The 144,179-nt window shown below is 41.6% G+C and overlaps 1 protein-coding gene and 1 long non-coding RNA gene across 6 annotated transcripts in view; both read left to right on the plus strand.

The window, feature by feature from the left end:
* nrip1b (nuclear receptor interacting protein 1b) overlaps positions 1-14,743 on the plus strand; it is a 47,251-nt gene extending 32,508 nt beyond the window's left edge. Inside the window, exon 2 of the mRNA XM_042498976.1 lies at positions 8,483-14,743. Coding sequence (XP_042354910.1) covers positions 8,926-12,552 — 3,627 coding nt within the window. The 5' untranslated portion in view covers positions 8,483-8,925 and the 3' untranslated portion in view covers positions 12,553-14,743. The remainder of the gene's footprint in view (positions 1-8,482) is intronic.
* Positions 14,744-49,288: 34,545 nt separating this feature from the next.
* On the plus strand, positions 49,289-102,774 carry LOC121952755. 5 transcript variants are annotated; one of them, XR_006106462.1, is made up of 7 exons: positions 49,289-49,691; positions 86,741-86,835; positions 87,988-88,049; positions 99,906-99,982; positions 101,308-101,344; positions 101,453-101,535; positions 102,124-102,774. It is a non-coding gene; the product is annotated as an uncharacterized LOC121952755 (long non-coding RNA). The 5 variants fall into 5 exon arrangements; XR_006106458.1 differs by lacking the exon at positions 86,741-86,835; XR_006106461.1 differs by lacking the exon at positions 86,741-86,835 and having other exon boundaries at positions 102,631-102,774.
* The last annotated feature ends 41,405 nt before the right edge of the window (positions 102,775-144,179 follow it).

Genomic DNA, 144,179 nt, shown 5'->3' on the forward strand with positions numbered 1-144,179 from the left:
GAAGCTTACACTTGGGTCTTCTCCAGCTTGTGTATCAACAGGGATCAAGGTGCCACTCGGTCATTTGGGTTGGCAGGACGGCAAGCATATTGTGGCTTGTTTTGTCAGTGTTATCGAAAATCCTTGCTTTGCGGGGAAGTAGAGTCAGCAGCATTACTCATTTTGTTTTCAAACACTGTTACTCTTAATAAGGCTAATCTGCCAAGAGTTAGTTATTAATTGTCAGTGTGCTTTATTTGTTTTGATGTCTGGTCCCCCATCAGTGGGTTGCTATATGACAAACTTGTATTTTACAGGGAGTTCGGATTAGGGCTGGGCGATATGGCCCAAAAATAAAATGTCTGATTTTTTTCACACCAAACCTGATTCAAGTCGTTTTCTTCCCCCTTAAAACAAACTACAAACGACAAAGAAATTACACAAAACTTGTTTTGAGTAATTTCTTTGTCGTTTGTAGTTTGTTTTTCCCTTTGTTAATAAAGTAAACTGAATTTCCCTTGTGTGGTTAAAGTCTAAGTTGTAAACTCATCTTTAAAAGTGCACTATGTAGATTTAGGGGAGTGGGAGTTGTTTATATTTGCACTGAAGGCTGCAGTAATTTCACAAAACACATTTACATGAATTTATTTACATCATATTTTTAGCGATATGCAGCGCAACTGCATCAGTAACAGCTTTGCAGCGGGTGGCTTTCCTGTCATGCGGGACACAACGGGAAAATGATTTCACTAATGTCAGCTGCTTTTCACCGGCTGTTTGTGGGCTGGTGCGGTCTCGTGCATCTTGGAGTGAGACACATTTCTCCTACTCGATTGCATGGCTCTGTTTCACATGTTGAAATAAATCGGTCGTGCTGCTGCCTTTAGTAACAACAGCCTTCAAACAAACTTTGCAGCGGACCGTGGTTTGTTCCAGATCCAACGCAGCAAAACAGAAACCAGTTCCAAGAGATTGATAAGACTGTGCCTTTTTTGAGAACATACTCTTCATTGTCATTACTGCTTTGTATCATGTTGTTGTGTGTGTATGTCTGGCAGGGAAGTGCAGGGGGAGGGTGCAGCCCACTGTGAATACGGAAGCCCAAAGGGAGTCCAAGGAGGAAAAAATCTAGATTTGCATTTTAAAAAATTGTCTTAAACCACAAATTCGAATTAATAGATAAAATCAATTTATTGTCCAGCCCTGCTTTGGATGCTAATATAGATTGTATGAGTGTCAGGAATTTTTGGAGTAAAGCTGTGTGTGTGGCTTGCAGCGGCAGTTGCTCTGTGAGCACTAGGCTGGGCACGGAGGCACGGAGGCCAGGTGTAAGACTAATCTTATTGAAGTCTCCTGTTGAATGGCGTGTAGTCAGCTCTGCCCTGCCAACTGGACTGGTGCTTGGAAAAAGGTTACACCAAATTGTTTTGTTCTTTATAGAATTAAATGTATGTAATTAACTAAAAAGATTATTTTAACTGCTTAACTTTAAAAATGAACACAAAGAGTTTTTTGGGTAATACTGATGGAATGTCCCATTGTACCCTGTAATATCATTTCCAGCCTCATGAGTCAGAGCAAGCATTAGGATGATTTAAAAAATAGAAAGTGGGTCAATGGGAGCGTTATGAAAGGCAGAATGATAGCAGGGATATGTCCTTTTTCTGTCACTTAGAGCTCTGTCACACACCACATAACTCCAAAACATCCCAAATTACTCACAGTTAAAAGAAAAAAAGCAGTGCTCTTTTAACCCATTAAGGGCAGACATCTTGCTGACTCACAGCAATAGCCATCTTAGGGCTGATGCCAAGGATATTATGGAAATGATTCATTAAGGGCCAAGCTTTTTTAGCTGGTTTTATCCAGCTTTCAGGGCAGCCTGACAGTGGGACATTTGATCTCAATTGCAAAGTGGCCCATTTCCCCCAGACATCACCACTGCAGTCTGTTTCAAGGGCCCAGCTCTGCCTGTTGGCATGCTGGCTATGGGGCAATCATCTGTTCCTATTTCTAGCCCCAGTGTTTACAAATGGAAAATGTGTGTTGTTGTTTCGGGAGGGAAATGAACGACATTTTGGACAGAAAGATGTATGCAGAAGATTACCTCGGAGCCCAATAGAGGTATAGATTGAGGGGGCAGCCATGGCTCATCAAGGAAGTGTGTGTGGGGGGGGGGCACTAATTCTCAGCCTCTCAGGAAATTACCCTTGGGTTGGTCTTCCAAATGGCACACAAATATTTACTATGGACACAAACATTTTGTACGCACGGGCCTGGGCATCGAAGTTAAGGGGAAAACGTGTCTTTGATACAGTGATATTATCATTGCACTGGCTGCTTTGGTTGGGTCCTGCGCCAGTCAGCTGGACTCTGAACTGCTTAGATGACTCATCAGTGTGCATGAATTCCTCTACTCTCACTCTCTCCGTGCAGGGCTCTCTCTCTCTCTCTCTCTCTCTCTCTCTCTCTCTCAACCCCTAGAACTCTTTGTACTGATGAGGACAGATGAAGTTAAAATCCTCCCCCACTCTCCTCATCCAAGGCCAGATGCGGGCCAAGATCTTTACACTCTGAACCCATTTTGTCCGAGTCTGAAATGTTAGCATTCAGTCACCTCACACTGTTCCTCACATTCAGATTATCTGAGTAGGATGATTTTTTCCCAATGCATTGCCTGTGCTACTAACACAACAGGTCTGACTTTTCAGCATTCATGTATCAGATTTCCTTTCTGTCGGGGTCATCCATAGCTTTTTGTATGTGCACATGGAGGCATGTGTGCTATGCATGACTTGTTTGGTCAGTGCATGCTTAGAAGTGGGTCAGAGTGCCCTAGTTCTCATTGTGTGGGCGTGCGTCTGTGTATTGCATTTCATTGTTATTTTGTCCTGACTGACTTATCTGCAGAAACATTTTCTTGCTCTAGCTCTCCTGTTGTTTGGGAGCTTGTTATTCTCTTGTTTACTTCTCTCAAGGTGAACAAGAGCTTTTAATTTAACTTTCCTTTGGTGCTCTTGATCACTTGTGGAAGGCTTGGAACAACTGTATTTGGTCAGGTAGCTTATGTTTTGTCTTATTTAATCATGTCAGGCTATATTGAATTTGCAAATAGCGGTCACGCCGCATGTGTAAGTGAGCTACCCTGTTGAGTATGTGCAGCAGAGCTGGGCTGCAGATTACATGATATAATAGTGTTTAGGCATCGTCTCCCCTTTTAAATTCCTTTAACCTTGACTCCCCTTAAATGCAGAGAGAACACATCTGCCAGGCTGGTGTCAGACATTAGTAATACACACTGCTTGGACAGCATTGTCACTTTTTATTAACGCCCAGAGCTTTGCATGGACACCAGCTGTTGCATCAAGTGGAAAAGCCTTGGCAGAATGAATGACCTTGACTTTAACTACCGCTCCTTTGGCTCTTCCCCTTTTTAATTCTTTTGTTTGGTCTCATACATTTTAAATGGCTTAAATGGATTACCATTCCAGACATTGAAGGTCATTCAGGAAGTCACTTTTTTAAGACTAAAAGTAGGGACAATACATCCATTATATCGATGCATCAATTTATATTCCTGCGATCATACTACATCAATAGGTAAAAGGCAAGTTGTCCTTATATTGTGACTTGTATCGATCTAAAAATCATTTTTAAGGCATAAATCAATTGTATCAAGTCTAAGAATTTTTGCCTTGTATTTAGCTTGCAAATGTTGATATGTCAGTGCCTGTGTTTCACTTTCGTTTTACAATTAAATTGTGTGCAAATTGTAAAATGTATTTAGGAGCACTTGTGTGACTCATGCAAATCACTGCAGGTTTGCCAAGGTGTGCCTGTTCCAACCAAAGAGGCAGCTGGCACACCCAAAAATCTGATGAAGAATGAATGGGTTTTTAGATATAGCCTTACTAAAATGTTTCGTTTTGAACTTAGCGCATAGCCTCATTTCCCTTCCGTCTGTGGATTGTTATAGTTGGGTTAAAAATGAGTTGAGCGCAAAACTTGTGTTTACTGCAACACAAAGCAGACAGGGTGTCTATCTCCTTGGCGATGTTTCAGTATGGACAGTGTGCATGTCCTGCACACGCAAACTACCTTATCAGCGCAGCAATAATATAATGCACAGCAAAAATGAAATGCATCCCCATTATGCAGTTTAGGGGGAGCAAAGTTTTACCACCCCAATTTTTAATTTTTAACATCATCGCATCATCGCAATCAGGTGATCATATGTAAGCATCCAAAATAATTTTACTAATTTCAGCAACTGACAAAACAAGTGTTACTAATAAAAAAAAAAAATAAATCCACACATTTTGGGAGCAGTGTTTGCTTACACAGCCGATTGAGTTTTTTTCATTGCGCCCCTAAAGTTCTTTACGCACTACAAAAATTTTTTAACTTTGGAACACGTGCTCCTTGGGAAAAAAAAAAAGTCAGTGTCATGCCTTGTATGTGAATGTATTTTTCGCACTTATAATGGTAAACGTTACTCCAGGTCGTTCATTCATTCTCTGACATTCTGGGCATGCATAGAGCTTCAGCACTCAGCAGCGTTGCTTCAGATATTGGTGAATCATGGCAGGGAAGCACCAGGTCAACAGAGAGCGAGAGATTTCTAGTCCGTGTTTTCGGTCCAAGGTTTGGACACATTTTGTAAAAACAGTTGATGAAACGCTTGCTGTAGGCAAAATACGCAGATGCGACATCAAATACAATTGAACTTTATCATTTAATTGTTGTGGGGCAGGTGTGGCTCTGAAGTAGAGCGGGTCGTCCTCTAATCGGAAGGTCAGCAGTTCAGTCCCCAAACATGTCTCAGTATCCTTGGGCAAGATACTGAATCTTGAATTGCTCCAGATGCCATGTCATCAGAATGTTGAGTGCGTGTGAATGATTACTGAGTAGCAGTTGGCACCTTGTATGGTAGCTTTGGCCACCAGTATGTGACTGTGTTTGAATGGGTGAATGTGACAATGTAGTGTGAAAGCACTTTGAGTGGTCTAGCGCTTCTATAGCACTTTTCTAGTCTATAAGACTAGAAAAGCACTATACAAGTGCAGTCCATTTGCCATTTAAATTATTGTTTTGATTTATTGCAAAAAAAACTGCTGAATCCTGACCTCTGTTAGGAAGTATTCAAGTATATATTTCACACGCATTGAACAGAGGCCTTGCACTGAATGTTTGTGTGTCATTCAGTGTATCACACTTTTCCAGTGTTTAACCTCCACTACTACTGCATAGAAATAGGTATTTTCTTTTCCTCTGATTTTGGCAACAAAAGTTACTATATCAGTTTCTAGTCATTGAATCATATCATGTCACATCACTCTAAATGAGCCTGTATCGTTCTTGTATCATGTTGCCAACCATGTATTGTAACACGCAATCATATAGTTGCTAAAACATATCATTACATCCCTTATGAAAAGGCTGTATTACCAGCAAACGTGTTGATGCCTATGTGTCAGTGGGTGGTGGGGTGGGTGTAATCTGGAGGTCAGTGGAGGGATGAAGGTCACATATTGGGATCTAATCCATGACATCTGCGTCAGCACATTTTTATGTCTGCCGTCTTGTAATTCTGTGTAACTTAGGTGGTGGTTGAGAGTACAGTGACCTTTCCTGTTCCTAGTGTCCTTTAAGTACAAAAGGAGTGAAACATAGAGGGAATCGCCAGTCAGGGGATGTTGAAGCTTTCACCCTTCCCCATCCCTCCTTCTCACATGTACATGGCCGACTGTACGGCTAAACGTCACTTTAGAATGGCGCCTGCGCTGTCATTGGCTGACATTGTCAAGGATAATGGATAATCACCACAGAAACTGTAGAGCAGCTCATTGGTGCTGTGGTGTCCCATGGTGGGGAGGTGGGTGGAGGTCAGGCTTTTTGGGTGCCACCACCAATGAGATGACATGTTAACAGATGTGTAAGGTCATTTTCAATGTATACACCAGGGGAGATAATGTAATAGTAAAGCACACATCAGACATTCTGAGAGAGGAAAGGAGAGGGGTTGCATGCTGTAGGGGCTCCAAACAGAGGATAGCTCTCCCTATATTAAGGTCATTTATTTGTTAACAGAGCTCTGTCACTGAGGAGAATATCTTTTTTTCTTGCCCTTGCTGTAGCAGAGCTTTTTTACACTGAATCTGTCATTACTTGTCTCTCAAGAGTCTGAAGGTCCCCACTTTGTTTAAAGAGTTATACTTTATGTGAAATAGTGAATGCATTAGCTCTGTTGTATATAAACTAATATGATGCCATGTCATAGTGTCCCTGTGCTGCCTTGTCTGCTCTGCATTGAAGTTTCTTTGGGCAAAAACATAAACAAGGTCAACTGTAATTCCAAAGGTTCACTGCCAGCAGCATAGAGATTAACAAAATTCCCCCTGTTGAAACCATGTCAGTGTTTCTTTCCCATTTAGATTTTTTTCTCTCACTAACTGGAGGGCGGCATTGATTACTTTGCTAAGCCATGTTGAAGGTAAACTGTGAACATGTTTACAGTGCTTATCAAACTTGGTTTTAAAGGGTATTCTGTTATAATTGTGCTAAACTCACTGGTGGGAAAATAGCCCTAATCCTGAGCATCTAAGATTAGCATGACAGTAGACGTCAGATGGCCCAGTATGATCAGGTTGGCTTTTGTTGTTGTCAGATATAGGTCATCAGCTTAAAAATGGCCTTGAACTGTAATTGACGCTGATGAGCCGATCTTATTTTAATTATTCTGTTCTATACAACGCTGTACTGTCTTGAAATTGCCAAACTGATTGTTTTCCTACTGATACTCAGATTTAATTGAGATCATAGCACATTTTCAAGGTTCATTTTCAAGGCCCTCATGGCAACTTGTGGATTTCAGCCTGATTAGAACCCTGGGGGGTATACTACGAAGTGAGAGAAGTACCTTAGTGAGGTCTGTTGAGTCGAAAGCCAGGGTTTCCTGTACTACAAAAGTGGCTCTCTTTTTTCCTGGCTAGATCACTATGGTAACTCATATGGCTCCCGACCAGGTTATGTTCTGAGTGTAAGCTTGAAATCAGCTGAAAAGCATCTTTCACAGCTCCTCTGAGAAGCGTCACTCTATAAGCACTGTCAGCATATGAGCCGAAAACGTTATAAATACATTTGATACAACTTGTTGAGCCATAATGTTACATAAATGCCTCCCAACAAAGTCGCGCATTTACAGTATAGGTTTTTTTGTTTGCTTTGTTTCAGGTTTTGTTTTGTGGGGGGTTTTTTTTGGACCTTGCTACTGCTCTCTGTGAAGTATTTAGGCTGGTGGTCATGTGGGTTGCCATGGCCTTTCGTCATAATCAAGGGCTGCTGTCGTGTTGTGTGACCTGCTATGTTGGTCCACTCAGCGGACACCAAAGGTGAGGACCGCATCAGGAAAGGACACGGACAGCAGCTGAGGCGAGGTGGAAACTCTGTATTAATTAACCTTTATGGGATGTGGCCAGGACTGTCAGAGGTGTCCTGTATCCACGGAAACCACGCTGACAGGGTTCAGAGCAGAGGTCTCCCAGGGCAGCACCACTGACACTGTCATGGCAACTGGCACAATGCTCACCCCAGTGTCACTGACTCTGCTCTTCTGACAGTGGTGTGGTGTGACAGGTGCACCTGATCCTTAAGCCACCCCCACCCCTCAATACACACACATACACACTTGACAGTCGAGTACAGCTTGTCTGTGATTGTCCCCTGCCTTTGTACTGTACCCGTAAACACGAGTCACATCACATCAAGGCAGTTCATGTTTTGCTCTGGTCTTCTGATATAAAAACAATTGTGGCTCAAAAGAGCTAAGATTTCTGAAAGATTCACAGCTGGCCAGGTGCTAATACACATAATGCAGTGGTGACAGTCCATAGCCATCCGACCAGTTTATGCTTAATCCATGCAAGAGTATGCATGTACATGTATGTATAGCTTCATGCACATATTCATGCTTGAGTCTAGGTGTGAATGCTTAAATACTTACTGTTGTGCTTGTGGGTGGGTGGATCCTGCTTTGTGTAGACTGAGGGTTGCATCATGTGAAATGCTGCTCAAGTGCATAAGGAGCAGGAGGTGGTAGGGGGGATAATCCACTGAAATGACAAGCTGCATAAGAAATTATTCACAGCTCTCATAAGGCCCTTCACTTTTGAAAGACATCTCTGTTAGGGGCTTACAGCTCAAGACCTGAATGTTTTCAAGGTAGTGGGCTTGAATTTTCAATTTGGATCCAATCAGGCCTAATCTACATTTGCCGTTAGGTGGCTGGGAGGGGAGAGTGCAGAGAGGAGAAGGAGCTGTGTGCAGTCAATCTGAAATGTTGCTAAGTAACAGAGATGGCAGACAAGGTGGTAAAGTGCTCTGCAAATCCCTGTTTTTCACACTTTTTTCTTTTTTCTCCTCTTTTTCTCCACCCAACCACCTCTCTCTCCCTCTCTTCCTCCCTTTCTCCCTCCCTCTTTTTTACTCTCATTCACTCCTATAGGTCCCCCATATGAGATCTGCAAAGCTGAAAGGCGCCATTGAAAGAACCACAGCAAGGCCTCAGGATAGACATCCCAAACATCCACAGCCACGGAATGTGTCAACATCTTTGTGGTGAAATCCTGCTGACTCCTTTCCTGCCTCTCATATAAGCCTGGAGCTGGGCCTTCTGGGGTCCTCAAGTGTTTAAAGGCATACAACAATGTCTGGGAAGCCCACCTGCCCCAGACTGCCTCCAATTATGGTTTCTGTTTCACCACAGTGCTGACTGTGCCCACGACAGACAGGGATCACATCTGGCCAGTGCATCCTTCAGCCCCCTGCAGACTCACTCTGTGCAATTGCCTGCTCTCTTTTTGGTTTTTAGGAAGTACATGCCACTGTCAACCAGATGACCTAGTGGACATTTGTGCTGAACCATACGAGGGGATCTTAGTATTGAACATGACTCATGGGGAGGAGCCTGGCCCTGAGACACACAAGGATTCAGCTGTTCTAACTTATCTGGAAGGTTTACTGATGCATCCAGTAGTGGCCGGGCCTGGGGCCACGGCAAGCGGGAGGTCTGAGGCTGCCCGCGACAACCAGGAGCAAGGTGACAAGGTGGGTGGGCCTTTCCAACTGCCCAACCATGGTCCCACAGCTCCAAAGGCCGGAACCAACGGGCCCACATTAGGTTCTACGCAGCACCTGAAGAAGGCTCGCCTACTGCGCTCTGAAGCCTGGAATGATCCAGGGAATCAGCGGATGAGTTCACCCCCAATGGAGCTGAATGGCCAAGGGGGAGGCATGCAAAATGGAGCACTAGAGGGATCACCTCATGCTGGGGAGAGCACCCTCTTGGCTTCCCTGCTTCAGTCATTCAGCTCACGGCTTCAGAGTGTGGCAATGTCTCAGCACTCTAATAAACCCTCCAGTGAGTGTTCTTCTCCCTCCAAAGCACCACCTGCAGACAAAGAGTCACTTCCTGTGTATGGGACAGCCTCAAGTCGCCTTAAGGGCCTAATGAGGAAAAGCAAACTTCAAAATCACACCAACACACCTTACAGTCGCCGGGGACATAGTCAAGACAGACCCCAAGAATCACCTCGGTCAGCACACAGTGCCACGCCTCCCTCTGCTCCTGCAACTGCTGAATCTGTGTCCTGTGCAGAGCGTCTGAAGGCAGTGGCCAACATGGTGAAAATCCGTTCTAGTCCAGCACCTTCACCCAAGCCCAGTGTGGCCTGCAGTCAACTGGCCCTGCTGCTGTCCAGTGAAGCCCATCTCCAGCAGTACTCCAGAGAGCATGCACTCAAAGCTCAGCTGTCAGGACGATCTGCCAGCGAGAGACTGGCTGCCATGGCAAACCAGCAGCATGGCCAGGACAAAAGGCCACCTAGTGTGGGAGGGACTCTGCCAGGAGCCCCAGACACACTAAGCTCCTTAACAACTCAAAATGGAATGACAACAACAACCACAATGACAACAGCACTCCCTCGAACGGCCCTGTCTAGTCCACAGAGCCCCTCTTTGCTGCGTGGCCACAGCCAAAGCTCCCCACTCACTCCCCCACATGCTCCGAACCCCATTCACAGCCACCAACCTAGGGAGAAGCGAGGCTTTGACTCTCGGCCAACCCGTCCCCCTCAGACATGCAGCAGCTTGCTGCTGCTGCTACTCAACAACCAGAAGCAGCTGACCAAGAATGGGCACCTGGAGGACAGCTGTGGCATTCTGCCGCCAAGTGGCTCCTCTTCAGTCACATCGGACAGCGAGTGCTCCATCCAGGAGAGGAGCCTGACCAAGGACAGCAGTGATGCAGAGAGTTCCTACTCAAGTTGCTCTCCCATTGACCTCTCCATGAGAAGCCGGGCAAGCACACAAGACACAGGGCCCAAAACTACCACCACCTCTTCCTCCTTCTCCTCTTCTGCCTCTACCCTCTCTTCTTCCACCACAGTGTTTTCCTCCACCCCAGTTGCATTTTCTCCTCAAATTTCAACTCAACCTTCCACCACAACCTTTTCACCATCCTCTACTGTTGTGTCCTCTGTTTCCACTGCTATTTCTACAACTTCTTCGTCTTCCGTCTCTACCTCCTCCTTGGACAAATTAACTGAATCATTAATAAACAAGTGGAAGCCAGAGCCATCAGGATCAAAGGTGTGCAAGAACAAGGAGCCTGAAATGAGCCCAGACCTAAAATTACACTCTAAGGTCACACTTATGCAGCTTCTCCTTGAGCGCAGAAATAATGAGATTGTCAATAAAAGTGTAGGTAACCAGGATTTGCCACTTGATATAACTATGGCCACCATGTCTCGAGACCAACCAAAGGGACTCGCGCCATGGGAGGAGTCCAGGACAAAGAGCCCAATAGATAGACCTGTAGCCCCAGCCCAGCCCCTCTATTCACATAGCCATGACCCTAGTGGCGCACTATCCCCATACTCCTACCCCTCCCCACACGTCCAGTCCAGCCCATTGGATTTGTGTAAGTCTAAAGCCTTCCCTGCTGAGAAGGCTTCAGAGCCTGCCTTCAGTGCCAGTAAATTGTTGCAAAATCTGGCTCAGTGTGGCACAGTTTCATCCTCCCCACCCATCCCCTCAAGCAAAGGGCTGGGTCAGGAGCTTGATACCAGCAGGCCCATTGCCCTATTGGAAAGGCTCAATGCTCCAATCCAAAGGACCACCACCACTCCACTCTCCAATGGCCCTTCTGGCAGTGGCACACCTTTCAGTCAGAAGGAAGCTTCTCCCTCTTCATCACAGATTGAGAATCTTCTTGAGAGGCGCACTGTGCTTCAGCTCCTTCTAGGAACAGGCTCTGCGACTGTCACAGTCAGCTGCAAAGATAGGCCCAGTGGCAGTGGCAGGAGGAGTATAGAGGTTGCAGGGGGGTGCTATGAGAAGAGCCCCACTGCCTCCATCATCTGTGACAGCTCCAATGGGACACCTTTGGATGTTAAGGTCAAAACTGAGCTCATGGAGGAGGTAGGACCGTCCGTGGCCATGCCTGAGGACTCAAGTGGCAGAAAGAGACGGAGTAGCTATGAGAAGAACACCCCCCTCTCAGATTCGCAGCAGGACGTAAAAACAGAGCCTGGGCCTGCAGAGGTCATAGCAAAATATGGCCTCCTCAGCCAGCTGCTTAAACAACAGACTGCTACCTACTATACCAGTTCTGCTACACAGGCGGAGTCACAGCCCAGACAGGTTAAAGAGGAACAGAGGGAGTATCCAAGCCCGAGTCCCAAGAAGAGACGACTCTGCTGTGATGGGACTGATGGGGTGAATAACACCAGCTCTCCAAGAGCAGTGGAGAGTGGTGACATGGACATTTTCGCATCTTCAGCTGTTCAGGAAGAGCCTGACAAACAGATGAGTGTAAAGGTAGAGGAGGCCCCACCAAAGAGCCCACCAAGTGAAACCCTCACCAGAGAGAGTCGGGGATTTAATGTGCTCAAACAACTGCTGCTCTCAGACAACTGCCTGAAGGAGCTGTCCCAACAGCCCCGGGGAACGCCCAGTCCCTCTGTCCTTCAGACCAATGGCAAGGCCAATGGCAGCATTCTCAGTCAACCTGCCCATAATCACAACTTCCTCCACTTGCCTGGTTGGCATCCCCATGGTTCCCTCAACTCAGGGCTTCCGAGTAATCTCAGACCACAGCCTACCCCTCCTGCTTGTGACAACCCTATCCGCACCCCCTGGAGCCGCCACCCAGCTCCATGGCCAGTTACTCAAAAACGGGAACCCCCTACTCTGGTCAAACAGGAGCCCGAGAGCCCTGTAAGATGGAGTAGTCAGGAAAATGAGGAGGAGGAGGGTTGTGACTCAAATCTGGACTCTCCACGGCTCTCGCGCTCCAACCCCATCTTGTATTACATGTTGCAGAAGGGCAGCATTCAGCTGAGAAAGGAAGTAAGGGATCAGGCAGAGGGAACCCAGTCTGTGGTCAGAGTTAAAGAAGAGCCAGTCAGTGACATGCATGCTTATGAACACAGTTTGAGCTCCATCCCGCAGTCCCCAACCCACAGTGACAAGCACAGCCATGAGAGCCAGAGGCTGAGCCAATCATATGAGTAGAAGTTGTATCAACTAAAAAAAAACAAAAAATGCAAAGCAGGACTGAATCCATATTTTTTCCCTTTTTTAATGACTTGCCAAATTGGTTTGATGGGACAAATAACAAAGAAATGTTTTTTTTTGTTTTGGTTGTTTGTGAAATGGAGCCAGTTCAAATTCAAATGCATACTTCCTGCATACTCTCAATTTTAAATAGTGAGTTCATAGAATGGTACGGATCAGGTCTATCTTAGCAAAATGTCGAATTGACTCAACCAAAACTACTTATCTTGTCACAAATATAACCTTTCCCATGAGTGATTATCATTCACTACATGTTTTATTTTGTCAATAATGAAGTCTGTAACAGTTTGGTGTTGTTTTACATATATTATTTGTATCTGAATTGTACCAGTATCACTATTCCATGTTCCCTTTGTTTCCTGCCATAAAACATTTAGAAAGAACCTTTCAGGCAACATTCATTATTGATGACTCCAAAAATGTTAGCGCTCAGTTCAGTGGACATTTATTTATTTTCTCCATCAGAACATTTTCAGATAGACAGTCCCATCAATTTTAGATAAGATTCCAAATAAAGTCATTCTAGAGCGGACACAGCAGTCTATTACAACAATGTACATGATAAATTCATCCAGAAGAGGACCCTGAAAAATACATTCACACTTCAATAGGTTCAGTGAGGATCTTACCATGATGAATGCTTTGTCTTGCTTTTCCTCAAGATTCGCAGTGTGGTATAATTAAGAATTGAGAAAGAATATATCATTGAAGGTTTGAATAGTCACAGTTCATTTAATAATTATTTTATTTGAATTGAACTTTTAAGGGCAATATTCGACAGTGCAAATTCATGGTGGTGTGTTTGCAGATTGTGCAGTTTTGAGCAGATGGGTCAACAGAGCATGTGTGGTGCTTACAGTTGAGTAACTTTGTGTAAAAAGGTTTCTAGAGCAACAGTTAAAAGGCTGTAGTGTCTGAGAAACTTATCTTACCATCCTGGGTAAACTCACACCTCTTTTCTTCATATACACAAACACTTCAAGTGTGAAGCACATGCCTTTTTCTTTTCATTTCATATAAAGGACCACCTAGAGTTTGCACTATCAAAGCTGAGTCCTCGGTTACCTTTTCAGAATAATTGAATGGCATGTATTAAAAAAAAGTCAGTGTTGTTATCTGTTGAGAATTTGACAGTTTGTGATTTTTTAAAAATCATTTCTTAACTGTTGTGGCTTATGGACAGCTTTCATTCATGTTTGTGGCAGTCTCTTAACTCATAAAATGTCAAAAGAATTGCATGATAATTAAGAGAAGACCACAGGTACATTTTTGTTTTCAGAGCAGCTGGATAAGTGTAACTGCCCCCCAATAATCACCAAGACATTTTGGTGTCTTGAGGGATAACTGGTATCTAGCTCTTTATTTTGATTGTACCGTATTCTTTTCAGTTAATGTCACACACTGCTTTATCCATTTAGTCTTGTGATCTTTTTAATACATTTACCTATGAAATATGTCTCTTGGGTTATTAATACATTTTCACAATGGTTAAATATATTTGTGTAAATAGTACTTTCAGTATGAAAGATAACTATTTTGTAATGTTTAAGAAAATATATTACCCTAGTTTTTAATGCCCCGATATGTAAATATGAATATATGCTTAAAAGTGTACATACAAAGGCAGAGGATGCTATGCCCATCTTTTTTTGGTTGGTTTGTTCTTTGCATGTGTCTCTGTGTGGTAAATGATAATCTATCCTGCGCTGTGTTGTGTAATAATGTCTGATTCTCCTCACTGCTGCCTGTTGCATGCAGACGCATGGGAACTACCTGTGTATCCCTACTGGTGATGGGGGAAAATGTCAAGTCTTAAAATAGGTCTTTTTTTTATCACAGAGAGATTTAGAATATGAACAGTCCCTAAATAACCACAGACTGTTGAGCAAGTTGATTAAAATGTGTGAAAAATAAACGTGCATTAATTGTTTTTGTGATTTTCTTTTCTGTTACTGTTTAACAAAGCTCTGTGAAAGAGCTGGGGGCTATAGTGGGGGATTGACGTACAATCATAGATCTGAATTGTGCATCTGAGAAATACATTTGTAGCAGCAAAGATTAAAAAAAAAGATGGTTCATTTTTTCATGTGAAGACCTGAAACATTATTTCATTTTTTTATGTTTTCATTTTTTGGTGTTCATTTGCACTGATATCTCAAGAATAAAGTACTAAAATGCATGACCTCGTATGAATGTCTTCCTCTTATTCTAGTTTGCAGTTCAGAAAGGTTTAATTCATGTGAGTGGTCACTTTTCCAGAACATATCCACGTAAAGTAAAGCAGCCCCTAGGAACATTTTGGCACCATACATCCAATTATCTGGGTTGCTTCACAATAAGGGATATTATTATTTAAAAATGACATCAAAGCCAGACACCACTTTGTGTAATCAATGACTCTGGTCTGTTAAAGCAGAGTTAAAGGATGTCCTGTATTTGCCCTAAAACTTCTGCCTCTGAGTTGGCTGCCATTCCCTGCAGTGCTAAGACTTAACAAAAGAAGGAAAGACACTGAAAGGAGAGAGGACACACGGAGGTCAGCAGATGTACACTGGATGCCCAAGGATTTGCTGTGCAAAATTTAACGTGAATCTTTTAATTCCAACACAAAATAGATCTCATTGTTCAGTCAATACAAAACCATAATTCTTGTGTTCAGTCTTGAAAGTTGTCCATTTTGTAATGATTGTCTTGACTTGACAAAGATAGCCTGTAGCGTGAGAGCTCTTAAAGGTGAAGATGAGTTCAAGTTAAACTTCCCTCACTGGGTTTGAATATGAAGTCCAGTGGGTGAACAGACGGCTTTTTGTCTGCAGTGCACTTTTAAAATTGCAGAGCAGTTCCTCAGCCCTGACTTCCCTTTTATTTAATGCTCCCCATGACTGAGTGCACTCTTTAAACTCCTGGTAACCTTTCCCCTCCGTGAACTTCTTCATATCAAGGCTAGACCGCCAGTAGCCACTTGATTTCCTCTGATTGCTGAAGCAGTGGCAAGCATGCAGAAGGGAGTCACAAGTTTAAGCTGAGGTCAAGGTGTAAAACTTGACAATCGGCTGTTTGTCTGTGGCTTCTCTCTTTGATTTCCTGACCTCAGCACGAGGCCAAAAGGATGTGAGCACTGTACACCAGGCCACCAATGACTCAACCAGAGGCCAAGGACTCAGAAGTCTCATGACAGGCATTTCATAGCTATGAAGCCTCCAAAAACTATTTCCTGGTCTTACAGACATTCATTCTCTGAAAAACAACTTAATCGCGGCACTTAATGTGCTCCATCAAGAGCCTATCTACATGGGAACAGATTAACTGTTTCAAACACCACTACTCTGGAGTGGTAACAAGAAACTGTCTTGTTAGAGTGCTTTGTTTGTTCACATGGAGGCCATACAGAGTAAACACTTCTCACTAGTCATGGTGATTGGTGTGATCAATATCCTCACAGATGTTCAGTCACCCTCTCCTCATGCAAGTGTTTGAACTCTGAGCACATGGTGTGACCTCATGTTATGTAAATATATATAGTATATTAAAAAAATGCTAAAATACCAGACTTTCTTCCTGAAAGATATGTGTAAAAAGTAACGCTGCTGCAGTGCAAACAGAGCAGCATCACAAGTCACACAACAATAAAAGGTTCAAGCAAACACCTGGAGAAACTCCTGCTCAGAGAAAGGAGGTCAAATTGTTTTGTTTTTTTTCCATTTTTATACATGTTCCCACAGTCAGGCTTTTGCTCTGAAGATGTACCTCTTTGTAAAGTCTATTCCTTAACCCCTGAGGACACAACCTTTTTCCCCTCCCCACCCCCCGCCCAGTGCCCTGACCTGGCTCATCTGGTTTCCCGGGACAGGATCAACTGTTGGCTTGCAGCTGTGGCACCCCCCTCCTTCCTGTCCACATATACACACAAAGACCATACCCATACATAGTTTTTAATAGTAGTTCAGATCAATGAATGCTGTTTTGTCCATCTTCCCCACTGGTGGCCAAGTAAACAGACTATATAATATTTATGATGACGAGTGAGTGTCCCTGTGGTCCACACACAGTGCAGCCTGTCTCCTTTTCACCAGGGATCTTTGCTGACACTGGCAGAATATGGATGATATTTACCATGTCAGAGCACAAGGGTAAATGTTTTACAGACTTGCTAGGGGTCACTAGCCATGTCGATGTCTTCTGCCTAGACACATCTCCTGACAAGTGGAGGCATTCTTTCCTCATATTTTTTCAAGTCAGCCCAATATCACAACCTCAGTTCTGTCAATACACATAAGCAAAAACTCCAAAAAAACAGGGTAAAAAAAAAAGGACACTTAAGTTCTTGCTCATCCAACAAATCTCTTCTGTGCTACTTGATGTTTTCACTCTGACAATAACTCATTTAGACCCAGAGAGCAATGTTCATTTCACCAAATTCTAACTCTCAAAAATCTCCTCTGCAGGAAATGTATTTACCACTAATTTCCTGTATGTTTCATCACAAATGATGACACTGCGGTTGATCTACAGGGTCATGAACTTTCAGAGTAAACATTTCTCAAAATCCCCAGTAGAATGAGAAAGGGCAGTTCAGTGTCAAATGGTCTGGCTAAGACCATTTTAGGATGTCAACTTTGTGCTGTGGGGGCTAAGGTCCATTTAGAACCAAGCATGCCAAATTTAACTCCTTTGAGATTCTGCTCTTATGTTCCACTCAGTTTGAAGTCATACAGAAAAAAAAAACAAAGCTTTATCTGGCATTCACAAGGGATTAATCTATATCTTAAAGCCAGTGTTAAGAGCACTCAACACATTTAAGCAATTACATTGGACGACATGAGAAGGACATAGAAATATGTTTTATAAGCCTACAGTTTGTAATGCTAAGAAGCAGTATGGAAGCTACAAATCCTTATTACAGTTGTTGCCATGTAACTGTTGGCATTGCTCATATCTCTTTTTTTGCCCGAGGTTCATGCTAGCTGTGTGGCTCTAAGGATGACTTTGGTCTAGACTGAAATATATTGACAACTGTTGGCTGGATTGCCATGGCATTTAATGAGGACGATATTGCTCCCTTCAGAATGCATTGTGGTATGGTGATCCTCCTCATCTGACAACTATAGGTGAAATTGTCAAATATTCCTCTTCTTTGGTTTATAGCCCAATAGGTTACCTGTGCCTGTCATGACATATCAGCTGATATGTCATGTGTTCAGTGCTAATTAGCAACTGTTAGCATGCTAACATGCTAAAATAAAATGGTAAACATGCTGAACATCTGTATGTTAGCTTTGTTATAATGTAAGCATGTTGCCAATGCTTTTAGCATCTAGCCCACAGCAGCTTCACAGAGCCATTAGCATGGTTAGAGACTCTTAGCTTCTAAAAACAGGATTTCTGTGTATTTTATTCTTGAAATTACTTTTTGTGTGATTTTTAAATTAGTTCAAGGGATGCAGGATCTATTGCCTTTAACAATTTATCTCAACACAGATGACGACGTGAGAAGCATGATACAAAATACAAGAGATAATAAGGTATCATCCACGTGTTATCACTGCTATTTCCCTTTCTCTTCAGCACTGTGGTATTTAACGTAAATTCATATTCTGCTCTGGGGCATTAATTATGAAATGTAGCCTCCTGTTGTTACTGAAGCACATGAAGGCTCAGAGGTGTCAGGTTTCAGGAACAAGTTAAACAGTTAGTGGCCTACTTTATGTAAAATGCTGCTTCCAGGGCTTTCCACCCTGACCACAATACAGTGAATGCCTATTGTGGTCATGTTTAAAGATATTGAACACTGTACAAAATATTGACAATCAGCAGCTTCACCACAAACAGTCTGTATCAGACTTCTGCTTCGACATTATTGGTGGACCCTGCTGCTGAGGAACTGTGAAAACCTTACATTTGTAAATAGTTTGTAAGGCAGGGGATTTCTTAACCTGTTTCTTCAGTAATGTCCACTTTAGTTTGGTGTGACAAGGCCAACACTACTACACAGGGGTAGAAATGTATGGGAAAAATGCACATGTAAAGACAGTGAGTAGCAGATTGACTCGATATGGAAAACTGATACATATTGTTTAAATTAGGCACTGAACTGAAGGATTGGTATTGGGCCTGATCAACATTTCCTTTTTTTTTATTGATCAGGATCAGTCATTCAAACATGTGCCCTGACTAATAGTTTGTTTATGTCCACATTACACAGACGTGGTTTATGCAGAGCACGATTTGCAGCAGATATTCAGGTTTTATTGTAATGCTGCAACTCCAATAAGTAGAAACTGTTTTTGTTGTTTTTTCATGTTCAGATGAAGCTGCTTCACCACTAAAAGTGGAACTAAAATTTCTGTTGTTCACTTTTGGTGAACTATTTTACTATTACGCTGTAATAAGCTGAACTGTGAGCGATTCTTATTTGTTGTGACAGGAAATATTTAAGTTCAGCTATAACACGACTTTGATTATGTCATTAATTCATAGTGCTCTGTACAATGCTGCACATGGATTTGAGAGCAATTTCTCATTTTGTTGAAAAAACATTGATTGCTGCATTAAGTGGAATTGTGATAAGAGCTATATAAAAATATTTTTAGTTTAGGAACAAAAAGTAGGAATTGTGTAGATGCAGACAGTTGTTCCTGTATTGAATTGCAGAGCTATTAAACTGTCAGTATAAATACTGGATTGATATTAATAACTTTAAAGTACTTGAAGTGTGCTCTGTGCAGGTATATACAACAAATGGATAGGGACTCTGTACTGGCAGAAACTCAATATCAAATAACTCAAATAGGGATCAGGGGGAAAAAGACTTGATGGAGACGTTGCTACTTTAAAATGCATTTATTTTCTAAAGACATCTCAGGCTGTTGATAATCCGTTTTGAAAATGGATTGTTTTCAGAATTGTACGTCTACACTTAAAAGAACAGGAACATCAGAAAAATCCTGTCAGGACGTGCTACATCCAGCCACACAGGGTTCAGCTACTTCATTCTTAACACTGTCATCAATTTAATACTCATATTGCCCTCAGAGGAAAAACAACAGCGAAGGAAAAGGGAGCAATCAGTGTTGTATTATTGCTAGCATGACTGCTTCCAATGAAAACCACTGATATGTGTTTACTGATTATTATCCTTCCTATGCTGTGATGCCTCTCAGGTATGTTGTGCTCATATTTTCTCTATCACATATTAACATCTATGTTAGACGTCCATGTCTATGTTTGATAGTAAATATGAGGATTAGCTGAACTCTGTATTTCCCTGGGCCGCAAAAGACACTGAGGCTCAACTTGCTTATACTAAGAGGTGGTCCCATGCAGTCGTCTGAAGAAAAACATGTTTTCAGGTGACATAACTATTTTTGTGGTTTCATGCATTATGACGGATTAATATCCTGTTGGGAAAGGTCAGCAGTTTAACTAATAACCACTGGGGTCTGCTCTGAGAAAGTGGCTGAATTTGAGTAATACATAGGCAACTTCTAAAGATGTGATGCTTATAATCCACGTGTACATACTTAATGTTTTCATTTTCTGTATATAAACTAACCTTGTATTTGAGCATATGACATCAGAATTTTGTAAATGGATAATCATTTTTTAGATTTACTAATTAAGCAGTTGCCCTTTAGTGTAAGGTAATGAGTTTTAGCAGTGCTTGGAGAAACTGCCTGCTTCAAGAAGAGCTCCTAACAATTATATCAAATTCATAGTGACTGTGCCAACTCATTTGGACGTTAAGCCATTATGTGACAGACTACATTCATAAAAATGATCACAACTCAATTTTTATAGTGACTAGCACAATGGTCTACTTAAAAGCCAGTGAATGATAATGGATAATGCTTTGTCAGCTGGATTGAGAGACATGTAATTGCTGCAAACCCTGTAGTTATTTATTTATTTTTTAAAGGCTTTAGTCACAATAACTCTTCATCAATAACTATCCATCTGCAGCCTTGGAGTCTGGCCTGTCTCTCAAAACCCAGAGTAAAACACAGATGGTGAGTAGAAACCAGACAAGTGCACAAACAAACTCAAGAGGGCAGCACAAAGGAGATGACCATGGATACATTTCATGTCTTTGTTTGCAAAACACTGTTACAATATAAAGTGTAGACAAAGAGTCTGTGTGAAGCCAATTCAGCCTGCTCAATTAGGAAAGAGTCCTAATATAGTGACAGACCAGGTTCCATGGTTAGTCACATGCAAAAAAAAAAAAGAGAATTCTCTGCCTCTCAAAACATTTTCATCTGTTCAATTTCTGTAGCTACTAATTCTTACTCAGGATTCAGGAAATCAAACAGCAAATATCAGCTAAAACTCATGTATCTAATTAAATTGTTAATGCAAGACAGAAATCCCTGCTCCCATGATAAAGCTGTCTTGGGGCACTATACAGCCACTGAAGATACATTTGAAATTGACCATTACATTTGAATCACAATATAAAGTATGTGCCTTTAACAGGTCCGTCAAGTTCCAAGGGGTCCCCCTTGAAACTTGTAGGGCCTGTATGTTAAGAAATGATCAGCTGCATCTATACAACAGGATACAGTCTGGTTATCGTCCATCTTGGTTATCATTTTAAACAAGTAATGTCATCTTACCCCTCATTGCATGAAATGTAATGTGAAATGAGCAAAAGAGTACTTTTGTAACAAATGAAGTTTGTTTTGTGATTTTTATTATCACTGATTGCCTACATTTACATGGGAGTACAATTATGATTTACTCTGCATTTGTAGTGGATCAGTGAATGAGACAGAAAGCAGGAGGATTTGAAATGTCCTGGTGTGAGTGGAGCTATTATCATACAGCCCTCAGGCTCGCTTTCAGAATCCATTTTGATCTTCAGCAAACAACTGTGAGCTCTTTATGTCAGCTTGTCAGCCAAGGATCTATTCAGACTGTAGCAGCTACTGTTTGACTTTGCCAATTGATTCATCAACTTATTTTCTGATTAGTTTCCTGACAGCCTCCCAGATCCTCTGACTGATAGCTCCACTTCCTGCCTTTGAGGTCAAACTGTGTGATGTGTCTGCTCAAACAAGAGAGTTGTTGTAAAAGGTGTTCTGTGTGCTTACGTTAACCTTCACATTCTCTTTTGGCTGGTCAACATTTCAGCATACTGCTCATACAAGTATAAAATGATGAAAGTCTGGTGCTGACAACTTGAAATTAGTTAGATGACTTTTTATAATGCTTCTTAGTTTTCCAAGTGGGATCATTTTCATTAATCATTTCATTTTAGACATATCTGCTGCTTTTGTGGAGGTCTATTTTGCAAGTTAGTGCTCTGAAAGAGGATGTTGCCATCTGCTGGAAAAAGGCTGAACGACAGTGCAACACAGAGCAGTTGAAGTTTGCACAAAATAAAACAAATCTATTGATACATGTTTTTTTATATATAATAAAATGGCACTCATGATTGTCATAACCATTCTGCTTGTATAGAAATAGCAAAATAAACCTTCATGAAATCTTCCTTCATAACATCTGTTGCTGTTGCTAAATTCTTCCTCCAATAACACCACAAAGTTCTGACTGCTGCCATTAATATTTAAATGTACTACTTAGATGACACAGTTCATGTTAACAAAGCATGCTGACTGCTTCAGTCATAACTATTACAAATATGCTCTTCCTGAACATCTAAAGGATGACCCAGTTCTGTGTGAGAGGACTGTTCTCTTCCATCTTGCACTGAATTAATAACAGCTGACACATTTGAAGGCCAGGTGTTTGGATGTAGGTGTAATTCTATCTGTCGGAACAATTAGGCCAGAAATTAAACAACTGAATAAACTCCCTTTCCCAACAAATGACAAGCCTGAGTTGTTTAAGTATTAAACCAAATATTACATTTGCACTGTGTACAGAACAGCCACGCCAAGTGATGATTCTGGGGTGCACACTGTAAAGCTGTCCCAAAATGGACACACCTGGAATTAGGTATATTTGGTTTGGTCAGTAGATTTCAAAGCAGTTTGCATTTCAACTAAAGATTATCAAAACCACATCATATTCAATGTGGGCCACAGTTTCATGACACTGAGACCTTTAAATAGGCCCAGAGCACATGGTGGCTTGTGTTAAATTTGAGAATTAAATTTACATTGAATTATCTTTGAAACACTTTTCATCGTTTTCACCACATTCAGTGGTGGCAGAAGGCAGTACCAACCGCTGTGTGTAAATGCTCAACTACAAGTATGAAAGTATTAGAAATAGTTCTGCATTTAAATTATCAGCTGAAAATAAATACTCATTATGTATTATAATGTGTGTTTCAATATTTCCAGTTATGTAAACAGCATTTCAATGATCGCTCATCAAGGTGTTGATTTGAAATATTCTTTATGATGACCATATTGTGTTTCTTTCTCACAATGAGTTTGTTTTTTTTTGTTGTTGTTTTATCTGCCAGTGTTGTTTGATTATTTCAACCTGTTTTTGTTTGTTTTGTTTTGTTTTGTTTTGTTTTGTTTTGTTTTGTTTTGTTTTGTTTTGTTTTTTAAAATAGACACAGTTCAAGAACCTTTTAGAAATAAGAGTGAGAATTTTGCAAGAAGACAGAATAAGGGATGCCGCCTTAATCTGGGAAATTCATAAAACTAGTTTATTTTTTATTTAAAATAGACTTATTATTATTTTACAACAGTGGAATATTTATCGTTTTGTGATAAAATACTTTTAAGAGTCATTAACAGACACACATTACAATTCTTGCAGTGTTGAAATGACTGATGATGACCCTGATGAAGGCCACAAGCCGAAATGCGTCGGTCCAATAAAATTTTCTTCAAACTAAAAGTGTTGCTGGAGCTCTTTGACCTCTTCAAGACATTCTTCATTCTACATGCACCTTGGAAGTTGGTGAAGTTGTGCCAGAAACCTCCACTGTGCTTCTAAAGTGTTTCAATTACAGATAATTTATCAACAATAGAAACTCAAAAGTACAACCTTTCCCTCTGACATGAAGTGAAGTAGGAGTATAACATAGCATTAAGTACTTGAGTAAATGGTCTGAGTTACTTACCACTACTGTCTAACAAAAATGATCATCAGGGACTGCATACTGGGTCTGTATTTCCATACTGAATCAAATGTATTTAAATGGTAAAGCGATGACATGACAGTGGTGTGGAGAAAGTTTGTACTGTTGTTATAGCACCTCCTGGAGGCCAAATGACAGTTATTGGCTTCAAAGAGCAGGAGGTCATAGCTGAGCATGCCATTACAGTGGGGCTGTACAGTATAGCCTCTAACTGGCTCAGGAAAAACTATGACAAACAACACTAAATAAAAGATAATGGCAACAGAGCCAATAAACATTTTCTGAGGTCAGTGACCAAGCACTCAGCTGTTTCACAGGTGAATATGAAGACATCAAAACCCATATTGCTTAAACTGACACCTATTCATGACAGAGCTTTTGTCCTCTTTTCTCTACCTGCTGCTGTCATGTGACTTACAAATAATGACTAAAAATATTTGGAATTGAATGGAGCACTGACATAGTCTCGGTATCACCTGACAGTGAAGAACATGTCTTGTATTAAATTAAATCATTCTATATTAGTGGCTGGGCCTTTGGCCATGAGGCTTGGTTGGGCTCAGCCCAAAGGAATGACATGCTGCTACCACTCTGTGGGCCCACCACCTGCAGGATTGGAAATCAGGGTCGGCTGCTTTATGTGCTAGGCAGCAGCAGGCCAGCTGACAGCTTTGCTGGGGCCCAGGATGAGATATCTTAGATGGGTCCCCCCACCCCCACGCCCAGACCTCTCCTATTCCTCTCCTCTCCTCTTCATCTCCTGTTCCTCTCCTCTCCTGTTCCTGTGAACTCCAAATGCCATGCGCCGAACTTTCCCTGTGGCAAAATCGTCTATGATGTCTTTAAAGTCGTTTCTTTTTCTCTACTTCACAGAAGAAGAGCAAGCATGGTATGCAAAATAAGGCCTTTTTTAAGATGCTATATATTCTCCAGTCCCTATCGATTTTTCCCATCCATTGTAGGATGTGGAAAATATCAAATAATTTGGGAATTCTCTGCCCTCTGCATCTGCTGGCTATTCCTGTCACTTTATTTGACCAAAATGCAGGATCGCTGAAATCAAGTGTCTGATCAGTCTCTGATCCAGTCTGCTCAGACCCTCCGACGGAGCAGCGGGCCCCTCCTGCATCACTGTGACACTCACTGTCTCTCTCTGTCATCTCTCTCACTGGCAGCCTGACTCTGTCCCTCGGCTGTGGGACAGCGAGCACCTCACGCATCGCTCTTACTGTTACTTAACTGCAGCTGGAGCTCTCTCCTCTCTGTCTCATCTTCTCAGTCTCTCTCAAACTCAACTGTTTCTACCAAAGATAACGTCTTGTATCAGGCTTTTCTACAAGCTAATGGACGATAACATTGGAGTCTGTCTGGTCTCTGACCGCTGTTTGTGCTTATGCAACAAACAGCAGTTCAGAGTACCCAGCCTTCTTGGAGTCTCTCAGCGGTGTCCTGAAAAGGGGGCCAACTGGGGACTTCAACGCTCAATAATGGGCAATAATAGAGTGACCTGGCATAATTGGGAGGAACGGCCTGCCCGATCTGTACCCGTGTGGTGTTTTGTTATTGGACTTCTGTGCTAGTCATGGACTGTCCATAACAAACACCATGTTCGAGCGTGGGGATGTTCATAATTGTACTTGGTACCAGAGCTCCCTCGGCCAAAGATCGTTGATCGACTTTGTGGTCATATTATCTGATCTGCAGCCGTATGTCTTCGACACTCGGGTGAAGAGAGGAGCAGATCACCACCTGGTGGTGAGTTGGATCAGGTGGCGGGGGAGACTGAAGGACAGACCCGGTAAACCCAATCGTGTAGTGAGGGTGAACTGGGAACATCTGGCGGAGGCCCCTGTCCACCAGGTCTTCAACTCACTCCTCCGAAAGAACTTTTCGTGCATCAGGGAGAGGTTGGGGACATGGAATCCAAGTGGTCCTTGTTCAAAACCTCCATTGTGGAGGCGGCTGCTAGAAGCTGTAGTCAGAAGGTCATCAGTGCCTGTCGTGGCGGCCAAAGGAGGCTGTCAGGCTGATGAAGGAGGCATCTCTGGCATTATTTTCCCAAGGGGTCTCCTGAGGCAGCAGACAGTTACCAGTTGGCCAGAAGCGCTGCAGCTGAGGTGATTGCCAAAGCTAAAACTCGGGTTTGGGAGGAGTTTGGGGAGGCTATGGAGGAGGACTTTTGGTCGGCCTCAAGGAAGTTCTAGCAAACCGTGAGACGTCTCCGGAAGGGAAAGCAGGGCAGCAGTCAAAAAGCTTCTTGACAGCAAGGCGCCAGAGGTGTGGATGAGGTTTGCCCTAAGATGCTAAAGGCTCTGGACATTGTTGGGCTGTCTTGGCTTACACGCCTTTTCAGTGTCACGTGAAGGTCGGGTACAATGACTGTCAGGAGGAACAATGCAGATTCCATCCTGATTGTGGAACAACGGATCAGCTATTTACCTTGCGAGGCTGCTGGAGGAGGCATGGGTGTTTGCCTATCCGGTCTACATGTGTTTTGTGGATTTGGAGACAGCTTATGACTTTGTCCCTCAGGGAGTCTTGTGGCGGGTACTGCAGGAGTACGGGGCACCAGGGTCACTGCTGCGTGTCATCCAGTCCCTGTATAACCAAAGTAAGAGCTGAGTCTGCATACTCGGTGTGAAGTCAAACACATTCCCAGTGGGTGTTGGCCTGTCTCTGATCCTGTTCGTGATTTTCATGGACAGGATCTCAAGGCACACCCAGGAGGAGGAAGGGGTCTGGTTTGGCGACCTCAGAATTGCATCTCTGCTTTTGCAGGTAATGTGGTTCTGTTGACTTCATCACACCGTGACCTTCAGCATGCACTGGGGCAGTTTGCAGCCGAGGAGCTCGGACATCCGGGAAGAGCTTTGAGTAGAGCCGCTGCTGCTTTGCGTCGAAAGGGGCCAATTGAGGTGCTTCAGGCATCTGATTAGGATGCCTCCTGGGCGCATCCCGTTGAAAGTATTCCACATCCTACTGGTAGGAGGCCCCGGGGCAGATCTAGAGGTATTACATATCTCATCTGGCCTGGAAACGCCTTGGGACCCCCTAGGACGAGCTGGAAAGCGTTGCTGGGGAGAGGGACATCTGGAATGTTCTGCTCCACCTGTTTCCCCTGTGACCTGGCCGCAGATAAGCGGAAGAAAATGGATGGATGGATGCGTGGATGGATTCTACAGATCATGAGTAAAAAATGACAAAAAAATCAGTTGCAGATAATTCTTAATTCTAGCTACACACCTAATTACTGGTATACATTTTAAAGTTAAATGTTGAGTTATTGAGTTCAGATGCATCTCATACAAGCAGACAATGTGAGTAAGCCTATTTGTTTTCATTCTTTATATAATATATGTCTTTGTAATTGTATTGGATGGTTGTTTGTTATGTGGATGCAAGGATACTCATCATTCTATCCCTCACTAAACTAGACCATTGACAGGAATTTGACTGAATCTAATAAGACTAGTGAAGAAAGTGTGATGAAGTTTGTGCCTTAGAGATAGGGTGAGGTTGGGCCAGACCAAGCCTTTTTGCAGGATAGGGATATGAAAAACCAAGCACATAAGAATTTGCATAAACATTGGGTTGGATACGTGTTTCATTCACATTTTAACTCCAAGTTGTGTGGAACTGCTATTGTCATTTTAAAAATAATTCTTTTACTCCAACAGATATAATCTCAGACCAAAATGGTAGATATTAAATAGTAACTGGGGAAATATAAATATAATACTCCAGTAATGCTTGCAAACATCTATGCCCCCAACTATGATGATGAGAAGTTTATGGGTTCAGTGCGAGCCTCCTTGCCCAATTTTCTCTCTCACAAGGATCCAGTAATAAATTGATCATCAAACAAACACCATTCTATGTCCAAATCAGCCAAACTCATCCAGATTTAAGTACAGCTAAGATATTAGACATTTGGAGATACATACACCCAAGTCAACGAAAATATAGTTTTTTTCTCTCAGCCACACAATTCCTTCTCCAGAATTGATATTTTTTTCATAGACTCTAAACTGGTCATAGCAGTAAAATACATTGATAATGAGGCCATTGTTTTATCTGACCATGTCCCACTAAATCTGCAACTACATATCCCCAATAGACATTCATCCAGAACTGGCGAATGGATCATGGTTTACTAGCTGATGAAAAACATATAGAACTCATAAAATCCCAATTAGCTTTTATATGCAAACTAATGAAACTCCAGATGTTTCAAAAATGTTAATTATGGGAAGCATTAAAGGCTTATATTCAGGGACAAATTATCACCCACTGTGGACAATTGACTAGAAAACAAAAGGAGAAAAAACAAAAACTAACTGAACAAATCGCAGACTTAGATCACTAATGTGCAGAATCTCTTCCTGAATCCTGCATTACTTGCCAGAAGGATATTGATACAAACTGATCTAAGGTTCCAGGGTACAGGAGGAGAGGACTACGAACATGCTGACTTTATTGTACTTAGCAATTTTTCAGAATCTCTCAGTAGAATTATATTTAAGTAGCAACAAGAAAACACATTTAGGGACTTATTGTAATCATCAGGGAAAAAGGAGAAATACTGTAAATTTTTCCCATGCTTTTTGCTGTGAGTAAGCCTGTAGCAGGCTTTTATTATTATTATTATTATTATTATTATTACTTTATTATTATTATTATTATTATTATTTCTCTCAAATGAATTGCCTTTTGAGGGCTTTAACCTATTCAAGAAGTCATGAAACTTTGCAGACTTACCAGGTCTGGTGAAAAATCTGATATTTTAATGGTCTCGTGCGTGGGTGGGAGGAAATGTATCATTTGCGCCCCCTACTCATTTTCAACAAAGCAGCCTCCTCAGCATGTTTTACCTAAAGCTGTGAAACTTTGGAGGCTTGTGCAACACCCCAGTACCTCCAAAAAATCTCCATAAAAATCTTCTCAGAAGGCCTGGGACATCAAAAGTTTTTGTCACATCATGTGGTTGTTACTGGGCCAATCATTTCCATGTCTCACCATTCACCAGGAAGTAGTTTATCACTCTGATGGACATGGTCCAATCTTCACCAAACTTCACATGGAAGATGGCTGTCTTGCTCTGAACACATCTACATGACAACCATTACCATTACTTGTAGTGCCCCCTACTGGCAACATAAAATGTCATGGAAATTACATGCTTTCTTCTTTGATGGAATGCACCTACGGATTGTATACGATTGACATTAAATCTGGTGACAAAACCTTTAAGACCTTAATGATGCCTCCCTCTGAAGTATAGGTTTTCCATGAATGCTCTTGCCATGGAGACCCAGTGGTGGCCGCTAAAAGGAAGTTGTTGTAACTTCACTTTACATGGACCAACTGGCCCCAGATTTCACAGTTGTGGTCAGGCTGCAGCTCCTTAACACATCAGCATGTCCTTTAATATGGTACTCACTGAGCCACCTACTGTCAACAGGAAGGACGCCTCGTACCACAACTGTCCTTTGAGTTTCATGAAGTTTACATGTTTTGTTCGACAAATGATGTAGACCAAGATGCCACAGATTTTGTGTCCAAAGGAAGTAATTCACCATGTGAAATATCTCCCTAAAGGGTCCAAAGTCTCTATATACTTTTTCCAAGTTTCACTGAAATGGATGATTGCATGACTCAGAGTCCCTACAGTAGCCTTGACTTGAGTGGGGGTGTGAGGGCCCGTTCGTCGTGGCTTGCACCTTTAATAATTATTATTTTTCTCTTCCAAGAATCACATTTTTGCAGGTCTGAACATGCTCAAAAACTCATGAAAGTTGGTATGCTCGTCCGGCCTCGCAAAAACTTGTATTTTTGTGGTTTCCCAAATGGGTGTGGCAAAATGGCTCCACAGTGCCCCCTAATGTGTTGCCCCATTGGCTGGTTTCATCTACAAATATGAAAGTCGACACACATCATGCCCAGATGCACAAAACAACCTCTTGGACCCACCCCACAAACCCAACAGGAAGTCAGCCATTTTGAATTTTGTGCTGGTTTTTGGCCATTTCGGGCTCCTACTTTTGCTATTGTGTTCTACAGGATTCATCCAATTGACTTTAGAATTGGTGTGTCCATTCTCAACCCCTTGGTGATGAAAAGTTATCACAGGTCTGCACAAAACTTTTCTGGTTTTACCATTATGTGGCGTACAATTTTGATGTCTTGCTGTAGAACAGGAAATTGTTATAACTTTTGTGTACATTGTCTGATCTGCCTGAAACTTCAAAGGTTTGATTAGGGCCCCGAACACATCTGTATAACAATATTCACTAGTCATGATAGCATCACCTAGTGGCCACAGGAAATAACTTTTTTAAATACTTTTATCAACTTGGTCTACACAATTAATGGGATCCAGTCGAAATTTTGTCTGTATGATCTTAAGACCTTCCCAACTAAAAGTTATCAATGGTTCGTGCAAAACTTTTAAGGTTATCCCGTTATCTGGCATACAATTTTTATGTTTCACAAGAAAACTGGACATTGTTGTAACTTTGGTGTACATTGTCCGATCTGCCTGAAACCTCAGGTTTTATTAGGGTACCATGGTGATTTACATGATATTTACATGGTTTGGTCAACAAATGATGTACACAAAGATGACGTGGAATTTGACTCTCCTCTACTGCCACCTAGTAGCTGCTGGAAGTACTACACAATGTGAAGTAGCTCACTCCAGGGTCCAAACTCTTCATCACTGCTTGCAGCTTTAATACTGAGTTTGAATTCGCCCAAATTTACTTAAACATATATTTTTTTTTGTGGGGGGGGGGTCATGCCTTTTATTGGTAAGACAGACTAAGCATGAGAAGGGAAGAGAGAGGGGACGACATGCAGCAAGGGGCCAGAACTGAACCCATGGCCATTGCGGCAAGGACAAAGCCTCTGTACATGACATGAGGCGCCTGCTCTATCCATTGAGCCATCAGGTATCCCACCCAAATTGACTTAAAATAGAAGTTATCATGGTGATTGACTTAGATGGGTTTTTCAAAATAAATAAATCATTTGCGCACAGTGAGACAATATGCTTCTCATCTCCTCGTAAGGAGACTGCAAGAGGTTCGATTGCTATTGCAAAAAGCTGCGAAGAAAGCGGATAGCCCTGTCTAGTTGATTGCATTAAACTGAAATAGTCAGAAAGAACTAAGCTCATTTTTCTGTACTGAAGCCACTGGAGAAGCGTAAAAGCTTGATCCATGAAATTAATTTGGAGCCTATATTTTATTGTGGGAATTTGATTTACACATACATATATATAATATCAGATAATCTAGCAAATGTTATAAATCATTTGTCTATTTTTAATAAATCCCGTCTGATCCTCATAAATTATTGTTGGGAGTACGTTCTCTTCTCCAGTGGTCATTATTTTAGCTAAAATTTTAGTGTCCACATTCAAAAGACTCACTGGTCTGTATGATGAGAGGTTGGTCTTTCCCTTTTTTGATGTAGCAGAAAAACTGATGCCTGGTAGAATGTTGTTGTAAGAAGGCCCCTTTCAGATGATTAATTGAAAACCTGTATAAGCAGAGAGGCAATTTCTGTAGTAAACATTCTATAAAACTCAGGTGTGTACCCGTCAGGACCAGGTGCTTCTGAACTCTGTAAGCTGTGTATTGCTAAAGTAACCTCCTCCAGTGTAATAGGTTCTTCTGACAAGTTTTTGTCGTCCTGATAATGGGAGGTATCTTCAGATTATCAAAAAAATCCCATAAAAGCTTGTCAGCCTCTGTCGATTCTGATGTATAGTTTAATATAAAATTGTTTGAATACCTGATTAATTTCTAAATGATCTTTTGTTGTACATCCAGAGCCTGTGAGAATGTAATTGTTTCTGATTTGGTGAGAAGATTAGGAAGATGAAGCCATTGTTTTTTAACATAACAGTATGTACTTCAATGTTGCGTATTGTATAAAAACTCGTCCACTGTTCTGCAAGGCTCTGTCACAATGTCCTTGAGTGTTTAGAGTAGTTTAACAATGAAGTAAGAGAGCACTTTGACTCTCTCTCTCTCTCTCTCTCTCGCTGTCTCTCTCTCTTTCTGTGTGTGTGTGAGTGTGAGTCAAACAATGGGTAAACAATGGAGTAAGAGCTCTATCTAGTGGACAGCTATAGAAGACAGCTATTTCTAAAAACCCCCAGTATCATTTCCTGCATTATATGGTGTGTGAACAGAGTTTTCCTCTCAGCGCATTTGGGAAAAATATGAGCTGAGGCTGATTTGCTCCATTTTTTTCTGTGAAAGGCTTGTATCAAGTGATTACGGGTGTATTGAAAAATCAGTCGGGCTCTAGAAGAAATTGCAAAAATTTGTCAAAAAATATAAATAAAATTAAAATTGGTGGACTTTCTGTTGTGTTTAGGTCATGGCTCCAAGAGGCTTTTTTGTAAGTCTTGGTCTTGTACTCATATTTCCCAAGTTTCATTGCTCTAGATTTAATGGTCTGCGGGGGCTGCTTCGTTGAAATTTTTGTAGGGGGCACTGGAGAGCCATTTTGGTACATCAGTTCAAAAAAATCATATCAGATATCACATTTTAGGATTTCTGATGGATCTAAAAAAATACAAAAACAACAAAAATGGACTCATTTTCCATCATCACCAACATCTTAATGATTTTTTGACACAATTTTGAGATCAATCAATTCAACCTGGTAGGAGCTGGACCTCTTAGTGTAAAACTTTGTCTTTCCTGTATCAATAGGTGATGCTCTCAGTATGGATGAAAATTCTCATATAGATGTGTTCAGGGCGGGACTCTTATCAAGCATCTGAAGTTTGGGGCATTTTGGATCATGTACAATAGTTTTAAAAACTACTTCCTATTTGGTGGCAAAACATGTAACTTTTTGGCCCCATAACTTCCACACTGTTACACAAAAACGAAAACTGGTTGCAAACTAGGGTCGCCCACATCTGAAGGATGGATTTCCAAATTTTGAAGTCAATCCGTTGAAATCTGTAGGACTGTTGTTTGAAATTCCATCACCATGAAATCGCAAAAAATGACATTTCAATTAAAAATGGCTGACTTCCTGTTGGGTTTAGAGTATGGCTCCAAGAGGCTTTTTTGTCCATTGTGACATGTTTTATGTACCTCTAAATTTTCATCTCCCTACATGAAATGGTTTGCAGGGCTGGTATTTAGGGGGCACTACTGAGCTCATTTTTTGACACCTATACACGACACCTATAAAATACAAAAATTTCCCATAAGTCCCCATAAGCACGCCAAGTTTCATGAGTTTTCAAGTATGACAAAGCCCTCAAAAAAGCGATTCATTAGGTAGAAGAAAAACAATAAGAATAAAAAGCGGAGCAATTACAATAGGATCCTCGCACCCTTGGTGCTCGAGCCCTAATAATAATCCTTACAATTACAATAGGGTTCTCACACCCTCACTGCTCGGGCCTTAATAATCCTTTAGAATACAATAGGGTCCTTGCACCCTTCGGTGCTCGGGCCCTAATAATCCTTTGGATTACAATATGGTCCTCGCACCCTCAGTGCTTGGGCCCTAACAATAATAATAATCCTTACAATTACAATAGGGTCCTCGCACCATTTGGTGCTTGGGCCCTAATAATAAACGGAGCGATTACAATAGGGTCCTCGCACCCTTGGTGCTCGGGCCCTAATAAACGAAGCAATTACAATGGGGTCCTCGCACCGTTCAGTGCTTGGGCCCTAATAAAAAGCGTAGCAATTACAATAGGGTCCTCGCACCCTTGGTGCTCGGGCCCTAATAAATGGACCAATTCCAATAGGGTCCTCACACCATTCCGTGCTCGGGCCCTAATGATAATAATACCTACAGTTCCAATAGGATCCTCGCACCCTTCGTTGCTCGGGCCCTGATAATCCTTTCAATTAATATAGGGTCCTCACACCATTCGGTGCTCAGGCCCTAATAATAATAATAATCCTTACAATTACAATAGGGTCCTCGGGCCCTAAAAACGGACCAATTACAATAGGTTCCTCGCACCATTCGGTGCTCAGGCCCAAAAAAAGCGGTGCAATTACAATAGGGTCCTCGCACCCTTGGTGCTTGGGCCCTAATAAACGAAGCAATTACAATAAGGTCCTTGCACCGTTCGGTGCTCGGGCCCTAATAAACGGAGCAATTACAATAGGGTCCTCGCACCCTTGGTGCTCGGGCCCTAATAATAATAATCCTTTGGATTACAATAGGGTCCTCGCACCCTTCATTGCTCGGGCCCTAATAATAAACAGACCAATTACAATAGGGTCCTTGCACTGTTTGGTGCTCGGGCCCTAATAATAATAACAATAATAATAATAATAATAATAATAATATAATAATAATAATAATAATAATAATAATAATAATAATAATAATAAATGGACCAATTCCAATAGGGTCCCCGCACCATTCGGTGCTTGGGCCCTAACAAAAAGCAGAGCAATTACAATAGGGTCCTCGCACCCTTGGTGTTGGGCCCTAATAATAATAAACAAACTAATTACAATAGGGTCCTTGCACCGTTCGGTGCTTGGGCCCTAAAAATAATAATAATTAACAAACCAATTACAATAGGGTCCTCGCACCGTTTGGTACTTGGGCCCTAATAATGATAATAATAAACGGACCAATTACAATAGGGTCCTTGCACCGTTAGGTGCTCAGGCCCAAATTAAAGCTGCAAGCAGCAATGAACAGGCCCTCGCATACCCACGCAAGTCCAGGCTACAGGCGGGATTCTGAGTGACGCAATTATCCATTTCAGTGAAAGTTGGAAAAAGTACGCAGAGAGTTTGGACCCTTGAGTGAATTATTCCACATGATGAATTACTTTCTTTGGACACATAAAATCTATGTCATCCTGGTCTACATCATTTATAGACCAAACCATGTAAACTTCATGTCAATGTAAGGATAATTGAGTGAGAAGCCATACTTCCTGTTGGAAATAGGTGGCACAGTGAGCATCATAGTTCAATGACATGTTGAGGGCTGGGCTGCAGCCTGATCACAACTGTGAATTTGGGGCCAATCAATCATTGCAAAGTGAAGTTACAACAAGTTCTGCTTTGGCGGCAACCACTGGGTCTCCATGGTGTTCATGGGAAAATTACTTTAGAGGGAGGCATCATTAAGGTCTTAAAGGTTTTGTCACCAGATTTGAAGTCAATTGGATAAAATCTGTAGGAGCAGTCCATCAAAGAAGAAAGCATGTAATTTCCATGACATTTTATGTTGCCAGTAGGGGGCGCTATAAGTGATGGTAACGGTTGTCATGTAGATGTGTTCAGGGCAAGACTGTCATCAAACATGTGAAGTTTGGTGCGGATTGGACCATGTCATGTCCATAAACTACTTCCTGGTTAATGGCGAGACATGGAAATGTTTCGCCCAGTAATGGCCACACGGTGTGACGAAAACTCACAAATGTACTAACTTTTGATGTTCCACACCTTCTAAGAGGATATTTAAAATTTGAAGTCAATTGGATGAAATCTGTATTAGAAGTCAAAAAAATTGCAACCCCTGAAAATGGCCAAAAATATGCCAAAATTGCACATTCAATTCAAAATGGCTGACTTCCTTTTGCGTTTAGGGTATGGGTCCAAGAGGCTTTTTTTTAGGTGTTGGGCTGTTACACATGCCTTTTGTAGCTCTAGGTGAAATGCACCACAGGGGCTGCTTTGTTGAAATCTGTAGGGGGCTACAGAGCCATTTTGGCACGTCTTTAAAAGGCTTATATCAGGTGATAATATAGGCATATTGAAAAATCAGTCGGGCTCTGTCAGAAATTGCACAATATTTGCCCAAAAACTTAAATAAAATTAAAATTGGTGGACTTCCTGGTAGGTTTAGGGCATGGCTCCATGAAGCCTTTTGGTAGGTCTTGAGCTTTTACAAATGTTTCCCAAGTTTCATAGCTCTAGGTTAAACATCAAAGCTAAAAAAAAAGTATATCAAATATCACATTTTAGGACTCGATGTATATGCCACGTTTCGTGAGCTCTTACGCATCGTAAGCCCCTCAAACACAACTTCCTGTCTAATGGCGAAGAACGGCAACAGTGTTAGATGAAATAAAAAACTGGTCGCAATATAACATCACCAACTTTAGGAAATACTGGTGTCCGGATGTGAATTTGATCAGATGATATATGTAGGACTAGTTCGTTTTGAAACAGAGGCTAAAATTACAAAAAATATGAAAATGGCGGACTTTCTGTTAGGTTTAGGGCATGGCTTTAAGAGGCTTTTTTTGTAGATTTTGGTCTGATACACATTTCCCAAGTTTCGTAGCTCTAAGTTAAATGATCCGTGGGGCTGCTTTGTTTAAATTCGCTAGGGGGTGCTACAAAGCCATTTTGGCACATAAATGCAAAAAAAATTATCAGATATAACAATTTAAGACTTTTGATGTCTGTGTCCGATTTGGTGAGTTTCTGTGCATGCCTTGCCCCTCAAAAAGTGCTTCCTATTTTATGGCAAATAGTGCGTGCCTATGGCAGCAGCGTTTGATGAAAACTCAGTTTTTTTTATGTGTATCATGAAAGTCTTTGCAATATTTATAAGTGAATATGAGGTTGCTGGGGTTAAGCTGCTCTTGGGGAAACATCAAAGTGTAAGAAAAATAACTTCCTGTTACCACTATGTCCTTGCACCATTCGGTGCTCGGGCCTTAATAATTCCTTCAGTTTCAAGGGAGTCCTTGCACCGCTCAGTGCTCGGGCCCTAATAATAATTCCTTCAGTTTCAGGAGGGTCCTCGCACCATTCGGTGTTCGGGCCTGATAATTCCTTACATTCCAAGTGGGTCCTTGCACCGTTTGGTGCTCGGGCCTTAAATATAAAAAAAAAAAGGTATATCTACTGTGCGCTAGTGAACAACAACACAACTCATCAGAAAATGTTTGTTAAAAACACACTGGCAGAAAAAAAACAATCTTACCTCATATACCAAGTTTGTTTTAACCTCATTCCTTTTCAACTTAAGCAGTTTACTTACATTTTTCACTTCTGTTCTGTTGTATGCTAATCTGAGTGGCCACTCAAGTTTCAAAAGGTTTAAATATTTTCTGTAATTTCATGGATGTAATATGAAAGCAGCACAAGATTGGTGATGTTGCTCCGGGTTTCAAAGTGTATCAACTATTTTTATTTATTATTTCATACTGACAGAATTGAAAAAAAGAGCTGACGGTTTTCCCTCACATGCTCACCAAAAACAGTTTGACCTTCCTCACACTTGAACTGATCTGAGGAACATTTCTCTGGTGTTATTTAACCCTTTGAAACCTGGATTTGCATCACTTTTCTTGTGCTGCATTCGGACGCCTTTCTTGAGTAAAGTCAAAGTGATCTACTGAAGGCTTCCACGCCACCAATTTAACATGCTGAATCAGCCAAAAAAAAAGCCAACCAGGGTGGATGAGGGTCAGTGGTGTGGGGAACACTGTGGCAATGAGGGCCTCGGGCTTGTCAGGCCCAACATGAGTCGATGGCAAACCGCTGACTTGGTGTCTCAAAACCTTAACACTTCAGTTCACATCAGTTATGTATATAATTTGTGACTGATCATACTAGAAAATATCTTGGGCGGTTCAGACAGATTGGATAAAAATTCACAAAGTCATCAAGTAAATATCTTGCAGAAAAAATGCGCCCTCCCCCCTCTGTCCCTCCCCCCTCCCAGCGCACTTCTTCGAGTGGCAGTTGTGCTACTCTAAGTTTGCAGTTTGCAGGTGGTGAATGATTGATGAACAAAATATTTTCAGCATCCCATGAATTGTTTGTGTGACATTACATCCACTCCTGATGCTACTAAATATAACATCACATTTGTTTTTCACTCTGCAGAAGCACCTCTTCTTCAGAACAGAAGGGTTTTTTCACATTTATCCACTCACATGCACATTCATACACTGGTGGCTGAGGCTACGGCACGTGTTGCCACCTGCTACTCAATTTTTAGATTTTTTTTGCTGTGGTTTTTTTTCAATCACACACACTTTTACACAATGGAACAGCCATCAGGAGCCAGGGATCAAACTGCCAACATTTTGATTAAAGGATGACCCACTCCACCTCTAAACCACCTGTTTAACAAACTTTATTGGATAATCTTTAATACAAGAAGCGAGAGCTAGAAAGACAAGACGTGACACCGGTCATGTTATGATGGGGAGAGGTTGATCTTGTAATCCATCTTACCCATCTTTTAGGGTTAATAAGCATTTTATTTTTCCTTGTGTATCTCAGATGCTGCTAAATGATCCAATTTCCACAGTAACTGCTTTCATGTTGAAATCCCTGTATTCCAGTGTGTTGTTTCAGCTTGCTGTATCCCCCTCTCACTGCTTTTCTTTGTTTTTAATACCTCCCATGTCAAGTGAGTCCACGATAATGCTGAATTGTTTCTGGAAAAGTGAGACACCACTCTTTATCAGAATTACAGCTTAATGTTACATAGCTCCCTCACACACACACACACACACACACATACACAAAAAAAAACCAAAACATGGTTCTGATTATAAGAATAAACATAAAATAAAAGTAGTGAAATCATTCTATTCCATTCTTTGACATCATATGATGTCATTCTCATTATCGCCATGTGTATTTATATATTTTGTCCATACTATTGGTTTTTGCTGTCCAGAGGCTGTTTTTACTGTCCCCTGTCTACCGTTTGCCTGATTCCAGGTGAGCGCAGCACAGTAGTTGTCAGTACAAAATGTGCCATTATTAGCAGCCGTCAGGGGGCGCGTTCCCCAAGTTTGTTTGGGAGGGCCCAGCCATTTTCCTGGTTTTCCTCTCCTGATGGTGCAGCTCTGCATACCGTGTCCTGTGTCCTGTCAGAGCCTACTGTAGGGGGTTTTGGGGTCATGCAGATGGATGGGTTTGTGTAGACAGGTTAGAGTCTTCAGAAAAAGGCAAGTTCTTCCTGCCTTTCTGCAATTAAAAAAAAATCTGCCCTCATTTCTCCTGGAAATAAATATAATTTTATGTTAAAGCTCGACAAGGTAAGATAAAAATTTAAATTTAAATTTAAATTAAATTTAAACTCTTCCCAGACATAAACACATCCAATCACGTTCATGGGACTGAAGATGTTCTGCGTGTGTTTTCTTTGAAACAGATGTAAAAAATGCATAATAAGGAGTGCATACACTTATCTGACTTCCACTGACCAATAACTGAGTAGCTATGTCTGTTTACTTCCTGTGGAGGGCAGCAGTGGCCTTGAGATGCAGCCGCATTGTATGTAGTGTTAAAAGAAGAACAAGAAGGATGACAAAAACCAACTACTGCTGCATTTAAATAATCGGTCAGCATGCTGATGTGTTGTTTCAGTTGTCTAAATAACTGACGTGAACTTGGTGAAATCTACTCTCAGAGGGCTGAGGGAGCGAGTAAACAATGATTGTAATGATTGGTAGTGGTAGTAATTAGTAAACCTCCAGTGACATGCTTTTCAGATTCAGTTTTTCCAATATGCCTTTTAGGTCTGTCTAGGTAGGCTTACATTCTTAAAGATTGTAGTTGGTTTCTTAAGAAAATTTCATTGATAGCCTGATATTTTTTTGAAAATATTATTTATNACCAACTTCTGCCGCTTTTAAATAATGGGTCAGCATGCTGATGTGTTGTTTCAGTTGTCTAAATAACTGACGTGAACTTGGTGAAATCTACTCTCAGAGGGCTGAGGGAGCGAGTAAACAATGATTGTAATGATTGGTACTGGAGGTTATTAGTAAACCTCCAGTGACATGCTTTTCAGATTCAGTTTTTCCAATATGCCTTTTAGGTCTGTCTAGGTAGGCTTACATTCTTAAAGATTGTAGTTGGTTTCTTAAGAAAATTTCATTGATAGCCTGATATTTTTTTGAAAATATTATTATATATATATATATATATATGTATATATATATATACTTACATGCTAGTACTGTACTAGTGCTATTGTATGATTTCTGTATTCCAAACATTATCCATAAATGCATGGAAAAATTATTGTCTTGCAAGATATGATAAACCTGTAAAACTATAGTTTTGATAATCATGATACAGATCTCAAACAGAAATGTTTAAATCAGAAGCAGATGTTATTACCAAGAGCCTGCTGGTGTTCTGCAATTATCTGCTAGATCCAGTAAAGATAATAATAAATATTATAGTGATGAAGTCAGGGAGAGTACCGGCCTGTTGGGTCAGCAGGAACAGTCCAGCAGAATAAACCAAGTTTGTGTTGGTGTTTCTTTGTTTCTTAATTTTGACTTGTCTGTTCAGTGTTTGATTGCCCCCAGACCCTTGGAGGGAGCTGGCCCATTGTGGACTTGATCCCCAAAAAGGGAATGGCAGTCATTTGACATATGATATAATTAATATATAATAGGTGGGAATATGATGACCAACCTTCCTTTCTCAAGCTGCCTGTTCCAATGAAATCCATCAGAACTTCCCAATGAGTTCCATCTGCCAGGGAACAGAAGCTGCACCACTCTGACAGTTTCTGTGTGCCTTGATATTATTAGAGTAGTGGAAGGGTAAATCAAAGGGGATTAATCATGAAATAGCTAAAAAAAAATAAATAAAGTAAAATAAAATAAAATAGAAAAGGAAAAAATATAGGAAAAATTGTGAAGGAGAAGAAAACAAAGGGATTGATAGACACTAGTTGATGGACTGACAGTGGGTTGTTAGTGTTGGGGAGGTTGTGGATGTATGTTTGCGAGTGTTTAATATTAGTATCAATAATAATAACAACACTATCCATGATGATAGTGATACGATATCCATGATATCCATGATACTGTTAATATTATCAGTTATTATAAGAAATGAAAAAAAATGGAATTAAAAAAAAAAAAACTTAAGGTGATATGATATAGATCTAAGAAATATAGGGAATTAAACAATATACAGAGACAGAACAGGGACATAATTTGCCTATGCTTGTGTATGTGAATGCATGTGTGTGTATTTGTATGTATGTAAGCATATACTTATATGCATTAATGCATATATGTATGTATGTGTGTATGCGTGCATGTGACTTAGAGTGTACATATGTATTGAGAGAAACAAAACACAAATGAGATAAAAATTAAAAGCAAAAAAAAAAAAAACGTGATTGTGATGATAATAACAGTGGCAACAACAATGCAGTATAAAAGATTATTAAAAATCATTTCTGAGGGGCAACACTGAGTGGGGCTAATGCTCTATTATGAGAGGGAAAGGAAGTATATAAATGTAACAATGACGGTAACAACAATGATGAATAATAATAATTACTAATAAAAAATAACATTTTTTTCATCATCATCATCAAAAAAATTAAAATCATCAATAATAACAATAATAATAATAATAGTAATAATCACCACTGTAATTGATATTATAATGAAAACAATGGATTTGTCATATCATGTGGAACAGAAATGCAAGACACGGCAAGGTGACAGCAACTCCAAAGATCACTGAAACATCACACAAATAAATCAAGGATCCAACAAAGACAGAAGTGAAAACCAGGATTTAAATACAAGCTAGACTTACGAGGGGATGACATGCAGGTGGAGAAAAAGGGCAGGGAAGCTCAGGTGAGGGGAATAAGGTCATGAGTCAGGCAGGGAACTGATTGGCAGGGAAAACTAAGAAGCAGGGAAGGAATAACTAGGCTAATACAGGATAGGTGTGTAGCTGGCTAGGGGGAAAAAAATCAGGAGCAGGGACCTAGTATCACATATTACACAAACAGTACCCCATTTCCCCCACATAATATACACATTCCTTAAAACAGTGCAAATATAACAGGGATGAATGTTTTCAACTTTACAATTAGGGGCACAAAGAGCAGTAATAAGTGGTTAATTACACGTGGTTAATTACATGACACATACTGATGCTTATTCAGCATCAGTATGTGTCAATGAAGTGTTACTTGGGGGATGAATGTTTTAAACTTTCCAAAAAGGGTCACAAGGACCATTAATAGATGGTTGATTATAGTTAAGTGATGCTTATTCAGCATCAGTATTTGTTTATGAGCCATCAGTGCAATCTACATTGCTGTTTATCTTGGCACTGCTATTATTATATATTTGCTCTGTTTTGCTATTAGGAATTATGTGGGTGGGAATGGGGTACTGTTTTTATGATATTTGTGCTGAATGTGTGTTGCACATGTCTTGTTAATTTTTTTTTTTACATGCACTGCTCAGTAGTAGTAGTCAAAATGTCATTCTATCATTTTCAATGACAATTTAAAGCTTTCTATTCTGCTCTACTCTATGAAGTGTTACTTAAGCAATGAATGTTGCCAACTTTATAATAAGGGTCACAAGCAGCATCAATAAATGGTTAATTATAGTTAAGTGATGCTTATCAGCATCAGTATGTGTTACTTAATGGATGAGCGTTTAATGTTATTATTATTATTGCTGTTGATATACTATTAAATAACGTATGAAATAGGCCTAATTGACATGACACAGTCATGATTATTACTTTACACATTAGTTAATTTTATTAATGGCTAGGTAATGGTTATTTCTCCATTATTTGATACCATGATAAAAATGTCCTTATTATTGTTAATGTCAATAAACTATTGACTACTGTATGAAATAACACATTAAATAACATGAATACCACTAGTTAAAGATTACTTGACACATCAGTCAACTATTAGTTAATGGTTATTACTACATCATTTAATGATTATTAATGTGTCCTTGTTATGGTGGTTACTTTTAATAAACTGTTGGGTAATGCATACCATAATTTAAATGAATGCCATTAGGTGTTCATTTTAAGTCATTACTTGACACATCCGTTAACTGTCAGTTAATGGTTACTACACTGACTAATACTAATTTTCATCCACTCTCAACCACAAAACATGTGTCAGAGATGGTCACTGAAGAGCTGTGGTACTACATGGCAACAACTTTAGATACCTTTTCATGAGTGGAGCTAACCCCCCTAAGGATGCACAGATGAATCACCTCAAGAGATAAGTGTACCAAGGAAACACTGTTGGGAAAAAACACTTGAGGTGGCACCAAATATGTAATCTCCAACAGACCGAGGTCAGATGGACCTGGGCAATGAAGACCATTGTAGTAAACTCTTCCACAGGTAAGCCAGCACATCCTTGAACTCTAAAGCTACGGCTGCAAGAAATGATGCCAGCTACATTGCAAAAGTAAAAGAAAAAAGATGCTTCCATAAAATGCCGTTCTGTGTCAGTGTGGAGGAGTCTGTAAAGGAGAGACTGAAGAATGGGTTCTACTACAACAACAAAATAACTAAAATAAAGGTTTTTGAAGTAAATTTTTGTGTTTGACACATTTTTGTTCGTAAAGTCATATTAAATTTTGTTCTTCATGCTCTGTCCACACTGGACACAGAGGCACTATGTAGTGCAGTGAATTTCTGCCCCCTTTCAGCACTCATGTTAACCAATTTTACTGTTCACACACTACATGCCACAGCCCCCAGGTCCATGGTTGGCTAGCAATCTGCAGCGAAAGTCTATGTGTCTGGTCTATTTTTTCCATGACCCGTGAGTGAATCTGGCAAAAAAAAAAAAAAAGACAACCAAACAAACAAACAAAAAAAAACACTGATAATCTATTATGACCAACAAATAGGATATATCAAATGTAACATAAATGATCTGATCATGATGAATGGAACTGAGAAGAATAACAAGCACACGCACATGCACACAATCACACACACACTCACACACACACCATAGACTGTATATAAAGATGGATAATGCATCCCCACTTATCGGCTTCAGCGAAGCTAAAGTAACAATCAGAAAGATACATACACTGTTACGAGTGGATTAGTCTTGTGGTAATTAGTTGCTTGAAATAAGGTGAATACTCAGCTACAACTTAATATCTAAAATCTCATTCTTTTCAGTAATCAAAATATGCAACATGATTTTAGATTCACAAAAGAGAGTAAAACTTGTTCCTTAAATCACCTTATAATGAATGAATCAAATTAAATTGCGCCTGCTGACAGGCGGAGACAACAGGCAACATTAGTGGACACTTCAAACAAACATTCATACAATTACTCAGCCCAATAACTCCTGAACCCAAAGTCCCCAAAGTTCCCAAAACAGTCACTTGAATGAGTCCAATTCTCTTACTGTGCCACGAGTAAGCAAAAGACAGAAAAGGAGGCATCAATTAAAAAAAAAAAATCCTCTTGGTGAGGCAGGTCAGTGCATGATGAGATGTCACTGTTCAGAAATAATGGCGCCACGCCGTCTTATCACATATCCTATTGAAAGCACAGGTCGTGGTGCAAAGTGATCCACAATTGCTTCTAAAGAATAATCCACAATTTGCCAGTTTGCCACTGAAAGTCTTTGACAAAAAAAAAGAAAAAAAGAAGCAATCTGGAGCTCCTATTGCCAACCTCCCAAACGCAGACTGCTGACACAGACTCCTCACACAGACACCTCACACTCTTCCATATCAATTCCCCTTCAGGTGAGTATAAATAATCAAATAAACATAATATGAATAAACAGAAATACTTTACAACATGACATAAAATCTATGTCCAACTGTGCCCTGTTAAATAAATAGACAACTAAATAGTCTGAGGTAGGTAATAGCAAAACAAGAAAAAAACTAAACACTTCTCTATCAAATAGGATTTCATGTCTACTGCATTCACAGTATCTACCTTAGTTATCAGTTAACTGCCAGACACCATAATTTATAGGACCTTACCTTTTTTCTACCTTGACACTCCCTGACCATCGGGATGCAAACCAGATCCCCAACTGCAAAGTGTACATCCCTGAAGATGAACTGGCTGCAGGAGCCTTGTGTATGAGACGCTTCAGAGGACTCTTTCGGTTGCTGCACTCATTGTCTTCCAAATTTTATTTACACGCTCAATCAGATTGGTCTGTGGATGGTATGTGGTTGTGAGCTTTTGGGTCACGCCCCATGTGTCACACAGATTGGCCATTAGTTGGATAGTGAACAGTCAGACACCAGGTAGGTGGGGACTCCCCAGCATGTGAAGATTTAATTTTTTTTTGTGGGAGGGGGGGGATTGCTGAACAGGGCATCTGGGAACGTCAAGGCATCCTTTCTTATACTGGACCCAGAAGGTAAAACCCTGCAGCCTTAGAAATCATCTAGTAAATTGGGATGATGTCTTATCAAAGGTTTTCCCCTTCCAGGTAATACCTCTGCTTTTACACAGCCCACATGACAGCCAAACATTCCTTTTCTGAAGTAGGATACCTTAGTGCAACACTGTGGAGAGCAATGGGTCTTTCTTCACTATCAATGATCTGTACTTAGAGAGCCCTCAAACCCACATTGCTACAGTCATAGTCACAATTCACCTGAAAGCCAAGGTGTGACCTTGGCTAGGCCAACACTGGTGGTGCCTGTGACAAATCCATAAGCTGTTCAAAAGTGGTTTGGCATTGCCCTGACCAGTCCCATTGCACCCCTTTCCTCTTGAGGTTATTGAGTGGACCCACAATGTCTGCCAGCCTGGGGACAAAATTGTGGTACCAGCCCACCACCCCCAGGAATCTCTGGAGAATTTTCAGATCTGTTGAGCTGGGGAGGTGCGATGGCCCTGACTTTTTCTGGATCCACTTCCATTCCTTTACCAGAGACCAAGTGACAGAGGAGGGTAAGTTGTGTTTGTAAAAGATGGGATTTTTTGACATTGTAGGTTAGATGGGCAAATCCTGAAGAAGACCATGATGTCGTCGATGTAGACAAAACATATTTTGCCCATATAATTCCACCAAAACATGTTCTATCAGCCGCTGGAAGGTGGTGCCAGCATTCTGCAAGCCAAACAGTATGACCTTGAATTGAAATAGACTCAAATGGGTGGTCATTGCAGTTTTTTGTTTACTTTTCTCATCCATAGCCACCTGCCAGTAACCACTTTTGAGATCCAGGGAGCTGAAGAACTGGGTTCCCTGCATGGACTCACGGATTTCATGCACCAGTGGCATGGGATATGTGTCATGGTGTTTCTTCGCATTGACACCCCAATAATCCAGGCCAGAAGTCTTGTCTTTTGTTGGAACCACTTGGGATGCCCATGCAGACAGATGGCTCAATGCTGCCATCCCTGAGCATTTCCTTTAGTTCTTCCTCAATGACTGCTTGTTTTTGCGGCAAAACTCTGTATGCTCTCCTCCGCACTGGCAGCTCATTGTATGTTTTATTATTATTTTTGTATGTTTTATTATTATTATTTTTGTATGTTTTATTATTATTATTTTTGTATGTTTATAAAACATTATTTTTGTATGTTTTATTATTATTTATTTCAGTGGCACCGGTGGACTCTGTCCTGACTGAGGGCTGCTTTTGCTGCAATGGCCTGACAACCTCAGGCTGAACTTCCAGGAGTGGGGTTGAGGACTGCTTGTTGTTGAGGTCTTCAGGGTGGCTGTGGCTCAGAGGTAGAGCGGGTCATCCTTCTAATCGGAAGATCAGCAATTCGATCCCCAGCTCCTCCAGGCAACATGTGGATGTATCCTTGGACAAGATACTGAGCCCCAAATTACTCCCAATGCTGCATCATCGGAGTGTGCGTGCATGTGAATGGTTACTGAGTAGCAGGTGGCACCATGTATGGTAGCCTTGGCCACCAGTGTGTGAATGTGTGTGTGAATGGGTAAATGTGACATGAAGTGTGAAAGCACTTTGAGTGGTCAAAAGACTAGAAAAGCCCTATAGAAGTGCAGTCAATTTACCATTTACCATCACTGCCATGTAAAAGTGCACGGCATCCTGGAAGGACAGAAAAGCAGCCACAGTGAGCCCCCCCCTGACCATGCTTGTTTTTTGTGTTCGACTTTAGGTGGTGCAGTCTATATGGCTGGTCTGTTGTACACAACTCCAATAATCTTTGGAATTACTCCAGTTCTTTTCAGTGAGAGACCCCACTTCGACCACTTAGTCAACAGTGAACACAATTCCATGCAAGCCACTAGCATATCTTAGATTACATGCATTTAGGATTTACCTCACAATCTCTTCTTCTTTCATGTCTGGTCCAAAATCCCCCAGGCATTGTGTGGGTGCTTGGATATTTGACCAGAGCTGCTCCTCTTCCTCTGACTGACAGGCTGTGGACAGCAATACCTCCAGAAAAGCCTCCTTAAACATTGACAGTTGGATATCTTGTTTCGGGCAGCTAAGCACCCGCTGCCGGCCGGCCCTTTTGGAACAGCATTGAGTGTACCTAAGAGCTCAGTGTCACTCAACGGTCTGAGGATGAGAAAGTTCTCGCACTGCTCAATGAAATCATTGACATCTGTGGAACTCCTTGACTCACCAAACTGGGGAAACTCTTAATCTTAAACAACTTTTAATGGCTGGCTTGGCTGTGGCTGCCTGCAAAGTTCAGATTGTGGCATCACCGTCAGATGTGTAATGACTGGAAGGTTCTGCAGGAATGGAGAAACTAGGGGACCTCAAACAGGTCTGATTTGTGCTTTGGACCTATTTTTATTTGTCTCCCCACTGTTCATCCCTCCACTGCAGACACTCTGGTCAAAGACCTGCAGCCTTGCATGGATATACTCTTAGGCGTTTTCTTTGCATATTTTCTAAAGCCTCCAATCTCAATTGTAACTCCTGTATCTGTTCCGTCAATGTGCCTACCACATCATTTTGATCATCACCCGACATTTGTTTGTCCTCCTCCTGTAGTTCTAGATACATGGATTCCAGCAGCCTGGTTATCTCCCTAACGCCTCTTTTGTCATGTCTGGTGGTGACATGATAGTGGGGGCCAGAGTCAGGGATGGGGTTTGAGGCCAACTCCACAAGAGGGAGTGGACTTTCTTCATGTTCGTCGATGCCCACGGCTGACCCCTGCTGGCTACTATTGGACATGATTTTTAGGAGAAGGTTTTATGGGTAGGGCAATGTGTTATGTGTATATGCGCTAGCAGCCTATGCCTAGTACCAGGCTACCGCTACGTACACTCACGCTTCACAATGACTATAGAAAAACAAAAAGAAATCACAAGATATACTTTAGCAAGCTACAATAAAATTGAAAAAAAAAACAGCAAAATAACAGGCTGTATTTAAATACCCTCCCTGACCAATAAAAAATAAGAATAAATAAGACACAACAAATGTGTTGATGCCACCACTGCAGCTGCAAACTCATTTCTAAATGAGCCCAAAATATCTCCTACAGCTTGGACCCTGGCTTAAACCACAGACAATTAATAATCAATCCTGTTCCCCACTTGTAACAATTGAAAAAAAACCACTGAAGATAAAAAGATACATACGCTACAAAACAGTTTACGGCTGATTAGTCTTGCGGTAATTGATTTAAATAAAGTGAATACTGAGCTATATCTTCAAATCTAAACAGAAAATCCCACTCTTTTAAACATCAAAATATGCAACATGATTTTAGATAAGGCAGGATGATGTCTTGGGACAGTTAAAGGTCCAGGCCAAAGCATTGTGGTCAGTGATTATATCAAAGGTTTCCCCTTCCAGGTAATGCCGCTACTTATATATATACGTATATATATACAGTATATATATGCACTACTATACTATACCGCTACTATATAAAAGAATGTGTATGTAATTTGAAGAATAGGTTTTTACATGCAGAGCGGACCACAATACTGGGCCCTGACAGGCAGATAGGACCATCTTTTCTGATTCAAATGACGCAGATGTGCCTGATTGAATGGATTCAAAAACTTGTTTCAGCAGAGCGTCCAAACAAAACCAAGACCCGTTGTGTCATAGTTTTTGGCCACTGATTTGAAATCTGTCAGTATGTCTGAACTGCTAACAGGCTCATTAAGTTATTATTTTTACACAGCAGCTTACAAGCAGTGTTTGAATTTGTCTTCAGCTCTTCTTTCTGTGCATTGATTTCAATGCAATCACAAGTATTTTTGCTGTGTAGTAAATTTGCAGAGAATGACAGCTTTTTAAAATTCCTGTTATGGAGTGAAGGCAGCAATTGTGTGTACGTAACACCAACACCAATCAGTGTTGAGACTGATTATGAGAGTGGTGTAAATGTCCCACAGTATTTTCATTGTCAAGTGGCTGTCTGGGTACGGTTATGTGATCTCCTGAGGCAAAGCTGGCCTCAAGAATTAAGTATACACAGACACAGCTGAAATTCCCCGCCCCTCACTCACATGCACACACACACGCACACATACACACACACACACATACACTGCGTCTGACCCGGGGGTCAAGGTGCAGTGACTCTGAGGGTTGTCTAACTGGGCCTCTTGAAACTCTTTCCTTGCATTCCAGCGCCCGGAGGAGGGGGTCATTGAAGCCAGGCACATTTCCAGAGAGGGAGACAGAGAGAAACAGTGATAGAGAGAGGGAGGAGAGAGACTGTGTGTGCGTGCGTGTGTGCGTGCGTGTGTGTGTGTGTGTGTGTAGGGGGGCAGAAAGAAGCTGGAAGGTATTATGCACTATTTCCTGTATTATGCCGCTTGTTCCCTCCCACTTCTACGACACAGTAAGGGAAAAGCTGAAAACTTGAACCTGCTATTCTCCAGCTGCCTCGGCCCTCTAGCTCCCTTGTTTTCTTTCCCTGCTGTTCCCTCTCCCCGTAGCTCTTCCTTTTTCTCTAGGCTGTTTGTAAAAGGATCACTTTGTTTCCGTTGCCTTTTTCCGCGGTGCTGCAGACACACATGGAGGAGAGAATTGGATTTGAGGAGATAGTGACGGGGACGCACAGCTGCAACAATCCCCTCCATCTCCACTCTCAGACTAATGCCCCCCCCCCCACGCACACACCCCTCTTCCCGTGTGTTTGACTCTTCCTCCGTCGCACACTCTGTGCTTTCGCCTCTCTGAGGGGTGGGGGTGCCATGTGGGAGCTCAGAAAAATGGAAGTGGATCAGAGATAGACAAGAAAGGAATTTGTCATTCTTGGGCTCTGATGTCACGATCTATCTGGTAAGTACCTCTCTTTCTTTCTCTTAAAATTAATATAGATCTTAATTCTCTCTGTGTTTGAGCACTTAGTGCTTTTGATTCCATGTTGGTTACCTTTTTTACCTTTTATTGTTTTATTGTTCAGCTTTTTAGCATCAAAATTTAGAACAATCTTCCACTTCCCTTCAATGTGTTGATGAGTTCATTTTTCATTGTTACATGAGATTCATCAGCTCTGGTGATAAGAGGGGCTTAGAGCATTTGAATTTGTACCAAGTTTTGCGGGTCAAGGTAGAGTGAGAAGGGAGGTGGAGTGGAGGCTGACTGGGGGAAGGGAATTTGAAGGGGTCGAAGGGAATGGCACTTGGCTCTGAACACTTTTACAGTATGACGTTGTCACTGCGGAACATGTGCCTGCCTCAAAACCTGGAAAGTACTGCATGTTTGAGCTGGCTCATAGGAGCTTTGTTGTCGAGGCCTTGAACTTAGCTAATGAAATTGCTCAATTGCTCAGTGGTTTCATGTTTTTGTGAACCTGGAATTTTTAAGTCTGGATTGAATGCAGTTTTGAGACATTAAGTACTGAAGTTTTTACACACCCTTTTAATGTCACAGTATATATATAAATTTTTTTTACAGAAGTTACAGCATATCAGCATTAAATGACATTCAAAGATGAAAAATGCATTGCTTACTAACCCACATTGCAGATTTCATCAGCACAGGATACATTGCTTCATGAATCCAGGTTTTGTGGATAGCATAGTTAAAAGCTTGCTTGTTGCAGGCTATAAGCAGTTGGTGCATCTCTGTAGAAACTGCATGGTGGATGATGCTGGCAGTGCAAACTAATGAATTACTGCCGGGTAACTAAATGACTCCATTATTTCATAAATGAGAGAGATCCCTCTTGACCACTGGACCTGACATTTGGTTCTAGTTGAATATTTATGGTAGATTGTACAGTAATGATACATTATTGCAAGTACCATTTCCAATAAATCTTATCATTTAACAAATAATATAGCATTACCTGTAATGTTTTTGACTAGGTTGCACACACAGAACATGAGACAGAACTGGTTAACAACCGACCATGCTGATTTCCCAACAAGCTTGTCCTTTGCTGAGTATAACAATATGCTATAACATTAAAAATAATTTTCTACAATTCCAATACACTGCAAATTTGGACAGTCAATTCTATTCTTAAGCCGCTTTCTCCTGTGCAAAAATGCCCCCCACCCACACATGCCAACATATGGCTTTTGTATGTAATGGAAAAGGTTGCAATCAGCATTCCCACCTGGGTCAAATATCTCTGCAGTAGTCACAGGTTTTAATCGGCTCCAGCTCTAATCAGCAGTTAAACAGCTCAAACATCATTTCAAATTAGTCTGCACCGAGTTTGAAACACAGAAGTAACCATCGGAACATTTATACTAACCTCTTGCTGCTTTCTAATGTTTACTAACTTGCTTTCTGGCCTGTCTGTGACATCGAATGTGACATGCAAGTAAAGAAAAAACAAAGGCATGCTCATCTGCTGCAGAGCTGTGTATACAGCTCTGGTCTACTGGCAATTGGAAAAGAGTCTATCTAGTCACCTATTTTTAGGGTTGGTATCATATATGTGCATCCTTTAGGAACTCAAGTATGTGAGTCTGTTGACTGCTGAGTTGAGAAAGTGAGTGGGTGAACTTTCGCAGCTATTGAACTTGAGAGCTGTTGTTGATGTGTATCACCTTGATGGTTCATTGGCAGTTGGAAGTTTTGACCTCACTCTCCTGTCTCTTTAAGGGACTCACAACTGGACTCTGTTTGGCTCATTCTGTGCCTCCCTTGCCCCCTCTGTTCTTTAGTAACATGGGAAAGTGTCTTGAACGGCATTACTGGACTAATTTTTCCTGTGAATGGTGGCATTAAAAGCAAAACTTACAGAGTTTAGCTGTGTCTGTATGAATTTTTGTTAGCCTGCTCTTTGCTCAGCATAATGTCTTTTTAACTACAAAAACAATGCTTTTCTTGATCACTCCTTTATAAATACACACAAAGTGTGCCTGCTGCAGAATCTAGTTCTCTATTTTGGGCATGTGGGTCACAATCTAATGAAGCAGCACCTACGCACCTTTTTAATGAGGACTTGTAAAATTACATTCGAAAAGTTTTAGTGTTGGTTGACTGCTGAGTTCAACCTCAGCCATATATCATGACAAAATAAAGAAGCATATAGGCCTATTTCTCGGCACTGGGAAATAGAGGATGTATTTGTTCATCAAAAGCTTTTTAGAGTTTCAGATATTTTCTCTGTATGTTGTGTAGTAGGTAATTGTGTCAATTTTTAGTACCAGAATGTATTGTTGTGTAAATTGTTTAATGTTTCAATGTAATATTCATCTACTGCATTACATAAATCATAACATGCAATTTTTACGCAAGGAGCTCATTCAGTTTTTTATCAGATTTAATAAAAACAAACACATTTTAGGTGAGGTAAAAGAGTACAGAAAAGGAGTACAGTGTTTTGTGGGTCACCATGAAGTCAGGTGGTACAATACATGCCATCCTCTTTCTCTCCAAGAAGCTTTGATTCTTCAATTCTAAGAGGTATTTCACGTTGTATAAATAAAGCTCAGGTCATGCATTTTTATATTTGATGTTAGTCATTTGTTGTCCTATATGCCAGATGGCGAAATGTCGCAAAGATAACCTGGCTGACCTTCATAGCCAATTTTAGGTTCTCACTTGTTCCTCTTCTGGTTATAAATTAGCCCAGTTGCTGTTTGCAAGCAGTGAAAGGAAAAGCTTACTTAGTAGCAGTGATTAATTAGTTGTTAGCCTCCTGCTGCCTTGTGAATGACAGAGGTGCCATGAAAAGAGAGACTCTGAAAATAGGCAGGATCCGACTTCTTCTGGAAATAGGAGGTGGTTTTCTTTTCTGCCCCAACCAGAAGAAACATTGTATGATTTACCTTTTAGTATTCCTTCCAAGGAAATTTTTTGTCATGGAGAGAGCATACTAATAGTACCAATCCCTACTCCGCATGAGCTGTTTGATAGCTACCAGCCATAAAAATCTGAGAAGACCTACAGGGCAATAAAACATAGGAATGTTTAAGTAAAATGAGCACAATCTTTGTTAACTGCAGTGCTACTTGCAGTTGCAAATACATTTGCTGTTGCCCCAAAGAGCACATTTCATTTTGTCATGGCACCAAGTAGGAACTATATAGGCGAAACTAGTGTGTTTCATAAACAGACAGTATCAAGCTATTGAATGGTTACCTAGCACCAGATTTTTCCTGCAAGGTAACAGACATGGCCACAGCAAAAAAAACATAAAGTCGACAGTGAGTGCTGCCTATTTTCAGGAGCGTTGGAAAATTGAATACTTTTTCACTTTAAGATGCATCATTATGTCATTTGTGTGTGTGTGTTTGTGTGTGTGTGTGCAAGGTACATGGTAGATTTACTGTCATTTTTCTTTAACATGGTTTAAGAAGAAATTAAATTGAAGTTGATCCTAAATCCTACTACATCTTTTTTGTGTCGAAGGAGGAGTTGAGGAGTCCTACCAGCCTGGGGAAAGAATCTGTTTCTTAGTCTGGTGGTTGAGCAGCTGATTCTTCTGTATCTTTTTCTAAGTTCCCGTAGGAAGTAAAGCCTTTTCTGTGCAATTTTAACCTGGGTAGTGATGATTTGATGACCAAGGTAGGTTCTCAGTGATAGTAATTCCAAGGAACCTGCTCACCTGCTCCACCTCTGCTCTAGTGATGTAGACAGGGGTGTGTTTCCTTCTTTCTAAAATCAACAATCAGCTCCTTGGTTTTGCTGACATTGAGCTGCAGGTTGTTCTCTGTGCACCACACTGCAAGATGTTGATTTCCTTCCGGTATGAACTCTCATCGCTGTTTGTTATACGGCCGATAATGGTTGTGTCGTTCGCATACTTCACAATAGAGTTCTCCTGGGAGTGCAGTCACGGATGTACAGTGTGAACAAGAGGGGACTGAGTACACAACCCTTGGGGGCTCTGGTGTTGAGCACTAATGTAGAGGAGGTGTGACTGCCAATTTGAACGCTCTGGGGTCTGTATGTGAGGAAGTCCAGTATCCAGTTGCAGAGTATTGTACTGACCCCAGAATGTTAAGTTTTCCAATCAGCTTCATGGGAGAGACTGTGTTGAATGTTGAGCTGAAGTCAACAAACAGCATCCTGATGTAGCTGTTCTTATTCTCCAGGTGAGTGAAGAGCAGTAGATATGGCACCCTCTGTTGATCTGTTGGTTCTGAAAGCATACTGGTGAGGGTCCAGGCTGGCAGGGATGTTGTCTTTGATGTGCTGGAGAACCAGTTTCTCAAAGCATTTTATTACATTGACAAGCTTTTAGGTAAGAATTTAGGTAAGATGATTTGAGGTCTGTTTGATTAAAATCACCAGCTACTATGATGATTCCATCTGGCTGCTTGGTGATGCTGCTGCTGGCAGTATCATACAATTCCTGCAGTGCTGTTTTTTAATTTGCATCTGGGGGAATGTATACAGCAACAATAAAAACACTTGTGAATTCCCTGGGCAGATAATCAGGATGACATCTTAGTACCAAAAACTCAACATCTGGTGAGCACAGTTCATCTACCTTAACTGCTTTTGAGCACCAAGCATCATTTATATAAACACAAAGACCTCCTCCTCTCCTCTTACCGGAGTCTTACAACCTGTCTGCTCTGAAGTCCGCCCATCCAGTGCAACAGCTTGATCCGGGATGTTAAGGATCAAGGATCACTTTTGCTTTCGGTTTTCCCCTCTGGTCTGACTGGCAGCTCAGCATATGTGTAGATCCTCTTGTGGTCTACTGCATTCAGTCCAAGACCCACACAACTTTTCCTGATGTTGATGAGTGCCTCTCTATCGTAGGAAAGTCGTGCTTGGAGGGGCTTTAGAGTTGAAAAAAAGTAGCAAATATTTGAGGAGCTACTGGCTGCTGCATCTGCATGTGCTGCCATCGTCATGTGTGTGGGTGTGTGTGACACCCCTGACCTTGGCAAACACAAGTTACGCTCTTGAGTGTGGACAAAGGGATATGCCACTAGTTGAGTTTTGTTGACTGTAGGCACACAGAGAGTGATTGTGAATCCATCCAGTACCAGGAAGGAATATGATGAGTAGTTATGAAAAACTGGTCAACCAAGGCAACTGATTAAACCTAAAAAGTTATAACCCTGGAGTCCAGGAGAACAGGCGCTTGGCTGATTATATGTCCTAGTGCCCTTGTCGCTTTTCAGTGCTTGGGCAGGTCTGACTGGCACAATCAATACTTCCTTAGAGACCTCCTCAGGTGGTTAATGAAGCTCCTGAATAAACTTAAGTATTCCAAACCAGATTATTGTATGGATGATCTGGTCTATTGTACTGAAGCAGGAGGTCCAGCCAGAATTTGGATGGCAAAGGAGATGTGTTATAATTTGATGTGCCTTTACAGGCTAGGTTTATTCTGCTCAAAGCTTGACTCATCTTCTGTGGTTGAGATTATTCACAGAGATGTCAGGAAACCATTCATCTTCTCCAGTCAGTTAAGTGTCTGAGCTGTCTTGTTTGGATTGCTTTTTTTCCAAAAGCTAGGGAAGAAATGGTAAGTTTGAAACTGGTTCTGCTCACCTTATGCCCAGTCAAAACTCTTTGCTCTTCTAGCATGTACCAAACTCTGGGATGTGGTACCACTTAAGTTTTGTGTGCTATGCTGGTAAGAAACTTGTTTGGGTGTTTTCCATTGTCTTGTCAACATTTTTATAAGCTTCTGTTGTCAAGACTCTACAGCAGTGCTCACAGCACAACTATGGAAGCCTCTTTGTATACTGAGCAGATTCTCAGTGGATCTAACGAACATACAGCCTCTGAGTACATCACTACCAGGTTGACACATTTAATGTAACACCACCATAGAGATGCTGCAATTTGAATTTATATGTCAAATGACATTCTAAAGATGCTGAAGTAGCGTAGTTAGAAGTAAAATCAAGATGGATCTGAAACTTGCAAATAGAATGACAGAAGAACATATATTTCCATTCAAAACAGTGTAGCTGGATGGTCAGAACAGCAGCCACTTTCAGATGTATAGTTGCCATTGCAACTGTTGTTGCAGACTATCTTCGATATAAACTTCCATACAACCAAATCGACTTGCAGAAAGTTGCAAAGTCACTCCGGTGAGTATTTGTAGTAAAGACTAAAAGTGCTTTCAGGCCTACCCTGTTTGGTTTGATTAAAACAAACTCAGGTTAGGTGTGTGCTTTGTATGTCTCGTTTGGGCTGGTGTGAATGCTGTCATATCGCCTGAAAAGGTGGGTCTCAGCCTGCTCCCAAACACACTCTGGTGTGGTTTGTGAAAGAAAATGAACCAACAACGGAAATACATGATAGCTGATATGTGATATTATGATGATTTCAACAGCTAAACCAATAACAAAACCACCTATTGATCGCAAATCTGTCTGGGGTGTCATAATTGATTCTGATAAAGGCCAGCTACGGGCAGGCAAAGCAGCGCAGCAGGGCAGATGCCCTTTTATTGTTACTTAGTAGTAGTAGTAGTATTAATAGTTGTTACTAGTTATTAATAGAGTCAGATGCCTCTGCCTTGTGAAGTTTTTCAAAGTTTAAGCCTATTGAAACATACCTGCATTCAACAAGGAGGACAATACAACTCGTTTTCATCCCAACTTGTCAAATGGTGCCACTCTGTCAGTGACCTTCCGCATCTACTTATGACATTTTTATCCTTCATTGACAGCTATTTACTCTCCTGGATGCCCTTACGGTGATGCCAACAAATGCACATGGTGCGATGAAACAGCATGGTCTTTATATTTACACAAGCAAAAGAGGCACATGATAAGATGAAGAAAATAAACACACACATCCACAGAGAGGCTAACTCCGGACTCCCACACAAAAGTCAGACCCATCCACCTCCCTGTTCGCCCGCCTTCTTATGAGGGCACACAGGGTTTCATGTGCACTTCACCTGTTCCGTCCATCCATGTTCTCAAGTAATGCCGCCTGTATGCGTGGCATGTGGACATGTCCAGTGCCATCCAGACTTCTGCCAGCGTATGATAATAACACCACAGGTTCTGTCTGAGCGTGTTGTCAGCTCACGCCACCCAGCCGTGTTTGGGTTGGATGCGAAAGGTGGCTTTGGCATCACACTAGTCCACCGAAAGCGCTATATGATGACTTTGGAGTGAGACGGGCTGCACAGGGACATCTAACTGATCTGTCATCGGTATCACTGTAGAACTTACTCAGAAGCCGTCATATAATGACCTCATGAAGGACCTGGCAGTAGGTTATGCAGATGTGTTCCTCTGTAGAGCTCCCTGCTACTAGAATTGCCTGTCCTTCTGTCATGAAACTGATATGTAGAGTTTATAAAATTTTGTGTTTTTTTCTTTTATAATGTGTGAGCATAACAAAGAAGCAATTAAGACAGTGCAGTCACATTCACCTAGATAACTTTTGATCGATTTGCAGTCTAATAGTAGCTTCCTGATAGTGCTTGTAGTGTATTATGCTCCGTTTCTTAAGGTTCTTATTTCGGTTAGGCAAGGAGGCCTTGAGGTCAAAGGTCTAGGGATGGTTAGGCCTGGAAGCCAAGTGTGCAGAATACTGGCACCAGGCTAAAAGTAACATGGAATGAGGCTCCTTTCATAAAAGGACATATTTGTGGGGTCTTGTGATTGATCACAGCTGGTGAGAAGTTGCTTTACTGACAAATGTATTGATGCCTGTACCTATATAAGAGACTTGCATGAGCTGTAAGAGAGAGAGATTCGCATTGGTCCTGAATCCTCTCCCAGGCAGACCATGGTGCCTGGTGGATGCTGAACTTTGTTGTAATAAATTGATTATTATGCAACCAAGTCAGTGTCCGCGGAGGTTTCTTCATCTTCCACACATCATTGCTACTTAAGAAACAACTACATGCTACATTTAGTTTTATCATTTCTCTATGGGCTCTTTGCAACACCAAAGATAATAAATATAAATACTCTATAAGCATTCAAGTGCTGCCAGTCAGCTGAATTTGATTTCCTCACACTGATTGGCAAATGTTCAAAGATGCTGCCACTGAAGATAACAACAGCAATCTTGAAGGATATGCATCTTCTGTGACATCACATATCAGCAAATGTGTTGATGACGTGGTGATCACAGAGATGGTGAGATCATTCCCCAGCCAGAAAGCCTTGATGAATGGGTAGGTGAAGACTCTTCTCAGAGCAAAAAAACTGCCTTTCAGTCAGGGGACAAGGAGGCATGCATCATCGCCAGAGCATGACTGAGAGCATGCATCAAGGAGACAAAGAGGAGACACCAGCAGAGACTGGAGAGAGACCTCAACAGCAAAAGCACTAAAGATATGTGGCAGGCAATTCAAAATGTCACAGGCTACAGAAGCAGGAGCGCCCTCATCATATGTGAGGCCAGGCTACCGGACGAGCTGAACACATTTTACGCTCGCTGAGACCTCCTCTGCTGAGTCCTCCTCCGCTGAATCCTTAACTCAGCTGTGAAGTCTACTCCACCTCCAGAGGACCGGCCACTCTCAGTGACCACAGCAGGCGTGAGGAAACTCCTGCAAGGCCACAGGCTCAGACAACATACCAGTACTGGTACTAAAAACTTGCTGATCAGCTTGTTAATGTTATAACTGACATTTTTAACAAGGGACTGTTCCCCCCTGCCACAAGACAGCCATCATCATTCCTGTACCCAAAAGGTCTGCTGTGTCTAGTCTTAATGACTATCGCCCTGTGGCTCTTACCCTCATCCTGATGAAGTGCTTTGAGAATTTGGTTCTCCAGCACATCAAAGACAACATCCCTGCCAGCCTGGACCCTCACCAGTATGCTTTCAGAACCAACAGATCCACAGAGGATGCCATATCTACTGCTCTTCACTCAGCTTTTACTCACCTGGAGAATGAGATCAGCTACATCAGGATGCTGTTTGTTGACTTCAGCTCAGCATTCAACACAATCTCTCCCATGAAGCTGATTGGAATACTTAACACTCTGGGCTTTAATACAACACTCTGCAACTGGATACTGGACTTCCTTACATGATGACCCCAGAGAGTTTGAACTGGTAGTCACTCCTCTACATTAGTGCTCAACAACAGAGCCCCCCAGGGCTGTGTGCTCTGATCGTGGTGATATCTGTGCTGGCGCTGTGACCCTGCCTTTGGTTTTGCTCATGCTGTGGCTGCACTGATACTGTATCCCCCACTCGCCCTGATCGTGGTCTTGGTCCTGGTTGCGCCAATGTCGTGATCATGCCTTTGGACACCTCCCTATCAATATATGTATGACACTCTTATCAACACCTACAATATCATCATAGAGTGCATTTGATAATTTAACACCTATTGTTATTGTAATATGATAGACAGATTACAGATCAGCTTCTTTCCCCAGGCTATGAGACCCCTCAACTCCTCCCTTAACGCCAAAAGATATAGCAGGATTTAGGATCAGCTAAAATTTAATTTCTTCTTAAACTATGTTTAAGAAAAATGACAATTAAGTTACATTGTACCTTGTACCTTCACCTACATCAGCAGGTGACAAGCAAGGTATGGGAGCTTGGCTCAGGTCTTGAGGAGTTGTAGCATTTATTCACTGACAAACAGCCTAAACTTTTTACACATTGCACTGCTACTTAACATCATATGCTGTTTATCCATGCAATGCCGATTTGCATTTCCTTTTTTTTTTTTCAAAGATATTTTTTGGCCGTTTTTTGAGTGTACGTGTGAAAGGGGGAGAGAGAGGGAACAACATGCAGCAAGGGGCCAAGGCCGGAGTCTAACCCCCATCCCAGCCTCTGCACATGGGGTGCCCGCTCTATCCATTGAGCCACCGACGTCCCTCCATTGTCAGTTTTGATGCAACATTCCATGCCACGCCACACCACGCCCAAGATGGACCTTCTCCAGAGTAGGTCCAAAAACTCAAACGCCTGCCCTCAAGGAGGTAGCAGTGATGTCTCTTGGACCACAGCTAACCCTCGAAGGCCCCCTTCTCTTTAAAACGTGTGTGACTCCACTCACTTATGTCTGCAGGAGAGCACAGATGTTTTTAAAGTGTCTGTGGTTTCAGCTCTCAATACTTTTACTTCTTACTGATTCTCTGTAGCTTGGAGTTTAGTTTCTCTCCTGCCTCATGCGTGTATGCTTTATTTTACTGTTTCATGTTCATATTAAAACGTTTTAAGGGTGTGTCCAGTGGCTCACCTGATAGAGCGAGTGCCCCATGTACCAAAGACGGTGTCCTTGCTGCTGTGGTTGTGGGTTAGATTCCACCCTTGGCCCTTTGCTGCATGTCATTCCCTCTCTCTCCCCCTTTCACACAATCTGTCCTATCAAATAAAGAAACAATTCCCATAAAAAAATATTAAATATAAAAGAAGTCTTTTAAGTTGCAGCCATTAAAATCAACATTTCCTTATTTTGCAACTTCACAATAAAAGTGTTTACATAACAAAATAATGGTGGACTTTTGTTGCGAAGAGTCTTTAGGAAATTACATATGTTTATCACAGAATTAGCTGCAATATGTTACTGGCCTATTCAGGGAGAAGAGTAAAGGCAGAAACAGCTTCAGTGAGGTAAAGAGCTGCAGACAACAGGCTCCTATTGCACCTCTGCAAACAGCTCACCTCCAACAGGTCAGCTTATTTTACCTGCCTGCTGTGTGACTGTGAAACATGAAGACATAAAAAAATACTATAAACAAAAACAAAGGGGGACTTTACGCCTGTTGCTTTTACACATTATCACGAAAGACCTCATCAGTTAAAAACACACCTTCAAGAAGCTAGCCATGTTGTAAAGGAAATGCAAATCTCTGCAGTGCTTCCCTGGCCAGGCCAGTCTCGGACCGGGTAATGCCAAACCAGGCCACTGATGGAACACCCATAATACTCTTAGCGCCGCTTGCTGCTGCCTCACTATTACTGGCACACACACATACAGACGCACACACACGCTTACTCGCTCCATCTTTCTTGCTCTTGCTCATGCTTGCTCACTGTCTCACTAATCCAATAATGTGCCACCGAAATTAGGCACTGAAATCTGTGTTATGATTTTGTCTGCCATTTATTGATCTTATGAGAACCATGCTATGCTGGCACCGGGTTTTGGTACCCAACCCTAGTTGTAACTATAATAACTAAAAAAACTATTTAATGTCCACTAACACGGTTCAGCCTGATCTAATCAGCGTTAACTGTAGCCAGGCTTGGAAAAGCTTCAACTCAGGGCATGCATGAAGTACATTAGCAGTCCCAAACAGTTGATTTCCTAAAAGAGGATATGATGTCACAAAAGGAAGGGAATAAGGAGAGCTTTGTTCTTCTCAGTGGCACTGTAGAGGCAGAGTGGAGGTTTCTGGCACAATTTCACCAACTTCCAAGGTGCATGGAGAATGAAGAGAGTCTTAGAGCGATCAAAGAGACACATTACCAACATCATTTAAATAGGCAGTCTGCCTATGTTTGTTTGTAATGTGTCTCTTGATGACCCTGATGAAGGCCACAAGCCGAAACACACTGGTCAAATAAAGTTGTTCCTCAAGCTACAAGTTTTGCTGGAGCACTTTGACCTCTTCTTCTCAGTGGCAGAAAAAAAAAACTGCTGATAGAGCTCGGTAAAGAATATAAATTGGTATATACTTAACAGAGCGTGTGTGATGGTCTGAGAAAAAACTGTCAGACTAAATGCACAAGTTATATAAGCCTACTTATTTTCTATTTGTATTTGATGCTAAATGAATGGTCAGAGAGGTTACAGTAATACTGTGGTTTTATCAGCAGGATCGGATTTGTTTAAAATTGTGTAGGCTTACTGAGGAGAACTGACATGCAAGAGGAGGTGAGATGCAAGAGGAGGTGAGAATAGAAGGGTTTTTCACTGACAAGATTGATACCATCCATATTAAAGAGCTACAAAAAAAAGCTAATACAGCACTGAGCCACCTCTGCCAACTCACTGATGGTGTAAACTATAAACTAACACAAAGATGACATTAACCAGTATAAACCAGCATGTTCTGAACAGACATGATTGAAAAAAAACAACTTTTGGTAACACTTTCTATGACGCCCATGTCTATAATGCATTATAACACATTATGAACACACTTATAATGCATTACAATGCCTCTATAGAGCTGTATAATCATAGTTATAAACACTCATGGTTATTTGTAATGCTTCATAAAAATAATCCTAACTCATTATGATGCCAAATGCCAAAATGTCTATAATGAATTATGAACACACTTAATGTGTCCGAAAAATTCAAGCTGTTATTCTGAAAACTCTTTCCAACGTGAGATGATGCAGGGTTTCTGGGTGATGACTTTGACTCCAGCTCACAACTCTTAATCCGGCAGTAAGGCAGCTATATGGGATTTTTTTGTTTTTTTTTTTTGCTTTAGAGTTTTACCGTTGTGACACAACCATAAACCACTGTTTTGTTCCTGTACTTAACTGCTTACTTGACATTACCACCACTCTGTCTTTTCATTCATTCTGCTGCTCGCTCGCCCCGTCTCTCTCTATCTCCCTTGTTGAGCTGGGGAGAAGTTTTGCCTCTGAATCAAATTTTAATAATACAGAAGACAATCGTCCTTCTTCATGCTCATATCTGTATTATTATCTCCACATTGAGACAATAAGCATTATTTCGAATGTTCATCATCACAAAGTTCATTCTGTATGTTAATCCCTGTTTAAAACAATAAATTTGACAGCATATAATTTACTGTTCTTGCACTGACTATCTTATTCTATGTCAATTTACTTGAGGCAAACAAAGACTACTTATAGTGACTTATAACTACATGCACACTATAACACATTATAGGTATGTTAATAATTCATTACAGACAATGGAATCATAATGAGTTACTTAAGCAATATCACACGAGAGGGAGTGATGTTGTGCTCCTATGTCATCACGGCTGTGATTCGGTCGTAGATAATCACAGCCGTGATGATGTACAGCACAACACACGACCTCGAGTGTGATATTGCTTTTATACAACAGTTCTACAAGCGTCTTTCATTTGTTAATATTAACAAGTGACAACAAATTGTTCATTTAATGATTTTTTTGGCTCCGCCGACACAAACAGTTCCGCAGCCGCTGGACGCGACAGCTGTTGCCTAGCAACACATACACATTTTCCTGCACGCTGCTTGCCAATCTGTGTTAGCTCTGTCTCCATTTTATGCACAGACCAGCCGCTTAGTATCATGAACATTTATCTCTGTGTTTTCAGTGAAATCAGAGTGTGTTAACAGACACTTTGGCAGAGTGTGTGATTCAGATGAGTTAGTTTGATCAGACAATTCGTCACTCCAGTGTGTGTCCACTCACTGCCGTGATCTCCATCACCTTGTATCAAACAGCGTATGTGTGTGTGTCGGTGTCGCTCAGGCTGTGGTTAGTATCAGACGAGTGTGTCCCTGTCTCATTGCATATCCTTATAATATCTATAACAGCTGGTTTACTCCCAGTGAACAAAGTTTACAAAAACCCGTCCGTCATAGCTGCCCTCCTCCTCGGTTTACCTCATAACTTTTAGTAACTCTAATGCATGTCCAGTCAGCTCAAACCACACTTCAAAATTCCCGTCCTTTACTCGACCCCAACTCCTCTTTTCTCTCTTCTTCTCTCCTCCCTCAACCTGACCAACTGACAGCTAGGTGAACAACGCTCACTAGCTGTTTGAACCTATGTCTTCACCATACTATAAACATACCCCACTTTTAAAACATATCCCACTTTCACTCTTACACTATGGCTGTGAAGCGGAGTGATACATGCAGAGTTAAGACTGTTAAGTTAACAGTCCCTGGGGCACCCAATAGCTCAGTTGATAGGGTGGGTATGCCATGGACAGAGGCTGTGTTGGCCCTTTGCTGCATGTCGTCCCCTCTCTTTCCTCCTTTCGCACTAACTGTGTTCTATCCATTAAAAGCCCAAAAAATATCTTTAAGAAAAATAAATTAAAAGTCCCATTGATGTTGTACAGCACTCATGGCATCATGACATCATTGGTTATTAGCATTACTTTCTTGGATTAATAGTATCAAGGACAGCTGGATCCAACAGCATTCAGAATATACCTACAGTCCAGTTTGTGCCATATCTTTGGCTACCTATTTGCTTAAATCTGTTGATAAAATATGATTAAGTAAAATAAAACAACATGTTGGTGTCTGAAATTAAAGTGATATAAAAATATATAGCAACGACATTTAAGTTGCAGCTTACATGCACAAGGACGCATTCACACAAACACATACACAACATAGAATTCCAGCACAGATAGCTCCCAATGGGTTGCTTATAAAGGGGGTGATGTCATGTCTGTGGTGGAGATTGTGTCCATTTACCAGTGATCCATTTCTTGTCCAGCTGTCCTTGCTGAAACAAAGCAGAGATAAAGAAAGTAAGGACAAGAGTAAGGCAAACAGAAGGAATGTGGATGAAAGGATATATACTTTTTACCCCTCTCCCCACCTATCTTCAGACAACTTTACAGAGCTCAGGGGAACACTGGGAAATAACTTCCATACATTTAGTATTTCCTCTATGAGAGCAGTCCGGTGTGGTTCGGTCCTGTCAAAGCTGTGCTGTGAGGAGTGGTGGACATGCTGGATAATGTGGAAACAAAGGGCTAAGGGCTAAGGCAAACATTAGGAGTGAGACAAAGGACACTCCACTTAGGTCTCTTCCCATTGTCTATGAAAGTTATTTTAACTAAGGGACTTTTTAAACCCATCAGCAAATTAGGGGCTGTGCCTAGCTGCTGTGTGTGATGGGTCATGATCAAAGCCTGGAGAGTGTGTGTTTCCAGGGGACAGCTGTAAAGCATAGGACAGCAGTCACAACACGACACATGGGGCTGGGTTAGCACTGAGCGTGCGATCATGACCATGTTTTGATTGTCACAGCCGCTGTATTTACTCATGGGAAGCAGAGGATAAGTTCTTTTTCGTCTTCACTAAAAACACCATGAGCACCATATGTCACAGGTCAGCAGAGGGTTTCCACACCATATGCATTCACTACTGTTTAAATTAGTCAAAATAAAATGATGCTAACTCTCTATTCAGAATTTTGATTCATGTTTAGTGTAAGAGGAAAAATGACTTAAGTGATAAATCCCTAATCAAAATAGTTGCTTAAGGATTTTCTGTCAATCAACTAATGCATTAATAGACCACTCATTTCAGCTCTACTAACCACTTTACTGCCTTAGATGCAGGTCTGCTATTGTTCTGTTTTATTAGCTGAACAGCCTGTCAGGTTGTGCTCTAATTTATTACTTGAAAACAAGGCATTAATTACATGGTAATTACAAGCTCTTAAAGCTACTGCTTTACTTTTGTTTATATGCCTCAAGGAAACAATTTAACCAGAACAATTAAACTTTTTGTATCGAATTAAGAAAAATTACTTTAGAAACAAGAAAAGAGAGCAGCGACCAGAAAGTAAATGAAGACAAACATAACTTTATTTTATAAATCTTCACAATGGCTGAGGTGAATGTCTATGTATTCACATTTGGTTGTCCAACAATGTCCTTTTTTGTATGAAACCCTGTGCGTGTTGGTGTGACTGAAGGGCCATTATGGGACAGGCTTTTAAGGGAGATCTGGGAAGTGGAAACCTAATACTGCCTGACTGCTGCTCTTATGCACATGAACCCCACAGCTGCTGGAGAGAGAGAGAGGAATGAGAGAGAGAAAAGAGAGGAAGAAGGGAGGAGTGTGTGGTGCACTCAGTAATTAGTTGTCTGGTTTTGTATTGACCAGTCTGGTGCTTAGGCCTTGGGGACTGTTAAATTTGCTATTGAAACTGAAAGGATTATGCACCCAAAAGAAATTAAATGGGAGCAACGAATAGATCCCGAGCCAAATGGTGGACGAATGCTTTTTTTCTTCTTCTTGTTCCTTCTTCTTCACCGGCCCTCACGCTTCGTCATTAAGACAAGGTGGTATTTTGCCTGTCAGAATCTGATGTTTATCATATTGTGAGGGAAACTGAAAAATACGCTTTAGTGTCATGACTGTTTTATGCTGTGATAATGACCCCTCATTTTTTGACTCAAAAAAAACCCAAAAAAAACCAAAACAATGCACTTGTTTCTCTTTGCCAAGTATAAGATGCAGTTATTGTTGGGAATTGATGTGTCTTGGCTGAACCACCCAGAGGGCAGCTAGATCCGTGTCTCTGTTCACTCCTGCTTAGGTTGGTTCTGCTTATAACAATGGGCACTGTCTGGAAGGAACATCCTCCAAATGCCTGCAGAAAAACTGTAGCCGATTCTTTTTACATCCACATCCAGTATGGTGAAAGTGTTATCTCCTTCTTTTATGAATTTGGTGTGTTTTGGGGAGGATGGAGGGGCAGTTAGAAATGTGCTTCGGGCCATGCTGTCACACGTTCCCTTCGGAATTACTTTCAGTATCTGTTCAGCAGGAAGTTTTAAAAAAAAAAAGTAAAATGGTGGAATTAAGATGACACTTTTCTTCCGTAAACAGACAAAGCATTTTTTGCTTTTATTCACACTCACACACCAATGACAGCAGAGCTATCAAGAGCAACTTGAGGTTCAGTGTCACTTGGAAAAGGAAGATGTGCACCCTGTGATTAATAGTCAACCGGCACTGAATTCCTCGCTCAGTAAGTTAACGTTAGCCTCCATCTGCATCGAGCATTTGAACCGGCTGAACCTCGAGTGCATCTAGTGGATGATAGAGGGGTGATGTCATGTTCTCTCTCACTGTTTGTGTAGCTGGCAGAGGCCGGCGTTCTGCTGGAGAGGGTCGCGCACTATGACTCGGTCGAGACCAGAACAGCCCAGTAGGACATTGTCCAAAAACTAGGATAAAATCAAATCACCCTGTTTGTCCCTGTTGCCAAAAAAAATCAACTTATTTTTTTGTGAGTTTCATTTTTTTTCTGATTCTGTTTTTAAGGAAGATTTGAACTCTTGCACCAACATTCCATGTTTTTAATCTGTTTCAGTCTCTTGTTACTTTTTGATCTGGATGGGAGTGAGTGCTCTTTGTAGATAAGAGATATGTGTGTAATCTACAAAGAGTGCTTACTGTAAATACAATCTGGTTGAGATCCCTTTTTTGTGATTATCACAACATGTGTACAGGAGGGCCTGTACACAGGTGGCTGTACGGTGTCCATATTAGGACATCCACATGTGTCAGGGTTCAGAGTCAGACCTTAGATGAAAAGACATCAGGTCTCAGAAAAAATACCATCAGGTCTCAGAGAAAACAATGTCAGACTTCAGAAAAAAAAGTTGTCAGACCAAACGGCCTCAAAAAAAAAAGGACTCCCGGGAATAACTGACTGCGGACCGTAAATACGTCATCCAGATGCGACTTGTTGCAGGCGCTGAGTACATGGAAGAAACCTAGCATGAGTTTTATTTATTATATGTTCTTTTGAACGCTACGTTTCTTAACATTAATTATTACAGGAAATGTCCAGTTACATGTAAGTGCTGCCTTATAGCGCTAACAGCATGGATTTTGTGAAAAGCATGGTTTTTGAGAAAAATTAGATCAGTTGAGATTGCCAAAAAATATACACCTCAAAAATTACAACTCTAGCTCAAATTCTAAAGGCTACAGCAAAAGTACACGTAAACGTTTAAATGTATGTGAAGTGTAATGGTGTAGCAAATTACATAGGACTGTCGAATAACAAAATGTCAATAGTGAGACTGGTAACATCAGTACAAGTGACCTATCATGAGCTAAGCGATTAGTGCTTAGCGTTACCATGTTAAAATACTTACCGTTTTCGAGGTCTTTTTTTAGATCCTCGTATTACTGGACTCTGGACATATTTCTGGACATTTCCTGTAATAATTAACGTTAAGAAACGTAGCGTTACGAAAGAACATATCTCAACTGTGGCTGATATAAGACAAAAGAAAGAGAATGAATAAAACTTACACTCGGTTTCTTCCATGTACTCGGCGCCTGCATCAGTACTGTTGAAGTTGCATCTGGGTGACGTATTTACTGTCTCCAGTCAGTTATTTCTGGGAGTCTGTTTTTTTCTGATGACTTTTTGTCTGAGGCTGTTTTGTCAAACGACTTTTTTTCCTGAGGCCGTTTGGTCTGACGACTTTTTTCTGAGGCCGTTTTGTCTGATGTCTTTTTTTCTGAGGCTGTTTTGTCTGACGACTTTTTCTCCGAGGCCATTTTGTCTGACAACTTTTTTTTTGACAACTTTTTGTCTGAGGACTTTTTTTCTGAGGCTGTTTGTCTGATGACTTTTTTTTTTCTGAAGTCTGACAGTGTTTTCTCTGAGACCTGATGGCGGTTTTCCTGAGTCCTGATGCCTCTTCATCTAAGGTCTGACTCTGAACCCTGACACCTGAGGATGTCCTAATATGGACACCGAATTGGCTGGCACTGGGCTGATGGTAACCAGACCGAATTGATGTCTGCATGTCGAAATGAATCATTAGTGTAATCTAACAGAAAGCAAAAATCTATCTTTAAAACTACATTAGGGTCACCCAAATATCACAAAACATACAATAGATAATACTACAACATAACAGCAGAGTCAAACTTAGTGAAACTCCACAGGCTATGTACAGTGTTAATTTAACATATATCACTTGTTTCTTACAAGGGGTGATTGTGGGATTGGGGGGTGGGAATCCATGCTGTCTGACTGGCTCTTTATAAATATGAAAAATGATCAAACTCATGAGACCCCAGTAGTTGTGAAATGGAGTGCAGAGTCAGGGAAAAGAAAATAATGAAGGAAAGCTAGAGTGAGAGTCATTCCCCTGCCAGGGACATTCACCAAATGAATTTAATTTTGTGCACTTATTTGCACATGGGATGGTTACAATTAAATGAGTATTTTTTGTATTGAGCTGTATGCCATAAGAATGGCCTGGAACACATTTGTCTTATAACTATTTTATCAACATTGCTGACCAGTGCATTATGATTGCATTCACACACAATACAAAAAAATCTACATGTTGTCTGAAAAGTTCCAGTTTGAGCCCAGTTATTGCCTGTAAGCCTGAAAAAACAAACAAACAAAAAACATCAACATGAAGGAAATTGTTAAATGTTTTTAATGAGGATTGCTGTGGCTTAGAGATAGAGCAGGTCAACAATTTGATCCCTGGCTCCTCAAGGGATTGACATAGACTGTCAAAGTATCCTTGGGCACGATTCTGAACCTCAAATTGTGTGTGAGTGCGTATGAATGGTTACTGAGTAGCAGGTGGCACCTTGTGTGTGTGAATGTGACATGTAGTCTGAAAGCACTTTGAGTGGTCAAAAAGACTAGAAAACCACTATACAAGTACAGTCCATTTACCATAAAAAGTAGAAGGTCCTTTCCTTAAATAAATGGATGAAATATGTATACAGCCAGTTAATTATATTCTCATTTTACCTAAACCTACCTGCCCACCTAAACCAGATATGTATCGTTTTTATTTATTGCTGTCACAATAATCAATCACCAGACCAAATGGATTTGATAATCAGAATGCAAAGAAACAACAACAGAAATACAAAATTATTAGATTAAATGAAAATTGATCTATGAAACATCTATTCATTAATTATCTTACATGGGTTAAACAACCATGTTTCTTCACATGTGCATGTTTTCCTCTGGACTCTGGACTTTGTGAAAGCTTTAAAAGGTAGCAATATATTATCTATGACTCAGCACATCTCTAACATCTCTAACTATGACCAAAGTACAAAAAACCCAAAAGTCTCTATTGCTTTTTTTATTTCAGGTGTCAGCGCAATAAAAATTATCATACCTTTAAAGATGTTTTGATGTCTGAGGACGCTGTTGAGGACATTGTGTGAGGACACTGTGGTGGTCAGAAGGCAGGCTTTGGGGTCCTCGGGCTCATCTGTAGTTATACACCTCACTGACTGAGCATTTTCCCTATCTAGGGTTCTGTGTCTTCCCTCCCCTCATCCCTTCTGTAATTGATGGCCTCATCGCGGCGGGTTTAAGCCCAGCTTTAAGCAGCTAGACAAGACCCGGGCTATCTCCGGCCAACAATGGGAGCGTGTGACATTGCCTGTGCGTCTGTCTGAAGCACGTGAAAGCAGGTGATGGCATAGTGTTGGGGCCTGCTAGGCAGCAGAGAGGATACGGGACATCCATGGTATGCAGATCTCTGCTAATTGCTCATTTTGATGCTCGTGTCTTTTTCACTCCACTGCTGTTACTCCAACATCATGTATATGTGTATCACATTCATTGCTGTTTCTTGAGGTTGCTGTTTGTGTTTCAAGACAAACCCTTTGTCCTAGCAAAAGTCTGTAAGCGATGGCTGGGATGAAGTCTGCATACACTGCTTGTGTGTATATGTGTGTGCTTCTCCATTCATGATAAAACATTTCTAAATATGTTCCTCCATTTGTGTTTTGAGTTTTAAACTGCTAGGCTGATTGCAGTGTTGACCTTGGTGGGGTGTAAATGTGTGTGGAGAGGAGGTATATATATATATATATATATATATAAAGCGAGAGAGAGAGAGAGAGAGAGTCCAACTTATATATTTATTAAATATTCTATGTAAATGTGCTTTTTACCAACATTTCTGGGGGCTTTTTTGCCACGGGGGAAGATGTAGAGCCGTCCCTGCAAATGTGTGTTTTCTCACCCTGCAGAGGCTTTTTGAAACAAGGATTGTGCTGTTTATATTCTACATTCATATGGAGATGAGGGGCAGAGGAGGGACAGAATCTCACATCAACTTGATCTAGTCATGAATAGCTGCCAGTGTTGGGATTGACCCAGAGCTGGCTTAAAGGCACGGCCCAGCCTCTGTCCTGAGACCACAGAGCAGAGAGCCCAGTGCATTTACACACATGTGTGTGTTTGTGCTCACATAAATATGCTCACACTAAAGATGGAAAAAGCAGATGCTCATGATTGCACTCACACAATTAGATACATTTAAGCACTCGGGAATGCTGAGAACAACCTTATTTTCTGTCACTTTCTGACAGAAAGTGACAGGGAGATGTCGATGTTGCAAGACTCTTTTTCTCTCTCACTCTCAGATCTTGTCTTTATTTTATCAACCCTCACTTCTCTCTTTTGCCCACCCAAAGCAGCTCTATACACACATGATGGTACTCCTTTAGTATGTTTGACTGGTGGTTTTAATTAATGCTTTTGTTTGTTTTTAAATGAGTTTTATTGTTAAACTGTCCAGATGCAATATAAGGAGGCACCTTACATTTAAAGAGCCAAGAATGGTACATTTGTATTTTTATTACATTTTTTCATTACATTGAACAATTCAATTGGACAATTATCTGTTTGTCTACATTTGGGATAATGTCAAAAAAGTTTTCTATTTTTTATGTAAAAAGCTGCGATTAAAAAAATAGAAGTTTAATAAAAAATCTTTGTTATTTTGTGGTTTTGTGTTAGTAGATACATACTGTATATTATAATTGTGTGAGGGAATGCAAGATGATTTGCTTTACCATGCTGTCTGTGAATTAATATTGTGTTTCTGGAGTGCCGTTTCTAATAAATTTTGAGTGTGCTTCCTTCTTGAGCGTCGCTGATACAATGGGCCTCCCAGGCCGGATGGCTGCGGCTAGATCGAGCAGCAGGGCTCCATCAAACAAGATTTGTCGCGGTGGATATTCTAGTTTTGTCCTTTAGGATAAGAGCCCACCACCCAGATTCAACGTTAGTCTGAGATACTTTATCTTTGATACAAACAGACAGTGACCTAACATGGGCCTTAAGTATTTTAAATTAACATAGAAAAAAAATAGCCTTTTGTTGTTTCCAAGCTTTTTAAAATGATCTCGGCAATTTGGGCTATTTCATAGATCGAACCATTTTTAAAATTCATAATAGAAATATTGTGAAATAAATAAAAATTGCAGAATTGCTTTTCTTAAAAAAAATAATTAAATATCAAACTGCTGCTTAAAAATGAGAGCATATTTCAAGAAAGTAGATTTTTGTTGATTTTACAAATAATACAAAAAACTAGATTTTCACTCTGTTTTTTTTTGACACAGTTGCCTGCTTTAGGTATTATTTTAATATCATTTGAGAGTTTTTCTGGTTGCTGTTATGTTGAGTGGGAGCAAAATTTCTGACGAGCTGAAACATGGTATGTCTTCCCTCAACTTCCAGGCATAAGTGTCGTAAAAAGAGCAGTGCATTGCAGGTGGGCCTCAGCACGAGCGTATACTGTTTTGTCTCTCCATTAGCACCCATTCAAAAGACAATGAGTTGGAGAAGCAGACGATGGGCTTGTTAACACACATGCATTAGCAGATCAGTGTGTGTCTTTGTGAGGGAGGGGACACTCCTCTAATGTTATGATGTGAGTCTTTCACAGACAATACACTCCACTTCAAATACACAAGTGTCCGACCACTGAATGGCGAGGATTTGTTGCTCTCTACCTAATTAAACAGTGCTTTGAGTTGTGGTTTTGGTGAGAGGGCTTTGTTCCAATTCACCTTTTGAAGCTCCTTCAAAAGCTTAGTGTTTGACTCGGCTGACAGTGATGGTGCACGGATACAGGAGCTGTCTCTCTGCATGGTGATCACAGCTCTTCACACTGTGATCTACAGGGGACTTTCCAAAATGTGTTGGACTTTCCAAAATGTTGTGTGTGATCATAGTGATCATAATTGAAATGGGAGGATTTTTAACATAGAAGCCAAATGCACTCAAACAGTGTTAGGAAGACGATGCAGTGAAGATGTTTGGGATGTGCTTAGCATCATGGATTATGAGCAGGATGCACTGCAGGGGGTGAGGAGAACATTAAGAGACTGTCTGGGTTTTGTGTAGCAACCGATTGGCTTGACCTGAGCGATGGAGACACATGCCGTTTTGGCCTCAAGAAGGGACAACAGATCATGAATAATTTTAGTTCATCTCAGATCTTTCTTTGTGTGTGTTTAACACTGATCCGATGCTGTTTGGATTGACTTTTGCCTTTTATAAAAATAAGAATTCAGCCTGCCATCTTATCTAGAGCTTCCTCTTTGACCACAGCCACATAAAAGCTGTTAAGATTTTGCCATGTCCTCACACATTCTGTTATGTTGTTTTTTTAAATTCTTTATTTAAAGACATGCTGTCTGCCAGGAATTTCATGCCTTTGAACTGGTGTAGTGTGTCACCCTGACAACCCTAACAGAATTTCATTAGTTTGGACATCAGCTTTGTTTTTGTGTCTCACAATGGTCTAAATGCTGTTTCACAGACTTTGAACATTTTTCAAACCCTGGATTAAGAAATAATGAGGACTGCATATATTGTACATGTACATATATTCATATATATTTATATACATGAGGAATTTTGAATATCATGTGTAACTAAAGGGATTTTTTATATTCTTATTAAAATTTAATCAATAATAGAATAGTAGTAATCAACATTGTCTGTTTGTTAGATTGCTGCCCAATCTGCATCCAGGAAACTGAGAGTGGATCAGTTCAGAGACAAAAAGAAAGCAATGCAAAAATCACAGAGTGGGAGCTGAAACTTGTAGTCCTTGCAAATGCTGCCATGCATTTGGTTGACTCCGCTGCCTTGTAATGATGGGTGTGTGCTGCTGACACGGGGTTGTGCCTTTGCGGCAGCAGGAGGAATGGAGTTGCATGGCATTTGGCTGCTGCTGTTTCCAGGAAAGATGGCATTGATGATGGCTGCTGTTTTGCTTGCATGTCCCAGGAAATATTTTCTAAAACTCTTGTTCTGGTGTGTGTTTGTGTGCGTGTGTGTGCGTGGCATAGACAATTTAGATGTAGATATTCTTACAGTCATTCACTTCCAACCTAAATGCAACTGTTACAAGTCTGAACAATACTAGATCTGTGAGTGTCAGTTCCGGAGCCCCTCCGGAATAATCTGAGATGATTTTTATATTTTTTTAATGATTATCTTTCCTGTATTCATATGGCCACATTGTATTGTCGGACAAGTTAAAAAATTAACCACAATGTGGAAATGGCAGTGGCTTAAAAAATAATTGAAATATGCTTATTGTGCCCTATAGTATTTTATTTCAAATGAAGACCACCACTTTATAATGGTATTTTTAATATTGTATATCTAAAACAGTAAAACATGGCCTTCTGCTGGTACATAATATGAGACAGGAAGGTCTGTCCCTGTCGCTGTGATTTATGTTGGTTCAGTCGAGACATCTCCTCACCCTCCACCCCCCATCTCCACCATTGTTCGTGCTCAAATCAGCCAGCTTCATTTTCAACATGGTGCTTCTACTGTGAGTCTATCACAGCTTTCTCTTTGTCTTCACCAAAAGGAGGAATAATGTTTTGCAGTATTTTGGGGTATCTTTTCTTGTATTTTACATAGATTTTGCTCCATCTCCAGTTTTAAGTTTTTCCCCTTTTAACTACAAGAGATTGCAAAGAATAATAAAATGAAATAATCACTTAACACACACACACACACACACACACACACACACACATATGCATACTCTATTATTATTATTATCTTAAGATTTGTCTGAATTATTTATGACTGTGAAGATGATTTTAATTACATTATAATCTCAGTAAATGTTGATCACATGAAAGTCAAAGTAATTAAATGCTAATGTTAAATTTTTTTTGCTGCTTTTTTGACAATGCTTTTCCTTATGTTTAATAACATCGTTTATTTTCACATCAAGCCACATTTGGTTGAACCTGTAGCAGACCGTTTGTACTGTTTGTATTTGGCTTGTGGTGGTAGCAATATTTTGGGAGACAGGCCTGGTCCACACTGTGGGAGCAGCCTCGATTGTTGTGTGAACACAATGCCTTTGCTTTCTTACTTCACTGGTTCCTTTGCTTTCCTTCCTCTGCCTTTGAATTTGCTCATTTTCTGCCCCGTTTTGTTCCCCGTCTGCCCCCTTCCATTGGCCCCTGCATAGCAACTTGTCACATGGAGCATGGAAGAAATAACGGTTCCTCTCTCCAGGCTTTGCTGTTATTTCTCTTTATTTACAATTTCTTTCACCTCGTGTGCTGTTTTGTTTTTTAAGTCTCATTATGCATCTAAATACAGTTGAAATATATTTCATCCCTACAATGTACTGGATCTCTGTAAGATATTCTTTTAAAATATTACAAATATTTTATCATTATTTGTTGTCATGAGTAAGTGTTTGCAAATTATATTTCCTATTTATGTTACAAAATTGACTGTGTAAGAAAAGTCATGAAAAGAAACCAGTTTAAGAGGAAGTGAAGGTCATAGAATTTTAAAAAGTTGTGTAATAGACGTAAATGGACTTTTGCTTTATGGTCACCTTCTTCAGGGCCTCGGCCCTGACTGAGCAATATTGATATGTTGATACTGATCACCTCACCTTTTACTAAAGCTGTCATTAAAGCTCTCGCTTGCGTTCTCTCTTTATCACTTGACAAATTAATGTATGCTCATCCATACATTTTTTACTGCAAGAGTCCAAACAGACACACACTTTAATGTTTTAGAAATGGATATCATTGTACTAGACCTAAAATAATGATTATATTTAAGTGATGGTGGTTGATGCCAGGAATTGAAAAAGTGTATTTTGAATACTATTATAATTCTGCTTATTTCCATGTGATATTGTCTACTTTAAAAATAATTGGTTGGGTCAGATAATGCAATATGTATGCATTAATCCTTATTCTCTCTCTTTGATGAAAATGATAAAATATTGCTAAGAAGTTATTGTTAGAATTCAAGCTTATGTTTAAAGTTTTTTATCTATTTTAGATATTCAATACTAAGGTTTCCCAATTTATTTTAATGTGAAGCAAATGCAAGAAATGGAATGTATAGCTTTACTCCTCTGATTGTGCCCTCCTTGATTTCAGTAGAAGAAAAGAAGAAGTGTATTTCTTTGCACACATGTAGACGTTTATTTAACAAATAAATACCTTTTCTAAAATATACAGTGAAAATCATATTCATCAGAATATTTTTAGAATGGTAAAATCCACCACACCTCTTTTCTGCATCAATCACTTCTCAAAATCTCATGAAACTTCAAAATTGAACTTAGCAGAAATTATTAAGGGAGAAAATATGTTAGAAATAAAAAGGACATTCTTACAATAAGTGAGAAAAGAAATACAGCTCTGGGCCCACAACACAGACCTGAGAAGACAGAGGGAAAAATGCTTGCTAAGCTATCCGTTTCACATACGCAGGGACAGAAGGTTCGATATTCATTCGATCGATGAATGAAAAGGCACAATGGCAAAATCAGACGGGCTCCTTTTCAAATCCACGTCTCCAATGTCCCCCCCACCACCCCTCCACAGTCTGCAGTCGCTGGGCGGCTGGTGTGGCAGGCACAGAGAGAAAGAGAGCGAGAGGAGAGCAGGGGTTACATCAAGGCTGCTCCTTGGACCGTGCAAACAAGTCTAGACCAGTGACCTGTTCAATGGCTCCTTTTGAGGAGTGGGGCAAGTTCGGTCATAGCGAGGAGAAAGGCAGGCACAGCCTCTTTTCACTGCCGAAGCAGCTCACAGCCTGCGATCGACAGGAGGTAAGGAGGGCCGGGAGGGCAGGCATCTGCTTCCATGGTTACGGGCTGGGTATGGGGACTCTACTATTGAGGAAGCTCCGTTCTCATGCTCCCACAGAGGCAATGTCACGCATTTTAAAAATGCGTCAGGCTGGGGCGAAGACCATATCCACCAGCGGTATAGTCGCTCTTTGAGAGGGGAAATAAAATGATAGCATGTCAGTTTTAGGAGAGAAAAAGGAGTAGGGGGATGCATCTCATGATTGTGGCAAATTCTAATTTAAAGTAAGATTTTCACGAGCTTCACTGATGTTGTGAAATTTGCTGGATCTAATTTTTGAGGTGCTTTTGTAGTGAAATTGTATTTTCTCTGTGAAAGTCAGTGGCACAGATGATTTATCTTCGAAGGGAGCAAAGGTCAAGGTTTATGTGGTGAACTCCTTTGTTGAAATGCAGAGATCATCTTAATGAGGATTTTATACAAGCAGCAATTTTCCTGTTTTAAGCACAAAAACAGGAAGGAGAGAAATTAAGTAATGTGTTTTTACTTTTTCACTGGAATTCCTTCTTTATTGTCATTTATATTTGTGGTAGAAATGTCAGTATTTATCAGCATTTAAAGGCCATTTTAATAGATCAGTTGAAGCAAACTGTGCATAATTGTTACAATAACAGAGCCTGTGTATGAGGGCTTTGAATTGCAAATCTGTCAAATATGAGGAGTCACATCTGTCTGTTTGTTTGTTGATTTGTTTGTGTTTGGGCACAAGCTGTGTGTGTGTGTGTGTGTGTGTGTGTGTGAATTGGTGTGTGCATTGAGTTGAATGGATGCTTTGGACTTTCTTCACGAAGGAGGGGTGTGTTGGAACGTTGAATCTAGTTGTGCAGCTGACGCTTTACCCTCTAACACACTCCAAACAGAACGGACAGATGGCCGGCCCTCAGGAAGGGCTCGGGGCGTTGGATTTGCTCTCAGACCGTGGGAAAGTCTTTGGCTGACTTCACCTGCTCGGGGAGCTGATGGGACTGGATTAAACAGCAATGAGAGACGAGAGAAAGGAAAACTAACAAGGACAACGATGCACAAGGCTTTGTGCAAGTGCGAGCATTTTCTCATATCTTGTTAAAGAGAGAAAATGGGGGAAACAGAGATTTACAGTTTGAATTTACATTTATTTTGAAAGAACAGAAAACATGGCTTTTTAAAAGAAACGTCTTTTTTGTGTGATAGGGTGGATGGGTTCATTCATTTTTTTTGTATCTTAGTAATCCTAATTGGAAACAGCTGACCCTCAGTTTGTTGGGACATTAGACATGATGTTTGACCGTCTCTCTCTCTCTGGTTTTGATTATCTCTATCTCAGAGAGACGACCATGTGCATGCTTTGATTTATTGTTATTAAAAAAAATGGGACTGTTTGTCAAGCTCTGTCTGATGCATGCATACTTCAAATTCTTACTCCAGAAACCACAGGCCTTGCATTTAATGGAACATTAATTATCAGTTTTCAGTTTGAATGTGCAATAAAATGAGATGAATTGCCTGCACAGAAATATTGTGTTTTGCTCGTTTCATTTAGTGTGTGGATGTCAGAAATTATAGAGAAGCAACTTAAAGGTGTGTTGACAAATGTGAATGTTCTTTTTCAGTCCTACAAAATAATTATCAAAACATCACTTTTGTATTTGGGATAGTGATCAGTGTGGCATGCAGTCCCACCTCTGTGATCTGAGTGTAGATGAAACACCATCTCTTACACTCTTGATATATCCTTTCATATTCTGCTTGGATTAGACATGATTTTTAAAGGCTTGTTACTGTAACTCATCTTTAAAATTCAGAGGATGGTGTGTGTGTATGTGTTCTGTGTGTGTGTGTGTGTGTGTGTGTGTGTGTGTGTGTGTGTGTGTGTGTTGACAATGTTATGCAGATGCAACAATTTTCACTTCCTCCATGATCTGTTACACATTTAAAAAAAAAATGTAAGTCCTTTATATTGCTCCTTCAGATTAAGCCCCTGTACTGACTCTGTGAAAAATACAGAAAATACATTTGTCAAGCGTTTGTTGTGCACTGGCAAATAATTGCATAGTTGTCACGTTTATGACACCAACCCAGGTGTCTCCAAATGTTGATGCTTTTCTGCTACTTTGAGTACCATGCTCTCAATGAAATACTTTATTGCAGTTTGGCTGCAAAAAAAGCATTATCAAGTAGATTACACAAGAGTTCAATCTGGGTAAGAGTCAAGTGCTCTCCATCTGAGAAGGGTGTGCATGTGTTGTTGGATTGAGGAGGCTGTGGAGAACTAATCAAATGTAGCTGTGTGCAGAGCGGTATAGTCAATGTTTGACAAGAAATGTGAACTTGACTCTGTGATCCTTAAGAGACCCTTCAGGACTTTGACATGGAGCAGTTTAGTTTTGGGTTTATTGTGGTAAATTAATTCAGATTTAATCGAAGCTGCCTCTTTTCTGGGAATGATTTGTACCATAGGGATTAGGTTATACAGTTAAAAATTTCACCAAATTCCCTACCAGAGCACTGATGATGGGACAATGTCTGTTTTTCTTTTTCCTCTTATCTCTAAAGGTGTTCACCTTATCTTTGACTCAAAGAGATGTTAGGCTCCAGCTTTTTCTCCCTCTAGTTCTGTGCATGTGAGCTCATCTCAGGTACTCGCAAACATCTCAATGCAAAACACAGAAAAGAAAGATTTTTGTACATCGCAGAGCTGCATAACACTGATGAGGATGAAGTCAGTTTGTGTCAGTGGATGAACACTAATTGGGTTACAAAAGCTCATTCCCCACTCGCTTATACACTGTGTATAAATACACACTGAAAGACGTTTTGTGCTCTGGCCTCACTGACCTGTTCACATCACGGTTTATTTTTATAGCAGTAATTTGCCATTGGCACGATGGTTTGGTTTCAGAGGCCTACATCATTAATCACAGAGGGCATTACTGCAGTGTGATTACACTGTCTCTAAGTGTATTGGTGACATTACCCGCTTGTGCACTCTTTATCTCTGTCCATAACGCAAATACACACACAGCCAGCTACAAAGTATTCTCAACACACAGCACAGGAGAGAGCAGAAGTGCCTGCTCTGCCTAGCATTGTGGAAATGCTGCAAACCCATGTCTTGAGTAATAAGGGGCGTAATATTCTCACATAAAATACAAATGGAAATATCCACCGTATGATGCCGTTAGCAGGAAATTAAGGAATATTAAGAGCTGACAATAATTGAAACCATGACAAGCCAGGAAACAAATGTGTGTTTGTGTGTGTGTGTGTGTGTGTGTGTGTGTGTGTGTGTGTGTGTGTTTGTGTGTGAGTGTGTGTGGTGGTGGGGGATTGCTGTGTAACCTCTTTAAGATCATTACCACACACAAAATGGCCCCCTGGGGTGTGTGACACATTTCTGAATGTGCTCTTCCATGGGATTTAACGGGTTAACAGCAGACAAAGGGAGCTGGGACCATGTAGCCCAGCAGGGGAGACCCCGGTGGAAACACCAGGCTTCCTTATAATCCCTGCTCAGTCCCATCCCATTGGATCTGTCTGCAATCGTGGTTGACTGGCATGTGCTCTGTAATGGACTCCATGGCTTTGGGGTGAGAGGAGCCACATGTTTTCAACTGGAGCACACCTCTCTCTCTCTCTCTCTCTCTCTCTCTCTCTCTCTCACACACACACACACACACACACACTCACATACACAACACAGTGAAGGCAGCAACTGTGTACACGTAACACCAACACTAATCAGTATTAACACTGATTGTGACAGTGGTGTAAATGTCCCACAGTATTTTCACGGTCAAGTGTCTGGGTATGTGATCTCCTGAGGCAAAGCTGGCCTCAAAGATTTAAGTAATACACAGACACTATAACTGAAATTCCCAGCCCCTCGCTCAAACACACACAGACACACACACACACACACACACACACACACACACACACACATACACACACACACAGGCTCTATGAGGATATTTCATTTATTTAGTCCAAGCTGACTGGGGACATGATCATTAAAATCATCAAAATATTTCGATAATATTTTTAAGAAGGCTTGCTTTGCACTGACGTTGGAAGGCTTATTAACAAATCTCATTCTTCAACATGTTTTTGCAAATCAAGCATTAATCAAAACTTAAGTGATGTTTCGAAATAACCAGATAAAACCACACAGTTCCAGCATTTGTCAAAACCTACCTGTGGTTGTAGGTTTCTTCATTAATATCAAAGTTTATGAATGTAAAAGGGCTTTAAACAATTTAGGGCAGTATGTAGACAGTTCAAATTCACAGAAGGTAATTACAAATGTGTAGCTGAAGAAATGCCTGAATAATTGTAATGTTAAATCATTGAAAAATGACTCTGGCCTGTCAAATGAATTGATGGTAATGTTTCATGAGGGAAAATTATAGAGTTTGAAAATGTTTGATTCCACAAAAATTTCAGTGTTGAAATTATTCAGTTAACCTTAGTGAAATCTACATGGTGCACTGTGGATGTCGTAAGAATTCAGAGCATTTTTCCAGACCCACTCAGACGGTGCTTAGCCAGTCATTTACAAGCAAATGTTGGTTTTAGTTGGTAGGCAGTGCTGATTCACCTGCAAGTCACAATAAGAGCCGTGGACTGTGAGCGAACAGCATCTGAGCTCAAATAACCATTTAAAAATCAGCGAATATGATTTCATCTCTTGCTTATGAATTTTAGCTTCTTGACTGGTACCTCCAAATTGTGTCTGATTGTTTTGCAAAAGCCTAATTAAACTCTTGAATCGGCAATCATTTTCCCATAGCCCGATGCTAATTCACCTAATTTCCAGTGTTCTTCCTCCCATTGTCAGGTGATTGCTTTGATAATGAGAGGTTGTGCAGAGGGATTATCTTTGTGAAAGCATTTGGTAAAGACACGCAGAGAAAAGGTATCATTATGATAACTGCCTTCTCTGCCCTCTAAATGACAAGTCATCTCAATATAGACATATATGGTCCACTCCTCTGGAGATAGTCTGCGTACAGTACTTTATGCTATGAAATGTTCTGAGTTTCTTTGAAATACACCCGTTGCAAAGATCTTATTGCAGAAAGAATTGGAAAATATTACTAATATGGAGAATAACAGAAAACAGGGTGAATGTGTAGTGATTACTCCAATAACCTTTAGAGATTTACCAGATTAAAATGGAAGACTGTGTAAGGCAGTTTCAACAATAACTGAGTGCACCTTTTAATAATAGAGACAGATATTATAAATCATATTTTTGATGGCATAACTATTTGTGTCTCCTTCTGTGTTTTTATAAACACAACTGTGTTTGTAAGCCCCTTGAGTTTTAACTCATCTGCTTTTTATCCTCTTCAATGTTATGTGGATCTAAAATGAACTAATAGAAGTAAAACACTGTGCTGTTTCAGCCTCGAAATTAATGTTGTTTGGCTTTTTTTCAGTCAGGCTTATGTCAAGAGCATTTGTTATTTATCGCCACAAACATGAATAACAGCAAATCCAAACCATCTACCTACCTGCTCACATGTGCATGTCATGATCATGGAAGCTGTTGTGACAACTTAAATTATAATTTATAGTTATTTTGGTGTTAGGAACATGGAAAATTCTAATATTATTGCACCTTAAAACAACAGTTACTTACTTCTAAAAACCTAACGAAGTAGGCGGTTCCCCAAGAGACAGTTTTGGCATCTGCATTTTTCAAACTGATGTGATATCTTTTACACTCAATTATAAAAATACTGCACATAAACAACAGATCACACAAACACATCTCGAATGCTGACTGATATTCATCACTGGTTCCAGTAATGTCTCTAGTTCCTACACATTCTTATGCAGCAACTGTGTACTTTTTGATTAAATTTGATTTGGTAATTGTAACCTTATCTCTCTTGTATGCTAATTCCATCCATCATCACGTAAATTTCAGACTAAGCCTTTTGTTTCTCTGTTGTTTTTTCCATATTGCCTGAGCAGCCTAATAGGAGACAAAGGTGCCACACAGTCCACCATTTGAATTGTTGTTTGAATTCATTTGAAAATGCTCAGGTCAATGAAGATGCATTCCTCTGGCTGTGTGTAATGTCATATTCATTGATCTGTAGAGTTCACTCTTTGCTCTCATGTGCAGGATACATGTATGTTTCTGACTGTGTGGAATTCATTAGGTATTGATCCCTTTTAGCAACACAGTCTGATAGCTGTCTTGTCAGGAATCAAGCTAACAATTCAGTGCCATTCAGCAACAGATTTCCCTTTTACTTTGTGACTGTTATGCATCAACATTTGTTACCCCACCAAAGGTCTATATTTCTATTGCCGAGTTTCTTTAAATGATGATGCAACTTTTTTGTATATTTGCCATAAAAATCAGCCTTTGTGCTCAGTGATAGACAATGATGCAATTTTCCTGCAGTTTTTGTGTTATTGGACTTTCTTACTTCGGAGTTTGCATGAGGTTTGGTTGTCTCTGTACAACCTCTTCCTTTCTCTTCTGCTTTCATTGTCTGATTCTGGCTCTCCATCCACCCCTCCCTGTGTGCTGATTGGCTGCCAGTTAGTCAGCTGTAGCCAATAAGCCCTGGTGGAAATCTCAGTGTTTAGTCTGGTGCTAGGCAGCAAGATCAACAGACAGGTGGGTCGGACAAAGTCATCGCTGCGGTTGGCTGCACGGCAAAGCTCTGCTAGCTTTTAAAGCAACATTACACTCTAGGTTACCGGTCACAAAACATTATTTCTGTCATCCTCAACAGTTTAGTCAATATTTGTGAGAATGTCTGCAGCTGTCTCTTCTCTGATTTAGGAAAATGCTCACTGAAAAAACCTTAATTAAACCTTAATTTGCTTTCATGACTGGATTATTCTGTTTTGCCTAGGACAATTAAGGCAAAACGAACCATAAGGTTGTATAATGAGATGCTGCTTGCTGTGCATGACATGTAGATTTCCAAAATTTATGTGAATGGTACAACAATGTATCTCATGCAACCTCTTCTTTTGGGAATTCTGTATGCTCATGGCTGAACACTGAGGAAGAAAGGCCAAACCATAATACTCTTTACAGATGAAACAGCCTCAGCTCTGTCTCTATTATTATTAGTTATAATCTACTGTGTAGTTTTTCTCCAATACACAAAACAGTTATCCAAATTAATATTTACAAAATGACAAATTTCTGCTGGGGTCTACCTTTGTTATTCTGTCCTTGGCAAGTCATGTCACACACTGTAATGCTTTGAAATGGCTGGGTGGGTATGGCTCTTATCATACCCAGCTGTATAAACTTCTGTCTGGATTAACCTGTTGACTGTTTTTTTTATGTCATGGCATGAAGCAACATTGAATTAATGGAGATAATAACTTTGAGCCAAAAATGTCACCCTGGCTGCTGTTGAAAAGTAAAATAAAAAAAATCCTTTCCTAATCAATTTTCCATAACCTCAATAGAAAACATTTTCAGGTGAAGAAAATATGTGATGGGGAATTCATAATGATGTATTATTATTAATATTCTTTTTATTATTATTATTAATATACTATTAATAATAATAAAAACTACAACAACAATAATAAATATCATAACTTGCTCCATGTATTCTTACCTTATTGTTCAGGTATAAGGTACAAGGTACAAGGAAGATATACAGTATAAGTCATTTTTAAAACTACATTTAAAAGATGAAATTAAAATTTGTAATGTTACCAGTCAGTATGCTTTCTATTGCTCCTCTGTAGAAGTTAACCAGAGTCTTGCTCTGGAATTTAGCCTTCCTAGGTTTCCATAGGAAATAGAGCTTTTTCTGTGCTTTTTTGATCTGGGTCGTGATGTGTGATGAACAAGATAGATTCTCAGTGATAGTAATTCCAAGGAACTTATAACTGTTCACCAGCTCCACTGATGTAGACAGGGGTGTGTGTCTTTGCCTCCTTCTTTCTAAAATCAACAATTAGCTCCTTGGTTTTATTGATGTTGAGCGGTAGGTTGTTCTCTGTGCACCACTCTGCAAGATTGTTGATTTCCTCCTGGTATGTTGTTTATAATACGGCTAATGATGGTGTCGTCCGCATACTTCACAACAGAGTTCTCCCGATGTCTGGGAGTGCAGTCATGGGTGTACAGTGTGAACAGGAGGGGACTGAGCACACAGTCCTGGGGGGCTCTGGTGTTGTGCATTAATGAAAAGGAGGTGTGACTGCCAATCTGAACTCTCTGGGGTCTGCATGTGAGGAAGTCCAATATAACGATAATATAATTGCAGAGTGTTGTAAGAATTACCCAGAGTGTTAAGTTTTCCGATCAGCTTCATGGGTTAGAATGCTGTGCTGAAGTCAACAAACAGCATCGTGATGTAGCTGTGATGTATTCACCAGGTGGGTGAAAACTGTGTGAAAGGCAGTAGATATGGCATCATCTGTGGATCTGTTGGTTCTGAAAGCACACTCGTGAGATTCCAGGATGGAAGGGAGGTTGTCTTTGATGTGCTGGAGAACCAGTTTCTTTAAGCACTTCATCAGGATGGGTGTAAGAACCACAGGGTGATAGTCATTAGGATTAGACACAGCATACTTTTTAGGTACAGGAACGATGATGGCTGTCTTCAGGCAGGAGGGAAGAGCATCTGGAATCTTCACAGTAGCTGCTGATTCTAATCAACTCAAATTTCGTTTTTTAAACTTTGTTTAAAAAATGACCAATAAATCTACCTTACCTTACCTTACCTTATCTTGTGAAAGTAAGATGTTAAAAATGTCAGTTATAACATCAGCTAGCTGATCAGCACATGTACACAGCTAGGAATATTACCTAGACCAGCAGCCTTATTTAAATTCATGCTCAGCAGGAATTTTTTTGCATCTGCTGTGGTGACTGAGAGTTGCCAGTCCTCTGGAGGTGGATTAGACTTCACAGCTAGGTCTTTATTGAGGAGATCAAAACGAGCATAAAATGTGTTCAGCTCATCCGGCAGCATGGCCTCACACATGATGGGGAAACCCCTGCTTGTGTTGAATCATCTGCCGCATATCTTTTGTGCTGTTGCTGTTGAAGTCTCTCTCCAGTCTCTGCTGATGTCTCGACTTTGCCTCCTTGATGCCAGCTCTCAGTCGTGGTCTGGCGTCCTTGTCAACTGACTGAAAGGCGGTTTTGGCTTTGAAAAGACCCCACACCTCTCCATTCATCCAGGCCTTCTAGCTGGGGAATGATATTACTTACTACTATGTCATCAACATATTTGCTGATATATAATGTCACTGAAGATGCATATTCTCCAAGGTTGGTGTTGTTATCTTGAGTGGCAACATCAACTGAATTTAACCAATCTGCCTGTGTTAAAGCAACGTATGTCTCAGCTTTGGTGGTGTTTTTATTTATGAGGACATAAAACATGTTTCCCTAAGATTTGTTGATTTATTCTAGCAGTGTTTTATGTTATGTTATATATGTTGATGCCATGATATATTCACAGGTAAACTTTTGAAGCCCACTTCAGACTTATGTGATTTTTTTGTATGTTTTTTTCACATTTTTTCTGTTCACATCTAATGGGTTGTTGTGTCCACTTGTGTCTGATTTTTACACCCCTGTCTGGTGTACAATGGTATATGCCATCCCCAAGGAGAGTCCCATACTGAGCTGAACTTTGACCCTGGCCTCTCCTGCCTCTCAGGATATGAAATACCACTCTCTGTGGGAGAATGTTGGGAACTGCTTTAGATAGGTCTCTTTAGGCTGGAGCAGATAAGCTCAGAGGGCTGCATGACCACTTGTTTGTGAGATCTACGATTCTATTTTAATTGTGAAATTGTAATGAAAATTGCTTTATTTCAAAACCATTCAGACTGCCAGTATATACATATGGTATTTGTTGTGAAGTGGCATTTAGAGCAGTAGCTAGACAATCTTATCTTACTTTATTGATGTCTATGCTCACTATAAAACACTAAACAACTATAGCTGTTGAGATATACACAAAGACCATCACTCTATGTAGGATGTACTGACTTGCGGTCTATTTTCCTACATATGGGCAATGTGTGGTGTTTTCAGAACGTCTCAGCCATCGGGGCTTGCTGTGCATTCAGCAGTTGTAATTTGGTTATATGAGATGCTTGATGTATGTTAATGCTGTCATCATATCATCATTATGTCATTCAATTTGTGTATGGTTCATTCTTTGGTTATTCTGTTTCAAAACCGAATAAAAAAAACCCAAATAAACAGCTTAGTTATATTGATTTTCTGTTTTAAAAACAAAACTGAAATACAGAAAAACAAACAAATTGGGATCTTCTGTTTTGTTTTCAACTTTAAATCCATAATGGAAAACAATAAATTGGATTGTTTCATCTACGGTTTTTTCTCTGTACAGGTGCGCCTGTTGAGATCTGTTCCCCCCAAGCCCCGCCCCCATCCAAATGCTAAGCAAAGCATGCATTCACTGAAAGGTCGTCCCCAAGATGTTGGGTCAGTGTATAATCTGTTCATTCAATTATTCAATTCCATCTGGAAAACTAAAAAAAAAAAAAGGGTGAGAATTTAATTTATTTGTTTTTCTGTTTAAACTACATATTGGAAAAAGACGTTTGTTTTCTCATGGTCTGCCTGAAAGGAAAAAGAAAATAAACGTGGAAACGAAAACAAAATAAGTCAAATTTACGTCATGACTGGTCCACCAGGCTTGTAACTTTTACGCACATTATGGAGCAGAAAGTGAAACAGTATCCATGTTAATGAAAGCAGCACATATCTAAAAAAAGTGAAGAGAGGCAGCGTACCTTGTGCATCGCTTTAAAAGGATAGTTCAGTGGTTTTCAAACAACCAGCACACCCATAGAGTTAACTCTGGTGGGGACTAAACAAACTCTTCCAAATTCAAACTCCTCCACTCCTTCACCTCAAGGTCCCAGTTCTGAATCTGTATTGTCAGTAAGCTCAAGTTCAAAGTGTCTCTCACTTTTATCATCATCCTTTTCATTGCAAAAAATCCCAAAAATGCTTGTACTGCTGGCTGATTAGTTCTTACACCCAGGTAAAAAGTGTGGATAGAGAAAATAAAGATAATGGTCAGACAGGATAGTAGAAATCTGGGGAAGTGGCATTTTCGCTCCCTTTTCACACTCTTTGTCGCACTGCGGCTATAGGAATATTCTGTTGGTTGTGGCTCTCTGGCACTGGCACAGTTAATGGTAGCTGAGTGTGGCATGCTTGATTACACTGGCATCCCTCTCAGGCTCTGCTCTCTGCTCTCTGCAGGCCTGACTAAATCGAGCTAACCTCTCACCACAGCTCCATTGCTGCTGGTCAGGAAGAGGGACTGCTATGGCAATTCTGAGGGGTAGTTTGGGAAAGCAGAGAAGTTATGATAGTTATTATTATGAAATTAATTCTATATGTGGGAACTGCTGAAGCATGTGATGTTCCAAAACCGACTCAGCAACTTAAGATTGATTTGTGTTTAAATGTTTTTTTTCCTCCATGTGACTCTGATGTTGCCAGAACAGTCACTGGCATGTTTTGTAACATTGGTTTATTATGTAGTTTGTTCATAAGCACTGCAACTGTGCAGCCATCACATGCTGTGGTTTATAGTAACCACTTTCTCTTTCCTGTTTTTAGAGAGGTGAACTAAAAATTGACCCCAGCAGCAAAAGCCCCTGAGCAAGATGCTTTCATGAAGGGTAAGTCAACAATCCTTTCACTATCTGTTTGATGAACTTGTGTCTCTTCATACCAGCTTAACTGAACTCAAAAACTTTTAGCTCCAGACTTTCAACACACTGTCACCATTATGCTCTACAATATAGCAGTATGAAGTTTTGAGGGCGGGTCTTGTTGTTTGATTGGCATTTCTTTCTAAATGATACCATCTTAGACAAATCAAACACATTCCCTTTAGAGTTCTTTCCTATATTCAGTTACTTTGATATTTTGAATATAACCATTTGGCACAAACCCGTAGATCCGATCTTGTGGCAAATCTGACAGCACAAGCTCGCCTCTGTGGGTCTTTGTCATTGTGGTGTGAACGTCGTCTTTTAACCTGTTTTCCTCTTGCTTTAATAACTTATGTTCAATATGTGTAATATCAGTATATATATTTACGATTAAAAATGTTGCTCTGACATTCCAGCAGTACTAAATATCACTGTTCCCTTCATTGTCTCAAAGATAAGTTAGATAAGAAGGACAAAGAATCATTTTGGCTACAGGATGATGAACTTTGTTTAGTAACTAGAAAAGAGCAGCCCCAGTTGAAAATGTGTGCATCCGGGTTGAGGTAGTAGGTTGTATGGTTTAGAATTACATCCTGGGAGTTAACTGTACAACCTTCTAGCTTTCCTTGGAGTACATGTATCACATCAGTGTGTAAAGAAAATAGTTTTGCTTATAATACAGCATGGTATTTTTCAATAGCATTGCGTGTTATAATGCCTCTGTAGCTGCAGTGGTAAAGGCCTCTGTGTTAATGTAACCTTTGCCCACCTGAGGTGCAGAGCTGACCTTTAGCCATGGCCAGGCTACCTGCTGCTTCTGAAAAACTTGACATACTCTAAATTTTTAGATATTGTAATTAGGAATAACCACACTGCAATCCACTGCCCCCTCCCCCTCTCTCTCTCTCTCTCTCTATATACATATATATATATATATATATATATATACATAATATATAGGAACTGTCAGTGTTAACGCATTATTGACGATGATATGAAGGTCCGTAATTAACTTTTTTTTTGCAAATTGCATTAATCGCTGGCCAACATTCCTGTCTTTGAGTACCGGGCTGAGTTTCAAAGTGATGATACTGGTACCATATGAAACAAGAACACCAGAGGAAACCACTGATATCAACCATCTCATGCTAGCTCCTCAGTTAGAGGGTGAAATAATGCTCTAAATTTAGGCTAAATGTTGGCAGTGATAAAACAGCATGGCCATTTCATAGGAGGCCCTTGCATCTGACTTCATCGCTGCCTGGCACTACGCCACAGCTTGTAAAATGACTCCAAAGCAGCACACAGGAAAAAAATGGCCCAGCAGATCAGCCCAAGATTTACCACAGTTTGTTACTATTCAGGAGGACTTCATTTGAAATGTAGCTTGTAAAGGTTAGGTTAAATTCACGGTCATCAAACAAGTTTCTGTGGTTGAATTTGATCCTGGTAAATCCCTAGATACCCAAGAACTCCTTTTATTTCTTATTTGCTTCCTCAGTGTCAGGAAACTCACACCTTCTCAATTAACCCAACGTCACCACAGTTCACATCACTGCTGCTCTGACCCACTCACATGAAAAGAAGTAAGAATAAATGCTGAAAAGTAGACATCGTGACACAGACAAAACACGATGCTACTCAGCTTAAAAAGGGAATGTAGGCTGGAATAAGTGCTTCATTTAATGAAAAATAGATAATTAATTTAGTTTTTCAATAACAAATTCTCATCCCTTCCTTGGCTCTCACAAATTTAAGAGTATTGAGAGACAAGATGTGCCTTGCTAGAATTTACTTTAAAAACTGTGATTTTCTGATCTTTTCTCACCTCTGAGCCCCAGTCATTCCTCCAGATGTGTAGAGGAAAGCAATACTGCGGAGAATCATGCTGCCTCAGCACTCCTCTGTCCAGTTGACCCAGCAGCACAGCTTAATGTCATTGGTTTCTGCTCGGCCTTCATTTATGGGATGGTTGAACAAATAATTTATTGGATTAGATATGGGCGGTTCAAGTTTGGAATCCACAGCTATAACAGCCCATTTATGACGTCATCTGGCTAGGAGGTTTTCGGCTGACTGTAAGAAAGAATAAAATAAAGATTGTCTTTATTAGGAATTAGGAATGCTACAGTCCAAATTATGTGCAGCAGAAAGTACTGGCAATGTTACAAAGCTCGACAATCACTCAGTGTCATCTTTACACCAAATTACATTAATGAGAAACAGCAAAAACAGATACCTGATATATATATATATACACATATATATCAAAAAAATTATGTACAGTGAAAAATATATATTTGTATAGGGCAAGCAACAAAGATAATATCTATTGCACAAAGTTAGTTTTTATATCACATCTTCCTTAATTCCAACACGCTACAACTGCACTTTCTCATTGATTAAAGAAAAATGAAATAAAAAATAAAAGCTATTCTACAAAACCCAAAGCTTTCAATCCTTTCAAATTCTTCTTCTCTTCTTCTTCCTTGGTTAATTCAATATGCATTAGTCAGCCTGCTGCCTCTGACTACCAAAGCCAAAAAAGTGGATTGTCTCCCATGGTATGTACAGTTTAAATGAAAAAGACATTGAAAAGCGTCAGAATACTTTATAACACCATTTAAAGATACATCCCCTTGAGTTAGAAAAACAAAAACACAGTTTCCAATGTCAATTTAATTCAGTGTCAGTGGAGTGGATCCATTGTATACACTGAGATCACATCACACTTTTGCTGTTTTGTATAGAAACAACATGCACAGAAATTGACCTGGCACTTGCTTACTGATACTTTCTCTTCCTCAAGTGCCATCTGGATCTATCACGGGGAGTGACACTCAGGCACAAACACTTGGAAAATCAACCAATTGCCACTTACATCTCTTACTGCTTTGCAGGCAGTAATTGGCTTCTTGCTCTTGACGTCACCAACAGGAGGATACCTTAGTAACAAATTGTCTGAGACCACTGACAGTTCTGGCCAGAGCAGTACTTTAGCTCCCCAACTCATAAAATCTCACTTCCCTATTCAAGCGAGCAGCCTCAAGCACTATTTCTACCCAAGGAAGCATATTTCCTTAATGTGCTCAGGTTAATGGCAAATGAATAATCATAACACACCCATGGCAGACCGGGGGTTTCATTGATCTGTCTGGTGTCAGCCCCTCTCCGCCTGCTGCATCAGCCACTCTCCCCCTATTGATACGCTTGCTCCTTGACCCCTGGGACGGATCAATGCCATTGATTGGAGAAGGGCAGGGACAAGGGCAAGATCTGCTGACTGGCCCGACAGCTAGTGTGACAAGACATGATCGTCATTAATGTCCCACTGGCTGGCTGGCTGGCTGGCTGGCTGGCAAGGCGCTGTGCATCACATATTTCCTGCCTCCTGTTCCCGTCCCCATCCCCCTCCACCAGCTGCCTCCTCCACCTCCTCCTCCTCCTTTGGTGTCCCCCTACCTCCCTACTTCGACTGCTCCATGTTCACATTCTGTGCTGCTTACAGTGACTGAGATAAGTCCATTGTTTGGATACCTGTCTGATGCTTGCCTGGCATCTGTGGCACAGATATGCATCTCCAGGCTGCATGGAGCTATTTTGAGAATATTGTAGAAAAATGAACAGTGTCATTGGAAGTGTCGCTGCATAATGTCTCTTGGCTCATTGTGCATGTTACTTACCAGTCACAAATGGTCGGTCCTATTATTGGGTGCTTTGAAAATCTCTACTTGATACAATTGAAAGCGAGTAAATTAGAATCTGCTTCAGCTCTGCCACAGCAACTTGCAACATGCCCCCGATCCCCACTGCTTCTCTGCAAATATGTCACTGGTATATGACAATGACTGGATTGTGTATCTGCTACTGTATGCCATTTGCTCTTTGGGAACAATTTAATCACACCAATAGGTCTTATTCCCAATTTAGAATGGAAATGCAGCGAGTACTGTTTTTTGGGGGGGGGGGTTCGTGTCTGTGTGTGTGTGTGTGTGTGTGTGTGGAGGGGTAATGGGTGAGATATGGCCACAGCTTCAGACTCTGCAGTGACACGGCTGTAATGGAGCTGATTGATCACCTATATAGATGCCTGCTGGCCCTGCTGGCTTTAGTATACAGCAAACTCCCAACCCCCCGTCTTTACGTCGCCATTGCCATCACCGAGCCAATCTGCAAAGACCCACCATCCCCCATACACTTCAACCTGGCCACGGTTTTGACATTGGCTGCAGGATTTACCTCTACATCTCTTTGGTGCATGGCTCGCCCTGCTCACATATATTTCAGTAGTCACCAACACGGTCACCATCTTTGATGAAGTGACATTTTCTGTGTTGCGGAGTTACAAAGCTGCTCTTTTCCATTTTATTTAAAGGGCATAATCAATCAATGATAACATTTGCAGACTCTCCCTGCCCCCTCCGTGTCACACAGGGTCATAACCCTAATCTATCCAGAGTGTTGAGGGTGATTAAACAGTGAGATTAGAACAAGCTGTCAAGGGCACATCTCATTCAGACAGGAGAATGAGGAAAATGTCTTCTTTTTTTATGTAGTTCTTTTTGCAGTCTTACCCCACAGTTAAATGGCAATCGTCACATAAAATATCCCACGGTCAAAAATACAGACATTTATAACATTAGCAGTCTCTGAGAAAACTGGATTTTTTTTGCCATGTCCAATTGTGCAGCACTTGATGAACATTAAAAAAATTATTCCTATTGGGGAAGTCCATCTGAAGAATGTTGAGTTGATGAGAAAAGAAAATTGACCCCTGAAAAGTAAATCAGCCTTGAAATGAACACGCTATTTCATTCATCCAGAGTAATTTGTGATCCTGTGAGATCATCAGCATATGTGTATAATATTTTATAGCTGTAAGTATACATTGTGGCAGGTGATAGTGTGGTGGCACGTTGACAATGGTGCTAAACTGGAGGGACTTGTGTGTAAGCTCATTAAGAAGAAGGCACTGTAAGTTTGGAACTAATGATTGAAAATGTTTGTTGACAAACAAAAGTGTTTTAACAAAACGGCTTGTGGCTTTCCCATTCAACTGGGACTGTCATGTGCCTTACACCACGGCTTGCTGCTTTCAAGCCTCAGTCACAATATTGTGACAGTGACTGTTTGTGTCCATGCTTATAGTGACCTCATCACTGGCTGTGTCAAAGTCTGTGTGTGTGTGTGTGTGTGTGTGTGTGTGTGTGTGTGTGTGTGTGTCTGTGTCTGTAGCGCCCTTCTGTGTCCTCTGTCTTGCTTTTCCATTCTGGCCGTGTTGGGTGTCTGTCTTTTCTGAGTGGACATGTTAGCTTGTTTGCTGTTGCGTGTGCATGTGCCACCTGTTTTGGGTGTATGTGTGTGTTGTTCAACTCAGATAACTGTTTACAATTTTGTATCCCAGGCTATATCTGTTGGTAAGTGTTTGTGTATTTGTTTGCATGTGTTGAATTCATGTTACACTGGGGTCGCTACAGTACATCCTTCCCCATGGCCAACCAGTTTACTGCAGTGGTTGTGTGTGTGTGTGTGTGTGTGTGTGTGTGTGTGTGTGTATTTGTGTGTGTGCAGCTGGAAAAGACAAGAAATTGATCAGAACAGGGAGGAACGTGTTCACCAGCAAAGGCTGGATGGAGGGTGTGAGAGAGAGAGGGAGAGAAAGAGCGAGGGCTGTCGCTGCAGACTCCTGCTGCAGTATCTCACTTTGGGCAAGCAGCTGCAGTCAGGGAGTAACAGACAAGCCAGACAAGCAGACAGGTACAGACCTGATGTGATGGGAGGGGATGGGTGGGGGCTGGGAGTGTGGAGACAGTGGTAGAGGGCAGTATGCTGAGAGGCAGGGCTTGGGGGGCGGAAGGGTCAAATGTGGGAGGGGGAGTGGGTGAGAGTGAAAGGTAGTGGATTGCAGTGTCGGCAGCAGGAGAAAGCAAATGTTTTTGCCACTTTTTTCTTCGGTGATGGCAGCCCATCGTGTTGGACCTGTGACGAAAGAGGAAACAGGGAGAGGTGGAAAAATAAAAGTACAGGGGGTAAATGACAGTGTCACGACATGGCTGATGTCCTAGTGTCTGGACCAGGGAGGAGGAGGATGAGGAGTGGTGGTGGGGGTTCAAGATGCTGAGATGGAGATGACAATGCAAGCGCTGGGATGGAGCAACGCTCTGTTCCTGGGGGTGTAGGGGGGTGGGTTGGGGCAAACCACCTCACTGACCTGCATCCAGCTGTTCCTTCCCGCGGACACCTTGGCTTCACCCCCACACATACATCTCTCTTTCAGCCTCTTTTGCCCCTCTTCTACCACTGCCCTTTTTTTCCCTCTGTTCTTCCTCTTCTTCATCTCAGAGGCGGATAGCAGAAGGCGTCGATGTCAGACAGAAGAGTGAGTGTGTGAGGCAACGCATCGGGTGGTGAGGAGTATTCATTTCCGGAAGCCTCCAGTTTGCCTGGCATTCCCCAGAGAGAAGGAGACAGTCAGAGACATCTATCCAATTTTTTTGAGTCTGAGGGGGAGGAGTTGTGAGGTGGGTGGCAGTATGGGGGGACGGGGTGGAGAGGGTGGGGGCAATCAGTGATGTGTTGGGCACATGAAAGGCAAAAATTTCACGGAAATATTTTCAATATTACTTTGTTAATATTTACTGCAGTTTGGTATTTTAAGTAAATTGATTATTTGCTCATTACTGTGTCTGAAGCTTTTTTGAGTTTGATAAAAGCTCTTTTATGTCTGACTGTTGCTTTTGAAGTTGTTACTTATTACATGCCAAGCTTGCCAAGCTTGCCAAGCTGGTGGCAGAGTCCTGCGGTTAGGTGGTAGAGTCTGGTGGTGATGATGTTGCAGTTAGCGTGCAGTTTCACTTGTGTTCTCATTGATGCTGAGCAGCCACAGAGCAGTATCTCAAAGCTATGTGTTTTTTTGATATCCGAGTTAACACTATTGGTGCTTGCCCCTATGCTGATAAGCCACAGGCTGAGTCTGCTAGGTGGCTCACTGCGCTCACGAGGCAGTGCAAATAGACCGACAGTCCAGCAGACAGGTCCGCATCCAGCCATTCTGGAAGAGACAAATATATACTGACTGTCAGTCGATGCTCTTAGGACAAAGAGAAGAGTTGGACTGCTTTGCTGAGGGGCTTTTCCCTCTCCAGCACAAAGGCTAGTTAGCAAAGAGCAGACAGTGCAGGCTTGTCTGTTTGTCTGAGCCTCTGCTTCAGCTTCTGTCTGAGTGCTGCGATGAAGATAATTTAGGTCTGGCCGCCTTCAATGAATTTACTGCTTTATCCAACAAATATACTTCTTTGTTTTTCTTTTTTTTATCCTTGTTGTTGTTAGCTGCCACAGTGGTTGTCTTGTGGTGTGTTGCTTGTGTAAGCATTTGTCTGAGAATGTTTCTACCTTGCCATTTCTTTGTGTGCACAACCAAGCTTAGGCTCTTGAACAAAATGAGTTTTCTGCAGTGGAGGAAAGGAGAAACATGTGTCCAGGACACGGACTGTTTTGATTTTTGATTGCAGCCCATGTCTCATAAATTACAAACACTCTGTGGCTGTGGATGTCTTTGGGCAGAAAGTATGTACTTCAAATGGCAGTGATAGAGTAAGAGACAGTGTGTGTGCATTTGTATGTGAGTGTGTGAGGGAGGGAAAAGTGTAAGTGCCACTCAGTGCCCTGCAGCTGACTGCGGCTCCTCAGTACTCCTCAGTTGTACTTCACCTACTCCCTGAGACCCTAACTTGTGAGCTGTCTTAATAAAAATCACAGGTTAGGCTCTTGGGACGCAGGTGGAGGGCACAATCAACTTTCTACCAAATGCTCCAGAGATGGAGTGGGAATGAACCATCAACTGATTCACTGTTAAAAATGTATATTTGGTAGGGACAATGTAAAACAAGGAGGAGAAGCTGAGACATGAAAAGGAAATGGTTGAATGTAATAAAGAGTAAATGTTGTCACGTTTTTTGTTTATCACGTAATTTACAAGGTGAAAGTGGATTGTAGCACCGATAGGATTGCATATGTAGGAATGGACATGTTTGGCATAGCTGTGTTTTTTTTTAATTCCATCATGAACAGCTTTTATGATAGCAGCAGTCTCATCACTATATAATCAAAACACTGGTCTACACAACACTGTGCTGTCCACTGACATCGCTATGTCTCTTTGTGTCAATGTTGTTTGAATACAATCCAAGTAACACCAGATCTGATTGGAAATGGAGGACACCAACCACTCCACACCACTACACCCCACACTGGCGTTGATTAACCCCTGTCAACACCACAGCACAGTATCACAGAGAGCTGCCAATATATTTGATCCTTCATTACTAAAGCAGTTGCTGTGAATGCGATCACTACAGCTTCACTGAGTCGCTACAGAAGCAGTCTGAGACTCCTGCCACATCTGCTGCTCTGTACACATTTTAAAATTAATGATTCTAGCGCACATTTCACACCTTTACTTTTAGTATTTCACTATACAATACATTAGGCTGGCATGACATTTGACATTTGTTGCCCAAGCATATTATCCCAATATCTGAAGACCTTGACAGCAGCTAACACATTTATGTACCTTTTGTTTCTTTTACACACAAAAAATCTTTTTTGCTTATTTCTTTTTTGCTTTTTTGCTTAATCTTTTTTTTTAATTTCAGTTACATAACATTAACATTTCACATCCAACAATCAGAGAGGGCAAAAGTATTTGACAATTTTGTCGAAATCAATATCAAAATGCATTTTCTATTTTTTAAATATATTATATTAAGTTGCTGATCAGAGAACTGGACACTCAAAATCAATCAATGAGCACACATAACAAATATTTAATCAGTTCTACAGGAATTTTGTTGCTTTCTTAATTGCACCATTCTGTTGAGATTTTCCATTGTCATGAGACGACACCACCAAATTGGTTAATGGTTGAAATCAGTTTTTAAAGTGGAGGTATAGGACAACTCAGATGGACATTGAAATTCAGTAAGACAGTTCTGGTAAAAAGGTAAGATGGAACATTGAATAGAAAGTGAAAATATTGTACTGGTCTCTTCTGAGGCTGACTTGAGAGGTGCATTTACAGTGAATTAGGACTGCTAAAAAATGGCAGGTGTAAAAGGTGTAACTTAACGGGACAGCTTGACCTGGTTTTTTAAGTTTCAGTTTTTTCGTAAAGCATTATGCTTTTTTGAAACCTAATTTCTGCTAAATTACCCATATATGGAATGCAGTTCAACAGCCAACAATGGATTTTTTCTAATACCCTTCTCTCCATCTCCCTCCCAGTCTCCAGTCTCCCTCTCTTCCTGATGATGTTTTTTTCTCTTCCCGTCTCCCCCATTTGGTTTATAGTGAACAATGCCGATGCCAACTAATCAGTCTGTGCCTATGCCACAGAGCCCCCAGCAACAGCTTAAGGAGTGCTATGCCCCATGAATACCAAACAGCAAGGCACAGTGCGACAAGTGCTGAGCAGTCAGACGCAGCACAGCCAGAGCAGAGCTGGTGCCCACAAAACAGCCAGACAGTTTTATTAGGATCTGTCTGACACGCAGCAAAGTCTGGCAAAACCCAAGCCCACAGATGAAACCCTCACCGCTCCCCAACAGTAACAAAGCAGCTTGCTCATAGCAATCCACCAAGGAACCAATAAATATCACCCTGTAAAAATCAGCTCCCAATTAGTTTGTAACTCTGTTGAATGGGGGATACAAAGTTTGTTCAAAGTCAAACTATGTCTTGATGAGCAATTGCTGATAATGTTTGTGCCATCTATACAGTAGAAAAGGAAACCTCCTTCAGGGATATTCTGCAAGCTTTTTCTAAAAAAAACCCTCCTATTTGGAAAAACTGGCTATTTAATTCAATCTTGCATTTTTGACCTTCTCTGCAAAATGTACATTGAGTATGTTGATACTAAGATTAAGGTTTTGTTTGCTTTCCTACTAAGTAAATAACATTTTAGAGGACATTCAGAATTAGAAATGTTACAGTATCACTCATATTATATCATATAATAATGCTTGATTAATATAATCATAACTCATTATGATGCCAATGTCCATAATGAATTATGAACATACTTATAATGTGTTTTAGTGTGCATAAAGTTATAAGCATTTCTAAATATTCAACAATAGTCATCATTCTGTAGCTTAAAAGTAGTGTTTCTCTGAATCTGAATTTTTTTTTTATTCTGAAAACTCTTTCCAACATGAGATGATACAGGGTTTCTGGGTTTGACCCCAGCTCTCTGCTGCTAAAAGTAACAGGTCTGTGTGTGATTGAACATGGCATGGTGGTGCAGCCTGCAGTAAACAGGATGAAACGGGTGTAAATTCTGGCTGAATTCACACTAAATCTGGCAGTAAGGCATCCTCATACAGGATTGTTTCTGTGCTTTAAAGTTTTATAATATATGTGCAGCCTGCAGGAAACAGGATGAAACGGGTGTAAATTCTGGCTGAATTCACACTAAATCTGGCAGTAAGGTTGTGACACAATTAGAAAAGACTGTTTTGTTCCTTTAAGTAACTGCTTAATAACTGCTTAATTGACATGACTGCCATTTGCTCTCTTCATTCATTCTGCTGCTCGCTCACCCCCTGTCTCCCACTATCTAGTTAAGTCAAGTCAAGTCAATTTTATTGTTGAGCTGAGAAGTAGTTTTGCCTCTGAATCAGCGTCACTTTACTCACTGTCACTTTACTCACTGTCACTTTACTAAAAACAAAGACTACTTACAGTGACTTATAATCACAGGAATTTCATTATTTTACTTAAATCACCCAATGACCACTTACTTGAGTTATACATTAATAACTAATATACATTATTATGACTATTGTTATAAAGTATTCTGAATATTTATAAATACTAAACTATATGCACACTATAACACATTATGGGTATGTCCATAATACATTGTAGACACTGGCATCATAATGAGTGCTTATAACTATGATTATACAGGACTATAGAGGTATTATAATGCCTTATAATGCATTATAGGCATCTGCTTCATAGAAAGTGTTACCAATGTGACTATTGTCTAATAATTGTATTAAACACACGTACAGGGTTCATCAAAATAAAAAAGCAGTGTCTGATTCAGGAAATGCTAATTTGATAAACTCTTTTAATTTTAATATAATATGATGTAGTCATAGTAAATCCAGAAGTAGTGGTCAAGGTCATTTCACTCAACAGCAGAGTGAAATAACAACATTTTATGTCCTTCAATAAGAACACTTTATGTATTGTGTTTACAGAGAGCCAATCAAATTATTGTACTGAAATGAAAACAATAAATTGGTTGGCAATTTGGACAAAAAAAGGCCGAGTGAAATCAAAGTGAGATGTTAAATTTGCTTAAAAACTGAAATCATGAAACTGATCAAGAAGCAGACGTTCAGCTTATGCTTTATTTTGTGTAACTACTGCAAGGCCTCAGCAACAAAGTATTCAATAATGTCAATATGGCATAATTGGCTTTTTTCATTACTTGTCCTAAAATAAATAAACAGCATTCACTGTGTGGTTCCTACACTCAGGTTCCTGCAGGAAAGATTGATTCAAGACATGAAAAGGTGTCGATAAACCTAAGACTCCAGCTGATGGACCCGAGTGTGTGTGAGCAATCACACTCCATTGTTCAGAGGTGGTCGTGTAACACACTGCGCTGTCACACATTGCCCCCTGATAAAAGTAATAACAACAGATTAACATTTATTCCCCACATTTGGATTTGGACTGGAGCCAACACAGAAATCAGATGGATTTGGTAAATTGGAGGTCTTGTTTTATTTCTGCATTGATTACCAGGTTGTGCTGTCAGCTGAAGCAGCGGAGGATCTCTTATCACAGCAGGAGGGGGGAGGAGCAGCAGGTGGAGGCGTCAGGTATGCCTGATAGCAGAGCAGAGTGGAATTGGGGGGGGGGGGGTGTCTGAATTTCCAGACACTGCGGCAGGAGGCCAGATAGTCACCTGAACACACACACACACACACACATGCAGTCAAGCAAAAATACGCAGGTGCACATTTTATACACGAAGCACAGCTCCACTCCCCACCCCCAAACCCAATTCAATTTTGTTTTTAATTCAATCAGGGGGATAAAATGTAGTGCCACTCGTAATGTAATTCTCCTTGTGCAGCGACAGCACAAAAGTTTCTCTGGCAGACGGGGATGACAGATAAACTCTATTAACTTTTTTATATTATAGAAAGTGCTATGGGAGGTGGGAGTGTCTATCTAAAGGACAGTCAAGCAGTGCTGAGATTTTTACAGCAGGCCTGTGGGCACAGAGCAGCAGTCTGGAAAGTGGGACAGATGATTGAAAACCAAACAACAAAACAAAGGGAGAAGAGTGACGGTCTGGCAGGCCTCGGGTTTCTGCGCAGCCACTGCTGTGTGTATGTGTGTTTGTGTATGAACATGTGTGGTCTGTTTGAAGGTCCACTGTATTTCAGGATATATACCCCCTCAGTCCTCGCTGGTGGCAGTCTTATCGCCCTTTCTCTTTCTGATGTGTGATTGACTCGGGAGGCGTTGCCAGGGAAACCTGTTATCTGGCTGCAGCTTGATGGAGTTCTTGAACTGTAACTGGGATAATTATGCTGTGTCTTGTAGGTTGGCTATCCAGTGGCTAGCACTTGATTGTGACCTTTTACTAGCCTAGCATGGTCACCACAGGCAAAAGCTTTTCAACCCTATGGCCACCAGACAGTTGAATTGTTGTACATTTGGCAATATGCCCAACCAGAAATGACACTTTCAGCCTCTCTATGACTCTTCCTTTTGTACACCAGTCCTGCATTAGTGCTGCATTTGGTTATTTTGTTAAGAAAAAAATGTTGACTTATGGTTAGAATTAAAACTTGTCACGGCATACAAACATGTTCAGCTAAACAAGTCACATTCTGGTGGGTTTTTTTTGTCCTTCAAACATGACCACAATTTCCTAGTGTGTCCTTAAGTGCATCTGCTCAGCCCCTGTGTAGGAGGACACATGGAAAATCACAGTGTTTTGTCAGGGCCATCTTTAATATTCCACCACTAAAGAGTTGATGTTTCTGAGATAATTCAGCAAAATTTTGCTCTGAGTTTTCCAGAGGGGTTTCCAATCCTTGTAAAAGGCAGTGAACGTATATGCTTAACCCACCTGTATTTCCTAATACCCACACTTACTCTAAATTTATATCGTTATCTCTTTTTTGTTTAGGAGCCCTGACAATGTCTGTCTTTCCCTGCACTTGAAGGTAAGTCTTTCTTTTGGTTTTTTTTTTTCTATGATCCATTTTGTTAGCAGATATGAGTGGAGGATAGTGTTTGGGCGTAAGTAAGTTGTTTTGTTTACTTGCTGTCAGTAATAGAAGCTCAGTTAAAATGGCCACTGGACTGGGTCCTGACTGCAGGAACATCAGCGGTGTGGTGGACAACCGGGTAGCAGGTAAGGCCAATGTGATGGGTGGGATCAACTTAATTTAAAGATGTAATACCCCCTACACATACACACCCTTCTACACTTCAGTAAAAGTATGTGCTGTCTTTAATTGACATAACTGTCATTATCTGTTAAAAGTAATGCAGTTTTTTTGTGTTAAAAACATATTTTGTATTGTACTTGGTCTGTGCAGTTTCTGATATGCAATATTTACAAATATTTTTCTCAGTATTTTATGGCCCAGAGGAAAATAATTTAAAAAAAAAACTGCTTTTCATATTGTAAATAGAGTGACTTCAATAAATGTCTGTTGAATATGTTCTGTGTTTGGTTATTTAGAAATATAGATTTATTTCATGTAAGCAAACCTTTATTCCCCATGATATGTGGGATATTGGTTTTGTTGCTAACAGCAACGTACTCTGTAAGTGTGTGTATGTGTGTCAGAGGAAAAGAGAATATGGGGTGAAGTTAGAAAGAGAGGAGAAAGTATATGTGTATATGTGTAGTTGTGTTTTTGTCTACTCCATTATTGTGTGTGTGTGTGTGTGTGTGTGTGTGTGTGTGTGTGTGTGTGTGTGTGTGGGGGAGCAGTGCAGCCATGCTGCAGATATCATCCATCTCCCTGTCACCGGCCCAAGGGCTGCTGGGAAATTGGCAGACAGCTCCCAGACTCTGACAACAGAGGCGGCATCCTAATTTTCTAACCAGCGTTTCCCATCTTTCCAAATGTTTCTATTTCTCATTCCTGGTACTCCACATCACATAAAGTTGGCCTTGATCATTAAAATAGTATTCATTAACGTGAGTAACTGTTGGCAACTTGTGTTTCTGCTTGTTGTTTTGATTTAGTAGTTTCAGTAAAGTAAGGAAAGCTATCAAAAATCTTTCCTGACATGGAGATGAAGTCAAGTGTTGCGTCACATTTTCAAGTTGAATAAACATAAATAATACTTCTCTGTTTTAAATGAACACTCATTGGAGTCTAACAGAATATATCATAATAGAGAAATGGTAGATATAAATTAGTAGGTATGGTATGTATATAAACATTTTCAGTAGAAATAGTAATTTAATTGTTTTTTACGACATCTATTGCAGGTCTGTCCATCCTGGAAGAGGGATCCCTTCTCAGTCGCTCTTCCTGAGGTTTCTTGTATTTTTTTCCCCGTTATAGGGTTTTCTGGGGGAGTTTTTCCCTAGTTGATGTGAGGGTCTAAAGACAGAGAGATGTTGTATGCAGTAAAGCCCTCTGAGGCAAATGTGATTTGTAATAAAGGGCTTTATAAATAAAATTGACTTGACTTGACTTGAAATATCCCATGTTAAACAGTATATTTAATGTTAACTTACATTTACTTTTTCACGTAATATAGATATACATTGAGAAACTATTAACATAAACTGATTTTAAATTATTTATGTAAGTGGATATTTTTGATGAGTATTGTTTTTTCTATCAATTTCAATTTGCTAATTGATCTTAGTGTTATTTAAATATGACATCCCATGACATTCAGTCAGAAATTGAACTGATACCTTACTTCACTGACACAGTTTCAGTATAAAATTTAATTTTAATCCCATTGCCAAATTTTGCAAAACAAACATTTGTTCCTTGTCAGCAATGTTCATGCTGGAAGTACAACCAAAGACACAGAAAAGGTAATGTAAAATGATTTCCTCCTCAAGAAATGTGTATGTATATATATATATATATATATATATATATATATATATATATATATATATATATATATATATATATATATATATATATATATTATATATAGGGGCTGTCCAAATAAAGCATTAATTTTGATTAATTAATTGTGTGAAAACAATTAACGCTGATAAATTGCACCCTTAGATCTAGTTTGCATTGTAGACCACAGTGGTTTTGTAACACGAATTTTCGTACCATCGGAGTACGTCAAGCCTGAGGTATCATCTCAACACAAGCATTTAACAGTGAACCTGGATGATTGAGTTAGCCTCTGATGGTAGTGCTAGCAGCCAGCCTCATCAAACCAGGCATTAAGATGCAGACTGAGTAAGTCTATCTGTGGCCGACTAAAGCCTCACAAAAAACCTGCTATCACCTGCTAACATCTGTCTTTTTAATGCAATTGGAGTACGTACAGTCTGCATTTACACCTAGGTCATATGACTCTGCGGTAGACACAGGTTTTTATCGCCTCTGGCTCCGATCGGCATTATTGGAATGCAACACCTGGGTGAATGCGTATTTCAGCTTCTTAACTGGTGAAATAAATGACGTGCCTTCACTGATTACTATCTTTGTCCTCCAACGCAGTGCTAAGACACTCATTCAAATACTTCTACACCAGGTTTGAAAGGGGGACTTTATAAGTAGGAGATGAATAATGAGAAGAAACCACTGAAAGACGCACGCACCAGCTGACAGAAAGGCCGTCTCGCTCTCCAGCGGTATGTTCATGGGCAGTCAGGATGCAGCCATTTAGAGGGTTCAAATGGTAAATGGTAAATGGACTGTACTTGTATAGCGCTTTTCTAATCTTATTGACCACTCAAAGCGCTTTCACACTACATCGTCACATTCACCCATTCATACACACATTCACACACTAGTGGCCGAGGCTACTGTACAAGGCGCCACCTGCTACTCAGTAATCATTCACACACACTCACACTCCGATGACCCAGCATCGGGAGCAATTTGGGGTTTAGTATCTTGCCCAAGGGATCGAACCGCTGACCTTCCAATTAGAGCAAGACCCGCTCTACCTGTATATATCATGTAGATCTTTTATCCTGCCAAAATGTAAAAATCTACATATAAAAATATTTAAGGACACTTTATAATAAGAAAATGACAATAGCTAATCATTAGATAATAAGTAGTTTATTCATAGTGACTAAGGGAACTGAACGAATAACTATACTACAGTTTCTAGTTTCTATGCCAAATTTGTTAGACTGAACACAAACACCCCTTCAAAATCTCCCTGCATTCCTGGTGACGCACACACAGGTCCTGACGGCTCTGAAGCAGGTAAACCCCAATGAGGCAGTGGGACCTGACGGCGTACCACCAAGAGTCCTGAAGGCCTGTGCTAAACAGCTGGCAGGTATGTTGACAGACATTTTCAGCCTATCACTAACCCATGCAGTAGTCCCACACATTTTCGAGTCCTCCGTCATCATACCAGTTCCCAAGAAACCAGACACATCCACACTAAATGACTTCAGGCCAGTGGCACTCACACCTGTGTTTGTGTGTAAGGGGAGGAGCGATGTTATTTACAGGTTGCCTCAATGGGTTATACATACTTAGCGGTATGTGGTAATATTTTTGTGTCTTTGTCCTTTACTTACTAAATAGTAAAGGATATCAAAAGTTTCTGTGTAGTTTCTTCTCTACTCTGTATTGTCTCTTCTCTTGTACTCCATTCTGTCAATTTGTCTGTTCTCCTCCCTGTGCTCCTTGCTGTTCCACTGTCTGTGTCAGGCCTGGTTCTAGACAGCTTTGAATGGGGGCACAGTGAGAGATGTCGGTGGGTTACATGAGTTCATCTTTAAGACTTTATGCTATGACGAAGGCATTTCATGTTTTTTCTTTAAAACCAGTTGGTTTTGTTTTATAAGAGTTTGAGGACATTTAATGCTAAGACCTAACCTTAATGGGGGGGTCTGGGGGCATCCCCCCCCAGGAAAAGGTTTTGATAAACAAACCCCATTTTGGTGCTTTTTTATGCACTCTGGCACCTTATATACATTAAAAGTACACATCATAATTTTAGAAGTTGAAATGTGTTCCTGAAAAGTGTCAAAACTGGGGGCACTTCAAAACTGCTTTAATTAAACATTTATTAACTAGAGTTGTATTCATGTTAAGTGTTGGAATGTAACTAAGTAATCTACTCAAGTACTCTATACTTAAGTACAGCAGTAGGCCCACATTTAAAATAAATTCTACCTTTACCAGCTGCTATTAACACATTAATGCAAAGATGTCTGTTTTAGGCCCGTTTCACGCAGCACGCGTCAGGAGCGCGAAGCTTCAGCCTCGCCGAAGTGCTGCGTTTCATGCGTGTGGTGTACACACATACATCAGTGTTGCAACGTCACAGCTACCCGCTGCCATTAGTACTGTATTTTCATATTTATAAGCACAAATTCCACTTATGAAGTTGTACAAGCTCCTGCACAACCGACAACCTGGTCCTGTAAATGTTTTAAAATAAAATGCATTTTATGAGCAACTGATGGGATTCTGTGCACAGAGACACTGTCAGAGGGCTTTTGTTTTGAAAAGGAAGTAGGGAAGTGTAGGGGCTTTCATCAGACTGCTTAAGAGGGCCGGACTCGGCAGTCGCCCTCTCATCCAGGCCTACAGAGGACTTATTGAAAGCATCCTCACATATAGCATCACTGTCTGGTTTGGAAACACCACCCAGGCAGAGAGGAAGGCTCTCCAAAGGGTCATAAAGGTGGCAGAGAGGATCATTGGATCTGACCTCCCCTCCATGTACACACTTTACACACAACGCTGCAGGAAGAAAGCAAAGAGCATCCTCAGGGACAAACAAACACTCCACAAACAACTTCAGAGACCAGTCAGTATCATAACACACAAAGCACGTTTTTACAACAGTTTCCTTGCAGCCACATTCAGACTTCTGGCAAAAGACATGGGAGGGGATGTCTTCTTCATCTCAAGGCAGTGTGTAATAAAAACTGTATTATGAGCAACAGCAATACTTTTTTATAGTTTGTAACTTATTTTTAACTTACTGTATTTTATAATGTGTTCTGTGTTAAATTGCACTGTAGCTTTCTTTCTTTTAAATATGTATTAGTATCTCTCTCTGTTTCTTGTTTTTCTTTTTTGTATTGTCTTTTTCTTTTTTCACCACTCAGAGCTTGCACAAAATTAATTCCTATTCAGCTGTACTGCCTGCACATGTACAAATGGCAAATACACTTCTTGAACTAAAAAAAGCAGTTGCTTGCAGAATTTCATTTGGTGAAGATTGAGGGGGAGATGGTTATGATGTTTCTGAAGGTGATTGTCCATTTCTCCTTGGGCAAAGGTGTGGATAGGTTAATGTCCATAATTATTGCCAGGTGATCTGAGCTGTGGAGATTGAGGCTAGAGATGTTTGGGATTTGAGAGACCATAGGAGCAGACCAGATCCAGAATATGCCCACAGTTGTGGGTGGGGAAGTTGATATGCTGAATGAGGTTGAGGGATTGTAGCAGGTCCTGGAAGTTGGTGGCAGTTTGAATCATCAATGTAGAGGTTAAAATCTCCAAGAAGGAGGACAGAGGATGATATGGCAGATAACTGGGTGACAAAGTGGGAGAAGTAAGGGGTTTGGTTGGGAGGGCGGTAGATGATGGTGGTGAGCGGGGGGTGGGACCAGAGAGTTTGAAGGCTAGGGCTGGATCCCAAATCCCTTACATTGCATCCATGCTTCCCTCACTTGCCTCTTTGCCTTGAGTCTAACATCCACCCAACAGGGATGCATGGAGAGACACAAGGAAACCACAAGAGGAGGGAGGACACAAGCACACATTTCTGAAGACGGCAGCAGCTGATCAGCTGATCTGGCCACTGCTGGTCGTTTGGGTGCACTAAGCATAATGTGATGCTCACAGAAAACAGAAGAAAAGCCACAAAACTTTACTCTGCATATGTTCCACTACAGTAGAACTGTAGAACAGGCATATTTCAGCAGCTGCTCTGCAGAGGAACACATGTCTGCATTACCTGCTGCCAGGTCATTAATGACGTCATTATATGATTATATGACAGCTTCTGGTAGAGTTCTGCACTGATGACAGCAAGACCACTTAGGTTTCTGTCTCACTGATGAACGTAGATTTCAATGAGCGTTAGTTTCAAAACACGTTGCTCTGCAGAGGCAACAGACTGTATAGGCCCAAATAACTACAGTAATATAAATTGAAAAATGGAAGTCAAGCTGCAGCTGCTATGTTCACTGATCCAGCAGCAGCGTTTGGTCTGAGAGGGCCTTCACTATGATTATGACTGGTCTGTTTTGGTGCACCCTTCAGTGTTATATGCACAGCGCGTAGTGGGAGATAGCGATAGATAGATAGATAGATAGATAGATAGACAGACAGACAGACAGACAGATAGATAGATAGATAGATAGATAGATAGACAGACAGATAGATTGATAGATAGCTAGATAGATAGATAGATAGACAGTTTATTTATCCCAAGGAAAATTCCAGCAGTCAGCTGCTCACATTCCATAAAAGCGAACAATAAAAACACAATAGAAGCATAAAAGTCTAATAAAATTCATAATAAATACATTTCCAGTGAAAAACTGCAATTGTGCCAAGTGCAGTCATTGTCCAGTATTGCAAGAGGTTTGGACTGGGTTCTCTCTCCACCACTGCTTCCACAAAGTCCAGCTCCAAGCCCACTGCCAAGCCCGCACGCCTGATGATCCTATTTAGGTGCTGTGTGTCCCTCTTCCTTGTACGCCACCCTTGTAGACCACGGCATATAAGAGGACACTGGCAACCATCAACTGGTAAAACATGTGCAGGAGTTTATTGCAGATGTTGAATGATGCCAGCCTCCTCAGGAAGTACAGCCTGTGCTGTCCCCTCCTGAAGAGACGGTCGGTGTTCACTGACTAGTCCAGCTTGTTGTCCAGCTCCAGCCTAAGGTACTTATAGGATCCAACGACCTCCACCCCCTCAATGCTATAAAAGCAGGAGCGCCCCCATCATATGTGAGGCCATGCTGCTGGACAAGCTGAACACATTTTACGCTTACTTTGACCTCCTCAATAAGGACTCAGCTGTGACGTCTTCTCTACCTCAAGAGGACTGGCCAATCAGTGACCACAGCAGATGTGAGAAATAAATATGAATATAAACAAGTCAGCCGGCCCCAACAACATTTTTGAACATGTACTAAAAACTTGTGCTGATGAACTTGTTAATGTTACAAGTGACATTTTATCGTCTCACTCTCACAAGAGACTGTTCCCTCCTGCCTCAAGAAAGCCATCATTGTACCTATACCTAAAAGTCTGCTGTGTCTAGTCTTAATGACTACTGCTGTGTGGTACTTACCCTCATCCTGATGAAGTGCTTTCAGAAACTGGTTCTTCAGCACATCAAAGACAACATCCCTGCTAGCCTGGACCCTCACCAGTATACTTTCAGAACCAACAGATCCATAGAGGATGCCATATCTACTGCTCTTCACTCAGTCTTCACTCACCTAGAGAATAAGAACAGCTACAACAGGATGTTGTTTGTTGACTTCAGCTCAGAATTCACCATAATCTCTCCGATGAAGCTGTTTGGCAAAGCTTGCTTCAGTACAACACTCTGCAACTGGATACTGGACTTCCTTACATGCAGACCCCAGAGAGTTCGAATTTGCAGTCACACCCCTTCTACATTAGTAGAATCACTCGTTCCCATCTACAGAGCATCAGTGACCTTGCTGAAGTGAGGTGTCTGCCCAAAGCATACTGAAAGACAGCAGCCACCCCAACCATAGCCTGTTCACCCTGCTGCCATCTGGAAAATGATACAGAAGTATCCACTGCCTAGCCACCAGACTCCAGTGGGTACAGTTCCCGTTTCAAATGGTGAGTCGTGGCTGTCCGCTTATTTTGTCCTGTGTGCATTCGTGGCTGCTCATTGCCTCCTCTCTGCTGCAGTGAACGAGCTGCGGGCCTTCACAGCTCTTCTCAGCTGTGCATAACTCCACCATTAAAATGGTATGTACAAATCATGGATGTATTATATGGAAGTCTGGATACAGCTGTGGGGGCGGGGCCTCATTCATATTACAGGCTTTTGTAGTGGACTGCCTTGGCGTGGTCATTACATTTTTCCCTCTGAGGAACTCCAGAGCTCAATGTCCCCTGGGCAAGTGGGGGAAACATCAAGAGACACTGTTTTACGAACCCAAAACATCCAACAGAGGGTTGTTAATCAACTTAACTGATACTCCATGTAGATGTCTGCAAACACGCTCTGCCTTTTAAGCCACAGGAAAGTGTCAGTATCTGACACCCTCCATCCTGACATATGGTGGAAGGTAAAGCACTCCGAAGGCCCCCCATCAGCATATCACAGGATGTAAGGCGTCTGAATGACCTCCTGGGGTCACCCAGGCAATACCAAGCAACCATCGTATTGCCTCCCCTGCTGAGATAACAAAAGGTCGAACATTGGGTAAAGCCATTATATAACCCTGTGTTGTGATTAACATCTGACAGAATGACTTGGACCAAGGTTGTAAGTTAAAATTTCCCTTTCTTCCCTAATCTTTGTGACTGGGGGTGAGGTTGTCTCCATGCTTCAGTAAACAGATAGGAGCACCTCCCATTCTTTTCATCTCATGTAATTTGAATGAGTTAGGTAAAGTACATTTTATTCCCCTTTGTTATAATGGAGCTATACTGCCATCTAGTGGTCTTAGTAAGCTCGTAACCAACTTTGTGGTTACATTGTATTTTGAATTCATTGTATAATGTTAAAAGTAAAAGTAATCCTATATTTAAGTAATCACCAAGTTTCTTAGGATCCATGGTACAATGTTATGTTATGTGTGGTCATTTCACAAAATTGAGCAAAGGATCTTCAGAATCATGTGTTACGTTATAAATTACCTTTAGGTCTCCTAACATGCATTTGAAGTTACTGTGATGAGACTATATAGTGGTGAGGAGATACGTGAATTTATACACCACGGGTTAGATCGCGTAATTCGTCATAAAGTTCAGAAACATAAATGTCTCCTAAAATTACATTAGGTCTTTTAGAAACTTATTCCAGATGTGCGATCGCTCGGTGCAAAAGTTCGCTAACTCCGCCTTCCATCCGCACCCCCAAATCGAAAGATAAAAACTGAGTGACTCTCTCTAAGTGGTCTCTCTCTCTCTAAGTTTTCTCTCTTCTCAAGGCTTCTCCTCTTCTCTCTTCTGAAGTTTTTCTTCGCTCCTTTTTACCGCGGTGCGTCTCGTGCATCCGCGCTCGCAACTTTTCTTTTCTTCAATTTTATAAGCATAGCCGCAACAGCTCACCAGAGCTTTGCTGAACTTTAACTTTTGAAGCCATTTTCTTTTAAATCTCTTTGACGCTTTTCTTTATACCAGTTTTTGGTCAGTAAAGACACTTTTGGTAATTCGTTTTTAAGTAAAATCAAATTAATAATTTAAAGTGACTCCCTCAGACCAGTGGGACTACTTTTGATTATTTCTGCGAGTTTTAATTGAGAAGGACACTCCACGGTTCGCCATCAACTCTGCCACGAATCTAGAAGCAACACCTGCTGCACAAACTATCAGCATCCGTTGCCTGCCCTTAATGACTTCGTTTAAAGACTTTTACCAGTTCGCTGAGGCGAACACCGAGGCCAGTTAAAGACCGCCGCACACCGACTCCACCTGCCCGGCTGCCGCCGCCTTTCAGCGTGTCACCTCGTCTGGAAGACGCGCCGTAGCTCTCCCCTGGAGTGACGCAAGGACCTGGACCTCCCCGGAGAAGTCTAATCAAGTCGGCAAAAGTAGGCAGAATAACATTTTCTAGTGATCAGGGTTGATGTCGTATAGCGAAGCTTTAATGCCAAATTTCTAAATTCTACGTCACCGTTCAGTGCACATCCACGCTTTAGACGGTCACGTATTTCCTCCACTATCATCCATAATTAATTATATACATCACCTGAACATACATCATGTAGGTTCCCTTTTATGTGTTCACTGTCCTTTTATATGTCATACTATTTCATCTATTTACTCTTCATTTTATTAGTCTAAATAAATTATCCTCATTTATCGCCAAGTCGTTGTCTGTGGATATTATTTCATGAGAGAAACAAGATCAATGTATACAGGATAAACGGTACAGATTATGAGATTGATTAAAGTAATGACATGTCTTAACACTGTTACAATTTAAGATTTAATTTTCTCCTGAATGGAGAATGGTGCCCCTTTTACTTTAACGAGTGCAAAGTCCAAATTTTAACGTAGTTATTAATAACCGCTACATTTTACAGCCAGCAGCGTATGGATGTGTTGTAAAATGTTAAATATGATGAATTGTGATTAAAAACTGATGAATTACAGCAAAAATATCCATTACTACGGCCGGTACGAAGCCTGTGCTGTCAGAAACTCTTAGAGTTACATGTTCATTTTATGTCTGGAGAAATGTCCGAATTCCAAATCTTGATTCGGAAAATAGCGCATTTTATGTCTTTAGGACTTAATTTTTTTTAATAATGACTATAAATAAATGCGTTCTGAAAAGTCAACATGTCTCAAAAAAAATTATCCAGTGATTTAAGGAGGTCTCTTTCCCAATGTTAACAAATGGAGAAAAGTCTTTCTGGGCCAGTGTGCATCACGTGACGCTGTAGTTCCATTTTCGGCCACTATGTAAATTTTGCTTCAGAGGGTGGCGCACTTCCTGGGGGCTTGGTACAAATCCTTATTAAGCTGGCACGGTGACCTTAGCCTTTTGACTTATAATAATTTATTTGTTCTCATTTTTTAGTGTTAAGTTGGCCAGTCACTGGCAGACACACAGAGGACTGTTTTAAAGAAGCCCACTCTCGATTCTGAGATTTTAGCTAACTATAGGCCAATATCTAATCTCCCCTTTATTTCTAAAATCCTTGAGAAAGTGGTTGCTCATCAACTCTGTGACTTTCTCCAAGATAATAGTTTATTCAAGGATTTTCAGACAGGCTTTAGACTTCATGATAGTACAGAGACAGCACTAGTAAAAATGAACAAGGACTTATTGATTGCTTCTGATTCAGGTCTGGTCTCTGTTTTAATCCTTTTAGATCTCAGTGCCGCTTTTGACACCATTGACCATCAAATCTTGCTGCACAGAATGAAACAATTAATTGGCCTTAAAGGAACAGCACTAACCTGGTTTAAATCTTACTTATCAGATCGTTCCCATTTTGTTCACATCAATGACCAATCATCTGTGCATACTAAAGTCTGCTTCTGAGTGCCACAGGGTTCTGTGCTTGGACCAATCCTTTTTACTTTGTATGTGCTTCCTGATAGATAGATAGATAGATAGACAGACAGATAGATTGATAGATAGATAGATAGATAGATAGATAGATAGATAGATAGATAGACAGTTTATTTATCCCAAGGAAAATTCCAGCAGTCAGCTGCTCACATTCCATAAAAGCGAACAATAAAAACACAATAGAAGCATAAAAGTCTAATAAAATTCATAATAAATACATTTCCAGTGAAAAACTGCAATTGTGCCAAGTGCAGTCATTGTCCAGTATTGCAAGAGGTTTGGACTGGGTTCTCTACTCCACCACTGCTTCCACAAAGTCCAGCTCCAAGCCCACTGCCAAGCCGGCACGCCTGATGATCCTATTTAGGTGCTGTGTGTCCCTCTTCCTTGTACGCCACCCTTGTAGACCACGGCATATAAGAGGACACTGGCAACCATCAACTGGTAAAACATGTGCAGGAGTTTATTGCAGATGTTGAATGATGCCAGCCTCCTCAGGAAGTACAGCCTGTGCTGTCCCCTCCTGAAGAGACGGTCGGTGTTCACTGACTAGTCCAGCTTGTTGTCCAGCTCCAGCCTAAGGTACTTATAGGATCCAACGACCTCCACCCCCTCAATGCTATAAAAGCAGGAGCGCCCCCATCATATGTGAGGCCATGCTGCCGGACAAGCTGAACACATTTTACGCTTACTTTGACCTCCTCAATAAGGACTCAGCTGTGACGTCTTCTCTACCTCAAGAGGACTGGCCAATCAGTGACCACAGCAGATGTGAGAAATAAATATGAATATAAACAAGTCAGCCGGCCCCAACAACATTTTTGAACATGTACTAAAAACTTGTGCTGATGAACTTGTTAATGTTACAAGTGACATTTTATCGTCTCACTCTCACAAGAGACTGTTCCCTCCTGCCTCAAGAAAGCCATCATTGTACCTGTACCTAAAAGTCTGCTGTGTCTAGTCTTAATGACTACTGCTGTGTGGTCCTTACCCTCATCCTGATGAAGTGCTTTCAGAAACTGGTTCTTCAGCACATCAAAGACAACATCCCTGCTAGCCTGGACCCTCACCAGTATACTTTCAGAACCAACAGATCCATAGAGGATGCCATATCTACTGCTCTTCACTCAGTCTTCACTCACCTAGAGAATAAGAACAGCTACAACAGGATGTTGTTTGTTGACTTCAGCTCAGAATTCACCATAATCTCTCCGATGAAGCTGTTTGGCAAAGCTTAACACTCTGGGCTTCAGTACAACACTCTGCAACTGGATACTGGACTTCCTTACATGCAGACCCCAGAGAGTTCGAATTTGCAGTCACGCCCCTTCTACATCACTCGTTCCCATCTACAGAGCATCAGTGACCTTGCTGAAGAGAGGTGTCTGCCCAAAGCATACTGAAAGACAGCAGCCACCCCAACCATAGCCTGTTCACCCTGCTGCCATCTGGAAAATGATACAGAAGTATCCACTGCCTAGCCACCAGACTCAAGTGGGTACAGTTCCCGTTTCAAATGGTGAGTCGTGGCTGTCCGCTTATTTTGTCCTGTGTGCATTCGTGGCTGCTCATTGCCTCCTCTCTGCTGCAGTGACCGAGCTGCGGGCCTTCACAGCTCTTCTCAGCTGTGCATAACTCCACCATTAAAATGGTATGTACAAATCATGGATGTATTATATGGAAGTCTGGATACAGCTGTGGGGGCGGGGCCTCATTCATATTACAGGCTTTTGTAGTGGACTGCCTTGGCGTGGTCATTACATTTTTCCCTCTGAGGAACTCCAGAGCTCAATGTCCCCTGGGCAAGTGGGGGAAACATCAAGAGACACTGTTTTACGAACCCAAAACATCCAACAGGGGGTTGTTAATCAACTTAACTGATACTCCATGTAGATGTCTGCAAACACGCTCTGCCTTTTAAGCCACAGGAAAGTGTCAGTATCTGACACCCTCCATCCTGACATATAGTGGAAGGTAAAGCACTCCGAAGGCCCCATCAGCATATCACAGGATGTAAGGCATCTGAATGACCTCCTGGGGTCACCCAGGCAATACCAAGCAACCATCGTATTGCCTCCCCTGCTGAGATAACAAAAGGTCGAACATTGGGTAAAGCCATTATATAACCCTGTGTTGTGATTAACATCTGACAGAATGACTTGGACCAAGGTTGTAAGTTAAAATTTCCCTTTCTTCCCTAATCTTTGTGACTGGGGGTGAGGTTGTCTCCATGCTTCAGTAAACAGATAGGAGCACCTCCCATTCTTTTCATCTCATGTAATTTGAATGAGTTAGGTAAAGTACATTTTATTCCCCTTTGTTATAATGGAGCTATACTGCCATCTAGTGGTCTTAGTTATTAGTAAGCTCGTAACTAACTTTGTGGTTACATTGTATTTTGAATTCATTGTATAATGTTAAAAGTAATCCTATATTTAAGTAATCACCAAGTTTCTTAGGATCCATGGTACAATGTTATGTTATGTGTGGTCATTTCACAAAATTGAGCAAAGGATCTTCAGAATCATGTGTTACGTTATAAATTACCTTTAGGTCTCCTAACATGCATTTGAAGTTACTGTGATGAGACTATAGTGGTGAGGAGATACGTGAATTTATACACCACGGGTTAGATCGCGTAATTCGTCATAAAGTTCAGAAACATAAATGTCTCCTAAAATTACATTAGGTCTTTTAGAAACTTATTCCAGATGTGCGATCGCTCGGTGCAAAAGTTCGCTAACTCCGCCTTCCATCCGCACCCCCAAATCGAAAGATAAAAACTGAGTGACTCTCTCTAAGTGGTCTCTCTCTCTCTAAGTTTTCTCTCTTCTCAAGGCTTCTCCTCTTCTCTCTTCTGAAGTTTTTCTTCGCTCCTTTTTACCGCGGTGCGTCTCGTGCATCCGCGCTCGCAACTTTTCTTTTCTTCAATTTTATAAGCATAGCCGCAACAGCTCACCAGAGCTTTGCTGAACTTTAACTTTTGAAGCCATTTTCTTTTAAATCTCTTTGACGCTTTTCTTTATACCAGTTTTTGGTCAGTAAAGACACTTTTGGTAATTCGTTTTTAAGTAAAATCAAATTAATAATTTAAAGTGACTCCCTCAGACCAGTGGGACTACTTTTGATTATTTCTGCGAGTTTTAATTGAGAAGGACACTCCGCGGTTCGCCATCAACTCTGCCACGAATCTAGAAGCAACACCTGCTGCACAAACTATCAGCATCCGTTGCCTGCCCTTAATGACTTCGTTTAAAGACTTTTACCGGTTCGCTGAGGCGAACACCGAGGCCAGTTAAAGACCGCCGCACACCGACTCCACCTGCCCGGCTGCCGCCGCCTTTCAGCGTGTCACCTCGTCTGGAAGACGCGCCGTAGCTCTCCCCTGGAGTGACGCAAGGACCTGGACCTCCCCGGAGAAGTCTAATCAAGTCGGCAAAAGTAGGCAGAATAACATTTTCTAGTGATCAGGGTTGATGTCGTATAGCGAAGCTTTAATGCCAAATTTCTAAATTCTACGTCACCGTTCAGTGCACATCCACGCTTTAGACGGTCACGTATTTCCTCCACTATCATCCATAATTAATTATATACATCACCTGAACATACATCATGTAGGTTCCCTTTTATGTGTTCACTGTCCTTTTATATGTCATACTATTTCATCTATTTACTCTTCATTTTATTAGTCTAAATAAATTATCCTCATTTATCGCCAAGTCGTTGTCTGTGGATATTATTTCATGAGAGAAACAAGATCAATGTATACAGGATAAACGGTACAGATTATGAGATTGATTAAAGTAATGACATGTCTTAACACTGTTACAATTTAAGATTTAATTTTCTCCTGAATGGAGAATGGTGCCCCTTTTACTTTAACGAGTGCAAAGTCCAAATTTTAACGTAGTTATTAATAACCGCTACATTTTACAGCCAGCAGCGTATGGATGTGTTGTATATGATGAATTGTGATTAAAAACTGATGAATTACAGCAAAAATATCCATTACTACGGCCGGTACGAAGCCTGTGCTGTCAGAAACTCTTAGAGTTACATGTTCATTTTATGTCTGGAGAAATGTCCGAATTCCAAATCTTGATTCGGAAAATAGCGCATTTTATGTCTTTAGGACTTAATTTTTTTAATAATGACTATAAATAAATGCGTTCTGAAAAGTCAACATGTCTCAAAAAAAAATATCCAGTGATTTAAGGAGGTCTCTTTCCCAATGTTAACAAATGGAGAAAAGTCTTTCTGGGCCAGTGTGCATCACGTGACGCTGTAGTTCCATTTTCGGCCACTATGTAAATTTTGCTTCAGAGGGTGGCGCACTTCCTGGGGGCTTGGTACAAATCCTTATTAAGCTGGCACGGTGACCTTAGCCTTTTGACTTATTAATAATTTATTTGTTCTCATTTTTAGTGTTAAGTTGGCCAGTCACTGGCAGACACACAGAGGACTGTTTTAAAGAAGCCCACTCTTGATTCTGAGATTTTAGCTAACTATAGGCCAATATCTAATCTCCCCTTTATTTCTAAAATCCTTGAGAAAGTGGTTGCTCATCAACTCTGTGACTTTCTCCAAGATAATAGTTTATTCAAGGATTTTCAGACAGGCTTTAGACTTCATGATAGTACAGAGACAGCACTAGTAAAAATGAACAAGGACTTATTGATTGCTTCTGATTCAGGTCTGGTCTCTGTTTTAATCCTTTTAGATCTCAGTGCCGCTTTTGACACCATTGACCATCAAATCTTGCTGCACAGAATGAAACAATTAATTGGCCTTAAAGGAACAGCACTAACCTGGTTTAAATCTTACTTATCAGATCGTTCCCATTTTGTTCACATCAATGACCAATCATCTGTGCATACTAAAGTCTGCTTCTGAGTGCCACAGGGTTCTGTGCTTGGACCAGTCCTTTTTACTTTGTATGTGCTTCCTCTGGGCAACATTATTAGAAAACACTATAAATTTTCATTGTTATGCTGATGATACACAAATGTATCTATCTATGAAACCAGATAAAACTGATCAGCTATCTAGACTTCAAACATGTCTTAAGGACGTAAAAGCCTGGATGAGCCGTAATTTCTTGATGTTGAATTCAGACAAAACTGAAGTTACTGTTCTTGGCCCCAAACACCTCAGAAACTCACTTTCTAACAATGTAATTACTCTAGATGGCATTACCTTGCCCTCTAGCACATAAGTAAGGAACCTCAGAGTTTTATTTGATCAAGATTTATCTTTTGCCTCCCATATAAAACAAACTTCAAGGACTGCTTTCTTTCACTTGCGCAACATCGCAAAAATTAGACATATCCTATCCCAGACAGATGCTGAAAAATTAGTACATGCATTTGTCACCATTACTGCTCTCTGGCATTCATATTTAAATTGTAATTGCTGATCTATGACTCTAGGATCCTCATTGAGTGCTTATCCTTTTTTACTGTTCACCACCTTGGCTCTGCTGAACTGCACTACGCTAATCCCGATGCCTCTCCGGAGCATTCCTGCTTCCTTGTTCCCTAGCTTTCCCAGATCCTGGCCACAACCCTGGCTATGCCTGTTCGTTGTGATATCTGTGCTGGCGCTGTGACCATGCCTTTGGTTGTGCTCGTGCTGCGGCTGCACTGATACTGTACCCCCCACTCGCCCTGATTGTGCTCTTGGTTCTGGTTGCGCCGATGCTGTGATCATGCCTTTGGACACCTCTGTATCAATATATGCATGAGACTCTTATCAACATCATCATAGACCCACAATGACCCACAATATCATCATAGAGTGCATTTGATAATTTTGCACCTATCATTATTGTATTATGACGTGTCTGTTTACATTATTGCTGAGCCTCTATCCCCCTCTCTCCCCCTCCCCCCTCTCTCTTTCTCTTTCCTTTTGCCACAATTGTATTTCATTTGTTATAAACAACATCTATTGCACGTCTGCAGGGGTTCTTTTTTGGGAGTTGAGGGTCTAAGCGCAGAGGGATGTCGTACACTGTAAAGCCCTCTAAGGCAAACCATGTTTTGTGATAATGGGCTTTATAAATAAAATTGACTTGACTTGACTTGACTTGTTTTGGCTCTCTCTCTTGTACTTCTTTTAGTCATCTTCTTTGATTCTCTTTTATCTTTTGCTCTTGCTCTTTTACATTTCTTTTCCGTTTTTCTTTCTCCCAGTTGAAACATATGAGCCGTCCTCAGGCGGGAACACCAGTCCATTATTGGGACCCCAGCACACACTCTTCTGGAGAGAGAGAGCTATACCGGGTGCTGGAGCTTCGCCATCGGAAACTGGCCCTCTGCATTCAAGATGGCGCTGTGAGTGCGGCAGCCAGTTACAGCGGCTCTTACCCACTTTCTGTGTTTTTAGCTATTATTGTGGTTTTTCTTTTCTTGTTTATTTTTTTCTTTCAAGTGGTAGTACTGCACTTGCACAGCACAACTATGCATGTACAAATGGCCACGCTATTAGTCTGTTTTTTACTTGTTTTCGGACTTTTAAAGTCCGCATCTGGAGACCCGTTCAGCCACGGCTCCATTGTTTACACACGGGAACAGCTGTTGGCGCTGTGCCAGGCCAGGACACCGTCTTGGGAGAGACCGGACATCCCCGCCGAGCTCCGTAGGAGGACGAGGGGATGCAGGGCAGGAGTGAAGCGTCGGGAGAAGAGGAGACGCTACAAGCCGACGGTCCCGTCCATCATCATGGGAAACGTGAGGTCTCTTCCAAACAAGATGGAAGAGCTGACAGCGCTGACCCGGCTGCAGTGGGAGTATCGGGAGTGCAGCCTCATGATGTTCACGGAGTCATGGTTGAACGAACTCACTCCGGACTCGCTCATAACTTTGGACGGGTTTCATCTTATCAGAGCGGACCGGAGCTGGAGGGAGAGTGGTAAGAAGAAAGGCGGGGGCCTCGCGATGTATGTGAACGAGAGATGGTGTAATGCTGGACACGTTAGCATTAAAGAGCAGCGCTGCACGAAGGATGTTGAACTGCTGGCGGTTAGTTTGCGCCCTTATTATTTGCCGAGGGAGTTTTCGCATGTCATTGCGATTACAGTGTACATCCCCCCCTCGGCTGATGCTGCTGCTGCCTGTGAGATCATCCACAGTGAAGTGTCCAAGCTGCAAACATCCCACCCCCAGTCTCTGATCATCATCTCAGGAGACTTCAACCATACATCGCTCTCCACCACTCTCCCAACATTCAGCCAGTATGTGGACTGCCCCACTAGAGACAATAACACCTTGGACCTACTGTATGCAAACACCAAGGATGCATACAGCTCATCACCCCTCCCCCCCGCTGGGTCGCTCAGATCACAACCTGGTGAGACTGCAGCCCATTTACATACCTATGGTGAAAAAACAACCCCTGACCATACGGTATGTGAAAAAGTGGTCTGAGGAGGCCACTGAGGCGCTGCAGGACTGCTTCGAGACCACGGACTGGGATGTACTGTGCGGCCCACACAATGAGGACATTGACACCATTACACACTGCGTCACAGACTACATTAACTTCTGTGTTGAGAACACTGTATCCACCAGGAAGGTACGGTGTTTCTCTAACACAAAACCCTGGGTGACCCCTGAACTGAAGGTCCTGCTGAAGGAGAAGAGGAGGGTCTTTGGATCTGGGGACAAAGAGGAGCTGAGGAGGGTGCAGAAGGAGCTGAAGAGAAAAATCAGGGAGGGAAAGGCCAGCTATAAGACCAAGATGGAAACCTACTTGCAACAAAATAACGCAAGGGAGGTCTGGAGAGGCCCCAAAACCATCTCTGGTCACAGCAGAGGCCAGGTGAGGGGACCTGAAGCAGGAGACCAGGAGTGGGCAAACGAGCTGAACCTGTTCTTTAACAGATTTGACTCTACTCCCACTCCTCCCCCCACTCATCAAAGCACCGACCAGCTGGCTCTTTTTTCACACCACCTCAGCTCTCTGTCAGCCCCATCACCTCCACCACCACCCCTCATCAGCCCCTCCTCCGCCACCCTCGGCCTCTCCATAACAGCTGATCAGGTGAGAAGTGAGCTGAAGAAGCTGAAGGCGAGAAAGGCCACGGGTCCTGATGGCATCAGCTCCAGACTCCTGAAGGACTGTGCAGATCAGCTCTGCCTGGTTCTTCTGCGCATCTACAACCTGAGCCTGAGTCTGGAGAGGGTCCCAGCGCTGTGGAAGACCTCCTGTGTGGTTCCTGTCCCAAAGACAGCGCACCCCAGGGAGCCCAACCACTTCAGACCTGTGGCCCTCACTTCTCACCTGATGAAAACCATGGAGAGGATTGTTCTCAGAAACCTCCGCCCCCTGGTGAGCTCACATCTGGATCCACTGCAGTTTGCGTACCAACCGGGCATTGGAGTGGATGACGCAGTCCTCTACCTGCTGCACAGATCCCTGACTCACCTGGAGGACACCGGCAGCACTGTGAGAGTCATGTTCTTTGACTTCTCCAGTGCATTCAACACAATCCAGCCTTCACTGCTCAGGGGGAAGCTTGAAAGAGCGGGAGTAGACTGTCACCTGGCTGCATGGACCATCGATTACCTCACCGACAGACCACAGTTCGTGAGGCTTCAGGACTGTGTGTCGGATATGGTAGTCTGCAGCACCGGGGCCCCTCAGGGGACAGTGCTCTCCCCCTTTCTCTTCACCCTGTACACTTCAGACTACCACTACAACTCTGGGAGCTGTCACCTCCAGAAGTTCTCCGATGATACAGCCATCGTTGGGTGCATATCTGAGGGGGACGAGCGGGAGTACAGGACCGTCATCACGGACTTTGTCAACTGGTGTGAGCAGAACCATCTCCAGCTCAACGCCAGTAAGACAAAGGAGATGGTTATTGACTTCCGCAGGAGGAAGACACCCCAGACTACACAGGTGAACATCCAGGGTCTGGACATTGAGATGGTGGAGACCTATCGATACCTGGGTGTTCACCTTAACAATAAACTGGACTGGTCTAATAACACAGATGTCCTGTACAAGAAGGGCCAAAGTCGTCTCCACCTGCTGAGAAGACTGAGGTCCTTTGGAGTGTGCAAGACTCTGCTCCGGACATTCTATGCTCCGGACATTCCACACTGTGGTAGCATCTGCTCTTTTCTATGCAGCGGTCTGCTGGGGAGCAGGGAGCACAGATCGGGACAGAAAGAGACTGAACAGACTGGTCAGGAGGGCCGGTTCTGTCCTGGACTGCTCCCTGGACTCCATTGAGGAGGTGGGTGAGAGGAGGATGTTAGCAAAGCTCACATCCATCATGGACAACCCCTCTCACCCACTGCATGAGACTGTGGGGGCTTTAAGCAGCTCCTTCAGCAACAGACTGAGACATCCACCCTGCAAGAAGGAGCGCTACCGCAGGTCATTCATCCCATCTGGAATAAGACACTATAACATCAGCATCACTGGCTGATGGGAACAAAACTGGCTTCATCCAAAATTCATCCCAGAGTAATTTGCACAACAAATTTTTGTACTATTCTCTAATCCATCTTTTGTGTACATACTATTCTATTACTTACTTATTATTATGTGTACATACCTTATTTCCTCTATGTACATACTTATTTTATTACTTATTTATTTTTATTTGTTATTGTTATTTTCTTTGTTACATTTCACTTTTCTTTTTTCATGCTGCTGTAACATTTGGAATTTCCCCCAATGGGGGATCAATAAAGGAATATTCTATTCTATTCTAATGAACTGTTGTACAGGACTGGTTCCTAGGAGAATTATATGAAATTTATTTCTTGTTATTTATTTTCTTTGAGTTATATTCTATCAACAATTTATTATAATATTGTTTGTTGCATTGATTACATTGTTTGATTAGTTGTTTCATTCATTTTTGGTAATTTTTGTCAGCATCAGGATTTATAACTGCACTTTGGTTTGTTTCAATAATTCTTCTTCTCTCTGGGCAGGTCCCGGTTCTTGGTGGTGGTGTTTCTTCATGTTTTCCGTTTTCGTTTCTGCTGCCACGGTAAGCCTGGCACTGCCCAGTCCCTCATCCAGAGTGTTACTTTTAGACTTGTGTTTCGCTATCCTGGTGCTTGACATTTGTTTTGTTTGTTAAGATTAAATTTCTGTTAAATAAAGTTTCTTCTTTACATATTCATTGTCTCTGCCCAGTGGTTATCCAACGAACCTTGTGTGATCTTAATGATTATTTTCATAATACAATTTACTCTCCTGGGGGTGTAATCCCCCTAGGTAGAGTTGTCACAACCCTTTTAACCACCTGATCATGCCACAATACCTTCTCCTGATAAGCAAACTGGAGGGGATCCTGGGCATGAGGTTTAAGAAGATGCACCAGTAGTGACTCCAGTGTCTTCATCACATGGTAGGCGAGTGCCACAGGCCTGTAGCCGTTGGACTCGCTGGGATGTCCCTTCTTGGGAACAGGGCTGATGCAGGATGTTTTTTTCACAGTGCTGTCTCTGCATCAGCCTTCAGGAGGATGTAAACACAGATAGCGATGATGTGTGTAAACTCCCTCTGAAGGTAGAAGGCCGGACGCTAACAGCTAGCAGCTTAACATCACGGCAGCATATCATTGCTTTCACAGTCACATGCACGGGGTTGCACCATTTGTTTGCCTTTACTGCAAGCTTTAGTGTCCCTGTTGGCACTCACAGTGGTGAAAGCGGGTAGGTCCACGTTAGCATCCAATATGTAGCTGGTTAGCCATGTCTCCGTGAGAATGATCAAGCTGCTCTCCTGGTACCTCCACTGGTTTTTGAACGATGTTGTCAACTCGTCCATTTATGTTAGACAGCGTGCTCACATTCCCCATTAGAACAGAGGGAATGGATGGCTTGTACCGTCGCAGTTTGTGTGCTTTAGCCTTTAGCTTAGCCTTAAACTTTGCTCCGGCTCGGCACCCACATTACTTCTTCCTTAGCTCCCTTGATATGAGATGGCGTCTACAGGCTTATCCCTCTTCCCTCAGCGCCAGCAGAGGAACTCTCGAATAAGCAAGTTTACTGGCACTAACTTGCATGGTATGACAGGTGGTTCATGTCAGACGACAACAGCACCACAGTCCACATATACACAGGCGGCTACAAATAGTAAGACAAAAAAAACCCAACACAACGCGCACACAGAGCAAGTGGACAGGCAGCCCTGATCACAGCTGGATCAGCTGTCAGTTGGCTTTAACAGCTGCAGAGACTTTTGATGGAGTTGATGTCACATGCACAATGAGCAGATAAATAACAGCCTAATAATAAGTGCGGCCAATCAGTAGCAGAGAAGCAGAGTTTCTCTGTTTAACAAACACCCGCATATAACCATGCTTTAGAGTTTAGAGTATTAGAGTAAAAAGTGTTTCTTTCTGACAGACAGACTCTCTCTGACTTTAACTGTCTTCATTACAAAAGTAGCCTTGATGGTGGAAAGTAACAGATTGTGAAAAAATAAATGAAGACAATTGTTTTTGGCCTTTTTTGTTATTTTATTATGTTTTAGATGGTGAATCAGGATATGAATGAAATATAAAACGTGAGTTATACACTTGAGTTTAATCTTTGATCTATCTTCACTCCAGTGTGAAACTGACAATCAATAACTGACGGAGGTGTCGGTCGATAAAAGACTTCCCTAAAGGCTGCTGTCCTGTTTCCTTGCATATCACTCCTCAGAGATCCCTCCTCGATTGTCAGGCCTCAGCACAAATAAGAGCTTTGGTAGTCCTTCAAGAAGACGCATCAACCGACTCCCGGTCCAAACGAGGAGCGAGGAACTGAACAATAAAAGAAGTGAGATCTGGCTCTGGTGTTCCAATGAGTGAGCAGGAGTAACAGCTGGGGATAGTTTTAAAATCCTTCTTAAATACTATTAACACAACCTCCCCGCCCCTCAGGATGTGGTTGTTCCATGTAAGAGTATCCTGTGGGAGTGGTCTGGTTGAGTGTAAAACAGCCCAGTGGTTTATGCCAGGTTTCAGCAAGACAGGAAATTTAAATTAATGTCTGTGATAAATTCATTTAGAAGGAGGCTTTTATTGTTGAGGGGGTGGGTTTTAAGGAGGACGAGTCTGAGATGAGGACTATCTAAAAAAGTGTTGATTCGCCTGAATGGGCGTGGTTTAGCAGGACAGAGCAGTGTAAGTGTCTGCAAGCTCCGTGTCCGTCTCAGCCCTTTTAAGCTAGTGCTCAGAGTGCATGCTCATGATTTTACCGCAATGGAGTTGCTTTACTTTTGTACAAACAAAATAGGTTACCTCTTTTAATTTTCTTTTTCAACGATTCAATTCATCACATTCACTTTTATGTAACTGTTGTAACATGCGCCCCGTATCATGTGCCATGAGAATATTTGATAAAATTTACCAGCTAACAATGTCATCTGTTAACAAGCTAATTTTACACTGACAAGTTCTCTTTAGAACGAGGCCTTAACATACGAAGCACTTAACATTTAATTGGTAGAGAAAAAAAAGTGCAATATTTCCCTCTGAAATGTATTTGAGTATAAAGTAGTGTAATAAACCTTGCCTAAATACGAGAAATTTTTAACTTAATTTAATTTTTTTTTAAATTGGGAATTGTGGTGACAACAAAACAAGTGAAAGAGAGAGACAAACAATGACACATACAAATAGCGAAGATACCTTACAAAACAAAATGTATACAGTTTTAACTGTAACTGTACACACACACACACACACACACACATATACATATACCCATACACACACACATTCCTTAATAAGATATTAATAATAATAACATATAACAATAATGAATAAATAATACCATAAATGCGATTGTTACCACCACCATTGTGAATGATTAAATTAGCAATCAGTTTTTATGAGCTGTTGGCGTGTATGTCAGAAGAACCGGAGGATAAAAGTGTGTGTGTGTGTGTGTGTGTGTGTGTGTGTGTGTGTATACATGCATAATATATGCCTGTGAGGCAGGAGCACAAATGGATGCTGATGAATGATTAAATAAATACACAATGATAGTAGTAACAATGACCATACATGGTAAAGAGAGAGAGAGGGAGAGAGAGAGACAACAGAGCATGACCAATACAAAACAAAGGCAGTGATATTGGAAGCAACAGTGGCAATTGTACCAATAATCATTGCTATAACAATAACAATAATGTTGACAATGATAATGATAATAATATTAACAAAAATGATAATAAGAATGATAATTATTATTGTTATTGTTATTATTATTATAACCATTATTATCGCCGCAACAAGGAAGCCTCTCAGTAAAAATTTGTGTAACAACAGTAATAACTAGAAAATGAATTTGTCATAAAGTACAGAGACATAAATGTCTCCTAAATTACATTAGGTCTTTTAGAAACTAATGCCAGATGTGTGATCGCTCGGTGCAAAAGTTGGCTCACTCCGCCTTCCATCCGCATCCCCAAATCGAAAGATAAAAACTGAGTGAGCTCTCAGCTCAGCTTTCTCTTCTCAAGTTCTCTTCTCAGTTCTCTCTTCTCAAGTTTTTTCTTCAAGCCTCTTTAGGCTTCTATTCAGTGCTTCTTTACGCTCCCTTTTACCGCGGCGCATCTCGTGCATCCGCACTCGCAACTTTTTCTTTCTCTTCAATTTTATAAGCATAGCCGCAACAGCTCACCAGAGCTTTGCTGAACCATTTTCTTTTTAAATCTCTTTGACGCTTTTCTTTATACCAGTTTTTGGTCAGTAAAGACACTTTTGTAATTCGTTTTAAGTAAACTCAAATTAATAATTTAAAGTGACTCCCTCAGACCAATGGGACTACTTTTGATTATTTCTGCAAGTTTTAATTGAGAAGGACACTCCGCGATTCGCCATCAACTCTGCCACGGATCTAGAAGCAACACCTGCTGCACAAACTATCAGCATCCGTTGCCTGCCCTTAAGGACTTTGTTTAAAGACTTTTACCAGTTCGCTAAGGCGAACACCAAGGCTAAAGACCGCCGCACACTGACTCCACCTGCCCGGCTGCCGCCAAGTCGGCAAAAGTAGGCATAACATTTTCTAGTGATCAGAGTTGATGTCGTATATAGCGAAGCTTTAATGACAAATTTCTAAATTCTAATTCACCCTTCAGTGCACATCCACGCTTTAGATGGTCATGTATTTCCATCCATTATCATCCATAATTAATCATTTACATCACTTAAGTTCCCTTTCATTTGTTCACTGTCCCTTATATGTCATACTATTTCCTCTATGTACTCATCATTTTATTAGCCTAAATAAATTATTCTCATTTATCGCCAAGTCGTTGTCTGTGGATATTATTTCACGAGAGAAACACGATCAATGTATACAGGATAAACGGTACAGATTGTGAGATTGATTAAAGTAATGACATGTCTTAACACTGTCACAATTTAAGATTTAATTTTCTCCTGAATGGAGAATGGTGCCCCTTTTACTTTAACGAGTGCAAAATCCAAATTCTAACGTAGTTATTAATAACCGCTACAAGTGGACCACTGATTATTAAGTGGCATCTTCAATTGGCCACAAGGGCCAAATAAGGGCCCTCTCCACCTGAGGGGCCACAAGGGCCAATCAATGGCCCACTTGTGGCCCCTGTGGGGCCACTTGTGTTGCAGTGGGACAGTCTGGAGGTACTAGTATACACGTTTAGTTTGCACTAATGCATGTGCCCAGGCACTTCATGTGTTGTGCCAAATTGTAACAGGTTCCTTGTACTGCTACACAGTGCAGGCACCCTAATAATAATAATCATAGTGTATGTGTAATGGTGGAAGTGTAATGGGTGTCTGTTATGGATGGGATTTGTGGACATGTACATGGCTTGGTTTTAATTGTGACTGAGGTTTAGATATGGAATAAATGGATTCCAGGTTTCATTAAAGACTTGTATATTGTTTTTTGTTATGCTGACATTCTTTTAATTGTAATGTATTCTGTAAGTGAGTTAATCCATTGCATAATATTACAAGATTGTTTAGATTTCCAGTTTTGAAAGACTTTTCTCTTGGCGAAAGTTAGAGAAATGAGTAATGGGTGTCCGTATCTGGTTGGGATGGTGAGTTGTATTAAGTCTCCCAGCAAGCAAAGTAATGGGGATGATGGGATTCTGCAGTCCAAGATAGTGGAGAATTATAGAAGATAATGGAGAGTGCATTTTGTCTGTGCTGGCTAATCCCATTTTAAACAAATCTCCCTGGGTGATATGTGTTCTATTGATAGTTTTGTATTGTGTCAGCTTTGGCGCTGATCTGGCTTCGATGTTTTTTGCCGTGGGGACGACCGCCGGTCTAGCGCAGTGAGGTTTCTCTGCATGCGGCTGAAGAGCCTCATCACAGGCTGCAGAGTAAACAAAGGCACTTCTATTTTCCCTGCTATCTAACCCCTCGCCCTGCCTACCGCTGGAACCTTACCCTGACCTCTGCTACTTGTCTTCACTGCAGGCAGTCCTAGCCGATCTGCGGACAGCACCTGCCCTCCAGGAATTGAGTGCGAAGATGGCTAGCTTGGCTAGGCTCTGCCCAGTAACGTCCACCGGGCACTCCACTCTCCAGAGACACATGCACCCGCTTCCTTTGCTCCTTTCAGTATTCCAAATAACAAACACGTCTTCCCACACGTGCAATCAATCATGCTTAGTTATTACCCGCCCCCTAACACACGGTATACTCACTACATTCACTCCTCCCTGAAATGTGCCTTGTCCCCAAGTCAAAACATGTCACAGTCCCTGGACCACACAGGTGGCCTCCTCTGCCTTCCTTGGTGTGTCCCCTGCAATGTCTGTTGTGCTCTTGGCCTCTTTCCCTCCCTGGCAACCTGGGAGGGGGCAATGTCAGTGTTGATCCCCTGATCTGCATCTCTCCTTCCCAGCAGCCTCAGCTGGGGGTCCCTGCGCTCTCTGTTCCTGGATCTGCTGGATGCTGGTCACTCCAAGTTGGTCCTCTGTGCTGGTGTCTTCGTTCCACCAACACCTGGCTGGGGGCTGATACAGTCTCTGGTCTTTGATGTACCGTCTAACAGGCCTCTCCACCTTCAGATGTTGCAGCAGAACCTGGGACTCCCCACTAGACCCAGCCAGTGCTGTTGCTTGTTCCTTGACACACAGCCAGCCACCTCTGTTGACCCGCCTGGTTACTTGCCTCTTGTAAAGGGGAGAGATAAGGTTTGAGTGTGTTGTAATGCACTGTAACCTCTGTCCCTCCCTCGACTGGCACTATGCAATATAAGACTTCTGTGATTCTCTCAATCACTCTACAGGGGCCCTTCAATCTCCTCTGCAACTTAGGACAGACACCCCTTCTCCTAGTCTTCGAGTGGACCCATGCTCCCTCTTTAAGTAGTACTGCCACCTGACCCTCACATCAAAGGCTTCCTTTTTGCCTACCAGAGGCACTTGCCTGACCTGAGGGCCCTTACAAGCTCCTACCACTGTGGACAACGCGTCACCCGACCTTGACACCTACTCTGTAGCTGCAGAGAATCCCTCCCCCCACCGAGACCCAACATAATGTCCAATGGGAGAAGTATCTTCTGCCTTAACACAACCTTAAAGGGCGTAAACCCTGTATTTGAGGCAACAACACTTCCCAATTAGCTTGGTTCTCCTCCACAAACAAGAACAACAAAGACAACAGTATTAGCCCACACTGATGCAAACTTGTTGTTTGAAAAAGGGGAGTTGTAAAATCTAAAAAAAAAAAAAAAAAAAAGAGAGAGAGGAGAATTATATGCAGACTTTTGAACATCAGATCCCTCAGATCTAAAGCTCTTTTAGTCAGTGATTTAATATCACATAATCATTTTGATTTATTCTGTCTCATGGAGACCTGGCTGTGTCCTGATGATTATATAAGCCTGAATGAGTCCACTCCTCCTGGTCATATACTGTAAATACTCACATTGCTTCAGCCAAGCTAAACTAAATCATAATAAATTTGAAAGCCTTTTTCTTAGTCTTTCTCACCCATCCTGGAAAACTCTACAGCCCATTCTCAATTCTTATCCGAATTCTCAGAGTTTATATCAAGTTTAGTGCTTAAATCATAAAAAGTTATTATCGCAGGTGATTTTAACATTCAGCTGGATATTAATAATTATAGCCTCAGTGGTGCATTTTTCACACTATTGGATTCAATTGGCTTCAGTCAGTGTGTACAAAAACCCACCCACTGCTTCAACCACACCCTAGATCTTGTCCTTGTGTATGGTAAATTGAAGATTTAAGAGTCTTCTCTGAGAATCCCGCTTCGTCAGACCGTTATTTAATAACTTTCGATTTTTTGTTCCTTGATTATGCATCCCTAAGCAAGAGTTACTATTCTAGATCTCTGTCAGATGGTGCAGGAGCTAAATTTAAGGAACTGATTCCATCTGCAATGACCTCATTGCCATGTCTCAATCTGACTGAGAACGCTTTTACTAATTTAAGTCACTCTCAAATAGATTGTCTTGTTGATAGTGCTACCGGCTCACTGTGATCAGCTCTTGACTCTGATACACCTTTTAAGAGGAAAATAATGAAACAAATCTGAAAATTAGCTCAATGGTTTAACCCCCAGACCTGCAAATTAAAACAAATATCGCGAAAATTTGAAATTGGCATTCAACCAACAGTAGGGCCTAAAGTTGATTTCGACTGTTTTTCCCCCATTGACCTTCACCAACTCTGCATTGATTTCCGCAATCAAGCCATCAACATGCCTGTTAGACCTTAGATTGCCTGTGATAAAGGACTGGTCTCTGTATTAATCCTATTAGATCTCAGTGCCACAGTTGACACCACTGACCATAAAAATCTTACTGCACAGTAAGCACTTAATTGGCCTTAAAGGAACGACACTAAGCTGGTTTAAATCACGCTTATTAGATAATTTCCAGTTTGTTCATATTAATCCTCAATCCTCCATGCAAACTAAGTTCTGCTTCAGAGTACCACAAGGTTCTGTGCTTGGACCAATCCTTTTCACTTTGTATATGCCTCCCCTAGGCAACATCATTAGAAATCACTCTGTAAATTCACATGTGAGGTGTCTGTTAGACCCACATTCCCAACATCCCCCTCCTGTTTCTCTAAGCCCATGGCTGTTTGCGCAACCCTGCCCCTGCGGTCCCCTTCTGAATTTTCAGGGAGCTTGGAAGTATTGTGTACCTGTGGGGCTAGATTGCATATTTTTAATGGTAGATTGACAAGACCGCACCTCCTGTATCAACACCTTAACCATCCCCAACAACACTCCCAACTGCCCGCTGCTGTCAGACTAAGCTACTGAAACCCCCATCACCTTAGCCTCAAGAGCCAAATGAGACTGCTCCAGGTTTCTAAGCAGCTTCATTTCATATGAAAGCTCAATGGCCTCCTCTTGTGTTTTAGGCTTGGCACCCCGGAAACTGTGTAATCATCAGCTGTGGGGTATGCTCTAGTGGCCAACCTCCTCAAAGCATTCCCAGCATTCCCAGACTCCCTAGCTGTCTCATTAGGCTGACAACGATGAGCAGTAAAGCTAGCTCTGCTCCAATCATCACTGTCACAGGGCTCAAACTGCTGTGTCATGGCTGCTTTTAACAGTACGTAGTTGTTCTTAGCCTCTCTTGGCAAACCACCATCCATGTTCCTAGCACGACCTGCCAACGAGACATAAACTTCAGTTTAAGTGCCTCATCCCAGTGGTTCACCTCAGCCGCCAAGTCAAACTGTTTGGACCAATCAGACCACTCACGGCCTGCACCTGTAAATGTTTCAGCCATAAGACTGGGCGGGGTATTAGACCAGCTGTGGACTGCATCTGATGGGTCACACAGTGCTCAGCTCCCAGCTGCTATTTAAAACCTAACAATTATCAGCGAAATACTAAAGACAACAGCCAACAACTTTTAATTAACAAGATCATTTTAAAACCACTTAGCTTTTTTGGGGTTCAAGACCGTGGAGCTGCTGGACTGGCGGTCGTCCCTTTTGCCTCATTATTACCTCCCCCCTAACACAAAGCATACTCACTACAGTAGCAGAAAACAGTAATACTCAATAAGGTACAAGTAGCTTAAATTTGTACCAAGTACAGTTCTTGAGTAAATGTACGTAGTTTACTTTCCACCACTGCACTGAGTGAAGGCTGCATGAAAACCTGTGTGCACATTTGTCTGAATGCTGAGCAAAACTTCAGGATCATTTTGGTTTGATGAGAATGAAGAGTTGAACTTTCAAAGTTTGGGCTTGTTTAATTTGTAAAGCTTTGAAAATTTGGTAATATTAGACTGAATAAAACGTTGCATACATATGTAAAATATGAGCTGCACCAAATCTACTGTACAATATGAGATCAGCTCATTTAATTCATGTCAAGCACAAAGGCAAATGGAATACATGGAGCCAAAATCTTAGTTTTTCTTCATAAATTGATGATTATAAAATAATTCAAAATCATCTCTGTTTGAAGTCATATTTGGTGTGAGGTCTCCTGTGAGTTCAATCTTGGGGTTAAGGCAAATGAATAATAATGGGTTAATAAACAACTTGTTAAGTCACGGTTTTGCTAGTTTAACCAACAGATGACAAGATGATTCTGTAGACTGTAGACTTTAATAGTAACGCTCTCACTGCGACCTGACGAGAACGCGCATCGGGCACACAAACACAAACACGCCCCCAGACGAAACAACTGTTTTCTGATTAGTTGTGGATGAAGCGGAAGTGACAGAGGTTGGGGCTGTGTTTTTTCACTTGCTGTTTGTTGTGATGACGTTGTGGGAAATTGCGGAAGTGGCAGGACCATACAGAGGGTATGGAGTTTGGGGACGTGAAATTGTAATTAAATAGACGGTCGGATCCGTCCGGGGAGCGTGGACAAGGACACTAGCTTGGAGCTAGTGGCTGGATCACCAGGCATGGTCTTCAAAAGGTGGGACGCCGTAAAGCCCAGGAGGATTCACCACATAAACAGCAGCATGCCAGTGGGCTAAAAAAGAGGGGAAATCAGAGCCAGCAAGACAGTCCCTAAGTCAGTAGCAGTAGCAGCTCGAATACAGCCAGTGCAGACCTCATCTCCCCAGGTTACACCCAGTGCTGCCGCCCACTGTGACAGCCCTCGCTGGGTTAGCAGATTAGATCTGGCTGAATTCAGCTGCTACAGCGAGTCCTTCTTCATCTCTCCCGAGGTGTGGGCTGCTCTCCTCACAGCAAAAGTTTCTTGCATAAGCCAGGAGTGAAGCAGAGTTGAACCATGATATAAAAACTTGATTGATCTTAATTTTCTAATTTCAAGTTGAAAATCTGTCCGTTGCCATGTTCAAGGAACATCAATACAATAGCTCCTATTTTGGTACCTCCGCCAAGCAGAAGTGTGAATATGCATATTAGCTAAATATTTACAATCATGATATAAAGATTTAACATTTAGATTTAATATCGAACATTTAGATTTAACATTTAGATGTAATATTTAATATTTAGATTTAACATCTAGACTTAATATTTAACATTTTTATTTTACAGTGACATTATCTTGAACATATTTTGTCATGAAAGAATAAAAAGTGTGCAAATATTGTTCTAAATGTGATTAAAAAGTGACTGAAAAATACATATCTCTTTTTAATTATGTTGCACAACTTTACAATCGACTCCCGATAGGAGACAGCCTGTTTAATGGAGGAGATCTTAAGGAAATTAGTTAAGCTTGCTGTTTCAGATTAGAGCAGTACAATCATTTTTTATTTGGATATAGTGATTATTTTTAGTTCTATTGTTGCACTACAGCCCTGCGGTAGTCTGACGACCTGTCCAGGGTGTACTCCGCCTCTTGCCCAATGACAGCTGGGATAGGCTCGCACCACGGTGTGAACTACGGGGGTCTTAGGCCCCCTTAATGAGACATGAGCTCACCTGAAAACATGATTTGTGAAATTTGGGGGGGGGGTCTCTAAAATATTGGAAAAAATTTCCCATGCATTTCCTTTTTGTTCGCTTTTTTTTTTGTATTGTCATAATCGTGGATCATGTGTAAAATTAGGCTATTTTTAATGCATATTTTGTGCATGAGGGTGATGCATCACTATTTCACTTTAATAGAGATGCCGGCCTGAATGCAATTCTTGTCCTCACCACTGAAGCGTGGGGGTGCTAGTCTTAAACATCACTTTAAGTCAGACATCGGAAACGAAAAAAAAATACTGCTCTGAACCACTTGCCCTGGAGCCACTGGACCTGCTCAATTTCGGTGCTGCATAATTTTTACTGCCATGTTTTGCAGTCATCATGTCTAAAAGAAAACAGGGAAGTTGACTCACAAATTAAGGATTTACAAAGAAAAATAAGATGAGTGATTCTGAGGAGCAGCAACAGGCGAGTTCTTCGGCAGATGCTAACTTGAGGACAACCAACACCACCGCTGCATCTGCGTGGACTGCTGCCGGTGAAAGCCCGCCAACAGCTGGGCCTGTGGTGACAATACAGGTCGAGCCTAGTACAGAGGCAGGAGATGGGATTAATGACAGCTCAGAGGTCGCTGATGACGGTGACTCCACCTGCCTCTCTCTTCCCAGCTAACTGGACAAGCCAACAGTGGAGAGAATGGAAGTCCCGCAACACCTGGCTGTTTGTTAAGGATGGAAACTTGGGATGCACAATTTGCAGAGACACAAAAACTCTTCTGCTTTCTGAAAAGGTAATTGGCACTTACTAGAAGAGCGGATTGATGGAGATGTAAGCAGCCACACACAAAAACTGTTACATAAAAAAAATTATAAACATCGCAATAGCATAGCACACAGAAGGGCTGTTGAAGCCCCCCCCCACCCCAATATAAGTGAGCCAGCCTGAAAGCCGCAGTATAGTTCGCACACTGCCCGCAACCCTTACGAGGACAAGTGGTAACGGACAATGAATGAATGACTGAATGTTGCACAACAGAACTAAAATTACTATGTGTTAATATATCAATTTCACTTGACTTCTTCATAGGTCAGGGTGTTCTTTGATGGACTTCGGTGATGATACTATGATCTTGCTTGATGATGTGCTACCCAAAACACATGAATTCTGCTCCTTTCATAGTGTGTGGTAGGATGAACGGAACTTTGGATAATGACTTGAACTTTGAAGGAACTGAAATGAAGGAGAAGTAAAGTCACTGAACTCTAGAAACATATTAAACTGAGAGACCTACATTTGTGTTTTGAATTTCTTTAATTTATTTTTGAATAACTGGGCTCTGAATCTACTGTCTTGTGTGCCTCTCTAGTCCATAACCTTGTTTGTCTACTTTCTAAATCTAAATCGGATTTACATTGACATGTAATTACTGGAAGGACCAACCATGTGTCAAGGCAGAAAGATAATAATTAGCTGTGAATAAGGGTGTAGCCCCTCTTAAGACTGACAAAAGGCATAATGAAGTTAATAACTGAGTAGGGATGTAATGATTTGCTCAACTCACTCAATATGATTTTCTCACAAATTCTTTAAAATGCAAGATGAGATTACATAATAAGTATGACAGAAAATATTCTATTAATAATTCCAAACAAAAATTATACAAAATACTGAATTCACAGTGTCCCTTGCTGTTAAAAAAACAACAACAACAGACCCTTCCACTTGGGACAGATGTAGCTGGTGTAGAAACGTATGCTTTTGCTAGAGGGGAAAGCAGAGAGGGTGAGATTGAAGAAGTAAGTTGGCTCTTACTCATTTGGGCAAACAGAGTTGTAAATGCACTTGTCAGTGTGGTTTGGCCTTGTAGTTGTCCTTAAGGAGTAACGTGTGTGGGCGGGCTGATCAGAGCTTCTCACTATGAGGCCCGTTTCACACAGAGCGCACCAGGACCATGTAAACAGCGCCAAGTGTGTTGTTTTTTATTTCAGCATCCATTTTATCAAGAGCATGTACACTGCTCCCCTGAGCAGCGCTTGTCAGGTGCATCTGGGCTGCATGTCAGCTGCAGCACATCTAGAGAAACAGTGGCTCGCCGAATTTTTACACAACACGTGCGTTTGTCAGCAGAAATAGACAGTGAAGATGGTGTTTTGATTATTTTATTGACTCTATACCACTTTTTACTGCGGTATATATGTCTCTCTCTGTCACAGAGATGAGGTTTTACTCCAACTTCCCTGCTTCCCTTTCAAAACAAACAAAAGCCCTCTGAAAGCATCTCTTTGAACAGAATCCCATCATTTGATACAATGCATTTTATTTTGAAACATTTTCAGGACCGTGTTGTTGACTGTGCAGAAGCTTGCACAACTTCATAAATGAATGGATATTGTGCTTCTAAATATGAAAATACAGTACTAATAGCAGCGGGCAGTAACGCAGGAGCGACGCAGCATGTGTGAACACCATAAGAATGAAACACGCTGCTGCTCAGCGAGGCTGAAGTCTCGTGCTCCTGACACATGCTGCATGAAACGGGCCTGATGCCGGCTCACATGTTGTATCATGTTAGTTGTGCTGTTTGTATAGTTCAACACCCTCCTCTTGCAATATTTGCAGACTGTTTTTGTCTTTTCTGTTATCTTCTCGCCTTTTTTACTTGTCATGTCAAGGAAATTATGTTAATTTGTTTTTTGTCTTGTGTCTATGTTGTCTTGTGAATTCCTGTTTTATTTTGAAATCCTAACTCTCCTCTCGTTTCAGGTCACCTACTTCCTCCCTTTGTGTGTTTTCCCGCCAGTGTGATTGTCGGCCCCGCCCTCATTGTCTCCACCTGTTTCCCCTTACCTTGTGTATATATATTCCGTGTCTCCCTTTGTCTTGTGCCAGTTCGTCTTGTCTCGTCTGCCAGTGAACCAGCGCCTTTCTTATGCCCAAGTCAAGGTTTTGTTGTTCCTCGCTCTATTGCATTGTTCAGGTTTGAAACCTATTTTCATTTGATACATTCTTGAACTCTAGTTTTTTTTCATGTATCTCATTTGAGTGATTTTTTTGTTGATACTTTGTTTCCTTTTCTGAGAGATTTTTTGTTGTTACTATTCCTCCTCGGAGTGATTTTGAGTTTGGCTTCTGCCTTTGTAAAGACTTCACTGCTGCCTTTAAAAATAAAGTGTTTTTTTGACTTTTTGATACCTGGTGTCATGCATTTGGGTTCAATTCCAGTTCAGTCTTGTCAGTACGAACTGGCCAGCATGAACCCAGCCGACTCAGAGAACCTGAAGGCAGCCATTCATTCTCAAGGTGTTCGCCTGAACCAACAGGAGGATCAGATTTCCTCTCTGCGGCACGGAGTCCAGGAAATGGTGAAGTATCAGGAGGACTTTCGGACAGCCATGACCAGTCAAGTGAATCTACTGTCTGCTCAAGTCCAACAGGTTCTCACACACCTCACGACTCAAACCTCCCCTGTCCAGTAAAAGGGCAGACTCACCCGTAAATGGGAGGATACTGGTGAGTCGTCTCTACTCTGTGGATTTTCCTCCCCGCGCACCCACCCAGGTCAAGGTAAAGCATCACGACACTATTTTTCCACTCCAGGTTCTAATTGATTCTGGAGCTGATGAAAGCTTCATGGACTGGAAATTGGCTGACAGACTCAAAATACAAACTGAACTGCTACATAAGCCTCTAGAGGCTAGTGCTCTTAATGGTGAGCTCATTTTCAAGGTGACACATAAAACAGAACCTGTGGGAGTATTGGTGGAACATCATTATGAATTAATGTGTTTTTATTTGTATGACTCCTCTTTACATCCCCTCATTTTGGGTTTTCCCTGGCTGAGAGAACGCAATCCTCACATTGACTGGGGTACCGGGAGGGTCTTGAGTTGGGCAGAAAAGTGTCAGTCTCAATGTTTTGTGTCAAAACGAGAAACCTGTGAGAAAATTGCTTGCGACACTGTTTCTGTTACTTCAGACACAGATATCAGTTCACCTGATTTATCCTCTGTTCCTGACAGCAACCATGACTTGGGAGAGGTTTTTAGTAAGAATAAGGCCACATCTCTTCCCCCACACAGGTCTTACGACTGCCCCATTGACTTGATCCCAGGGGCCCCTATACCTAAGGGCAGGTTGTACGCTATCTCAGGCCATGACGGACTACATTGACTCTTCTTTGAAAGCAGGACTTATCCGTCCTTCCTCATCGCCTGCCAGGGCAGGGTTTTTCTTTGTGGGGAAAAAGGATGGTTCCCTCAGACCTTGCATTGACTACTCACCTCTGAATGACATTACAATCAAGAACCGTTACTCCCTGCCACTCATGTCATCAGTTTTCAATCAGCTTCAGCAGGCTAAAATCTTCACAAAATTGGATTTAAGAAATGCTTACCACCTGATTCGCATCCGAGAGGGGGACGAATGGAAGACGGTGTTTAACACACCTAGTGGCCACTACGAATACCTTGTCATGCCTTTTGGACTAACCAATCCTCCTGCTGTTTTCCATGCCATGATAATTGATGTGCTTAAAGACTACTGAAACCAGTTTGTTTATGTATATCTCGATGACTTCTTGATCTTTTCTTCTGACCCAGACTCCCATGTGTGCCATGTTTGTCAGGTTCTCCAGCGCTTGCTGGAGAATCAACTGTATGTAAAAGCAGAAAAAAGTGTATTTCATGCCCACACGGTATCTTTTCTGGGCTTTGTTATATCCCCTGGAAAGATACAAATGGAGTTAGCGCTGTGGCTCAGTGGCCCACACCTAATAGCCGCAAGAAGGTGCAGCAATTCTTAGGATTTGCTAACTTCTGCAGGTGGTTTATCAGAAACGTTAGCGCCATAGCTGCTCCTTTCCATGCCCTCACGTCTCCACAGACCCCATTCCAGTAGACCTCTCAAGCTGAAGAGGCTTTCCAGCACCTTAAGGAACGATTCACGACGGCGCCCATCCTCACAGCGCCTGATCCCAACCAGCAGTTTGTGGTGGAGGTAGACGCCTCCAACGACGGGGTGGGAGCAGTCCTCAACGATCTGAAAAGGACAACAAGCTCCATCCTTGTGCCTTCCTTTCACGGAAGCTTTCGCCGGCAGAAAGGAACTACGATGTGGGAAATCATGAGTTGCTGGCGGTCAAGTAGGCCCTGGAAGAGTGGAGACACTGACTGGAGGGTGCTGAGCATCCCTTCATTGTGTGGACAGAACACAAGAACTTGGAGTACATTCGTGGGGGCAAGAGATTGAACTCACGTCAGGCCAGGTGGACATTGTTTTTCAATCCATTTAACTTTGTTTTGTCTTACAGGCCGGGGTCACAGAACACGAAGCCCGACGCCTTGTCACGTCTGTATGACTCCGAGCCTGCTGCCAAGAAACCTGAGCCCATCCTGCCACTGCACTGCGTGGTAGGACTTGGCAAATAGCATCTGAGGTGAAGCTAGTGAATGGTGAGAACCCTACACATAGTGGATGCCCAGAAAATCGCTTGTTTGTTCCTGTTGCTATGCGTCCACAGGTGATCCATTGGGCTCACATGTCTCTGCTCACCTGCCATCCCGGGGTCAAGAGAACGGTTTATGTCATTTCCCAAAGGTTTTGGTGGCCGGCCATGGAGAGGGAGGTTTGGGAATACGTGGAAGCATGCTCCATCTGTGCTCACAACAAGACCACCCCAAGGGCTCATATGGGACTGTTGCAGCCACTTCCCATCCCTACTCGTCCATGGGCCGAGATATCGTTGGACTTTGTCACAAGGCTCCCGGTCTCTGCAGGTAACACCACTGTGCTCGCAGTGGTGGACAGATTTTCTAAGATGGCCCATTTCATTGCTCTGCCTAAACTGCCATCCACTAAAGAAACTGTGGAAGTTATGATGACTCAAGTGTTTTGTATCCATGGGTTTTCTAAAGATATCGTTTCAGACCGGGGGCCCCAATTCATCTCTCAGTTCTGGAAGGAGTTCTGCAAGCTCATCGGCGCCACCGTCAGCCTCACTTCTGGGTACCACCCGGAATCTAATGGCCAGATGGAGTGTCTTAATCAGGAGCTTGAGACCTGCCTCCGGTGTTTGGTGTCCCAGCGCCCAGCCTCCTGGAGCAAGAATCTGGTGTGGGTGGAAAACACCCATAACTCGCTTCCCACCTCGGCCACCGGCGTGTCACCGTTCCAGTGTGTCTTCAGTTACCAGCCCCCGGTCTTCTCAGAGACGGAGAAGATCACCGTCCTGTCTGCTCACACCATGGTCCGGCAATGCTGCCGTATCTGGGCAGCCGCCCATAAGGTCCTCCTACGAAGTAAGGACCGCATGAAGAGGGCTGTTGATTGGAGGCGCCAACCTGCTCCGACGTACTGGCCAGGCCAGAAGGTCTGGCTCTCGACGCGGGACTTGCCTCTCCATGTCCTCTCCTGGAAACTGGCTCCATGGTTTGTGGGTCCTTTTGTGGTGTCCAAGGTCATCTGCCCCTCCTCTGTTCGTCTGCGTCTGCCTCGGACCCTGAGGGTTCATCCCACCTTTCATGTCAGCCGGGTGAAACCTGTCAAGGAGAGTCCCTTGGTTCCTGCCGTCGCGCCCCCTCAGCCCCCCGGGTGGTCAATGGGGGTCCTGTTTACTCTGTGCAGCAGCTTCTGGCTGTGTGCAACAGGGGCAGGCAGTTCTTGGTGGACTGTGAGGGTTACGGTCCGGAAGAACGTTCATGGGTTCCTGCCAGCTTCATCTTGGACCCTGACCTCATCTCAGACTTTTTTGCCCGTCACCCTCAGTTACCTGGTTCGTCTGGAGCCGTCCCTAGAGGGGGCGGGTACTGTCATGTCAAGGAAATTATGTCAAGTTGTTTTTCTGTCTTGTCTGTTGTCTTGTGATTTCCTGTTTTATTTTGAAATCCTAACTCTCCTCTCATTTCAGGTCACCTACTTCTTCCCTTTGTGTGTTTTCCCGCCAGTGTGCTTGTCGGCCCCGCCCTGATAGTCTCCACCTGTTTCCCCTTACCTTGTGTATATATAGTCCGCGTCTCCCTTTGTCTTGCGCCAGTTCGTCTTGTCTCGTCTGCCAGTGAACCAGCACCTTTCTTACGCCCAAGTCAAGTTTTTGTTGTTCCTCGCTCTACTGCATTGTTCAGGTTTGAAACCTATTTTCATTTGATACTTTGTTGAACTCTAGTTTTTTTCATGTACCTCATTTGAGTGAATTTTTGTTGATACTTTGTTTCCTCTTCTGAGAGATTTTTTGTTGTTACTATTCCTCCTCTGAGTTTTTTTGAGTTTGGCTTCTGCCTTTGTAAAGACTTCACTGCTACCTTTAAAAATAAAGTGTTTTTTTGACTTTTTGATACCTGGTGTTTGGGTTCAATTCCAGTTCAGTCTTGTCATTACTTTATAATTGTAGAAAGCTCAAATGCCGGCACACTTCAATTTGAAATGGAGGGTTCATCTATTTCAATAATGCCTTTCATGTAGCCTTTACATCATCTTATATTGGCTAGCTGTCTCGGACATGATGTAGGACGGTGAACACGTAGTGACGTGGCACATCGAGCAAGCAAAGTCAAAAGTAGATTACGCCCTCTGCTGTTCAAAAAGTATATCGCAGTTCATTTTTCATCTCACTGATTTGAATCTTATACATTTTTTATTGATTTTTAACTTCCCCATGATGCATCGTTACATATAAGTAATGATTCCATGCTCATTAAATACTCATTATGATGCTACACTTTACTTTAGGTGACACAAAACAGGTAACTAATGGTAAGGTAATAATTAAGTAATGTTCAAGCTCTCAGTAACCACTTAGACATGAAACAAAACGGGGAATGTTTAAGTAATTAGTGATGACTGAGTTGTTACTTGTTGCTGGCGGTCAAGGTGGCCCTGGAAGAGTGGAGACACTGGCTGGAGGGTGCTGAGCATCCCTTCATTGTGTGGTCAGAACACAAGAACTTGGAATACATTCGTGGGGGCAAGAGCTTGAACTCACGTCAGGCCAGGTGGACATTGTTTTTCAATCCATTTAACTTTGTTTTGTCTTACAGGCCAGGGTCACAAAACACGAAGCCAGACGCCTTGTCACATCTGTATGACTCCGAGCCCGCTGCCAAGACAAGGTGCACCGGGCTGGTGTTGAGGGGCTTAGGAGTAGCTTCTACTCTTGGGTCAGTGGGATCCCAGATAGGATTGATTTACTAACTGACTGATTGATTAGCAATAGCCAATCAATCAATCAGTTAGTAGTAAAATGGGTGAAAGGAACAAATGAGGAATGATCTAATAAGATCTGAGTCACTGCCGGAAAACAGCCAGGCTTCCCAGCGTGGCCACCCACACTCTGTGGTTTTCTTTGCAACGGTCTGATCGGCATTCCCGCAAGGCCTCGCTGACTGCAATTTCCCCGACTCTCGATGGGTCTCCGGCCTCCTCTCCCTCTCCCGTGGGGCCGATGGCAGGGACTGGAGCAATCACTGAAACCACTGCCATCACTTGTCCTGCCGACAGCCTTCCCGTGGTCTTAGGGCTTCCATGGACTGCCCTCCTTTCCAGCCCAACACTTGGGCACTTCCTGAAGGGTCAAGGCAGTCCCTTCATTCAACCTTTATTTAATCTTGGGATATCATTAAGGGCATGCCCTCATATCCAATGATGTCGAGAGTACAATCAATACAGTTCAATACAGTTATTTATAGAGCCCATCTCCACAAAACATGGTTTGCCTCAGAGGGCTTTACAGTGTACAACATCCCTCTGCCCTTAGACCCTCACATCACCCAAGGAAAAACTCCCTTAAAAGGGGGGGGGGGCTCAGGAAGAGCGGCAGAGGATGATGAGGGATCTCTCTTCCAGAACGGACAGACATGCAATAGATGTCGTAAATAACAAATGAAATACAATTGAAGAGAGAGGGGGGAGGGGGAGAGGGGCACAGCAATAGTGGAAACAGATGCATGTCATATTACAATAATGATAGGTGTGAAATTATCAAATGCACTCTATGATGATATTGTGGGTGTTAATAAGAGTCTCATGCATATAATGATAGGGAGGTGTCCAAAGGCATGATAATGGCATCGGCACAACCAGGACCAAGACCACGATCAGGGCGAGTGGGGGAAACATTATCAGTTCTCCCACAGCACGAGCACAACCAAAGGCAGTGTTACAGCGCCAGCACAGATATCACCACGATCAGGCACAGCCAGGGTTGCGGCCAGGATCCAGGAAAGCTAGGAAACAAGGGAGCAGAAATACTCCGGAGAGGCAACAGACCCAAGGTGTCGAGCAGTAAAAAGGATAAGCACTCAATGAGGATCCCAGACTCACTGATCAGCAGTTAGATCAGTCATCATCAGACTTAAATATGAATGCCAGAGAGCAGTAATAGAAAGTAAAGAAAAGAAAGACAGAGAGAGGAAGCAGTGCCATATCAGGGTTTGTGTGTGATAAAATGATCTTTAAGTGATCTAATTTAAAATTTGCACAAATCCCACAAATTGCACAAATCACCTCCTGTGGCCCTTGTTTACCCTTACGAGCTACCTCCCGTGGCCCCTTCTGGCTCGGAGTGGAGCTAACAGGAACCCTGAGCATAGCTTTGAGCTGGCTGAAGTGGTCAGCGATGTGCCCAGCGACTGTATCCACACAGGGAACAGTGGAGTCCTGTTGCTGCAATGTTAGCGGGGCCCGTGGTGAAAAGGGAGTCCACTCATCCCTCTCCTGCAAGCTGTGCGGCGCCCCCTCATCCCGCCGCCACATGCACGGTCAGCGCTCTTCCTCCGCGTTCACGCCCCTCTTCCTCACGCACTGCATCTGTGTTTAGCCGTCTGTCAACTGCTGCACCCCCTCCTGCCATCATCCCTCGGCCCGCGGACGTTCGTCTCTCCCTCAATGTTCCTGTGCCTAAGAGGGTCGACAAGCAGGGATGGCCAATCCTCTACTCGGATGGTTTGCAACAACTTCAACCACCTCGGCTGTGCCCTGTCCAACTGCCGCCTCCTGCACGTCTGCTCCTTCTGCAGGGGGTGCTCATGCTTCTGATTCAGGTCTGGTCTCTTTTTTAATCCTTTTAGATCTCAGTGCTGCTTTTGACACAATTGACCATCAAATCTTGATGCACAAAATGCAACAGTTAATTGGCCTTAAATGAACAGCACTAACCTGGTTTAAATCTTACTTTTCAGATCGTTCCCAATTTGTTCGCATCAGTGTTCAATCCTTCGCGCATACTAAGGTCTGCTTGGACTGGTCCTTTTTACTTTATATATGCTTCCTCTAGGCAACATTATTAGAAAACACTATAAATTTCCATTGTTATGCTGATGATACGCAATGTATCTATCTATGAAACCACATAAAACTGATCAGCTATCTAGACTTCAAACATTTCTGTAAAATCCAGGATTAAATTTAAAATCCTCCTCCTTACTTACAAAGCTCTAAATGGTCAGGCTCCATCCTATCTGTCGCAGCTCATAGTTCCTTACCAACCCTCAAGATCACTGCACTCTGAAAATGCAGGATTACTTGTGCTTCCCAAAGTTTCCAAATGCAGGATAGGAACCAGAGCCTTCAGCTACCATGCCTCTCTTTTATGGAACCATCCTCCAGTTTCGGTTAGGGAGGCAGACAACATTTCCACTTTTAAGGGTAGACTGATAAAGTTTATAATTAGGGCTGGCTCAGGTTGCCCGGACCAGCCCATAGTTAGGCTGACATAGGTTTAACCTGCCGG

Source organism: Plectropomus leopardus, chromosome 13 (assembly GCF_008729295.1).
Source record: "Plectropomus leopardus isolate mb chromosome 13, YSFRI_Pleo_2.0, whole genome shotgun sequence".
Lineage (NCBI taxonomy): Eukaryota > Metazoa > Chordata > Actinopteri > Perciformes > Serranidae > Plectropomus > Plectropomus leopardus.